Below are 123,872 nucleotides of genomic sequence, written 5' to 3' on the forward strand. Positions count from 1 at the left end.
GAACGAATAGAAGAATTCATTTTTTTACCACAAGTTTTTGGAAAATGACAAAGATAATTTTTTTTTTTTTTTACACAAAATTGTCAATTAAATGATTTATTGCTCACACATGCCATTGGTATATGTGGAATTGCTCCCCAAAATACATTCTGCTATGTCTCCCGAGTATGGGGGTACCACATGTGAGAGACGTTTTGGCAGTCTAGCCAAGTACAGGACCCCAAAATCCAATAAGCACTTTCAGGCTTTTAAAAGGCTTTATTTCCTCATTACACTTCCTGACTACCTATCACAGTTTCGAAGGTCCTGAAATTTCCATCATAGCACCAAACCCCCCCACCAAATGACCACGTTTTGGAAAGTAGATACCCCAAGGAATTTGATAAGAAGCATGGTGAATATTTTGCAGATCTCGTTTGTTGCCACAAGTTTTTAGAAAATTAAGAAAAAAAACAAAAATATATTTTTTCTTTTCTTTTTTCATATTTTAAAACCTTGTGAGAAAAAATGAGATCTGCAAAATACTCACCATGCCTCTTTTTAAATTCCTTGGGGTGTCTACTTTCCAAAAAGGGGTAATTTAGGGGTGGGGTGGGGAGGGTTGGTGCAATCCTGACATTTCAGGGCCTCCAAAACTGTGATAGGTAGTGAGGAAGTGAAATGAGGAAGTTACGCACCTTCAGGCTTTCAAAGTGGTCATTGGATTTCAGGCTCCTGTATGTGGCTAGGCTCCCAATATATTTAGAAATAAATCATTTAAATGACAACTTTATGTAAAAAAAAAAAAAATTTGTTTTCCAGTAGCTTGTGGAAAAACAAATCTTCCATGGACTCAATATGCCTCTCAGCAGATAGCTTAGGGTGTCTACTTTCCAAAAAGGGGTCATTTGGAGGTGTTTGTACTGTCCTGGTATTTTAGCACCTCAAGAAATGTGATGGGCAGTCAGAAAGTAAAAGCTGTGTAAATTGCAGTATCTGTAGCACAGTTTGTAGACGCTATAACATTCACACAAAGCAATCAATTTACACTTATTGAGATTTTTATAACCAAAAACATGTAGCAGAATACAATTTGGCCTAAATTTATGATGAAATTTTAGTTTTTTGGATATTTTTTATGACCGAAATCAGAAAATATCGTTTTTTACAAAAATATTTTTTTTCTTAAAATTTTTTTTAGTTTATAGCGCCGAAAATAAAAAGCACACAGGTGATCAAATACCACTGAAAGAAAGCTCCATTTGTGGGAAGAAAAGGACATACATTTTATTTATGTACCGTATTGCATAACTGCGCAATTGTCAGTTAAACTAGCGCAGCGCTGTATAGCAAAACAATGGAGTAAATTGCAGTATCTGTAGCACAGTTTGTAGACGCTATAACGTTCACACAAAGCAATCAATTTACACTTATTGGGATTTTTTTACCAAAACCATGTAGCAGAATAAATTTTGGCCTAAATTTATAAGTTTGCGTTTAATATATATTTTTTATAGCCAAAAGTAAAAAATATCGTTTTTCTGCAAAATTTTTTTTTTTTTTTTATAGAGCAAAAAATAAAAAGCGCAGAGGTGATCAAATACCAGCAAAAGAAAGCTCTATTTGTGTGAAAAAAGGATGTAAATTTCGTTTGGGTGCAGCATTGCATGACCGCGCAATTATCAGTTAAATTAGTGCAGCGCCGAGTAGCAAAAAGAGGCGTGGTCATTAAGGAGGGTAAATCCTCTGGAGGGCGAGGGGTTAAATATAATAGATAGATATATAGATGGACAGATAGATAATAATGATGTATATACAGGGACATGCTGGCTGTGATAGTTTTAAATCCTAACTGAAATTTTAGTTTAGCTCAGCTGATGACATTTTGGGGGAATTAAAGCAAATGTCATGTACAGTCTCTGTAATTAGTAACACGCTTTTCCCCAACTTATATCATGACGTTATTATATTAAACAATTGCATTCATTAAATTAATATCATTTAATTAAATCATTACATTACATTAATCAGTTACATCAATTACATTAATATTATTTAAACAATTGCATTCATTAATGACACCGATATCATGACATTAATATCCCCATTGCACTGCACAGGAGACATGGCTGGGCATTTGTTTGTGCCTTTGACCATATATGGTATGGTGCTTGGTCACATGACCAGCTTGGCATGTCACATGACCAGGTTGATGACATCACAGCGGAGGGAAGGTGATTTAAGAGCTGAGCAGACAGAGAATCAGTTGTAGCTGGGGGAGTGAAGAGGTAAGTTGTGTTTTTTGTTCTGTTCTACTTATTTATATAACTCTGACATATCCTGAGGTTTCCTATATTCTCCTAATAATCTGATCTGATGGAAATCAAACTCCAACCAGATCTTCTGTCATTATTTGTTATTGTTCATGGAGTTTATTGATATTAAATATAATAGATATATAGATGGACAGATAGATAATAATGATGTATATACAGGGACATGCTGGCTGTGATAGTTTTAAATCCTAACTGATATTTTAGTTTAGCTCAGCTGGTGACATTTTGGGGGAATTAAAGCAAATGTCATGTACAGTCTCTGTAATTAGCAAAACTCTTTTCCCCAACTTATATCATGACATTATTATATTATTTAAACAATTACATTCATTAAATTCTATCATTTCATTTAATCATTACATTACAATAATCAATCACATCAATTATGTGTGTGTGCGTTGATATGGAGAAAGGGGCGGGGCAAGCAGGTGTAGGATTTGAATTACTGTTAGATCCCAACTGACGGTTCAGTTTAAACAACCTGCAGCAGTTCCATGAAGACCAAAGCTGGGCAAAGCCCTATAGAATATGCTCAGCCCCGGTCTATGCAGAAATTAAAAATGATTTTCATGTAATTAATTACATTAATTATATTTAAATAATTACATGAACACGGATTACATTATATCATTGCATTGAAATTATTACATTACAATATTCAATTACACAAATTACATACATTTATATTTATTTAAATCATTACATTCATTAATGACACCAAGAACAATAATTATAGCATTGCATTAATATCCTCATTGCACTGCGCAGAAGACATGTCTGGACTTGTTTGTTCCTTTGCCCATATAAGGCTTGGCATGTCACATGATCAGGCTCCGCCCACTGTTGATGACATCACAGCGGAGGGACGGTGATTTAAGAACTGAGCAGGCAGAGAATCAGTTGTAGCTGGGGGAGTAAAGAGGTAAGTTGTGTTCTGCTCTGCTCTGCGCAGACTGCAGTGTGTGTGTGTGTGATGCTATGGAGAAAGGGGAGGGGCAAGCAAGTATGTGATTTGAACTATTTTTAGATCCCAACTGACTGTTCAGTTTAAACAACCTGCAGCAGTTCCATGAAGACCAAAGCTGGGCAACGCCCTATAGAATATACTCAGCCCCGGTCTATGCAGAAAAGCCTGTGTACAATGTCATTTATTACAATATGACCATTTCTCATTATTTGCACCAATTAGAAAAGCCTGTGCTAAGGAAGTGAAGGGTGAATCTCCCTGACGGGGACACAGACAGCAATAAGAACCTGCCAGGGGGACTAATCCATCTCCATTATGTCCAAAACAAAAAAAAAAAAGTTTTGTCTTTAGTTATACTTCAATGACCTCCGGGGTTTTAATTTTTTATTAGATAATGGAAAAAAGAGGGAAAGTTTGGGTTTGCATATTCACCTCTCTTTTTTTTTAAAATCGATCCCACAATCATTGGTGGTTATTGGTGATGCATACCCTGCCCCCTCCCTCTCGGCTCTTGTTCAGTCGTATGATTGCTATTAGTGGTAGTTATGGGCACTGACTTTGTGTGATGTCTAGTTACATGAATGTATTATTAATCTTGTCTTTCTTTCTTTACAGGTTTATTGTCGGCTACTTCATATTTGGTAACCGTTAATTGACGGTTGCTAAGCGGTTGTGATTTTTCACACAAATTCTGAGAAGTGCAAAAATGACCCAATTCGTAAGTATTTTTTTTCACTATTCTTATGACACCCACCCACAACTGCACATACACAAAGGGATGGGGGGGGGGGGGCTCATGACATTATCTACCTAATTTGGACACATGGCTGCATTCGTTTTCATTTTCAGACTTTTTCACTAAATTTTCACCTACATATCCTGTGAAGAACACATTTCCTGTCCCTGGGTGGCTATGTTCACCTCTCCCAGGGCTGTGGATATGGGGGTACCACCGGTCCTCCTGTATGGGGCCCAGGCCAGCAGGGGGACCCAAGCAGTAGGGTGAATTGGATGTAGACATGGAGTGTGATTGGCACAGTGGGGGGGGGGGAAGCTACTTGAATCGATCCCCTGTATGACTCTCTGCAGCAGCTGAAAGCTGGATTCTTCTCTTTTCCCTCCCGACAACTTTCAGCCACTGCAGGGAGAGCCATACAGGGGATCAGTTCCAGTAACTGTCCCCTTGCCATAGCCATCACTCTCCTTGTGCACCATACATTTCCCTTTGCTGCCCAGGCCCCCCTGTGTACCCCCACAATGCTGCCAGCTTCTCTCCTCTCCTTACCACCAGCAGCTATAAGCACGCAATAGGATCCTAATAGGAACTTTCAGGACGGAGAGCAGGGGAAGGGTCCGATGAATGCCACATTTACCAGCCCATTTCTTTCCTGAATAAACACAATGAGTGCTCGGCGTTGATCACTCACTGTGTTCATTCCTAACTGAAGCCTAGTAAACAGAGTTTATTTGGGGGTCCCTGTCAGGTTTTCTGTATGGGTCCCTGTGGTTTCTAGCAGCAGCCCTGACTCCTCCACTGTATCTATACAAGAAGTCATGGCTGCCACGCAGGTGGGACTACAAACACGCCTGCCTTTGTTCTTCTATAAATTACATGGGGGGAAATTAACAGTTTTCAGAAGAAGGATAACCTTGGTAATGCTGTCTATTTCCAGCATTTTTCGGCAAGATCAGCAGATATTTTCTGTATTTGCTAAAAATCGTCTTAGGCTGAAAAATGAAAACTAATGCAGCCATAACATGTAAGGACTGTCCATATGCAATATATTGCATTTTTGTTCATGGGTAAACTGTCCTTTAAAAGTATATGTAAAGGCGTCTTTTATTTTTGGATAGAGTGGTGAGAAGTTAGATGCTGTGTTGATTTCTTCTTGTGATCTGTGTTGCCGCTGAGGAGTGCTAATCCAAACATTCTGGGCAATTGGTGAAGGAAAATCTTCCAATAGAGACACCCACTCCTGTGACAACTAAGAAGGGAATTACATTCACATTAGAGAGATTTCCTCACATTTCCTGTTGCATCTCTAGGACAAGAAGTGATGGGAAATCTCCTGGACACAGAAAAAAAAATAACTTCATAGGGGTTGTAACCCTTCCCTATACTATCTATAGACTAGAACAAAAGGCTTTGGCTCTACATACACTGTATACAGTGAGGGGCGATGCCAGACATAGTGAGACATGGAATATGGGTTTACATACACTTTATGTGATGCAGATGAAAATATTCTACAGAAACGTCACAATTATATAATCAACCATACAAAACAAAATCCAAATTACTGCCAATGTAATGTAAATCTGAACGTCCACTAATCGCTTTGTTTTCATTTATAGGTGAAGCGCACAACATCTTGCTTCCGAGTTCAGGAAGATATTATGTGGGAAGAACTGAGGAAAGGGAGGAAGAGGTGGTATGAAGAAGATCGCAGGAAAAGGAAGGCGGAAAAGATGGAATTAGAGCAGAAGATGATGGAGAAGAAGAGAAAGGAGGAGGAGGAACAGAGAAGGAGGGAAAAAAGAGAGGCGGAGGAACAGAGAAGGAAGGAAAAAAGAGAGGCGGAGGAACAGAGAAGGAAGGAAAAAAGAGAGGAGGTGGAGAGAAAATGTGAAAACAAAAAAGCACGAGACACGCAGCGGATGGATGACATTCGCAGGAGGGAGGGAGCGAATTGGATAACAGCAGTGCTAAAGAGAGAAGAACAGAAGAGAAAGGAGGAGGAGGAACAGAGAATGGTGGATATAATCAGAGAGGAGGAGGAGAGAAAGTGGCAAAACAAACAAAGAGAAGAGGAAGAATTTTGCAAGAGGGAGGAAGCGAAATGGAAAAAAACAGAGGAAAAGAGAAAAGCAGAACAGAGGAGAAAGAAAGAGGAGGAACAGAAAAAGATGGAAAAACTCCGAGAGGAGGAGGAGAGAAAATGGGAAAACAAAAAAATAGAAGACATGCAGCGGATGGATGAAATTCGCAGGAAGGAGGAAGCTAATTGGAGAAAAGCAGAGCTAAAGAGAGAAGAACAGAAGAGAAAGGAGGAGGAGGAACGGAGAATGATGGATAAAATCAGAGAGGAGGAAGCGAGAAAGTGGCAAAACAAAAGAAGAGAAGAGGAGAAGCAGCTGGAAGAATTTCGCAAGAGGGAGGAAGAGAATTGGAAAAAAACAGAGGAAAAGAGACAAGCAGAACAGAGGAGAAAGAAACAGGAGGAACAGAAAAAGATGGACAAACTCCGAGAGGATGAGAAGAGAAAATGGGAAAACAAAATAATAGAAGAGAGGCAGCAGCAGGAAGAAGTTCGAAGGAGGGAGGAAGCTAAGTGGTTAACAGCAGAGATGAAGCGACGAGATCAGAAGAGAAAGGAAAAAGAGGAACAGAGAATGATGGAAAAACTCAGAGATGACGAGGCAAGAAAATGGGAACGCAAAAAAACAGAAGAGAAGAAGCAGATGGAAGAAAATCGCAAGAGGGAGGAAGCTCATTGGAGAAAAGCAACGGAGAGGAAAGAAGAACAGAACCGTAGGGAGGAAGAGGTACTGAGGAAGATGGAAGAACTCAGAGATGAAGGGGTGGTAAAATGGGAAAAAAGAAAAAGAGAAGAGGAGAAGCAGCAGGAAGAATATTTCACGCAGGAGTTAGCTAATTTGAGGAAGACAAGAGAAGTACAGAAGAGAAAGGAAAGAGAAGAGGAGAAGAGAAGGGAGGAAAGTTTAAGATATATGGAGGCAAAAACCAGAGAGATGGAAGTGGAGAGGCAGAGGCAAAGAGATGAGGAGAAGTGGCTGGAGGAAGGTTACAGGAGGGAAGACGCTGAATGGAAAGAAGCAGAGGAGAAGAGAAAAGCAGAGAAGAAAAAGGAAGGAGAGGATCAGAGAAGGCTGGGCAGATTCATAGATAGGGAGGCCAGAAGATGGGAAAACACAAAAAAAGAAGAGGATCACCTGCTGGAAGAGGATCGCAAGATAGAGGAGGATAAATGGAGAAAAGGAGAGGAGAAGAGAGAAGAACGGAAGGAAAGGGAAGAAAGGGAGCAGAAAACAATGGTCAGACTCAGAGAAAAGCAGGCGATAAGATGGGAATACAAAAAAAGAGAAGGGGAGGAGCAGCAGGACCAAGTTCGCAAGGGAGAGGAGGTTAAAAGGAGAAAAGCAGAGGAAAGGAAAGAAGAACAGAAGAAAAAGGAAGAAGAGGAACAGAAAATGATGGACAAATTCAGAGCTGGGCAGGCCCAGAGATGGGAAAACAGGAAAGAAGAAGAGAAGAAGCGGCTGGATCGAGATCGCAAAAGAGAGGAGGATATATGCAAAAGAGCAGAGGAGATGAGAAAAAACCGGAAGAAAAGGGAAGAAGAGGTACAGAAAATGATGGACAGACTCAGAGCTGGAGAGGGGAAAAGATGGGAAAAGAAAAAAGAAGAGGAGGAGAAGCGTCTGGAAGAAGATCGCAGGAAAAAGGAGGCTACAAGGAGACAAGCAGAGAAGAAGAGAGAAGAACAGAAGAGAATTGAAGAAAGTGATTGGAGAATGATGGAAAGATTGAAAGAGGAGGAAGCAAAAAGAAAGGAAAAGAAAATGAAAGAACAGTGGCTGCGGCACAGAGAAGATCTCACGATAGAAAACAAAAGATAAACAATGGGAAGCGGAAGAAACAATCAGAAAGCAGGAGCTAAAGATTAGATATTTTAGTCTGTTAGTCTGTTGCTGGATATGGGTGATATCCCTTGCTGGATATGGGTGATATCCCTTGCTGGATATAGGGGATATCACTTGCTGGATATGGAGGAAGTCTCTTTGCTGGATATGGGTGATATCCCTTGCTGGATATGGGTGATATCACTTGCTGGATATTGAGTATGTCTCTTTGCTGGATATGGGTGATATCCCTTGCTGGATATGGGTGATATCCCTTGCTGGATATGGGTGATATCCCTTGCTGGCTATGGGTGATATCCCTTGCTGGTTATGGGTGATATCCCTTGCTGGCTATGGGTGATATCCCTTGCTGGCTATGGGTGATATCCCTTGCTGGCTATGGGTGATATCCCTTGCTGGCTATGGGTGATATCCCTTGCTGGCTATGGGTGATATCCCTTGCTGGCTATGGGTGATATCCCTTGCTGGCTATGGGTAATTTCCCTTGCTGGCTATGGGTGATATCCCTTGCTGGCTATGGGTGATATCCCTTGCTGGCTATGGGTGATATCCCTTGCTGGCTATGGGTGATATCCCTTGCTGGCTATGGGTGATATCCCTTGCTGGCTATGGGTGATTTCCCTTGCTGGCTATGGGTGATTTCCCTTGCTGGCTATGGGTGATTTCCCTTGCTGGCTATGGGTGATAGCCCTTGCTGGCTATGGGTGATATCCCTTGCTGGCTATGGGTGATAACCCTTGCTGGCTATGGAGGATGTCTCTTTGCCAGATATGGGTGATATCCCTTGCTGGCTATGGGTGATATCCCTTGCTGGCTATGGGTGATATCCCTTGCTGGCTATGGGTGATATCCCTTGCTGGCTATGGGTGATATCCCTTGCTGGCTATGGGTGATATCCCTTACTGGCTATGGGTGATAACCCTTGCTGGCTATGGAGGATGTCTCTTTGCCGGATATGGGTGATATCCCTTGCTGGCTATGGGTGATATCCCTTGCTGGCTATGGGTGATATCCCTTGCTGGCTATGGGTGATATCCCTTGCTGGCTATGGGTGATATCCCTTGCTGGCTATGGAGGATGTCCCTTGCTGGCTATGGAGGATGTCTCTTTGCCGGATATGGGTGATATCCCTTGCTGGCTATGGGTGATAACCCTTGCTGGCTATGGAGGATGTCTCTTTGCTGGCTATGGGTGATATCCCTTGCTGGCTATGGGTGATATACCTTGCTGGCTATGGGTGATATCCCTTGCTGGCTATGGGTGATATCCCTTGCTGGCTATGGGTGATATCCCTTGCTGGCTATGGGTGATATCCCTTGCTGGCTATGGGTGATGTCCCTTGCTGGCTATGGGTGATGTCCCTTGCTGGCTATGGAGGATGTCCCTTGCTGGCTATGGAGGATGTCTCTTTGCCGGATATGGGTGATATCCCTTGCTGGCTATGGGTGATAACCCTTGCTGGCTATGGGTGATATCCCTTGCTGGCTATGGGTGATATCCCTTGCTGGCTATGGGTGATATCCCTTGCTGGCTATGGGTGATATCCCTTGCTGGCTATGGGTGATATCCCTTGCTGGCTATGGGTGATATCCCTTGCTGGCTATGGGTGATATCCCTTGCTGGCTATGGGTGATATCCCTTGCTGGCTATGGGTGATATCCCTTGCTGGCTATGGGTGATATCCCTTGCTGGCTATGGGTGATTTCCCTTGCTGGCTATGGGTGATTTCCCTTGCTGGCTATGGGTGATTTCCCTTGCTGGCTATGGGTGATTTCCCTTGCTGGATATGGGTGATATCCTTTGCTGGATATGGGTGATATCCTTTGCTGGATATGGGTGATATCCTTTGCTGGATATGGGTGATATCCCTTGATGGATATGGGTGATATCCCTTGATGGATATGGGTGATATCCCTTGATGGATATGGGTGATATCCCTTGCTGGCTATTGGGGATATCCCTTGCTGGCTATGCGTGATAGCCCTTGCTGGCTATGGGTGATTTCCCTTGCTGGATATGGGTGATTTCCCTTGCTGGATATGGGTGATTTCCCTTGCTGGATATGGGTGATTTCCCTTGCTGGATATGGGTGATTTCCCTTGCTGGATATGGGTGATATCCGTTGCTTGATATGGGTGATATCCTTTGCTGGATATGGGTGATATCCTTTGCTGGATATGGGTGATATTCCTTGATGGATATGGGTGATATCCCTTGATGGATATGGGTGATATCCCTTGCTGGCTATGGGTGATATCCCTTGCTGGCTATGGGTGATATCCCTTGCTGGCTATGGGTGATATCCCTTGCTGGCTATGGGTGATTTCCCTTGCTGGCTATGGGTGATTTCCCTTGCTGGCTATGGGTGATTTCCCTTGCTGGCTATGGGTGATTTCCCTTGCTGGCTATGGGTGATATCCTTTGCTGGATATGGGTGATATCCATTGCTGGATATGGGTGATATCCTTTGCTGGATATGGGTGATATCCCTTGATGGATATGGGTGATATCCCTTGATGGATATGGGTGATATCCCTTGATGGATATGGGTGATATCCCTTGATGGATATGGGTGATATCCCTTGATGGATATGGGTGATATCCCTTGATGGATATGGGTGATATCCCTTGCTGGCTATGGGGGATATCCCTTGCTGGCTATGCGTGATAGCCCTTGCTGGCTATGCGTGATAGCCCTTGCTGGCTATGGGTGATTTCCCTTGCTGGATATGGGTGATTTCCCTTGCTGGATATGGGTGATTTCCCTTGCTGGATATGGGTGATTTCCCTTGCTGGATATGGGTGATTTCCCTTGCTGGATATGGGTGATTTCCCTTGCTGGATATGGGTGATTTCCATTGCTGGATATGGGTGATTTCCATTGCTGGATATGGGTGATTTCCATTGCTGGATATGGGTGATATCCTTTGCTGGATATGGGTGATATCCTTTGCTGGATATGGGTGATATCCTTTGCTGGATATGGGTGATATCCTTTGCTGGATATGGGTGATATCCCTTGATGGATATGGGTGATATCCCTTGATGGATATGGGTGATATCCCTTGCTGGCTATGGGTGATATCCCTTGCTGGCTATGGGTGATATCCCTTGCTGGCTATGGGTGATATCCCTTGCTGGCTATGGGTGATATCCCTTGCTGGCTATGGGTGATATCCCTTGCTGGCTATGGGTGATTTCCCTTGCTGGATATGGGTGATTTCCCTTGCTGGATATGGGTGATAGCCCTTGATGGATATGGGTGATAGCCCTTGATGGATATGGGTGATAGCCCTTGCTGGCTATGGGTGATAGCCCTTGCTGGCTATGGGTGATTTCCCTTGCTGGATATGGGTGATTTCCCTTGCTGGATATGGGTGATTTCCCTTGCTGGATATGGGTGATATCCCTTGCTGGATATGGGTGATTTCCATTGCTGGATATGGGTGATTTCCATTGCTGGATATGGGTGATATCCTTTGCTGGATATGGGTGATATCCTTTGCTGGATATGGGTGATATCCTTTGCTGGATATGGGTGATATCCTTTGCTGGATATGGGTGATATCCCTTGATGGATATGGGTGATATCCCTTGATGGATATGGGTGATATCCCTTGATGGATATGGGTGATATCCCTTGCTGGCTATGGGTGATATCCCTTGCTGGCTATGGGTGATATCCCTTGCTGGCTATGGGTGATATCCCTTGCTGGCTATGGGTGATATCCTTTGCTGGCTATGGGTGATATCCCTTGCTGGCTATGGGTGATATCCCTTGCTGGCTATGGGTGATTTCCCTTGCTGGATATGGGTGATTTCCCTTGCTGGATATGGGTGATTTCCCTTGCTGGATATGGGTGATATCCCTTGATGGATATGGGTGATATCCCTTGATGGATATGGGTGATAGCCCTTGCTGGCTATGGGTGATAGCCCTTGCTGGCTATGGGTGATAGCCCTTGCTGGCTATGGGTGATAGCCCTTGCTGGCTATGGGTGATTTCCCTTGCTGGATATGGGTGATTTCCCTTGCTGGATATGGGTGATTTCCCTTGCTGGATATGGGTGATTTCCCTTGCTGGATATGGGTGATATCCTTTGCTGGATATGGGTGATATCCTTTGCTGGATATGGGTGATATCCCTTGATTGATATGGGTGATATCCCTTGATGGATATGGGTGATATCCCTTGATGGATATGGGTGATATCCCATGCTGGCTATGGGTGATATCCCTTGCTGGATATGGGTGATATCCCTTGCTGGCTATGGGTGATTTCCCTTGCTGGATATGGGTGATTTCCCTTGCTGGATATGGGTGATATCCCTTGCTGGATATGGGTGATATCCTTTGCTGGATATGGGTGATATCATTTGCTGGATATGGGTGATATCCCTTGATGGATATGGGTGATATCCCTTGATGGATATGGGTGATATCCCTTGCTGGATATGGGTGATATCCCTTGCTGGCTATGGGTGATATCCCTTGCTGGCTATGGGTGATATCCTTTGCTGGCTATGGGTGATATCCCTTGCTGGCTATGGGTGATAACCCTTGCTGGCTATGGAGGATGTCTCTTTGCCGGATATGGGTGATATCCCTTGCTGGCTATGGGTGATATCCCTTGCTGGATATGGGTGATATCCCTTGCTGGCTATGGGTGATATCCCTTGCTGGCTATGGGTGATATCCCTTGCTGGCTATGGGTGATATCCCTTGCTGGATATGGGTGATTTCCCTTGCTGGATATGGGTGATTTCCCTTGCTGGATATGGGTGATTTCCCTTGCTGGATATGGGTGATTTCCCTTGCTGGATATGGGTGATTTCCCTTGCTGGATATGGGTGATTTCCCTTGCTGGATATGGGTGATATCCCTTGCTGGATATGGGTGATATCCCTTGCTGGATATGGGTGATATCCTTTGATGGATATGGGTGATATCCCTTGATGGATATGGGTGATATCCCTTGCTGGCTATGGGTGATATCCCTTGCTGGCTATGGGTGATAACCCCTGTTGGCTATGGAGGATGTCTCTTTGCCGGATATGGGTGATATCCCTTGCTGGCTATGGGTGATATCCCTTGCTGGCTATGGGTGATATCCCTTGCTGGCTATGGGTGATATCCCTTGCTGGCTATGGGTGATATCCCTTGCTGGCTATGGGTGATATCCCTTGCTGGCTATGGGTGATATCCCTTGCTGGCTATGGGTGATTTCCCTTGCTGGCTATGGGTGATTTCCCTTGCTGGCTATGGGTGATTTCCTTTGCTGGATATGGGTGATATCCTTTGCTGGATATGGGTGATATCCCTTGATGGATGTGGGTGATATCCCTTGATGGATGTGGGTGATATCCCTTGATGGATGTGGGTGATATCCCTTGATGGATGTCGGTGATATCCCTTGATGGCTGTGGGTGATATCCCTTGATGGCTGTGGGTGATATCCCTTGCTGGCTATGGGTGATAGCCCTTGCTGGCTATGGGTGATATCCCTTGCTGGCTATGGGTGATAGCCCTTGCTGGCTATGGGTGATTTCCCTTGCTGGCTATGGGTGATTTCCCTTGCTGGCTATGGGTGATTTCCCTTGCTGGATTTGGGTGATTTCCCTTGCTGGATATGGGTGATTTCCCTTGCTGGATATGGGTGATATCCCTTGCTGGATATGGGTGATATCCTTTGCTGGATATGGGTGATATCCTTTGCTGGATATGGGTGATATCCTTTGCTGGATATGGGTGATATCCCTTGATGGATATGGGTGATATCCCTTGATGGATATGGGTGATATCCCTTGATGGATATGGGTGATATCCCTTGATGGATATGGGTGATATCCCTTGATGGATATGGGTGATATCCCTTGATGGATATGGGTGATATCCCTTGATGGATATGGGTGATATCCCTTGATGGATATGGGTGATATCCCTTGCTGGATATGGGTGATATCCCTTGCTGGATATAGAGGATGTCTCTTTGCTGGACATGGAGGATGTCTCTTTGATATAAAGGATATCCCTTGTTGGATATACAGTGAGGAACAGAAGTATTTGAACACCCTGCGATTTTGCAAGTTCTCCCACTTAGAAATCATGGAGGGGTCTGAAATTCACATTGTAGGTGCATTTCCACTCTGAGAGACAGAATTAAAACAAAAATTTTAGGAAATCACATTGTATGTTTTTTAAAGAATGTATTTGTCTTGCACTGCTGAACATAAGTATTTGAACACCTAAGAAACAGCAAGAATTCTGGGTCTCAAATACCTGTTACTGTGCCTTTAAAAGGTCCACCTCTACTCCACTCATTATTCTAACGTAGTAGCACCTGTCTGAGCTCTTTAAAGATACCTGTCTACCCCACAGTCAGTCAGACGCCTACTACCATGGGCGAGACCAAAGAGCTGTCAAAAGACACCAGAGACAAAATTGTGGACCTCCACAAGGCTGGAAAGGGCTACGGGGCAATTGCCAACCAGCTTGGTGAAAATAGATCAACTGTTGGAGCAATTGTTAGAAAATGGAAAAGGCTAAAGATGACTGTCAGTCTCCCTCGGACTGGGGTCTCACCTCGTGGGGTATCACTGATGATAAGAAAGGTGAGGAATCAGCCCAGAACTACAAGGGAGGAGCTGGTCAATGACATGAAGAGAGCTGGGACCACAGTTTCAAAGGTCACTGTCGGTAGAACACTACGCCGTCATGGTTTCAAATCATGCATTGCACGGAAGGTTCCCCTGCTCAAGTCATCACATGTCCAAGCCTGTCTGAGGTTTGCCAATGACCATCTGGATGATCCAGAGGAGGCATGGGGGAAAGTCATGTGGTCAGATGAGACCAGCCCCAAAACCTGACAGATCTAGAGGAGATCTGTGTGGAGGAGTGGGCCAAAATCACTGTTGCAGTGTGTGCAAACCTGGTCAAGAACTACAGCAAACGTCTGACCTCTGTAATTGCAAACAAAGGCTTCTGTACCAAATAATAACACTGATTTTCTCAGGTGTTCAAATACTTATGTTCAGCAGTGCAAGACAAATAAATTCTTTAAAAATCATACAATGTGATTTCCTGAATTTTGTTTTTCAATTCTGTCTCTCAGAGTGGGAATGGACCTACAATGTGAATTTCAGACCCCTCCATGATTTGCAGGGGTCCGAAACTCAAAAAATTAGAATATCGTGGAAAAGTTCATTTATTTCAGTAATGTATTTCATGAGCTGTAAGCCATAATCATCGCAATGATGACAAATCACGGCTTGAACTATCTTGCTTTGCATGTAATGAGTCTATCTCATATATTAGTCTCACCTTTTAAGTTGCTGCACTGAAATAAATGACCTTTTGCACGATATTCTAGTCTTTCGCGTTTCACCTGCAACAGAAAAATCTCTTTGAAGGACAGTTTGTTGGGGACTTTTTCACTATTTCACATTGAAGCATTGTTTGCGCTGTATTATTGATTTATTATTATTTAAAGTGTTTTTCACTTTAGGAACAGCGGCAACATATTTTATTCTATTTTGGCATACTGTATATGATTTGTCACATTAGCGCATGTATTTAAAGTTATATGTAAAATCGCTGCATAATTGACGGCCCTATATAAGTACCTGTAAAAAATAAATAAGTATGCTATAAGCAAGTACTTTGCAGCGTAGATTAGGGACTGGCCAGAGAGGGATTACTTTGACGTAGTTGGCCGGCTTAAACATATATTGCAATGTATGTAAACTAAAAATCCCTGTTTTTGTGCAAAGTTTGCTAGAAAGGAGGTTTAAGAACCGTGCAGAGAGTTGTCAGAATTTTTAGTTTAAACATGTGGTCACACCCCTTTAGCACCTGATGGGTTATATACTGTACATATATAGACCCCGGACCCTGCATTCACTATATCCGCTCTCCCCGAACCCTGCATTCACTATATCTGCTCTCCCCGGACCCTGCATTCACTATATCCGCTCTCCCCGGACCCTGCATTCACTATATCTTCTCTCCCGGACCCCGCATTCACTATATCCGCTCTCCCCGGACCCCGCATTCACTATATCTTCTCTCCCGGACCCCGCATTCACTATATCCGCTCTCCCTGGACCCTGCATTCACTATATCTGGTCTCCCCGGACCCTGCATTCACTATATCTGGTCTCCCCGGACCCTGCATTCACTATATCCGCTCTCCCCGGACCCCGCATTCACTATATCCGCTCTCCCCGGACCCTGCATTCACTACATCTAGTCACCCCAGACCCTGCATTCACTACATCCGGTCTCCCCGGACCCTGCATTCACTATATCCGGTCTCCCCGGACCCTGCATTCACTATATCCGGTCTTCCCGGACCCTGCATTCACTATATCCGGTTTCCCCAGACCCCGCATTCACTAAATCTGGCCTCCCTGGACCCCACATTCACTATATCTGGCCTCCCTGGACCCTGCATTCACTATATCTGGTCTCCCTGGACCCTGCATTCACTATATCTAGTCACCCCAGACCCTGCATTCACTATATCTAGTCACCCCAGACCCTGCATTCACTATGTCCGCTCTCCCCGGGCCCTGCATTCACTATATCTGGTCTCCCCGAACCCTGCATTCACTATGTCCGCTCTCCCCGAACCCTGCATTCACTATATCTGGTCTTCCCGGACCCTGCATTCACTATATCCGCTCTCCCTGGGCCCTGCATTCACCATATCTGGTCTCCCACAGTACACAAAACACGGAAATGCAATTATTTTCGTAAATATAAACTGCTAAATACCTTTACGCATCAGCAGCATACAGCAGCCTTGTGACTTCTATCAGTGTCCAGCAGAGCACTGGTTAAAGCTAGTAGGAGGAGTTTTCATTCTCCTATGACTGCTCTATGAGGCTGCATGACCCCTGACCCTCTGGATAGCGCTGATTGGCCCTGTGCTGTTCACATGCACTCTCCCAAGAAAAAAAAAACACTCTAGCACATACACACTAAGCTGAGCATGTACAGAGTGACTCCAAAGGCTCTGTTCTATCAGCAAATAGATTGGGGACAGTAGAAGAAAAGAAGGATCGAAGAAGACAAGATCAAACAGCCTCTTTAGATAATGCAGAGGATTAACCCCTTAGGTCCCACAGTGAGTAGAACAAGCATGCATGACTGCATATACCGACTGATTTTACTGTTGTGTTTTTAGTAACACTTTAAATAAATGATCTGTAATACGGTTGGATTAATAAGGACATCTATCTGCTACTGACCCCGAGGTGAAAAATAGCTGTGATATCCACTCAGTCCCATATATTAAGGCCACACCCCTTTTTCATGGGGTTTCCGCTGATCATAAACCAGGGAGTCAGGTCATTGTTTCTCAGGTCTCTTTATACTTTCCATTCAATGCAGAATGCGATGGGACCAGATGGAGCTGCAGCATCGGATTTAGTGACGGGCGAATTTGCCGGAGTTTAGTTCTTCCAGGGTGGATCTCATTCAAAATGAGGGAAACCCCAACTTAGAGGCGGAGTCTATAGGGAATGAATCTTGTTGCTGAATTCTGGCCATTCTTAGAGCTAATAGGCTACCACTGTATATAAAAAATCCTGAGAAGCTGTGCGCTGCCAAGGGGGGCATGTACCAAATAAATACACTATACAGCAGGGACAGGGTATGTTATGTGGCTTCAAAGGCAGCAATGAAAATACACAAACCATTTTAACCGCTTCCCGACCACCCTATAGCAGAAGTACTGCTACAGGGAGGTGGGGCTGCGCAAAATCATGTGTATATACGTGATCACTGTATTAGTGTCACTGGAGATGTCAGTGGCAGTTAGTCAGTGTCAGTTATGGTCAGAATGCCCGCCACAGTCCCACTCTAACTCGCTGATTGCCGCCATTACTAGTATAAAAAAAAATATCCCAGTATATATACCGCCATTTGTAAACGCTATAACTTTCACGAAAACCTATTAATTTACACGTATTGGGATTTTTATTTAGCAAAGACATGTCACAGAATACATTTTGGCCTAAATTTATGACGATTGGTAGCTCTGGGAACCGATTTGCCGCAGCAGGGCATAGCAATGAGTGGAGGAAAGATGGCCTTCACTCATCTCTATGGGCTAGGAAGATCAGAGCATCATCATGATGTCACTTCCTGTTCCAGCGTTTCGCTTTTAAAAAGTAGATGAGAGATATGGAGTCTTATAGATCCCAGATCTCTCCAAAAAGAGGACCTGTCATGCTGTATTGTTATCGCATGCGATGTTTACATTTCTTGCGGTAGCAAAAAAACTGATTTAAAAAAAATGTAAAAGGACAGTGTAAAAAAAACAAAGAAAAAAAACAACATAAAATAATAAAAAAAAAAAATTATAGCGCCCCCGTCCCCCTGTGCTTGCGCGCAGTGGTGAACACACATGTAGGTCACGCCCACATATGTAAAGGGTGATCGCACCACACATGTGAGGTATCGCCGCGAACATCAAAGTGAGCGAAATACCGTATTTTTCGCTCCATAAGACTCACTTTTTTCCCCAAAAAAAGAGGTAAATGTCAGTGCATCTTATGGAGCGAATATGGAGTGGCTGGTCCGGTATTTCCACCGCCTCCGTGTCAGAATACAGGCCGGCCGCTCAGCTCTGCAGCGGGACCTTACCTGTTCCTCTATCCAGCGGCGCGCTGTCTTCCCGGCTTCTGTAGTGTGGGCGATCGGCTTGACAGCCGGGTGCCTGGTGCAAGAAGCGGTGCTCTTTGTGAATGGTAAGGCGGCACCTGGGACACATGACAGATCCCAGAAGCCGCCGGACCAATCACAAAGCGCAGCGCTTCTCGCTCATGCGCACTGGGCACCCGGCTCTCAAGCAGAGCGCCCACACTACAGAAGCCGGGAAGACAGCAGGTGGCTGGATAGAGGAACAGGTAAGGTCCCGCTGCAGAGCGGACACTAACTGAAGAACAACTCCGCGGAAGTAAGAGCGGGTACCTGTCAAATTCAGCTACCCGCTCCCCCCCCTCCCCAAAGGTCAGCAGTCATTTCCTGTACTGTCCACAGTCTCTGGTCATCTCCTGTACTGTCCGCAGTCTCTGGTCATCTCCTGTACTGTCCGCAGTCTCTGGTCATCTCCTGTACTGTGTCCGCAGTCTCTGGTCATCTCCTGTACTATGTCCGCAGTCTCTGGTCATCTCCTGTACTGTCCGCAGTCTCTGGTCATCTCCTGTACTGTCCGCAGTCTCTGGTCATCTCCTGTACTATGTCCGCAGTCTCTGGTCATCTCCTGTACTGTGTCCGCAGTCTCTGGTCATCTCCTGTATTATGTCCGCAGTCTCTGGTCATCTCCTGTACTGTGTCCGCAGTCTCTGGTCATCTCCTGTACTGTGTCCGCAGTCTCTGGTCATCTCCTGTACTGTGTCCGCAGTCTCTGGTCATCTCCTGTACTGTGTCCGCAGTCTCTGGTCATCCCTGTACTGTCCGCAGTCTCTGGTCATCCCTGTACTGTCCGCAGTCTCTGGTCATCTCCTGTGCTATGTCCGCAGTCTCTGGTCCTCTCCTGTACTGTGTCCGCAGTCTCTGGTCATCTCCTGTACTATGTCAGCAGTCTCTGGTCATCCCCTGAACTGTGTCCGCAGTCTCTGGTCATCTCCTGTACTATGTCCGCAGTCTCTGGTCATCTCCTGTACTGTGTCCGCAGTCTCTGGTCATCTCCTGTACTATGTCCGCAGTCTCTGGTCATCTCCTGTACTATGTCCGCAGTCTCTGGTCATCTCCTGTGTCTGCAGTCCATTGGTTCCGAATATTTTTTTTCCTGTTTTCTGCCTCTAAAACCTAGGTGCGTCTTATGGAGCGAAAAATACGGTAATTCTAACAACAGACCTCCTTTGTAACTCCAAACTGGTAAAGGGGGTATATATTGTGGTTTGTTTTTTTTTTTACTTTCTTTTTTATTAAAGTGTTTTCTTCCAATAAAAATGCATTTGAAAAACTGCTGCGCAAAAACCGTGTGACATAAAACATTGCAATGACCTCCATTTTATTCTCCAGGGCTTCTGCTAAAAAAAATTCATAATATTTGGGGGTTCTCGGTAATTTTCTAGCAAGAAATGACGGATTTTTAGATGTAAACAAAGAGTGCCAGGAAAGGCCGGGTCTTTAAAAAGGTGGCCTAGGACATTCTGATTGAAGCCCGGCCTTGTACAATCCCATCATACATGTACTCGGTGCGGACGGCGTACAATCCCACCATACATGTACTCGGTGCGGACGGCGTACAATCCCTCCATACATGTACTCGGTGCGGACGGCGTACAATCCCTCCATACATGTACTCGGTGCGGACGGCGTACAATCCCACCATACATGTACTCGGTGCGGATGGGGTACAATCCCACCATACATGTACTCTGTGCGGACGGCGTACAATCCCACCATACGTGTACTCGGTGCAGATGGCGTACAATCCCACCATACATGTACTCGGTGCGGACATCGTACAATCCCACCATACATGTACTCTGTGCGGACGGCGTACAATCCCACCATACATGTACTCGGTGCGGACGGCGTACAATCCCTCCATACATGTACTCGGTGTGGTTGGCGTACAGTCCCTCCATACATGTACTTGGTGCGGATGGCGTACAATCCCTCCATACATGTACTCGGTGTGGACGGCGTACAGTCCCTCCATACATGTACTCGGTGCGGACGGCGTACAATCCCACCATACATGTACTCGGTGCGGACGGCGTACAATCCCTCCATACATGTACTCGGTGTGGACGGCGTACAATCCCTCCATACATGTACTCGGTGTGGACGGCGTACAATCCCACCATACATGTACTCGGTGTGGACGGCGTACAATCCCACCATACATGTACTCGGTGTGGACGGCGTACAATCCCTCCATACATGTACTCGGTGCGGACGGCGTACAATCCCATCATACATGTACTCGGTGCAGACGGCGTACAATCCCATCATACATGTACTCGGTGTGGACGGCATACAATACATGTGTGCTCAGAAATACCGTAGGCCCGGTCCAGACCTATCAGCAGTGTGAAGTCAGTTGCTAAGCAGCCATGACAGTTCCCCCCTCCCCCAGGGACATTTATAGGGTGATAAACATACAATACGGCCCAGGCTGGCCTCACTTTTCTCAGCTGTATATACGGGATAATATCTGACTCACATGGTTTTCTTCAGTCCGCCATTCATGTCCCCTTCCCCTCAGCAGAGGGATAGAAGGGCTGCCAGCATCCCGGCTCTCTGCTGCCCTCTGCAGCCTGGAGGGAGGAGAAAGACAAATCCTCCTTCTAGCAAGAGTGAGCCTAAAGTCACTCAGTCAATGAGGAGCGGAACCAATCTCCAGCACACCCCCCTCAACGTGGCACCCAGGGCAGGTACCCCTTCTGCCCCCCTCCCCCCACCGCCAAGGGACTGAGATTGGGCAAATTGTTGGTGCCGCTTAGCTGGTGCCTCTGTGACTGAAGTCGCCAATTTTCTGTGTCACGAGGTTCAGTATCAAAGGTTATGACTTTCACAAAAGCCTATTAATTAGGCCGAGATGTATTCTGCTCCATGTCTTTGGTGAAAATAACCCAAATTACAATGTATTTTATAGTTTGTAGGAAAGTTATAGAGTTCACAAACTATGGTATAGATCTGAATATTGATCAATCCTGAAGAGGGTGAGACGTCTGTAGCCGGATGTTGTGTGTCTGATCCAGAGAGGAGAACGATTGAGTCTGTCATCTTTCTATTAAATACCTTCACAGTACTCACTTAGAGGCGCTGTGTTTCTTTGTTTTCAGTTACAGTATTCATACCTGCCTCATCGCACTGCATCAAACCGGCATCTTCTGAGAACAATGAACTCCCATGCATGCGCAGGGCTGACGTTGTCTCAGCCCAGTTAATCAAAACCTAGAAAAAGACCAACCAAAGATGTCAGTGGCTGGCAGGTAGCTTCTGGATACCGCATCCCTGGAGGGGAGGTGGGTATAGTTAGCATAGTTCAATTTGGAGATGTTACACACATATCTCCATGGGAGCACTGACCATTCCATCAAACTAGCTGCTAGCGCCTTTATTAAGCTTCAGCACTTGAAGCTCGCTTGCAGTTTGTTTTAAAATACAGTTGCAAGAAAAAAGTATGTGAACCCCTTGGGATTACGTGGAGTTTTGCATGAATTGGGCATAAAATGTGCTCTGAACGTCATCTAAGCCACAACAATAGAAGAACACAGTCTGCTGAACATAATACTACACAAACATTAGATGTTGCCATGGTTTAATTGCACATAACATGTAAACATTCACAGTGCAGGGAGGAAAAAGCATGTGAGGTCCTAGCTTAATGACTTCTCCCAGAGCTAATTGGAGCCAGGAGTGAGCCAACCTTGACTCCAATCAGTGTGATGATATTGGATGTGTTGCTGACAGCTGTCCTGCCCTTAAAAAAACACACACCTGTTTTGGGTTTACTGGTTTCAAGAAGCACTGTCTGATGTGAACCATGCCTCGCAGAAAAGAGCTCTCAGAAGACCTACGATCAAGAATTGTTGACTTGCATGAAGCTGGAAAGGGTTACAAAAGTATCTCCAAAAGCCTTGATGTTCATGTGTCCACGGTAAGACAGACTGTCTACAAATGGAGAAAGTTTAGCACTGTTGCTACTCTCCCTAGACGTGGTCGTCCTGTAAAAATGACTGCAAGAGCACAGCGCAGAATGCTGCATGAGGTAAATAAGAATCCCAGAGTGTCAGCTAAAGACCTACAGAAATCTCTGGCATATGCTAACATTTTTGTTGACACATCTACAATAAGGAAAACATTAAACAAGAACGGAGTACATGGGAGCACACCACGGAGGAAGCCATTGCTGTCCAAAAAGAAGATTGCAGCACGTTTGAAGTTTGCAAAAGAGCAGCTGGATGTTCCACAGCACTACTGGCAAAATATACTGTGGACAGATGAAACCAAGATTGAGTTGTTTGGGAAGAACACACAACACTATGTGTGGAGAAAAAAAGGCCCAGCACACCAACATCAAATCCTCATCCCCACTGTAAAACATGGCGGAGGGAGCATCATGGTTTGGGGCTGCTTTGCTGCCTCGGAGGGATTGTTGTCATTGATGGGAAAATGAATTCCAGAGTTTATCAAGACATTTTGCAGGAAAACGTACGACCATCTGTCCGCCAACTGAAGCTCCGCAGAGGATGGGTGATGCAACAGAGCAATGACCCAAAGCATACAAGTAATTCAACAAAACAATGGCTGCAACAGCACAGAATACGCCTTCTGGAGTGGCCCAGTCAGAGTCCTGACCTCAACCCGATTAAAATGCTGTGGCATGACCTTAGGAGAGCGATTCACACCAGACATCCCAATAATATTGCTACACTGAAACAGTTTTGTGAAGAGGAGTGATCCAAAATGACTCCAGATCGTTGTGCAGGTCTGATCTGCAACTACAGGAAACGTTTGGTTGAGGTTATTGCTGCCAAAGGAGGGTCAACCAGTTGTTAGGTCCAAAGGTTCACATACTTTTTCCTCCCTGCACTGTGAATGTTTACATGTTATGTGCAATTAAACCATGGCAACATCTAATGTTTGTGTAGTATTATGTTCAGCAGACTGTGTTCTTCTATTGTTGTGACTTAGATGACGTTCAGAGCACATTTTATGCCCAATTCATGCAAAACTCCACGTAATCCCAAGCGGTTCACATACTTTTTCTTGCAACTGTATGTCATGACATTTATGAGAACATGCTAATTTCCCTGCATTTGATCCCTTTAACCCCTTTTTTATTTTTTTTTTTACCAGAGTATTTTTTTTAAACTGCGAATAGGCGGCCTGTTATTTAACCAGTGCAGTTTATAAACTTCACTGAAAAAATAGGTGGGCCTTCTGGCACTTGACATCTTCATACACAGGCACACTGTACCAAGACAACTCAGGAGAGGCCCCTGACATCACTAAAGGGCCACACGTAATATGTACTGAATGTAATACTACAGAAAATGATCAGAGACTGCAGACATGGTCATTGACTATGGATATGATGAAGGAGATGGCCAGAGACTATGGACATTGTACAATGTCCATAGAGCACATATGTTTTTTTTTTAATTGCACGCAAGTGTGCGGCTGTTCGGCGTCGAGGCCCAGACGCCAGGAGGCCGAACATTTGCATGTGGCCGACACCAAGAGGTTAATATCCAGTTATATTTTGTGCATTTAGGAATGCATCCAGCTCCTTTTTTTTTTTTTAAATAATTAATTGAGCTGGCCAGAACTAGTTATTGGGGAAGTTTATTTTACATTTTCACAGGTCCTGTGAAGAAGCCTTTCCATAGGTGAAGGTTAAGCCTCCTTTCCTCCAGATGTAAAGAGTACACCCTTGTCCTCTTTATGGACCTGAAAGTGAATAACTACATCTTGTTCACTATATGGACTATAAAGAATTCAGTTCAGTTAATCTTTCCTCATAGAATTCTGTTCAGCTAATCTTTCTTCATAGAATTCAGTTCAGCTAATCTTTCCTCATATTCAGTTCAGCTAATCTTTCTTCATAGAATTCAGTTCAGCTAATCTTTCCTCATAGAATTCAGTTCAGCTAATCTTTTCTCATAGAATTCAGTTCAGCTAATCTTTCTTCATAGATTCAATTCAGCTAATCTTTCCTGGTAGAATTCAGTTCCTCTAATCTTTGCTCATAGAATTCAATTCTTCTAATCTTTCCTCTTATCAGTTTGGTTGCCCTTCTCTGCATTTTCTCCAGTTCCCCGATATCCTTTTTGTGAATTGTTGCCCCAAACTGAACTGCGTATTCTAAATGAGGTTTTACTAACAATTTGGGGAAATTATATCTCTCTTTCTGGAGTCTTTTACTACAGGAAAATATTACAACTGTGCAAGACATTATTGTGGGGCCTAAACATGTAGATGGTACTTGCTGGTGCCTGAAAAAAGCTATGTCTGGATTGAGATGTAGAATGACAATGTGGGTGCAAAGCTTACCATCCAACTATCACAGGTTACGATCTGGGATACTTATTTCATCATTAAATGCAAAGGGTAAGTACCCGCTTCTGTGCTTTCGGAGGATCTGTAATATGCAGTACATCTGAAACTGACACCAGGACATTGTGGGCTGAATACTGTTTCCTTGTGTGAAGCCACAAAACAAAAATATATATCATCTGGAGAGACCTACACACCAATGTTGTTTCTTGGCCTGTATGACCTTGATACACTCCTTATTCCTAAATATGATGCTGGGAATAAGGTATGGCAGTTACTGTCATTTTATTTTGAAAATAGGACAAAAAAAGTCCTGGAACTTTAATCTGTACCAGAGTGAGTCATCCTTGAGCACAATAGAGATCAATGTTCGATGCTGCATAAAGTCTACACACATCACAAAAGCCTCATTTTTTCCACCAAGCTAAACTTAAATCATCATCAATAACAAGACTATAAATGTAGATATAAATTCAGTTTACTAAAATCTTAAATGAGCTCTGGAAGATTTTACCTCCTTCATGACCAGGCCATTTTTTGCTATTCAGCACTGTGCGAATTTAACTGGTAATTGTGCAGTCATGCAACACTGTACCCAAACAAAATTTCAATTTTTTTCACACAAATTGAGATTTCTTTTGGTGGTATTTGATCACCACTGGGTCCAGCTTAACAGAATACACGGAATGGAAAAGGCACAACAATGAGAAAATACAATGAGAGATGCATCAGTCCTGTCCAAGTTCACAAAAGGCAACTGCAAAAGCATCCAAGAATAATGAAGTATAAGAAAAAAAGAAAGAGAAAAAAAGGAGGAGGACACTGGGGGGGAAGAGAGCACCCAGTAATATCCTGTAGTTACCTCTCTGTAGATCCTCTCCACGCCATGACCCCAAAGGACCAATGGTGGGCTAAGATTAGTTATTATAACATAGTGCTTCCTTCGGCACCTATCCAATTGAACCAGATTTTGTAAAATTTTCTCAGGCAGTTGCAACTAATATAGAGTATAGAGCAGGAGAACCACGTTAATAGCCACCTTTCACTCCGCCATAGTAGGGGGCTGAAGGACCTTCCATTTGACTAAAAAGGGTGCATCGTGCATGGAATGCTGATTAAATTATAAACAGTTTAACATACCAGGTGTATACCATACCCAGTCAGTCATACCTGTGACGATCGCGGCGTCAGACCCCAGCCCTTCTCACCAAACTCGTGACCGAAGGACTAGCCAATCTAAAACAAGCTATAACCAAATCCCTCACAAATTATACTATGGTCAATAACTTTTCCTAGGTACATGTCACATTCTATTCACTGGTAGATTAATACGCAGAATCATCTGCTGAACGTCTAGATATGAAAAAAGATATACCTGCTGGGATGGTTAAGGAGATATCAGTTTCTGCTCTCCTGTAGATGTCAGATAGGGGGTGTAATATATCAGACGACTTGTATTAAAGTGACCGGTCTGAATATATGACTGGTTTTTATGTAAGTCTTTCATATTCCAAGATATGTAATCATAGGGGAAAGTGGATGTTGAATGTGATGTCTGGTTCATGGTTTATCTGGAATGTCTTTGAAGCTCAGCGAGGTATTGGTTTTGGTTTTATGATCCTTTTCCAAGAAGAGTCTCGCAGACATATGGGGGCCAGGCTAATTAGGATTTATAGCCAGGAGCTCCCCCGCACGGGCCTTGATGCATTTTTTTAACTCAGCATCCAGGGACCACGTGCCACTCAACAGAGAGGGATGGGGGATGTGGAGGAGCTGATTTGGGAGTAGAAAATGATAGAAGATGGAGGCCTTTGCCAAAATGGAGGTTCGCATCCATCTCTGTGTGCACGATTGCTACAATACCCAGTAAGAAAATAGGAGGGTCTTGGGCCAGAGACATGTCCCCCAAATGATTAACAGTACCCGATCTCATTCCAAAAGACTTGACTAGGGGGGCAGATCCACAGCATATCTTCTTCCTTAGCACATCTTTGACAAACACTAGTGGTAATGGTATGGCCTCTGTGGGGTGTAGAAGACTCTATGGAGAAATCTGAGTTGGGTGAACCTGTCTGTCAAAAAGTGGTCCAAGCATTTAAACCAATCCTCTTCAGTAAGAGAAGGAAGATCCATGTGCCATCTTTGATAGAGGCCATCTAACCTGGGTGCCGAATTGATTGCTGAGTAAATGGTGGAAAGTGGTTTATCTAGGCCCTCTGTCACCAAGAGTTTCTCCAGTGAGTGAAAGGACTGGGAAATCCAGTGGCGGGATTGCGTATGGGCTGCACATTTAACAAAATTTTAAAGTCAAACTCTGAGCAGAATAAAAAATGTAGTCTGAGAACTCAGCCATCTCTCCTTCAATAATCAGACTTGTCCTGACACGCCCCCTCTGCATAGCCATTCACTGGGAAGACCAGTGTCCTGCTGTTTCTCCTCCCCAAGTTTTCTGAGCTCCTTATACAGCTGAGAATAGAGAATATGTAATCACTTATAAAATAAGAAGTAGGGAAAAGGGTATTTATATATATTTTTTTGTATCTATACACAAATGTTTTGCTTTTCATTTCCATTTTAAAACTGAATAGTTTGTTTTACCAGGTGAATGTTTAAACTTGTAGGGACGTTTATATGGGTCTATAACAGGAAGTGAGAAATATTTGTCTTTGGGATAGCAGGTGGTGGAAGTCTCTAGATCTGCCTATAGTTAAAGTGTTACTAAACCCACAACAGTAAAATCAGTCTGTATATGCAGTAAAGCATGCTTATTATACTCACTGTGGAACCTAAGGGGTTAATATTCTGCATTGTGTAAAAAGGCCGTTTGATCCTGACTTCTCTGCTCCTCCTCTTGTTCAAATGTCCACGTCTTATTTCCTGATAAGACAGACTGAATCGTAGCCATTCTGCACATGCTCAGTTTAGTGTGTAACGTCATTAAAATTTGCTGAAATGATAATAAAAAAACTCAGACGCATGCTGCTGGTGAAGATTTAATCTTATTGGTGAAGCATCAAACCACACCATCCACATACCAATCCATGTCAAATAATATAAATCATTCTTGGCTTTCTGGGTGATGAGAAGAATAGAGATCAGCTGGGCTAAAGGAAGAGGACTGAAAACAAAAACTCTGAAAGGAACAGGATATTTTCAGATTTGTATATTCCTTCTTAGAAGAATCTGATCCAGCTTGGAGCAATTATTGTCCTAATGGAGCTCTGGCTATAACTGGCCGGTTTAAAGTATATTTAAAGTCAACTGAGGTTTTTTTTTGGTTTTGATTATCATTTTGATTATCATTTTGTAAGGATTGGTTAAAACTCCAGTTTATTTTTTAGAATTCTCCAGGTATTTTCTCTGCCAAAGACATAACAAGAAGTGAAATTATATTTCTCCAAGGTGATGAAAATCCCCTTAGAGTGGCCTTAGAGATTAGGGAGAGCATAAGAGAAGAAAGTTGCAGTAGAGGATGGGATGGGTAGGGGAAAAAGAGGTACGGAGTTATAGAAAAGTAAGGAAAAGTATTGTGGATTGGAGAGAGGGATGGGAGCAAGGAGGAAGGGGGAAGAGAGAGGAGGAAAAGAACACAGAGGCCACCCGAGGAAGAACCTTAGGGTTCTACACCTGCAGAGCAGCTTGGCTTAGGTGTGAGACCATACCGTGAGACATTTTTTATGAGTGTCCAGGAGAACACCAGTAAGTTTTTCATGAAAAAAAAAAAAATGCATCAATGTGCTGATGGACTTTTTTTTGTTTTTTTCAAGGTTTGATTTGAATTTGAACTGGGTTTATGTAAGGGCAGGGGGTTTAACGTGAGACAATGTGAACCAAGGATCCCTTAAAAATTGACAGCTGAATAGTTTATGCAAAATTTATTTTGAAACTTTGGTCCAATTCCTCATGAGCATGAGATCATATCCCCCCTTATGTATTATACATAGGGATCATATCCCCCCTTATGTATTATACATGAAGATCATATCCCCCCCTTATGTATTATACATGGAGATCATATCCCCCTTATGTATTATACATGGTGATCATATCCCCCCTTATGTATTATACATGGAGATCACATCCCCCTTATGTATTATACATGGAGATCATATCCCCCCTTATGTATTATACATGGAGATCATATCCCCCCCTTATGTATTATACATGGTGATCATATCCCCCCTTATGTATTATACATGGAGATCATATCCCCCCTTATGTATTATACATGGAGATCATATCCCCCCTTATGTATTCTACATGGAGATCACATCCCCCCTTATGTATTATATATGGTGATCATATCCCCCCTTATGTATTATACATGGAGATCATATCCCCCCTTATGTATTATACATGGAGATCATATCCCCCTTATGTATTATACATGGAGATCATATCCCCCCTCATGTATTATACATGGAGATCATATCCCCCCTCATGTATTATACATGGAGATCATATCCCCCCTTATGTATTATACATGGAGATCATATCCCCCCTTATGTATTATACATGGAGATCATATCACCCCTTATGTATTATACATGGAGATCCTATCCCCCCTTATGTATTATACATGGAGATCATATCCCCCCTTATGTATTATACATGGAGATCATATCCCCCTTATGTATTATACATGGAGATCATATCCCCCCTTATGTATTATACATGGAGATCATATCACCCCTTATGTATTATACATGGAGATCATATCCCCCCTTATGTATTATACATGGTGATCATATCCCCCCTTATGTATTATACATGGGGATCATATCCCCCCTTATGTATTATACATGGAGATCATATCACCCCTTATGTATTATACATGGAGATCATATCCCCCCCTTATGTATTATACACGGTGATCATATCCCCCCTTATGTATTATACATGGAGATCATACCCCCCCCCCTTATGTATTATACATGGTGATCATATCCCCCCTTATGTATTATACATGGAGATCATACCCCCCCCCCTTATATATTATACATGGAGATCATATCCCCCCTTATGTGTTATACATGGTGATCATATCCCCTCTTATGTATTATACATGGTGATCATATCCCCCCTTATGTATTATACATGGTGAACGTATCCCCCCCCTTATGTATTATACATGGTGATCGTATCCCCCTTATGTTTTATACATGGTGATCATATCCCCCCTTATGTATTATACATGGAGATCATATCCCCCCTTATGTATTATATATGGGGATCATATCCCCCTTATGTATTATACATGGTGATCATATCCCCCCTTAATCTCCTCTTCTCAAGAGAGAATAAATTCAGTTCCTCTAATCTTTCCTCATAGTTTAGCTCCTCCATGCCTCTTATCAGTTTGGTTGCCCTTCTCTGTACTTTCTCCAGTTCCCCAATGTTCTTTTTGTGAATTGGTGCCCAAAACTGAACTGCATATTCCAGATGAGGTGTTACTAATGATTTGTACCGGGAGAAATGATATCTTTCTCTCTGGAGTCTATACCTCTTTTAATACAAGAGAGGATTTTGCTCGCTTAACAAACATTGCATGCCATTATTAAACTTGTGATTTACCAGAACTCCCATATCCTTCTCCACCATTTATTCTCCTACATTCCGGCCAAGTGCCTGTGTTCCAGGATTACTGAACTCCTGTGCATGAGAGGGAGTGACGTCACCAAGCACCAGCCAATCAAGAAGGCCAAGGACAGGCATTTGAAAGAAACTAGGGAGAAGATGTCAGAATGAGGGACCTTCATGGGTGTTGGACTGTTGAAGCAAAGGCAAGTATTGTGGACTAAGGACTTTCCAACAAAATTAGTGGACTCAAAGATGGCAAAATCAAATACACTGACAAACAATTTTTCAGAATGTCCTTGTCATTGTTAAACCAAATTCTACTGATGTATGGGCAGCTTTTGGCTGTCACTGCAACAGGTGTCCTGGCTGGAAGATTTATCCTCTATTAAAGTGTATCTAAACCTCAAAACCAAAATGTAATATATTGCAGTTCACTACCCAGATAACAAGGATAACCTGCCAATAATTTGTGGCAGTGTTGAATCTTGAGTCTTGGTAACTCGCTGCACATTTCTACTGGCAAGTTGTAGAGCACTTGAAGCACAAGTTCTAGTTGAAAATTCAGCCACAGTGACCCCTGTGGTGGGATGACTATTGCACAACATAACTCAACCAGAACTTGCAGTGGAATGTTTGCAACAGAAGTTGATCTGGAGTCATGCAATGCAAACCTGCTGCAATTGTGCAACAAATTTGTGAAGCCTGGCAAGTCTAGCAATAGCTTAGCAAGTCATTTTACCAATTTCTGTCCTGCCCATGTACATAAATGGCCGGACGGGAGCAGTGCAGGAGCAGGTTGCCATTTTATAAACAGCGCCCGCATTCACAGCATGTGCGCGCTCCCTGGGAACATCGATCGCTGTACGGGACCTTTGTGTGAGGTCCTGATTCATGTGATCACTGATTGGCCAATCAGTGATCACATGAATAGTAGTAAGCAAGATGTCACTTCCTGACATCATTGCTTACTACTAGTGAAATCTGTGAATGATCACAGAGATCACATGGTACAGGGCCATTCACAAGTTTTTATCAATGGCTGCAAGAATGCAGTCAGAGGGAAGGAGAAATTTATTTATTTCAGGTACTTATATAGTGCCGTCAATTTACGCAGCACTTTACATATATATATATATATATTGTACATTCACACCAGTCCCTAACCCTCAAGGGGTGTACAATCTAAGGTCCCTAACTCACATTCATACATACACATACTAGAGCCAATTTAGACAGGAGCCAATTAACCTACGATCATGTCTTTGGAGTGTGGGAGGAAACCAGAGTGCCCAGAGGAAACCCACGCAGGTACAGGGAGAACATGCAAACATCCAGGCAGGTGGCACCATGGTTGGGATTTGAACCAACGACCCTAGTATTGCCAGGTGGAAGTGCTAACCACTAAGCCACTGTAAAAATGATTGCTTTTACAGCCTTTATGGGTGTAAAAAAAAAATCTTCCTCACCCCCCCACAAGTAGTACAGTGTCACTATGGTGACACTGTACTGCTAGGATGATGGTTTGTTAAAAAAAAAAACATAAATAATAATATAAAAAAAAAATAAAAATGTAAAAACAATTTTGATAAAATAAAAAATTTTGGTTATAAACAAATTTGGTTTATTTTCTTTTTACTAAAAAGATAACTGAATACATTTTGGCCAACATTTATGAAGAAAGATTATTTATTTGCAAAATTTTATAAGAAAAACACTTTTTTTCAAAATTTTTCGACTTTTTTCATTTATATAGCAAAAAAAATAAAAATCCCAGTGGTGAATAAATACCACCAAAATAAAGTTTTAGCTGTTTCAAAAAATGCTAAAAATTTAATATGGGTACAGTGTTGCATGACCGCGCAATTGTCATTCAAAGTGTGACAGTGCTGAAAGCTGTAAATTGGCCTGGACGGGAAGGGGGGGAAAGTGTCCGGACTGGAAGTGGTTGTAAAGCTTGCAGCTCAATTGTTTGCTATCTGGGTAATTCGTACATGCAGTGGCTGCATTAGTTTTCTTGTTACAGGATTTTTTCCCTTTTATTTTACTTGTTGATCAGACCAGTAAGTCTGTTGGAGGCACCTGTTCCATGTCACCCATTTGTGTAGGTGAGGCTGCACAGCCAATGCATACCCATTCACTTTCAGTGGGATCCCTGTAAGAATTATCTGGGTAACTCTTACATGTAGTGGATGCATTAGTTTTCTTTTTGCAGGATTTTTTCCCTTTTATTTCATTTGTTGATCTGACCAGTAAGTCTGTCGGAGGCACCCATATCTGTCACCCATTTGTGTAGGTGAGGCTGCACAGCCAATGCATACCCATTCACTTTCAATGGGATCCCTGCATGCAGCTCGCTGCTAGTAAACAAATGGCATGTTTACACTGACATGAATGGAGGTCTTTGGGGGGCGGTAAAGCCAGCAGAATGTTACATGCAGGGGCGGAATGACCATTCAAGCACTCGGGCACTGCCTGAGGGCCAGGGGTCAGTAGGGGGCCCCATGAAGTGCCCCTGGTACCTTTTTTATAGGCTTTTTTGGGTGTGCTTTGAGTGTGGGCAAGGACAAAGGGGCCCCATGATCTCCTATTGCCCGGGGGCCCCATGAGTTGTCAATCCGCCCCTGGTTACATGCTGGTTACATTTTGGTGTGATACAACATGAAGCACCACATACACGACCATGTGAACTGTACTGTCAGCTGCAATGGGCATACTTGGCACAGAGTGTTGAAAGGCGTTTGTGAGGCTTTAAAAATGTGGCTGAAATGCCGTTCTTGGCACACGCCAGCTGAGCCTAACAGTTGATAACAGACGGTATGACGTCATGCAGAAATACTTATTTTCATGTACAAGGGCTTTCCCCAGACTACATATGTCATTATTTCTCAGCAAAAACATGGAAGACTTTGAATCACAGCTGCAGCTGCCACATCAGTCCCCAGAGGTTCAGGTTGGTTCAGTTTAGAGTGTTTTGCTTTCTGAATGTCAAATTGTACAAAATAAAGTGTGAGAGTGATGTAGTCCATGCGGAGTGGGGATTTAAACTCCTCCGCCTCCCTGCCAGGCTGCAGAGCCATCCACCTACAAACTTTGTCTGAATCGCTGTCGCCCTTTAAGCCTCAGATAACAGAACAGTCACTCTTGTCTTTGTCTTTCACACCTTGTTGTGCTGAAAAAAGGTGGATTCCCCACTAAATGACATAAAAACAACTTTTTTAGAACAAGAGACGTGTTCTGTAGATCAACACAGAGATCTGATCACCAAATACAATATCTGCGTGGTGTATGCAGGGACATATAGAAATGTCTGAGGACTATTCAGTATGGACTGCGTGCTTAGAAAGGTGATTGTATATGTAGACGCATGGGATGTCATCAACGTTTCATGATTGCTGTGTGGTGCAGGTGTGGATTCCTGTGCATTGTGCTCCACTGACAGCTCAGCCAGGATGGAAAGGGGCATCTAAACGGAAGAACAAAAATGGAACATATTGCCGTGTATGGGCCCTTTCAGACAGGCGCGCTGCATAGCATGTGACTTTCTCTCTCTTCCCCCTCATCAGCCGCATATGTGTCTCCCTCTTCCCACCGCCGTCTGTGCCCCCCCCCCCAATCAGCCTTATTTGTGCCTCTCTGCCTCCAGCAGCCACATGTATCTCTCTTCCCCCTACCCCATCATTCACACCTGTGTCCCCCTCCCCCACCCCCTTCATCCACACCTGTGTCCCCCTCCCCCACCCCCATCATCCACACCTGTGTCTCCCTCTTCCCACCACCGTCTGTGCCCCCCCCCCCCAATCAGCCTTATTTGTGCCTCTCTGCCTCCAGCAGCCACATGTATCTCTCTTCCCCCTACCCCATCATTCACACCTGTGTCCCCCTCCCCCACCCCCTTCATCCACACCTGTGTTCCCCTCCCCCACCCCCATCATCCACACCTGTGTCTCCCTCCCCCATCATCCACACCTGTTTCTCCCTCTCCCCCCATCATCCACACCTGTGTCTCCCTCTCCCCCCTCACCCACACCTGTGTCTCCCTCTCCCCCCATTATCCACACCTGTGTCTCCCTCTCCCCCCTCACCCACACCTGTGTCTCCCTCTCCCCCCATTATCCACACCTGTGTCTCCCTCTCCCCCCTCACCCACACCTGTGTCTCCCTCTCCCCCCATTATCCATACCTGTGTCTCCCTCTCCCTCCCATCATCCACACCTGTGTCTCCCTCTCCCTCCCAACATCCACACCTGTGTCTCCCTCTCTCCCCATTATCCACACCTGTGTCTTCCTCTCTCACCACCATCCACACCTGTGTCTCTCTCTCCCCTCATCATCCACACCTGTGTCTCCTTCTCCCCCCCCCATCATCCACACCTGTGTCTTCCTCTCCCTCCCATCATCCACACCTGTGTCTCCATCTTCTCCCATCATCCACATATGTGTCTCCCTCTTTCACCATCATCCACACCTGTGTCTCCCTCTCCCCCCATCACCCACACCTGTGTCTCCCTCTCTCACCATCATCCACACCTGTGTCTCTCTCTCCCCCCATCATCCACACCTGTGTCTCCATCTTCTCCCATCATCCACATATGTGTCTCCCTCTCCCCCCATCATTCACATCTGGGTCTCCATCTCCCCCCATCATCCACATCTGGGTCTCCCTCTTCCCCCACCAGCCACATCTGGGTCTCCCTCTTCCCTCCATTAGCCACATCTGGGTCTCCCTCTTCCCTCCATTAGCCACATCTGGGTCTCCCTCTCCACCCATCATCCACACCTGTGTCTCCCTCTCCCTCCCATCACTCACATCTGTGTCGCCCTCTCCCTCCCATCATCCACACCTGTGTCTCCCTCTCCCTCCCAACATCCACACCTGTGTCTCCCTCTCCCCCCATCATCCACACCTGTGTCTCCCTCTCCCCCCATTATCCACACCTGTGTCTTCCTCTCTCACCATCATCCACACCTGTGTCTCTCTCCCCCCTCATCATCCACACCTGTGTCTCCTTCTCCCCCCCATTATCCACACCTGTGTCTCCCTCTCCCCCCATTATCCACACCTGTGTCTTCCTCTCTCACCATCATCCACACCTGTGTCTCTCCCCCCCCTCATCATCCACACCTGTGTCTCCCTCTCCCCCCCCCCTCCATCATCCACACCTGTGTCTCCCTCTTTCACCATCATCCAAACATGTGTCTCCCTCTCCCCCCATCACCCACACCTGTGTCTCCCTTTCTCACCATCATCCACACCTGTGTGTCTCTCTCCCCCCATCATCCACACCTGTGTCTCCATCTTCTCCATCATCCACATATGTGTCTCCCTCTCCCCCCCCCTATCATTCACATCTGGGTCTCCCTCTTCCCCCCACCAGCCACATCTGGGTCTCCCTCTTCCCCCCACCAGCCACATCTGGGTCTCCCTCTTCCCCCACCAGCCACATCTGGGTCTCCCTCTTCCCCCACCAGCCACATCTGGGTCTCCCTCTTCCCCCACCAGCCACATCTGGGTCTCCCTCTTCCCCCACCAGCCACATCTGGGTCTCCCCCTTCCCCCACCAGCCACATCTGGGTCTCCCTCTTCCCTCCATTAGCCACATCTGGGTCTCCCTCTTCCCTCCATAAGCCACATCTGGGTCTCCCTCTTCCCTCCATTAGCCACATCTGGGTCTCCCTCTTCCCCCACCAGCCACATCTGGGTCTCCCTCTTCCCTCCATTAGCCACATCTGGGTCTCCTTCTTCCCTCAATTAGCCACATCTGGGTCTCCCTCTTCTCTCCATCAGCCACATCTGGGTCTCCCTTTTCCCCCCACCAGCCACATCTGGGTCTCCCTTTTCCCCCCACCAGCCACATCTGGGTCTCCCTTTTCCCCCACCAGCCACATCTGGGTCTCCCTCTTCCCTCCATTAGCCACATCTGGGTCTCCCTCTTCCCTCCATTAGCCACATCTGGGTCTCCCTCTTCCCCCCACCAGCCACATCTGGGTCTCCCTCTCTGCTCTCCATCAGCTACATATTTTTTGAAGGCCCTAATAATTTCCTATCGTCCATTAACATATCCCACAAGACCACAAGCAGCCCTTCATTAAAGGTGGAGCCCTCAGATTCCAATCTGTGACGTCTCATTTCCACAAAGTCGGTTCATTTTAAAACCACCCTTTAAAAACAAACAGTTCCTTTCTTAGTTTTCAGGCCTGGTTCTGCTGGGAATTGGCCAGCGAGGGGTTAACCCTGTCTGCTCATCGGCCACAGACTGTACGTACTGTACGAGAATTTCCTCCCACTCAGTTTCCTTTTTCTTAGATAGTGGTTTGTGCCATGGCCGATCACTCTGCTATTGTCACTTCCCCCACCGCACAATCCCGGGCGCGTGCCCGCTGCACAGATGGACGCACTCGCTGGGGTCGATGCGTGGAAACTGCTGTGGTGGAAAGCGGCTGAGCTCTCATCAGCAACCATATTCGAGAGAGTTGTTTCTCCACCACAGGATGGGAAATTCAAGAAGCTTGCAGCTGGTTGTCATGTAGAGCGCCACCAATTTTTGCCCATATTAGCCAATCAAATTACAGATGTCATTTTTCTAGTACAGGCTCAGAAAGAAATGACTGAAAGGCAACTGATTGGACAAAATATGCAGCAAATAATATACAGACCGACCGACATCTAAATGGAACCTCTGAAGAAAGTAATATGGCAGCCTCTGCTGACTTCACTGTTTAGCAAGTCACTGGAACAAACATGGAACTTGGGAATTCTGACTTCACTGCCTGCATGCTTGTTCTGGGTCAGTGAGGCACATATAAGAGTGGCCATGGTAAAGCTTGTACCCATAATAGGAGATGTTAGTGTCTACTACTATTAATATGATGACCACAAGAAATGGGAACCTTTGTTAGATATAGAGGGGTCTATTTATAAGTAGTTTGCTCTGCGAAATGACTCAGCACTTGTACAGATGTTGCAAATATTTGTAATGTGTCTAACATGTGTATTGCCTATGATCATCAGTTCCATCTAGTGGCCATGATGCAGTATTTTCCTGAAATACCACAAACAGGGAAATGCCACTTTATGGCCACTAGATGGAGCAGTTGATCATAAGCACAGCAATTTTTCTATAAACTGACCCCATAGGGCAGGGGGAGGCAACCTTAAAGAGGAGGAGATCTAACTGAACAACATGGGAGAAGTCAAAGATCACTGGGCACAGTGTCAGTTCCTCACACCTAATTGCCGTACTACCGTGTTGCAATTGCATGCATTGCACGGCAATCATGGGTTTGAATCAGGTGGTGAGGAGGCAACATATCGCCTCCTCACCACCTGTCAAACACACTCGGATCGCTTTTTGAGGGGCAGCAGCACTTGTGAATGGGCCCTTAGTTGCATTCAGCAGCGGCACACTTAGGGCTTGTAAAGTTGAAGGAGGGGGGGGTGGTAAAACCCTCCAGTTCATTCCCTACCCCCTTTAGCCGCTGAGGCAGCAGCCAAAGGTGCACACATGCCACAGCAGGAGTTAAACCTCCTGTTGCTTTTGGTGGGTGCTACCACCTGCCAATTGTGACCAATTCAAGTAAAGGGACCACTCTGCAAGCGCCACTGGTGTGCTAAGTCCATTTGAATACATGGAAAACGCTTCGTATGCATTTCTGATGTTGAAAAAAGGCTCTGGACAGCATCTGGATATGGAACAGTAAAAAACGCTTCTAAACTCAAACGCTTATAAACGCGGTTAGCCGCAATTCCATGCATTTAGCGCTTGAAACGCTGATAAAATATGCTCCTGAATGCAAGTTTGGTGCATTCAAAAAAACGACTGTAAACTCAACTGCCTGTAAACGACGGTAAATGATGATGTGTACATGGACACATAGGAAAACATTAGGGAGAGTTCAGGGGCTGCTGAAAAAAATGCAGAAAAGCTCCTGAATGTCAGTTTATTAGCTGCGGTGTACATGAACCCTTGTACAAAAAAAATATTAGTTAAACCCAAAAGTGCTTTTCTTTTTTACCACTACTGTTCCTTTTATACTGGCTTTTGAAATTTACAAATTCAAGAATTTAGAAACTGGATGAAAGGTTTAGCACTGTTTAGCAAGATTTAAACAATTTTTGACGGATACATAGTGCATTTTATATACAACTTTTATATAGATCAGACCAAAATGAGGGACAAATGAGGAGGAAAGAGGGACAGAGGGACTTTGTTCGAAATCAGGGACTGTCCCTCCAATTCAGGGACAGTTGGGAGGTATGCAGTATATAGCTCAGACAGAAAACTAACAAAGGATGCTGATCTAACAAGGGAGTCTTCTTTATTTCTCAAAAACACGTCCTTGACTATATAGCCCTTTAAGGCTCCATGAACACGGGGCGTTTTAATAATGCTGATAACATTAGTTGTGTAAAGTCACATTAAAAATTTAAGTTTTTCAGCATTTTTTAGCGTTTTTGCATTAGTGTTTAGTGGTGTTTTGCCGTGTTTTTCAGGGTTTTTAATTTTTACAAAAAAAAAAAATTTTGTTAGGTCAAAAAAAGTGCAAAAACGCTGGTTTGCTGTGATTTACTGTGTTTTTCAGCGTTAGAGCGTTTTTACAGTTAAAAAACTCTAGAAACCCATTAGTCCTGGGGTTTTTTACCAGCCAAAAAACAGTGTGTGCAAAAACTCATATGATAACATGCTGGGGGGTTTACTGGCTGTAGAACAAAATGTCAAAAGCCAAAAACAGCCGCTGTAAAAACGTCCCGTGTGCGTGAGGACTGATTAGGAAGAGGGCACTGCTATGATTTTTGTATAGAAAACCACCAATAGTGGAGGAGTATATAATGTAACCTGTAGCAAAGTCTTTCCTTTCAGAATAGTTTCTGTTCTTTTGAAAGTACTTGTTATAGAGAAAGGTCCTAAAAAACAGAAAATCTTTTAGCAGGTCTTTTATCTACATTAAAAAGATACACTGTAGGCTAAATTGAATAAATGTCATCCTGATACACATAGAGAAAGCATAGGCTTCTGGCAGACATTGATATAGACTACACAGCAGGGGCGGACTGACCATTTGGAAACTCGGGCACTGCCTGAGGGCCGGGGTCAGTAGGGGGCCCCATGAGATGCCCCTGGTACCTTTTTCATGGGCTTTTTTGAGTTTGGGCAAGGACACAGGGGCCCCATGATCCCCTATTGCCCGGGGGCCCCATGAGTTGTCAGTCCGCCCCTGCTACACAGCCTCCTTGGTTAGTAATCTGTTGATCCTGGAACTTGCCTGCTCGCGATGCTATAGACATACTGCAGGCTTCTCATTGCCTCTCACATATAGGCATAGTGCCCCTGTCCTGGACTGGTTGAATGTAGTTTTTGGCTGTGCCACACCCAGCTGAGCAGCAATTTATTTTCCTGGTCTGGTCAGGTCTCCCTGATGGTTGATTGCTTTTGCCTGCATCTGGAAGAAGCTTCCAGAAATAGAACAGGAGGTTCAACCACTGGGTTATGAATATTTATCTGACCTCAGCCAATCCCTGGTAGATAGGCCCAGAAGATGTGGCTGGGGAGAAGATTATTATTATTATACAGTATTTATATAGCGCTACAAGGTTTGCTCAGCGCTGTACATTATAGTGGGGGACAGAACATGAGACAATACAGTGACAATACAATACACGAGGGGGTCGAGGGCCCTGCTCTTTCGAGCTTACAATCTAGGAGGGAGGGGATAGTGGTACAGGAGGAAGTGGCTGTGGTAGGAGGAGTGGAGGAGATCGGCTGTTAGGTGAGGGCGGGGTAGGCTTCCCTGAAGAGATGGGTTTTCAGGGTGCGCCTAAAGGTGAGGAGGGTAGGTGGCAGTCTGATGGATTGGGGTAGTGAGTTCCAGAGGATGGGGGAAGTCCTGGAGAAGTCTTGCAGTCGGGCGTGGGAGGTGGAGACCAGGGAGCTAGAAAGTAGGAGGTCTTGTGCGGAGTGAAGATTACGGGTTGGGTGGTATTTGGGTATCAGGTCGGTGAGGTAGTTTGGGGCAGCGTTATGAATGGCTTTGTATATCTGTGTTAGTAGTTTGAATTTAATGCGTTGGGCAATCGGGAGCCAGTGGAGGGAATGACAGAGGGGGGTGGCAGATGCGGAGCGGTTGGTAAGGTGAATGAGTCTGGCCGCTGAGTTCAGGATAGACTGAAGCGGGGATAGTCTGTGATGAGGCCGGTGAGGAGGGAGTTGCAGTAGTCCAGACGTGAGATAATAAGGGAGTGAACGAGTAGTTTAGTAGAGTCTGGAGTTAGGAACGGACGTATTTTGGAGATGTTACAGAGGTGGAGCCTGCATGAGTTTTCCAACGATTGGACATGGGGTTGGAAGGACAGGTTTGAGTCTAGAGTGACACCTAGGACTTTGGCTTGTGGGGTGGGACTGATGGTGGCGTTGTTGGTCATGATGGAGAGGGTGGGGGGGAGGGGGGCACGGGCTGGGGGGAAAATCAGGAGCTCGTTTTTGGAAAGGTTCAATTTGAGGAAATGGAGCGACATCCATTTGAGAAGTTCTTTTAATAGTTCTTTCTCCTGGGGCTTCTGCCCATGGGAGGCAGCCTGTGTCACCGAAGAGCTGGTGTTTTCAGGCCTCAACATGTGGTCGGCTGAGGGCCTGAAGGAGCCTGGTTTAAGGAACATTTTCTGGAGGGCACTACTTTAGGAAGCTGGGCTGGAGAAGGAACCTTTTCACTGAAGAGTGTCGCAGGGAAACTGGTTAGGGAGCTTTCTTTGGACATTGTGTGTAGGAACTTTTGCCTAGACCTTTGTACTTGTTTTGTACAGTGTATTGTTGTAAAGATATTCTACATCAGTCATCCAGGTTCTGGATGAACCAAAGGACCCTGTCTTAGGGTTGATGTTCTGCTTGTGATTTTACAGTTTTGTGAATATATATATATATATAGTAAGCTCCAAGGATCAGACCCTCTTAACCCTCTTGTATTGAGCTGTATAGTTGCTGTATTGTCTCCCTTTATATTGTACAGCACTGAGCAAACTGTTGGTGTTATATAAATCCTGTATAATAATGTATAGGCTGGCACTCCCTTCTTACTGTTTCTAGTCTAGTCTTTTTCTTTCTTGATAATAAAAATATATATATATATATATATATATATATATATATATATATATATATATATGTAACTATACAATGGTTTTCTCTATCTAGAAGGGTTATTGCCTGGATGAATCACATACTGGCTTCCTGAAGCAGCTAATCGACTGTACCTATCGACCTCCACGCTTTGCTGTTTCCCCACTCTGTTGGAGCTCTCACTCCATTACTCTAATGGAGCTGACTTCAGGGCAGGGGCGGACTGACAACTCATGGGGCCTCCGGGCAATAGGGGATCATGGGGCCCCCGTGTCCTTGCCCAAACTCAAAAAAGCCTATGAAAAAGGTACCAAGGGCATCTCATGGGGCCCCCTACTGACCCTGGGCCCTCGGGCAGTGCCCGAGTTTCCAATGGTCAGTCTGCCCCTGCTTCAGGGTAAGAATGAGCATGGTACTATGGATTTTGGGATGTGTAGTGTGCATTGTCCACAACTAACGTGCTGTGCTCATGCTAAAGATACAGAAGTGAGGGGAAAAGGAGAGGTTCAGGAACTCACAGAAGAAGAATAACACAGTAATGAGTGACGTATTGAAAAATAAATTACCGGGGCATTAATAGATTACAGAGCATAAAAGTGGTTGTAAACCTCAGACATGAAATATGAACCAAGCATATCCCTCTATAGTGTGTACTTGTCTCAATTAATAGCACTAAGTGTCATTTCTGTCTGCTGCCCCATTCCTCTGCTATCAGCATGCATCACTTCTGACAGGTTTTCCTGACACCAGTAGAAAAATGGTGACAGGGAGGGACCTCCAGGAGACTGACAGCCTCAGCTCTGTTCCTGTGAGCTGTGTGGAAAGGGATGTGTCCCTTCCCTCCAATCAGCTCAGTGTGTAATTTCGGCTCTCCATCCCCTTTTTTCTGAACTCTCAGACAAGCTTTATAAAGTTTTGCACTTTGAATGGGTGTAGAGAAGACTACAGATAAACAGCTACAACTCATGTAGTAGGATTTGTTTTCATCTCTGTGTATCATCTGAGGCCAGTCATTTCACTGGGTATATGTGTATGAATTATTTTTTGTTGTAAAGGCAAAAGGTTTTTTTATACCTTAATGTGTTCTCTGCATTAGGATAAGAAAACCTTCTATTGTCAGCTCCCCCCAGCCCCCCCTAAATAATTACCTGAGCCTGATCTCGATCTAGCACTATGCCAAAGAGCAGTGGTGCTGCTCTCTCCCTCCTCACTAGACTGGCCATTGGCTCCTGCTGCTGTCAGTCAAATCCAATGAGGAGAGAGTGTGGGGGGGGGGTTAAGCCACACTTTGTGGGTTAAGCCACACAGAGCATGGTTTGGGATTTAGCCTGCATATGTACCACAATAGAAAGCGGCTTCCTATGGTGACAGATGGAGAAGAGGAGGAGCCCAGAGTGCTGGTGGGGTACCCGAGAAGAGGAGGATCGGAGCTGCTCTGTGCAAAACCATTGCACAGAGCAGGTAAGTATGACATGTTTGTTTAAAAAAATAAAAAATAACTTTACAATCACCTAAATGTAAAGTATGTCAAACATTCTGTAATCTATTAGGCAATATATCAGCGCTCAGATAAAAATACCAATAAGTCCCTAGAGCAGCTAGAAATAACACCCCCCCCCCCCCAGGTGAATGAACCATGTATAAATAGAACCAGCGCTTGTTAAAAGTCCAGAATCCCAATGCTTGCAAACTCCTGTTTATTCAAAAATATTAAATTGTCACCAGTTTCTATGATCCCTAGTGTAGGTGGGTCAAATAAAGCTTGAATCCCAAAATGGCTATAGTGTCTTTTATATTCGATATCATTCTACATATAAACCCCTGCGCTTAGTGATAAAATATGTGAATTTAAACCAAAATTTTAACCAAATAAATGAAAGTGAAATGGGTCAAATAAATTGAGAAAGCCACAACCCTCAATGTGCCTGAATACAAACACCTCCTGAAGATTAAGAATGAGGAGCGCAGGAGGACATTGCCGAAGATCTGCTTTCTTCATAAATGTGTGCACATAATTTTGAATTTGATTTTGTGTATTGCCTTCAAAGGATATATTTGGTCACTGCCAGGGGCGGACTGACAACTCATGGGGCCCCCGGGCAATAAGAGATCATGGGGCCCCTGTGTACTCGCTCACACTCAAACCACACCCAAAAAAGCCTATGAAAGGTACCAGGGGCATCTCATGGGGCCCCCTACTGACCCCGGGCCCTCGGGCAGTGCTCGACTACTCAAATGGTCGGTCTGCCCCTGGTCACTACTGATTGCGTTAACTACATTCTTAATCTTTTTATTATTTATGCCTCCTCTCCAGAGTTACAACCAAAAACCAAGAAAAAAAAACATATAGCATAGTCTGCTCAGGTATATACAGTTTTATAAACCAATAAATTATTGTGCTTATATATAAATAGATGTGTGCCATGCAGCACCCAGTGCTATCTATTCCTTTCACTCCTACATGCCAATATACTCTTACCAAATACAAATGTCCTCCAATCACATATCATTAAACTGGCCAGCTCAGTGGATTGCTTTAAAAAATCCTGGATTCTTTCCTAGATACACAGAATATAAGTGGATATTAACCACTTCCAGACCGCACACTTTTACCCCCTTCCTGACCAGGGCAATTTTCAGCTTTTAGCGCTATCACACTTTGAATGACAATTGCGCGGTCATGCAACACTGTACCCAAATGAATTTTTTACCATTTTTTTGAGATAGATAAAGCTTTATTTTGGTGGTATTTATTCACCACTGGGATTTGTATTTTTTTTGCTATGTAAATGAAATGTCCAAAAATTTTGAAAAAAAGTGTTTTTTTTATAAAATTTTGCAAATAAATAATATTTCATCATAAATCTTAGCCAAAATTTATTCCGTTATCTTTTTAGTAAAAAAAAAAAAATCCAAATTAGTTTATAAGCAAAAATTATAATTTTTAAACATTTTTTTTTACATTTTTATTTTATTTTTTTATATTATTATTTTTTATTTTTATTTTTTACATACTGTCACCCTAGCAGTACAGTGTCACCATGGTGACACTGTACTACTTGTGAGGGGTGATGAAGATTTTTTTTTTTTTTTTTTACACTGATTACTTTTACACCCATATAGGATGTAAAAGCAATCATTTCTCTTTCTCTCTGTGTGCATTCATGCACTCATTGAGAAGAACTGAGTGAGCTGTGATTGGTCACATCCTTTCACATGGTACAAGGCTTTTGTGAATAGCCTTGTACCATGTGACCTCTGTGATCATTCACAGATTTCACACGTAGTAAGCAATGATGTCACAAGTGACATCTTGCTTACTACTTTGCATGTGATCACTGATTGCCAATCAGTGATCACATGATCGGGACCTCGTACAGAGGTCCCGTCCGACGATCGGTGTTTCACTGTGTCCGGAGGACACAGCGGGCACCGGATCGCGGTGCTGCGCGCTCCCAGGGAGCGCGCACAAGCAGGGTGCGGGGAGGCCGTTTATTGACGGCCACCCGACCCTGCAGTGCCACCGTCCGGCCGTTTATATACAACGGCCGGTCGGGAAGTGGTTAACATTTATAGGTAAAGTTGATCCAGGGAATATCCGATTGCCTCTCGGGGGATCAGGAAGGAATTTTTTTCCCCTGCAGGAGCAAATTGGATCATGATTTGCTGGGTTTCTTTGCCTTCCTCTGGATCAACTGTGGGTGTAGAATTATAACTTTTTTTAAATGGTTGAACTGGATGGACGTTTGTCTTTTTTCAGCCAGACTAACTATGTAACTATGTCCATAGTCAATGAACATCTCTTATATTATGTCTGTAGTCAATGAACATCTCTTGTATCTTGTACATAATCTCTGACCATCTTCTGTTTCATATCTGCAGTCTCTGGTCATCTCTTGTACAATGTCCATAGGCACTGACTATGTCTTGTACAATGTCCATAGGCACTGACTATGTCTTGTACAATGTCCATAGGCACTGACTATGTCTTGTACAATGTCCATAGGCACTGACAATCTCTTGTACAATGTCCATAGGCACTGACTATCTCTTGTACAATGTCCATAGGCACAGACTATGTCTTGTACAATGTCCATAGGCACTGACTCTCTCTTGTACAATGTCCATAGGCACTGACTATCTCTTGTACAATGTCCTTAGGCACTGATTATGTCTTGTACAATGTCCATAGGCACTGACTATCTCTTGTACAATGTCCATAGGCACTGACCATCTCTTGTACAATGTCCAAAGGCACTGACTATGTCTTGTACAATGTCCATAGGCACTGACTATGTCTTGTACAATGTTCATAGGCACTGACTATGTCTTGTACAATGTCCATAGGCACTGACCATGTCTTGTACAATGTCCATAGGCACTGACTATGTCTTGTACAATATTCATAGGCACTGACTATGTCTTGTACAATGTCCATAGGCACTGACTATGTCTTGCACAATATCTATAGGCACTGACTATCTCTTGTACAATGTCCATAGGCATAGTCCTCCTGCTATGATTAAAGGTCTGGCACAGTTGTCTACAGCAGCCTTTCTCAACCAGGGTACCCAGGCACCCTGGGGTGCCTTCAGGTTTCTTCAGAGGTGCCTTGGCAAAATGTCTAAAAATTGTCCAAAACGTCTATACAAGCCAGTGGGTGGAACAAGCCCACCTTTTAGTTACAAAAAGCCACAGGTTTTCATTGTGCACCATTACAACTTTCTGCCTGCACAACATCCTTGTTTGACCCTCCCCCGCCCCTCTCCATCAGCACTGAGGTTACATTAGCTCAGTGACAGAAAAAACTGAGGGAGAAGAGAAACACTGGAATACTAGTCAGTACCAGTGTGCAAAAGTGTATTTGCTTTGGAAGAAATAATCCCCTCTAATGTTGTGTCCTATGTGTGTGGATGTTGTTGTGTTGTATGAAACTATTAGAATAGTTTTTCACGTTTTGGAATGGGCTGCCCTTTTAAAATTATGGACAGCCTGGAGGCACCCCATTTTAGAATGGAGTGCCTCCAGACTGTCCAAAAATTTTAAAGGGTGCCTCGGGACTATCCATAATTTTAAAGGGTGCCTTGACTGAAAAAAGGTTGAGAGACACTGGTCTACGAAATGCCTGCCATCAACCTTTCAGTACATGTCTTCTGATATTTGCCCAAGTACAGGTCCCTTTGTTCAGGCTGGGGAAAGGTGCTGTTCACATAGAACTATGAATCAGAATTGGAGTACGAAGCTAAGTAAACTGCAACCATGAGGTACGAGCAGAAGTTTGGTGATCAGTGTGGTTTCTGAATGACTGGGGGCTTAAATGAGCAAACTTGATGAATAAGCATGCAGTATCACAGTGACACGACGTAAGAGCACATGTGGTAGGGACTGCTGCCAGAGCAGAGAGGAGCACAGGACACCCAGGACCTTCTGGACCAGAAACGGCAGAGAAAGGACACAACAGTGAGTACACAGGACCTGCTCCTTACAGCTATGACTAGAGTTCAATTAAGGTTCCGGATGGAAGTCTTTTTTAAAAATAACTTCTAGAAGGGGGGCACTTTGTCATGTTTCCTTTTTAAGAAAAGTTAGTCCATGCAGAAAGACGGAGTAGAGAACAAGACAATACAAAATAATCGCCCACATGTCTTGTTTGCTACATGTTGATATACATGCATATTTATATATATATTTATAATCACCAGCCACTTTATTAGGTCCACCTGTTCAAACGCTTGGTAACACAAACTGATAATCAGCCAATCACTTGGCAGCAACTCAATGCATTTAGGCATCTAGACATGGTGATGACTTGCTGAAGTTCAAACTGAGCATCAGAATAGGGGAGAAAAGGGATTTAAGTAACTTTAAACGTGGCATTGGTGCCAGACGGGCTGGTCTTAGCATTTCAAAATCTGCTGATCTACTGGGATTTTCACACACAACCATCTCTAGGGTGTACAGTATATATATACTATAGTATATATATAACATATATATAACATTTTCTTCTTCTTTCTTTTTAAATGGTGCTTTTAAATACATTTTACCAATTTGTGAAACAACATAAGACAAAAACACACAAGAAAAGATTGGCACTTCCATCTCTGGAGCGGGAGCAATTATATTTTATAATGGTTTCTGCCATATTTGGAAGCTGTGTTATCTCTAAGAACAAATTTTCATAGCCTGACTGTGTGCTGGAGATCACAAGACAAACGTCAACGTTTGAAACCCGTTCCATAGGCACCACATAATAGGTACTCTGCAGGTAGGACCCACCAAAATATAGAGTATAAAGCCCTTATTGCGCTACACGCTTTAGGTAGCAAGAACATATATGGTTGGGGTGATCTTAATGAGCGTTTTGTCAGTTCGGATATAATGACTGTCTCAGACACATGCAAAAAGCTAGATCCTGCAGCAGTTAAAGAGATAAACGCGTTCAGAATAGACACAGCCTGAACTTTAGGCAGAAGCAGCAACAGGTAAAAAAAACCTAAACAGGCGACCATCTACCTAAGGTCAGAATCAGGGGTGGACTGACAACTCATGGGGCCCCCGGGCAATAGGGGATCATGGGGCCCCTGTGTCCTTGCCCAAACTCAAAAAAGCCTATGAAAAAGGTACCAGGGGCATCTCATGGGGCCCCCTATTGACCCCGGGCCCTCGGGCAGTGCCAGATTTTCCAAATGGTCCATCCGCCCCTGGTCAGAACCTTATGATTCTGTGAACTTTAACCTGAAATACAAGTTCCATTTATAAAGGGCAAACTAGCATAAAAGATTGCTTTCAGCCATCTCTACTGAACATGGTCTCTGCTGTAAACTCAAATAACCAATTCTTTTTTTTCTTCCAAAAATGATTTTACAGTTAGCCCTAGATATTTTTTGTTGTCAAGCATATTTCTTGCTGAGGGGATTCATATTAATGGGAAAGTGGATCCCGTGTGGGTGAACAGCAGTGAATGCACCATCGAACCTGGGCAGACCTGTCAAACCTAAACATATGGGTATGCCTCATATCTGTTATGAACAGAGAGGGGAAGAGAGAGCAGGATTGGGGTGCAATTGCTGCCAAAACCACCTATCACTCGTTGGGGGGTCCAATGGTAAAAATGTTATAACTGGCCCAACAGATTCTTTATCTGAGACCCATTTGCTGGGGACCATCTCCAGGTGATTCATCTGTCACTTTATGCCTATCAACTGCTCTGCCTAAGACCTGTTGCCTGGGGACCATCACCAGGTGCTGCAACTGTCACTTTATGCCTATCAACTGCTACGCCTGGGACTTGCTGGCTGGGAATAATCTCCGGGGGGTGCAACTGTCACTTTATGCCTATTAACTGCTACCCTGGGACTTGTTGGCTGGGCACCATCTCCAGGTGCTGCAACTGTCACTTTATGCCTGTCAACTGCTCCTCCTGGGACTCCTTGGCTGGGGACCATCTCCAGGTGGTGTAGCTGTTACGTTATGCCTATCAACTGCCCTTCCTGGGATCTGTTGGCAAGGGACCATCTCCAGGTTAAGCAACTGACATTTCAAGTCTATGAGAGAAAAATGAGAAAAACAGTAGTATGAATCTGATTGGTGGCCAATATTTAATCACAGCAGTTCTCAGTACTAAAACTTGCCATACACATTACAATCTAATTGCACATTCTCCTTTACAGTTACTATAACTGTATAATGGGAGGGCCTACCTATGTAACCTATTCAATCATTAACCAGTCAAGGGGCCTTGTAATATATAGTTGTAGGTAGATCTAAAGGAGGTTGGGTGGACAACCAGATTGTAAGTTGGCCAGCTTTTAGGCATTCATCGACAAGACTCACAGGGGACAAGTCTTTGTAATGAAGCTATGACATTCATTCTAGATTTGTAGAGGTAACAGGCTCAGTTTGAAGGTTTTATTTTTGGATTTGCATAATGATTCTCTTTCTGTGTTACTTGACTAACAAGTTTTGTGCTTTTCTCCAGACGCTATGGCTCTGCACCATTTTCTCCTTCTCGCTTTCATTGTCAGTGCAGCAAACTTCCAGGTAAGGCCTTTCAATACATAAGAAAACCTTCTAGCTGTCTTTCTATGGTCTAATCTTGGTTGTTTTTCTTCTGTCTTGGTGGGCGATATGTCAGGGGGAGATATGAGATTAGTCAATTCGACAGACTGAGCTATTAATTTTCCGCTGTGTGCTCCAGTGTGGGTCTTCACAAACATCTAAAAGCTCATATGAACTTTTTCATCTTGAAACAGATCCTAATTTCTATATAATAATGACACAAATCTCATTGATGAAAAAACTTTGTTTCGGGCAGTAAAGAATTGTAACTACAGGACATACCTTAAAATATTAGAAATAGGAACTGCTTGGCTCAACCACTCTCCCCCCCACCCTTCTCTCCGCCACTTCAATTTATGTGTTACAAAAAAGAAAAAAACCTAACATATTTCTAATATCATAAGAATAATTGCTTCTACAACAACTATCAAAGCAATGCACAAATGATCTCATTTAATGGATCAGTCCACCCACAGTGGTTTTGATTTATTTTGGTAGATTTGGGAGAATTAAACCATTTGGCAGTCTCTTCTAACTCTCAGGGATTCTGTTGATGAGTTCTTGGGTTTGCATACCTGCCGTGCGAAGAGCTCCTGCTTTTCCTGTTGGGTTTTAACCACTTCCAGACCGGACACTTTTACCCCCTTCCTGACCAGGGCAATTTTCAGCTTTTAGCGCTATCACACTTTGAATGACAATTGCGCGGTCATGCAACACTGTACCCAAATGAATTTTTTACCATTTTTTTGAGACAGATAAAGCTTTATTTTGGTGGTATTTATTCACCACTGGGATTTGTATTTTTTTTGCTATGTAAATGAAATGTCCAAAAATTTTGAAAAAAAGTGTTTTTTTTTATAAAATTTTGCAAATAAATAATATTTCATCATAAATCTTAGCCAAAATTTATTCCGTTATCTGTTTAGTAAAAAAAAATCCAAATTAGTTTATAACCAAAAATTATAATTTTTAAACATTTTTTTTTACATTTTTATTTTATTTTTTTTATATTATTATTTTTTATTTATTTTTTACATACTGTCACCCTAGCAGTACAGTGTCACCATGGTGACACTGTACTACTTGTGGGGGGTGATGAAGATTTTTTTTTTTTTTACACTGATTGCTTTTACACCCATATAGGATGTAAACGCAATCATTTCTCTTTCTCTCTGTGTGCATTCTTGCACTCATTGAGAAGTACTGAGTGAGCTGTGATTGGTCACAGCTTGTCACATGGTACAAGGCTGTTGTGAATAGCCTTGTACCATGTGACCTCTGTGATCATTCACAGATTTCACACGTAGTAAGCAATGATGTCACAAGTGACATCTTGCTTACTACTTTGCATGTGATCACTGATTGGCCAATCAGTGATCACATGTTCGGGACCTCGTACAGAGGTCCCGTCCGACGATCAGTGTTTCACTGTGTCACAGCAGGCACCGTTTCGAGCGAGCACAAGCAGGGTGCGGGTGTCAACAAAGTGCAGAAACTAGTCATCAAGATAAATATAAAGCAATATAGATCATAGAAATAAAATTAAAATAGAGTGTATATAAATGTGTAGATTAAAAAAAAAAAAAAAAAAAAGGTAAATAATTAAGAGCAGCTTATAAATGCAAAAATAAAAATTAAGATTAAAAAATTAAAAATTAGAAAATTAGTTAATATTATCATTGTACTGATGATCAGATGCATAAAATATGGAAACAATATCTTGATGACTAGTTTCTGCACTTTGTTGACACCCGGGCCCCTCCTCCAGGCCCAGGAAAGCCCAACCTATCTGGGAGGGCCCTATTTCAGTCTGTGGGCATAAATGGGAGCATACACTCTCAGTCCAGTCAGCTCTGAGGAAGAAGGCATGACCTTCGAAACGCGTCAGCTGTACTGTGTGCCTACCCCCATGATGGGATTCGCGCTGGCCTCTTGCCTTTGAAGTCCCTTGGAGGACTTACATGCCTGTTTTTATTCGCTGTTTGTGAGTACCATTTTTTTATTAAATAAATTTTGGTTACTGAGGTAATGCACAAGGTTGGTGCGCTTCTTGTTGTTTCACTTCACAGCATACTACATATAAACTATTACATAGTAAGGCACCATCTGTAGGTACCGTCCCTCTATCAACATTGAATCTGTAAGATTCTGTCTGAGAGGTCCCTTATCAAATGGAGGAGGGGTAAACAGTTCTGTGACAATAAACTGAGGAGTCCTCTTCTCAAATCAAGATGGAGGATGCAGTGCTGAAGCAATGAGCTGAGGGGTCCCTTGAAAGACACACTATTGCCAAAAGTGTTAGGATACTCCTCCAAATCATTGGATTCAGGTGTTCCAATCCCCTCCATGGACACAGGTGTATACAATCAAGCCCCTAGGCATGCAGACGGCTTCTACAAACATTTGTGAAAGAATGGGTTGCTCTCAGGAGCTCAGTGACTCCAAGCGTGGTCCCGTGATAGGTGGCCACCTGTGCAATAAGTCCATCCGTGACATTTCCTGGCTACTAAATATTCCACGCTCAACTGTTAGTGGGATTGTAACAACTGGGAACAACAGCAACTCAGCCACCAGGTGGTAGGCCACGTCACATGACAGAGCGGGGTCAGTGCATGCTGAAGAGCACAGTATGCAGAAGTCGCCAACTGTCTGCAGAGTCAATAGCTAAAGACCTCCAGACTTGGTGTGGCCTTCAGATTAGCACAACAACAGTGCATAGAGAGCTTCTTGGAATGAGTTTCCATGGCCGAGCAGCTGCATCCAAGCCTTACATCACCAAGTGCAATGGAAAGCCTTGGATGGTGTAAAGCATGCCGCCACTGGACTCTAGAGCAGTGGAGACATGTTCCAGTGAAGAGAACTCTTAAGGCATCAGCATACCATTACATTTTGGACAATTTCATGCTCCCAACTTTGTGGGAACACTTTGGGGATGGCCCCTTCCTGTTCCAACATGACTGCCCACCAGTGCACAAAGGTTCATAAAGACATGGATGAGCAAGTTTGGGGTGGAGGAACTTGACTGGCCTGCACAGAGTCCTGACCTCAACCCCATAGAACACCTTTGGGATGAATTAAAGCGGAGACTGTGAGCCAGGCCTCCTCCCCCGACATCAGTGCCTGACCTTACAAATGTACTTCTGGAAAAATGGTCCAACCTTCCCATAGACACCCTCCTACACCTTGTGGACTCTTCCCAGAAGAGTTGAAGCTGTTATAGCTGCAAAGGGCGGAGCCAACTCAATATTGAACTCTACGGACTAAGACTGGGACGCCATTAAAGTTCATGTGCGTGGAAAGGCTGACGGCCAAATACTTTTGGCAATATAGTGTAGTGTTGGAGGAAGCAGTGCTGGAAGAGTGGGTTGAGGGTTCCCTTGTACAATAAAGAAGGAGGAAGCAGTAGTAAGCAGTTGTATGAAAGAAGAGGAAGCAGTCTTAGAACAATGAGCTAAAAATGGTCCCTTCCCTCGTCAGATAGTGGTGGAGGAAGTGCTGGAAAGTAAGTAAAAGTGGTTCTAAAGACTAAACATTTTACCTCAATGCATTCTCTGTACCAGAAATGATATCGCCCCCTCACCACCCTAAATACTTGCCTATGTCGATCCAGCGCTGTGCCCATTTGCAGTGGTTCTCACCTCTCTCTCTGCTCACACAGGCAGCAATGGGAGCTATTGACATCAAATCCTAAAAGAAAAAGTTTTGCCTTCAGTTTTTCTGTAAAGATGAGTGTAGAGGTGACAGTAGAGGAGGAGAGAAGGAAGTCTATAGGGTTATTAGATCTTGTTTGGTAATGACTGAGATGACCTTACCGTCCGGTCTCAATGTGAACCCTTTCCTCGTAACACATTGTGGAAATTTCATCAGGTCACCTTTCTAGAATAAACGTCGCCCGCACTGCGCACAGAGGGTGTCCAAATGGCACAGACAGGTCTTCAGTTGCAACGCCGGCTGCACCAATCCTCTGAGCAGGCTGACAGTGTCGATCAAAGAAATTTCACAGGCGATTGTCTGGGTTCTGTGGTTTTTGGGGTTTTGCATGAAGAAGCTGAAATTAGTCTTTCTAAGGGAAAAACGGTGAGTGAAACCAAAACTTACGCAGAACAAAATTGAATTGCGATAAGAGTGACATTTTGGTTCGATTTGTGCTCATACAGCTGCTGAGTTTGTCATTTCCCCCTCCCAGGACGTCAAAACAATTCTGAGCTTACCAAGCTGAGTTCTTCTAATAGTTTATTTTTATTCCTTCTCGTAAAGCACACATCAGAACTGAGAAGCTTTTATTAGGGCAAAATAAGCCCCCATTTTAGCTGATGTTGTCTTGCGGCGTGTATTCGGAGCAAATTTGAAACCAAAAACAAAAATGAATTATACTGCCATTTATTGCCTGAGAAGGGGTGGCTGCATTCGTTTTCTTTTTTTAGGCTTTTTTCCCTTTTATTTTCACCTAATGATCTCACCAGTAACTTACAGTATTTCTTGTCCTAAAGTGATAAGGCTTACTCACTGTCTGGTATCTATTGAAAAGCAGCATTGTCACCCTAGGACAGGGATACAGAACACCTCCTATTCAACCACCTCATCATAACATAGAGGGAAGGGTTCTGTAGTCCTGTAGAGACAACAGGGAACAATGTGACTGATAAGACAGTGACACAGCCAGCCAGAGAACACAAAAGCAGATAAGATTTCTAGCAAAGATCAGAAGGTATTTTCTTGCACTTACTGAAAAGGTTAAACAAAATGTCCTCAATGGTATATTTAAAGTGATATTAAACCTTTGATTTATTTTGTATTAAAATAATATACATGTTATACTTACCTGCTCTGTGCAATGTTATTTCACAGAGCAGCCCCGATCCTCCTCTTCTTGGGTCCCCCAATGACGTTCTTGGCTCCACCTCTTCAGTGAGTGAGACACAGACAGGGCGGCTCAGTCCCTCTCCCCACTCCCTCATTACAGAATTTGATTGACAGCAGCGGTAGCCAATGGCTCCCACTGCTATCAATCTGCCCAGTGAGAAAGGAGAGAGCCTCTGCTCTCACATACATTGCAGGATCAAGATCAGGCTCAGATAAGTAGATGAAGGGATCCTCTGACACAGAAGGTTTTCTTACCTTCATGCATAGAATGAATGAAGGTAAAAAAAACCTTCAGCCCTTACAACAACTTTAAAGTGAAAACAAACCTGAAAATATAAAAAGAAAAGCTGACGGGCATGATTTTTATGACCAAAGAGACCCTATTGGTCTCTTCTGCCCTAACTGCTTTTCTCTACCTATCAGCCTTAAAGGCTTAGTTCCCCTTTACCAAAAACCTCCCTGTTCAGGTAAGGGGTGCCTGTAGATATAAACAATTTTAACTAAAGTTGAATAATGCCATTGCTATAAGTGTAGGTCATTTATGTACCTCCTGACGCCTGGCAGAAATCTCCCAGAGATGGCATCGCTCCATCTGGCTTTGTTGCTAGGAAGTTGCTAAGACACTCCCTGCCATTATTACTCACCCCCACTGACTCAAGAGTGAGCTCTCAATGCCCCGCACATGTGTGGTCCCCTATCGCCTCCATCACAGTTTCTCTGAGCTCAGAGCTACTAGGGACAGGGGAAAGAGAGCGTATGCAATGGGGTTTGAATCAGCTGGGAGTGTCTTAGCAACGTCCTAGCAATAAGGCAGGACAGGATGATGCCATCTGTGGGAGTTTCTTGGCCAGGCTTCGGGAGCTATGCCAATGGCCTACACCTATAGCAAGGGCAATATTTAAATATTGGTCAATTAGACCGTTTTTTTTAATGTACACTGAGCCACTCATGCACAGCTGAGCATATATGTACAGCTATACTCTGTGCTGTGATGATGTATCTCCGATGCTCACAGGCAAGAGTGACATCATGGCCTAACTAAGCAAGTGACCCAAGGTTCGGAACCTGGGAAGGAAGACTGGAAGAAGATGGCTGTGCATGATGGAAGTGCTGAAAGGCAGACATAATGTTTGAATGACTTTGCTGTGTTTCCTTTTACTCAGCTTAACCTGGTACAGGCCAGACATCTAGATAATGATCTATGCAATTCTCAGAAGATAGATCTCTGCCTGCAGAGAAGCTCAGTTCACTTGAATATGAAGGTTTTCTATTGAAAAAAAAAAAATGAGTGGGCTGGTGTCACTGACCCCTATCTAGGGAAGAGAAATAATTAGAGAACAAGATTTAATTTCTACAAAGTTTCAGCAAAAATTGGAAGATTGTGGCGAAATGCACTGGAGTCAGTGAGGAAGGGGACATTACATTGTATTTAAATCTTTCATATGAACGTTCCGATCAGGTCTGCCTGCCCATTTTTCAGGTGGACCCGATTGGAACCTCCATTCTCCTCTATGTCCGTTTACACCCACCAACATCCTATCTGATCCTCCAAAAAGGGACGGATGGGGATCCAATTCCCCTTCTGTCCGTCGGATCGAGTCGGATGAAAATGGACAGGTGGTCTGTTTTCATCCGACCACCAATTGAGGAGAGCGAGCACAGAGCTGTCATCTGCTTGCTCAGCGGGGATCAGTGGAGAGATTACCCCCCCCCCCTCAGCAAGCGGATCCGCTAAATGGGTCCACATCATGTGAAAGGACCCTTAAACAAACAGATAATATCATGAAGCTTACCAGTCCTGTAAATAACACCTGTCCCTCAGTGGCTGCATTCCCTCCTCCACTGTATCTGTGGAAACTATGGTTAGTTGTTACTCAGGCTTGATTTCCAACATAGAAAAATAGTAATGTGACAGCAGAAAAGGACAGAGCAGTCCATAAAGTCTACCCTTTTTTTGGGGGGTTGGGGGGGTTGTTTTGTGTTTTTGTTAGTTTTTTTTTTATGTTAACTTTTTTGTTTGAGTATAGATCTATGCTTGTCCCAAGCATGTTTGAAGCTTACTGTTGTCTGGCTCATTACCTCTGCTGGATGTTTATTTCAAGCATCAACTACTAAGATAGTACTGTCTGAGATTAATTGTAAACTTTCCTCCAGTCAGTTTAAGGTCATGTCCCCGTGTTCTTGATTTGGGTTTAATGTTGAAAATCTTGCCCTCCTGAACCTTACTTACCCTCTTGATGTATTTAAAGGTTTCAATCATGTCTCCCCTTTCCCTTCGTTCCTCCAGACTGTACATGTTACGTTCCTGAAGTCGCTCTTGATTTATTTTATCCCCCCAGACCTTTCACAATTTTTGTAACCCGTCTCTGGATTCGTTCTGTCTTATCAATATCTTTTTGTAAGTGAGGTCTCCAGAACTAAGCACAGTATTCTAAATGAGGTCTAACTAAAGATCTATATAGGGGAGTCAGGACCTCCTTCCTCCTGCTGGTGACCCCTCTAGTGATATAAAGATAGGAATCAGGACCTCCTTCCTCCTGCCGGTGACCCTTCTAGTGATATAAATATCTATATAGAGGAATCAGGACCTCCTTCCTCCTGATGGTGACCCTCTAGTGACATAAAGATCTATATAGAGGAATCAGGACCTCCTTCCTCCTGCTGGTGATCCATCTAGTGATATAAAGATAGGAATCAGGACCTCCTTCCTCCTGCCGGTGACCCTTCTAGTGATATAAATATCTATATAGAGGAATCAGGACCTCCTTCCTCCTGATGGTGACCCTCTAGTGACATAAAGATCTATATAGAGGAATCAGGACCTCCTTCCTCCTGCTGGTGATCCATCTAGTGATATAAAGATAGGAATCAGGACCTCCTTCCTCCTGATGGTGACCCCTCTAGTGACATAAAGATCTATATAGAGGAATCAGGACCTCCTTCCTCCTGATGGTGACACCTCTAGTGATATAAAAATCTCCTAGATTGTAAGCTCAAAAGAATAGGGCCCTCTAACCCCTCGTGTGCTGTTTGTTGTTGCTGTACTGTTTCATGTATTGTCCCCCCCCCCCTCTATTGTACAGTGCTGAGCAAACCCTTTGGCGCTGTATAAACTCGATGTAATAATAATAATAAAAATAATATAGGGGAATCAGGACCTCCCTCCTCCTGCTGATGACCCCTCTAGTGATATAAAGATAGGAATCAGGACCTCCTTCCTCCTGCCGGTGACCCTTCTAGTGATATAAATATCTATATAGAGGAATCAGGACCTCCTTCCTCCTGATGGTGACCCTCTAGTGACATAAAGATCTATATAGAGGAATCAGGACCTCCTTCCTCCTGCTGGTGATCCATCTAGTGATATAAAGATAGGAATCAGGACCTCCTTCCTCCTGCCGGTGACCCTTCTAGTGATATAAATATCTATATAGAGGAATCAGGACCTCCTTCCTCCTGATGGTGACCCTCTAGTGACATAAAGATCTATATAGAGGAATCAGGACCTCCTTCCTCCTGCTGGTGATCCATCTAGTGATATAAAGATAGGAATCAGGACCTCCTTCCTCCTGATGGTGACCCCTCTAGTGACATAAAGATCTATATAGAGGAATCAGGACCTCCTTCCTCCTGATGGTGACACCTCTAGTGATATAAAAATCTCCTAGATTGTAAGCTCAAAAGAATAGGGCCCTCTAACCCCTCGTGTGCTGTTTGTTGTTGCTGTACTGTTTCATGTATTGTCCCCCCCCCCCCCTCTATTGTACAGTGCTGAGCAAACCCTTTGGCGCTGTATAAACTCGATGTAATAATAATAATAAAAATAATATAGGGGAATCAGGACCTCCCTCCTCCTGCCGGTGACCCCTCTAGTGATATAAAGATCTATATAGAGGAATCGGGACCTCCTTCCTCCTGCTGGTGACCGTTCTAGTGATATAAAGATCTATATAGAGGAATCAGGACCTCCTTCCTCCTGCTGGTGGCCCCTCTAGTGATATAAAGATCTATATAGGGGAATCAGGACCTCCTTCTTCCTGATGGTGATCCATCTAGTGATATAAAGATTTATATAGAGGAATCAGGACCTCCTTCTTCCTGATGGTGACCCCTCTAGTGATATAAAGATCTATATAGGGGAATCAGGACCTCCTTCCTCCTGCCGGTGACCCCTCTAATGATATAAAGATCTATATAAAGGATTCAGGACCTCCTTCCTCCTGCCGGTGGCCCCTCTAGTGATATAAAGATCTATATAGAGGATTCAGGACCTCCTTCCTCCTGATGGTGACCCCTCTAGTGATATAAAGATCTATATAGAGGATTCAGGACCTCCTTCCTCCTGATGGTGACCCCTCTAATGATATAAAGATCTATATAAAGGATTCAGGACCTCCTTCTTCCTGCCGGTGACCCCTCTAGTGATATAAAGATCTATATAGAGGAATCAGGACCTCCTTCCTCCTGATGGTGACCCCTCTAGTGATATAAAGATCTATATAGAGGATTCAGGACCTCCTTCCTCCTGATGGTGACCCCTCTAATGATATAAAGATCTATATAAAGGATTCAGGACCTCCTTCTTCCTGCCGGTGACCCCTCTAGTGATATAAAGATCTATATAGAGGAATCAGGACCTCCTTCCTCCTGCCGGTGACCCCTCTAATGATATAAAGATCTATATAGAAGATTCAGGACCTCCTTCTTCCTGATGGTGACCCCTCTAGTGATATAAAGATCTATATAGGGGAATCAGGACCTCCTTCCTCCTGCCGGTGACCCCTCTAATGATATAAAGATCTATATAGAGGATTCAGGGCCTCCTTCCTCCTGCCGGTGACCCCTCTAGTGATATAAAGATCTATATAGAGGAATCAGGACCTCCTTCCTCCTGCCGGTGACCCCTCTAGTGATATAAAGCTCTATATAGGGGAATCAGGACCTCCCTCCTCCTGCCGGTGACCCCTCTAGTGATAAAAAGATATATATAGAGGAATCAGGACCTCCCTCCTCCTGCCGGTGACCCCTCTAGTGATATAAAGATCTATATAGAAGATTCAGGACCTCCTTCCTCCTGCCGGTGACCCTTCTAGTGATATAAAGATCTATATAGAGGAATCAGGACCTCCTTCCTCCTGCCAGTGACCCCTCTAATGATATAAAGATCTATATAGAGGAATCAGGACTTCCTTCCTCCTGCCAGTGACCCCTCTAATGATATAAAGATCTATATAGAGGAATCAGGACCTCCTTCCTCCTGCCGGTGACCCCTCTAGTGATATAAAGATCTATATAGAGGAATCAGGACCTCCTTCCTCCTGCCGGTGACCCCTCTAGTGATATAAAGATCTATATAGAGGAATCAGGACCTCCTTCCTCCTGCCAGTGACCCCTCTAATGATATAAAGATCTATATAGAGGAATCAGGACTTCCTTCCTCCTGCCAGTGACCCCTCTAATGATATAAAGATCTATATAGAGGAATCAGGACCTCCTTCCTCCTGCCGGTGACCCCTCTAGTGATATAAAGATCTATATAGAGGAATCAGGACCTCCTTCCTCCTGCCGGTGACCCCTCTAGTGATATAAAGATCTATATAGAGGAATCAGGACCTCCTGCTGGTCACCCCTCTAGTGATGCATCCTAGAATTCTATTTGCTTTCCCCACTGCCTGGCCACACTGTTTGCTCATTTTGCAGTCATCTGAAATAAGTACCTCCAAGTCGTTTTCCTCTGAAGTGCTGGCCAACACTGTACCCCCAATGGTGTACTTTCTTAAGAGAATCTTCTTCCCTAGGTGCATTATTTTACATTTAGAAACAGGTCTGTCTTTGTTCATTTCTATTACATAGTGGATTGATGGGACTAGTAGTTTTTGACACAGCTATCTGGGTGGGATAATTTCAAGAGACCAGGAGAGACAACGTCTTCTAGGAATTTTCTGGCTAACGTAGTGAAGAGTAACCAGTACAGTAATGATGGTAATCCCAATAAGGCAATTGTACAGTCCTGGCACAATGCAGTTCAAATATGTGGAACTTGCATGTGGCCGTGTGCTCGCGAAATGCTTCTTAGACAGGTCCTCCAAGCTTACAATGGGTGTCCAATGGGAAAAGAAGAGAGCAGAGATGCACCAATTCGAATGCAGGCTGGGCAATAGGGTCCTTCCTCAGAATCCAAGGAATATTCCAGGGGTGCACAGGAATCTTCGGATCTTGTCCCTGTTCCACGGTATCCTTTCCCTGCTCTAGGCCTAGCTCTCCCTGACTAATGATTACTTGTCCATGTCTGGACACTCAAGGCTGCTGTTAGAAACCACGGATCCCCATACAGCCACCCTGACAGTACACCCCCCCCCCAAAAAAAAAGTTTATTATGTTTCAGTCATGAATCAAAACAGTACTGATCACTCATTGTGTTCATTCGGGAAAGAAAGGGGCTGGTAAATGTGACATGCATTGGCCCCTTCCCTCACTCTCCATCCTGAAGGATCATATTGCGTGCTTGCAGCTGCAAGGAGAGGAGAGGAACTGGCAGCACTGTGGGAATGGGGGCACACTGGGGGCTCTGGGCAGTCGAGAGAAATGTATGGTGCACAAGGAGGGTGATAGGTGTGGCAGAAGGGTGATTACTGGAACCAATCCCCTGTATGGGTCTCTCTGCAGCAGCTGAAAGCCAGCAAGAGGGAGAGGAGAAGAAGCCAACTTTCAGCTGCTGCAGAGAGAGCCGTACAGGGGATCGGTTACACCCTCTGCTCACCCTCCCTGCCCACATCTGGACCCCCTGCTGGCCTGGGCCCCATACAGGAGAACTGGCGGTACCCCCTTATCCATGGCCCTGTGGACACTCCTCACACTGCACAGCATGCAAAATGACCCAGCAATTATTATATTTGGCCTCTCTGGGTCCAGTATGGCTACTCAAATCTCAGGCGAGCGCTGTGTATAATCAGAAACATGCTCCTCCAGAATGGTCCCTGGGAGCCCAGTGCAGAGGACATTTCGGTCCTCTTCAGGGTACCCAAGGATAGAGGTAAATAGTAATCATTGTGTATATTTCTGGATGTTAATACAGAAATGAGTGAGAGACTTGTTCGCTGCCTCACTCCCCGCTCTGCCACCCGCTTGAGCAGTAACTCCATCGGTGCGTCACCTGCCACAAACCACCCTACACAATGAAGATAAGGTTCTTTGTGCTTTCCTTTCAGCTCACAGGAAGTGACAAAAAACTGTAGGTGCTGACTTTTAAAATACAGCCACTTACCTGTCCCTCGGTCCAGCGGTGTCCTCACCACGGCTGGTTTCACCAGCCGCCTTCTCTCCCTGGTGCCGGCATCTTCAGTGTAGGCACCTGGCTGTGACAGCTTGTGGCTTCACAGCCGGGTGTCCACTGCACATGTGCGAGTAGTGCTGCACTTTGTGAATGGCCAGTAGTCTTCTGGGACCTGTTCCGTGTCCCAGAAGACTACGGGGAGAGAGGGGGGAGGAAATCTTCCGCTTCCGATCACCTAGGCGATTGCAGCGGAAGTGGGAGCGGGTACCTATCAAATCCGTGTACCCGCTCCCCAAAGGTGCCAATCCTTAATGAGGAGCGGTGGACAAAGGCTTTTGGGTGGAGCTCCGCTTTAACATCAGCCTTCCACAACAATCCGAGTTTCTCATGTGGCCCCTTGGGAAAATTAATTTCCCACCCCTGATATAAAGTCTAGATTTTATTGAGAATCTTGCGTATAATAAAAATCAAACACGTTTTGGGGGTCAATCATAGTGATCGCCCTTTAGAATCCCTCCAGGTTTCTCAGGTAAGAACATCCTTCATTTCACAGCACCAAACCCTGATGAAGAGGGGCTATTGAACCCTTACGATACATTGGCCTTTTATGATATGAGTGTAAATAACATGTAACCTGGACTTTTTGAATTCTGCTTTTGGTGCTTTCCTCCTTGTACATCCAGTCCCTAGTTGAGCCTTCAGTCACCGCTCCTGGGAGATCCGCTTAAGGCAGAGCTCCACCCAAATGGGGAATTTATGCTTTAGTCTCGGTTCACACTACTGTGACGTGAAAGTTGTGCAACTTACAGTGCGACTTAACAGGCGACTTGAGTACTACTTTGAAGCGACTCTGACGAATCTTTGAAGCAACTTTGAAGCAACTTTCAGGGAATGTCTGGGTAATCTTCATGTAATGTCGGATCCAAATCACATCAATATAAATGAGGATTCCGACATGGAGGTGACTTCCATTAAAGTCTATGGGCACAAGTCAGATAGCAGTTGCCTTGAAGTAGTACTGAAACCTTTTCTAAAGTCGGAGCGACTTCAGTAGAGCTAATTAACACAGCTCTCCTTGACTAACATGGGATTTCACATGTCATGCGACTTGGGGCCTCACAAGTCGGATCCCAGGTCGTGGCAGTGTGAACCGAGATGTAGGCCTGCTCCCCTGCTCCTGGTAAAGAAATGGGAGCTTTTGGGGAGCAGGTATCCGATTTTGACAGGTACCTGGTCCCACTTCTGCTCCGGCCTCCTAAGTGATCAGACGCAGACAGGGGCAGACTGACCATTTGGAAACTCAGGCACTGCCCGAGGGCCCGGGGTCAGTCCTCCTACTGATGCCCCTGGTACCTTTTTCATAGGCTTTTTTGAGTTTGGGCAAGGACACAGGGGCCCCATGATCCCCTATTGCGCCGGGGGCCCCATGAGTTATCATTCTGCCCCTGGACGCAGAGGTTCCCCTCCCTCCCCGCAGTCTTCTGGGACAACTGACAGGTCCCAGACAGGGGCGGACTGACAACTCATGGGGCCCCCGGGCAATAGGGGATCATGGGGCCCCTGTGTCCTTGCCCAAACTCAAAAAAGCCTATGAAAAAGGTACCAGGGGCATCTCATGGGGCCCCCTACTGACCCCGGGCCCTCGGGCAGTGCCCGAGTTTCCAAATGGTCAGTCCGCCTCTGGTCCCAGAAGACTTTCGGACCATTCACAATGCGCAGTGAGCACCTGGCTTTGAAGCAGCAAGCTGTCACAGCCGGGTGCCCACAGTTAAGATACCAGCACCTGGGACAGGACACCACTGGAAAGAACGGCTGGGGTGAGCACATCGCTGGATCCTGGGACAGGGAAGGGGCTGTTTTGTTTTTTTTTAAGTCAACAGCTACAGTTTTTGTAGCTGCTGACTTTTAACTTTTTTACAGGAGGATGGAGAACTGCTTTAAGCCCTCATTCATATGGTTCAATTCACACTGACTTCCGCTAAAATGGATGAAAAATCGAGGTACATTTCCATCCATTTTAGTTATGCGCTGATGTCCACTGACATATATTTTGCTGCTTCTTGACATGCATTTTGACATCCATTGAGGTACACTTTGACATCAGTTGACATGCATTTTAACGCCGTTAGGGCCATTTCACACTGACTTGTGCTAAAATGTATAGAAAATGGATGTACATTTCCATCCATTTTAGTCACGCACTGACATCCATTGACATCCATTTTTGACATCCGTTGACATGCATTTTTAGCATGCGTTAAAGCATACTACATTTTTACAAGATATCCTGCGCATTGGTCATGACTAAGCATGTGATCGCGTGGAATGCGTTAACAGCTAGCATTGTCCTGGTGCTATTTGTGTCCTTTTATGGATCGATAAACTATCTTACTTTAGATTGTACGCCCCTTGAGGGTTAGGGACTGATGTGAATGTACAATATATATGTAAAGCACTGCATAAATTGATGGCGCTATAGAAGTACCTGAAATAAATAAATAAACTATATTAATTTTTTTCATCAAATCCACGGTATGCGGCCAAACCCTTTTTCTTTTCCATGTGTGCATGGAGAGCCAGGGTCTGCGCCTGTTTTGGTTTTGATGTTGATTGTTTTACCTGAGCGGTATTTCCTTTCTTCATTGGATAGAAAATGAGTGTACATTTCCATCCATTTTAGTCACGTACTGACAGCCATTGACATACATTTTTGACGTTCGTTGACATGCAGTTTAACATGCGTTAAAGCGTACTGCATTTTCACAAGACATCCTGTGCATTGTGTTGACATCCGCATGCATCCGCTTACATATGTTGTGTTGTTCTAAAATGCATACATGTTGCATTTTAACGCAACGCAGGTCAACGCAGCGTTATGGTCAGTGGTGTATTTAGGTTTTCTGCTGCTGTAGGCAACACAAAAATGTCCCTCCCCTGCAGAAATAGCCTGACAATGACCAACAACACCCCTGCCCCCCCCCTTCCTGAGAGAGCCTTCCACTACCACTGCCCCCCATACACCAGCCACCGTCCATCAAGGCGAGACAGAGAAAGACACTCACCTTCACAGTTCCCGATATCCCTGGGAACAAGAATGGGGTAGTGCAGGGGCGGACTGACCATTCAGACACTTGGGCACTGCCCGAGGGCCCGGGGTCAGTAAGGGGCCCCATGAGATGCCCCTGGTATATTTCATAAGCTTTTTTGGGTGTGGTTTGAGTGTGGGTGAGGGCACAGGGGCCCCATGCTCCCCTATTGCCCGGGGGCCCCATGAGTTGTCAGTCCACCCCTGGGGTAGTGCATACACCATCATGAAACCCACAGCCTCTCTCAGAACCCACCAGGTCCCCATGCCACGTGTATCCCTTCTTCCATCCCTTTTTCCGAGCGGAAGTGCTGCCCCCCCTTGAAAAATGCCACCCTAGGCAAATGCCTTGTTTGCCTTGTGGTAAATACACCCCTGGTTATGGTGTGAATAGGACACATTGGAAATTTGAGTTTTTCAGATGTCCTTCCATTGATCTGCGTTTTTACAGCTGCGCTAAAACGCAGATCTACAAACCGGTGTGAATTGGCCCCAAGAGCTTGTGTGCAAAGGGCTATACACTGTAAAAAAATGTGTATTTCTGCAACCACAGGTGTTTGCATACAGCTGCCTATACAAATCAATGATGGCTGTAGATGTTTGCCGGTAATAGTTTGCGTCCAGTGTCGTTTTTTTACCTGCACCATGTTACCGCGTGTCTTTCTTTAGACTACTTAAACCTACAAAGCCCTTTTTTAGTGTTAAATTACATCATTATTAGTGATTTTTCTGTTTACTCATCAGTAATCTTATTTCCAGGCAGAGCCAACTCATCTCAGGAAATGTGAGTGGGGTCATCGCTGGTGATCTCATATCTGTAGTAAAAGACCACTTTCAGGATGAGAGCGTGAAGCAGCACTGCAGCCCTCCAGGGGCAAACTGTTCATTGTGCTTAAAGGTGAACTCCTGTCAGTATTACAAAAATCATCTGTTGTACTTAACATTGGGTCATAGCTTGGCATGTGTCTTTCAGCTACAGCAGAAGCCCTACTGAGCTCTCATGCACACGGGACGTTTTAATAACCTTGGTAACATTAGCTGTGTAAAGTCACGTTAAAAATGTGAGTTTTTCAGCTTTTTTTAGCGTTTTTGCATTAGCGTTTAGCTGCGTTTTGCGTCATTTTTCCACGTTTGCATTTTTTAGCATTTTGTTTACCAAAAAAAATTTTTTGGGTTAAAAAATGTCCAAAAACACCGGTTTGCGACGTTTTACCACATTTTACCACGTTGTGCAGCGTTAGAGCGTTTTTACAGCTAAAAAAAAGTCTAAAAACCCACTAGTCCTGTTTTTTTTTCCACCCAAAAAAAGTCCCAGTCAAAAAACGTTGATTCCAGTCTATGTGTGTATGGACACAGAGGATAACATGCTGGGGGGGGTTTACTAGCTGTAGAAAAAAACGTCAAAAGCCAAAAACAGCAGCTGTAAAAACGTCCCGTGTGCATGAGGATTGAAAGTCAAATTATTTCCCCTCCCAGCTGATTCAAGGAAATGACTGCTCACTATTAAAACCAGGATTTTCTACTTGAATACCAAATGATCTGCTTTGCTTAGAGCTCATCTATAAACATGCACTACTAAAGGTGCAGCAGGAGAAGTGAAACTCTTTGGCAGGAAAGGCAAATTTGATAACCTCAGCTGGAACTTCACATACAGTAGGTGTACATCCTTCCATATGCAGTTGGCATTAAATGGCTTTCCGGTAAATGGGTTGATTCGATTTGAGGCCAGGTAGGATTTCCCGATCACTACTGTGATTGGCTGTCACAGTGGTCACATGATTGGGAGCCTGTCTCGCCAGGTCCTGACGATGACTAGAGGCTGTGAGCTGTCTATGACAGCTCAGTCACTGTGCTTAGCGCACACAGTGAGCTTGATCTCAGCACAGAAACCTCAGCCGTCCATGGATGCATATGTGCGACGTGAAAAATGGACGGCACACAAAAACCTTGGCCGTCCATAGACGGATATGTGCGACGTGAAAAATGGACGGCACACAAAAACCTTGGCCGTCCATAGACGCATATGTGCAACGTGAAAAATGGAAGGCACACAAAAACCTTGGCGGTCCATAGACGCATATGTGCAACGTGAAAAATGGAAGGCACACAAAAACCTTGGCCGTCCATAGACGCATATGTGCAACGTGAAAAATGGAAGGCACACAAAAACCTTGGCCGTCCATAGACGCATATGCGCAACGTGAAAAATGGGCGGCACACAAAAACCTTGGCCGTCCATAGACGCATATGCGCAAGGTGGAAAATGGACGGCACACAAAAACCTTGGCCGTCCATAGACGCATATGCGCAACGTGAAAAATGGGCGGCACACAAAAACCTTGGCCGTCCATAGACGCATATGCGCAACGTGAAAAACGGACGGCACACGAAAACCTTGGCCGTCCATAGACGCATATGTGCCCACCCTCTTTGCCACTGCACATATGTATTACATGAGTGGCAAGGGGTTTAGTTCTACACCTTGATCACCAATCCTGCTGAGTGGAAGATGAAGGAGGCCCCTGTGATGGACTCACTGTGCTCACTCTACCCTTTCCTTCTGTAAGCATGCTCCCATTGTTACAACACTGTGCAATGCAGCAGAGGTGATTTTAAATTACTTGTCCTGTCTCTTCAGGAATTCAGGAAGCCAATGTATTCTAAGCTGGACTCCCGGCAGAATACACATTAATACTGCTAGGCAGTCATTCAAAAACATTTCAGTGCAGCTGCTGTTAGTACCTAAATATTTTTTGGTATCAACCTCCTGTAATCCCCTGCACAGCAGCACTCCAACTGGAGGAGAGAGGACCAGCACTGGGAGCCAATCAGGTTCATCTGCAGTGCACATGTGCTGACAGGAGGAGAGAGGAGTGTAAGCAGAGGCTTCTCTACCAGCAGTAACTCAGCTGTGGTACCTCCTATATTCCTGTCCTGAACAATTGCTTTCAGGCTATAAAATGACCCCCTCAATGCTATATTATATTATACATTATATTTTCTGAAGGCAGAGGGCCTGTAGAATTAAAAAAAAAAGATGATCGGCAATTTTATATGTTGCTCATTATTTGCACGACATTTTACCAAATCTTTACTTTCATGGAAAAGTACACTAAATTGGGTTTTAGTGCACAGAAACACAACTTCACCCCCCCCCCCAGTGTTTTGCACAAATGATAAGATGAGGTAGTGTCAGTTAAATAGATACCAAACGTGTCAAACCACAGAACTGTGTGCAGCCATGGAAAGGTGGAAAATTACAATACCTAAAATTATCCATAGGTGATGCTTTTGATGCCTTTACAGCTTGTCAGTTCAGGGTTAAAGTGGTTGTAAGCCTCAGACATGAAATATGAAAAAGCATATCCCTCTATAGTGTGTGCTTGTCTCAGTTAAGAGCTCAAAGTATCAATTCTGTCAGCTGTTTCGTTCCTCTGCTATCAGCATAAATAACCTCTCTGACAAGTTTTCCTGACACCAAGAGGAAAATGGTGACAGGGAAGGGATCTCCAGCACACAGCTTGTGAACGACAGCCTCGGCTCTGTTCTTGTGTGCTGTGTGAAGGGGGTGTGTCCCTTCGCTCCAATCAGCTCTCAGAGCTCTCCTCACAGTGCTCCGCAGTGTGTAAATGCAGCTCCTGTTTTCTGACAGCTCAAACAAGCTTTATAAATTCTGGGCTTTGAAGGGCTGTAGAGAAGAGAAGACTGTGAATAAACAGGTACAACTTTTGTAGGAGGATTTGTTTCATCTCTGTGTATCATCTGAGGCCAGTCACTTCATTGGACATATTAGGGGTTTACAAACACTTTAATGAGGGGCCTAGAATTACTGCTTTGACTCTTGCATGAGCGGTGATATATCACATGTGTGAAACAATCATTTACATACACATGTTCACATTATTGGGCAGCACAGTGGTTAAATGGTTAGCACTTCCGCCTGGCAGTACTAGGGTCGTTGGTTCTAATCCCAACCATGGCATCACCAGCCTGGAGTTTGCATGTTCTCCCTGTGACTGCATGGGTTTCCTCCCACACTCCAAACAAATGCTGGCAGGTTGATTGGTTCCTGTCTAAATTGTCCCTAGTATGTGTATGTATGAATGTGAGTTAGGGACCTTAGATTGTACGCTCCTTGAGGGTTAGGGACTGATGTGAATGTACAATATATATGTAAAGCGCTGCGTAAATTGATGGCACTATATAAGTACCTGAAATAATGAGTGCATTTATGTTTGTATGTCTGTACACAAGGCAATGTGAATGCTTTACATTTTTTTATTTATTTCTATATATATAGTTAATTATATATATTTATTTTATTATATTTTTAATTTTAAACACTTTTTTGACATTTAACTTCATTGCTGTCTTTATAACAAGCCCCCCTGTGGTAGCTTTGGCAGGTGACATGTCCTCTTAATGGAGACATCAGAGGTTTGTTAGACTCCTAATATCTACACTGCCCTCCACTCCAGCTGATCAAACCGGAAACTGGAACTGGAAATGCTCAGAACTGAGCACTTCTGGGTTCACAATTTAAAAGCTGCAGTTAGGCCTGGAATTTAAGTGCACCAATTGCTTTGTCTTGTATGAGAAAAGCACTAATGTCTGCTGAATGCTGCCAGCAGCCGAGACTCCAGTGGGACTTTCATTCATCCTCATTATTCAGCAGGTCATCATTAGTGAGGAATAGCTGCATGCAGAGGCTCCTACTGTGTGTATGTGACCAAGCCTTATCATTTTTGTAACAGTTCAAATTTTTTTACCCCTGATGAAGGAGGGAGTGCTGCTGAAACGCGTTGATGCTGTATTTAACTTTTTTTTTCTTGACCAGTTAAAGCGCGTTTGGACATTTCCACCATTGATCTGGCACCTGTGGTGTTTGTATATTCCCTAAGTCCTACCACAAGCAGAGGACTAATATTCTGCACTTATTTCATGCTGCTCCATCAGATATGATGTTCAGGACATCTTGGAGCCGCCGTGCCGCCACACAAAGCTGATGAATCTGCATATTATCCAGCAGCTCACACAATATAAATTTGCATACCGGCTCGGAGTCACGTTTTCCACTATATGTTGTCAGCAGTATGGAAAGTGAATTGGGTCAGTGTGTCAGTGCACTGTCTAGCAATATATTGTTTTTGTGCCTCGCCTAGGCTACCCAGAATATATGAAAATTAACTTGGCCTCATTTATCAAAGTGTCTGAAATAGGGACTCCTGCACTCCGAAGAAGCCAAATGTACAGCTGCTCTGTAATGAAGGCCAGAATCCGGCTGTTGGGGCAGCAGAGATGGATGTTGTATTAAGTATACAAAGCAGGCCACATGTGTTACATTGTTATACACCAGGGGGCTCCAATCCTTTCAGTATGAGGGCCTCACTGTATATTTTACAAACATTTTGATACATTTAAATTAATGTATAAATATGCTTCAAGAAATAGCTTCACGTAGGAAGCTCCCATCACATCAGAACTACCCCATCACATCAGAACTGCCCCCATCACATCAGAACTACCCCCATCACATCAGAACTGCCTCCATCACATCAAAACTGCCCCCATCACATCAGAACTTCCCCATCACATCAGAACTGCCCCCATCACATCAGAACTACCCCCATCACATCAGAACTGCCCCCATCACATCAAAACTGCCCCCATCACATCAGAACTACCCCATCACATCAGAACTGCCCCCATCACATCAGAACTGCCCCCATCACATCAGAACTGCCCCCATCACATCAGACCTGCCCCCATCACATCAGAACTGCCCCCATCACATCAGAACTGCCCCATCACATCAGAACTGGCCCCATCACATCAGAACTACCCCATCACATCAGAACTACCCCATCACATCAGAGTCCCCCTTCTACATCAGAAGCCCTTTCACATCAAAGCCTCCCTTTGACATCAAGGTCTTCACTTTAACATATGGGCCCCTCCTTCACATCTGAGCCCCCCATCACGTTAAAATCCACCTTTCACATCAGAAGCCTCTTCTTCAAATCAGAGCCTCCGTCACATGAGAAGAGCCCTGACCCATCACAACAGAGCCCCCCCCCCTTTCTCATCAAAGCCCCCCTTTCCCATCAGAGGCCTCCACATCAGAGCCCCCTTCTTCTCAACAAAACACCCCTTCATATTAGAAGCCCCCTGTCACATCAGAGCCCACCATCACATTAAAGCCCCCCTTTCTCATCAGAAGCCTCCATCACAACAGAGTCCCCCTTTCTCATCAAAGCCCCCCATTCAGATCAGAGAACTCATTCACATCAGAGCCCCTCTTTCACATCAGAATTCCCACCCCTTTCACATCAGAGCCCCTTCTTCTCAACAAAGCACTCCTTCAGGGGCCGAAGATGTCTGATGTGAACAGGCTTCTGATCTGATGGTAGTCCTCTAATATAAAGGAGTGCAGGGGCGGACTGACAACTCATGGGGCCCCCGGGCAATAGGGGATCATGGGGTCCCTGTGTCCTTGCTCAAACTCAAAAAAGCCCATGAAAAAGGTACCAGGGGCATCTCATGGGGCCTCCTACTGACCCCGGGCCCTCGGGCAGTGCCCGAGTTTCCAAATGGTCAGTCCGCCCCTGCCCCCATCGCATCAGAGCCCTTCTTTCACATCAGAAGCCCCTCATCATGTCAGAGTTGCCAGGGGCCAGGCAAAATCTTGTAATGCCAATAAGAGCATTCATATCTGATCTGATATTCCTTTGAAGAAGGTGTAAGTGTTTGATTGAACTCACAATGTCCTATGATCTCAGAACAATCTGCCATTTTATTTTTTAGGTAACAACCGCTTCAGCATGTCGTGAACATGAATACTACGACCAAACTCTCAGACAATGCTGTGGGAAGTGTCCTGAAGGTCAGTCATAAAATGCCGATTTATTACTTATTGCCAATGTTTATATAGTACTTGTGGATCCTGCAACACATACAGTTTAAGAGTTCATAGTTCATTAAGAGATGCAAAAACACCGGGTTCCGATCCATACAGCGTTTTTCTTTTTTTTTTTTACGGATCTAAACGCAACTCCGTTATAGTCTATGTCCATGCATATGGTGGCATTTAGCTCCATGTTCTAGAGCAGGGGTCTCCAGACTATGGGAAGGATTTATTAAAACTGGAGCGTACAGAATCTGGTGCAGCTGTGCATGGCAGCCAATCAGCTTTTAGTTTCATCTTGTTCAATTACACTTTAACAATCAAATCTGGAAGCTGATTTGTTTCTATGGAGAGCTGAACCAGATTTTGCACTCTTTTGCGGTCAAGTATTAGTAAATAACCACTGCAAGATTTTAACTGTCCCTCTAATGTAAGTGGGGACTCTGATGTAACAGGGGACTCTGTTAAGAACTCTGAAGTAAGGGTGGCTTTGATGGGAATTCAAATGTAAGGGGGGATTCTGACGTAAGGGGGACTCTTATGCTAACCCTGATGTAACAGGGGGCTCTGTTAAGAACTCTGATGTAAGGGGGGATTCTGATGTAAAGGGGGACTCTTATGGGAATCAGAGCTCTGATGGTGACTCTGATGCAAGGGGGAACTCTCAGGACTGCGCTTTAAGGGAGGCTTTGATGGGGACATTGATGTTAGTAGGCATACATTTTTTTGGACTGTCTTTTCTTTGTTTTAATGAAGTTTGTTTTCTCTGTTGTTCTAAATCATATGATGCTAATTACCAAAAACTCCAAGTAATACATGTAGCATTACCCTTTTGAGGACCGCTGTGTTTCTAGGTCCCCCTAAGTTCTGCACACCCAGGCACAACGCATCCAAAGCCAGTGAACAGTCCACGAGCTTGATTTTTATTTTATTAGGGGAAATAACTTGGATGGGGTAATAGGGATTATGGGATGCCAGGGGCGGACTGACAACTCATGGGGCCCCCGGGCAATAGGGGATCATGGGGCCCCTGTGTCCTTGCCCAAACTCAAAAAAGCCTATGAAAAAGGTACCAGGGGCATCTCATGGGCCCCCTACTGACCCCGGGCCCTTGGGCAGTGCCCGAGTTTCCAAATGGTCAGTCCGCCCCTGCGGGATGCCCACCTTGACTGAATCAATGCACGGGGACAACTTCCTTCCTATTTACAGAAACAGATCCTGGACTGTTTTTTTCCTTGAAAGCTGTCAGTCTTTGTGGATCAGTAGAAACAGCCCCTTATGGGCGAGGGACTCCTCTCCCCTGTAGAACTGCTCCCAGCTCCAGAGCCCGCAGACACTACCAGCCCTCCTGGCTGCTCCGAAGATTAAAGGATTAAGCACAGCGCTGTCATTTGAAAGCTTTCCTTGTGGCTAGCTGAAGCCGACCACCAAGTACTAGGTCAGTTGGCTCTCCTGAAGAGAGACGCCCCCCGGAACAGGGGAGGAATGAACCAAAAGTCTTCTTTGCATTTGACATCATTTAGCAGTTAATCTAAAGCAGCATTTCTTTACTTTTTGTAGTCATGTCATACTTTGAAAATATGCAAAATCTTGAGGAACCCCTAATGTAAATGCTACTTACCATATGTGATGTAATTAAGTAGCATTCTCGCCGCTTCTCGGCCTTTTGGTTAAGATCAAGTGTAGTATCTGTTCTTATCAGTGTCCAGTAGGCGCGCTCCGCCATCATTCTTCCTTCTTGGCGAGGATGGTTGGCTATATAGTACCCCTGCTGGAATGATGGGGGCTCTGAAGGCTAGTACCGGCTGGAACAGAAACCATGGTGCCCACAGGCAGTTGGGGCCCGGGAGTAATTCCCCCGGGAAAGCCGGAGGGGCCAAGTTCCTCCTGATTTGAATTGATCTACCTTCTCTGGCCAGGGGCCGGGGAGGCAGAGAGTCAGCGGAACAGTGCCCCCTGAGTGGTTGCCTCAGGGGTGCTCTTAGTAACACATGGGGGACTTAAAAAAAAATTTGTTATTATCAGTGTCCGGTAGGGGTGCTCCGCTGTCATTCTTGCTGCTTGAGCATACTGTATAGTACTCTTGCTGGCATGATGGGGACTCTGAAGGCTAGTACCGGCTGGAACAGAAACCGTGATGCCCACAGGCAGTTGTGGCCCAGGAGTGAGTGGGAAAACTGGGAGGGTACTAGTTCCTCCTGATTTGAATGGATCTACCTTATCTGGGGAGGCAGAGAGTCTGCGGAGCAGTGCCTGCTGAGTAGTTCGCCTCAGGGGTGCTGTTAGTAGCACATGGGCATGGGATCCTACGTGTTTCAAAAACTGTTAGTAACACATGGTCACTGTTTCAAAAAAGTTTTCTGCACTGCGCCTTTTAGGGCTAGGCCTTTTGGCTAAGTCCAGGGCAATTTTTATGCTACAGGCCTCAGGGCCTAGCCAGTGCACAATTTTTTGGGGTTGTCATATGGCAAGCGTGGTATCACCTGTTTATACTGCATAGCTGACCCCTCTTTCTGTTTTACGTATGTAGCTCTCACTCCTGTAGAAGCTGCTGTTTAGGTCCCAAGGCTCTTTCCTAACAGATGCACCAGCAGCCAGGCACACGGACACAGTCACTGTTTTGGCTCAATGATCGGTCTTGGGGTATACTTTTCCAATGCTTTATTGCAGAACGAAGACTTGAATGGGTGAAGGGTATTTGTGGGATACTCCAGCAACTTTAAGCAGCAACTTGAAGACACTAATCTTCCATCTAAAGAATTTGAGCGCAGTCCTTACAGCAGCAAATAATATGAACAATGTCCCCTTTGGGCAACGCTGAGTCTAGTACCAGCAGATAGATAGTAGATAGTAGCAGAACATAGTCACTGGGATCTCCCACAATAATCTTTACTCACAAATTTCCTTGGATAATTGGACGCCTCCATCCATTGTCTTTCAGATACCTCGCCTGTGAATTATTAAGATCAGATCCCTCAAGAGAACATCCAGCCAGTCAGCTCCAGCAAATCTCAGCAGAAAATAAAATTGGGACCTCAATGAGCAGCAGACACATGGCAGGCCTGCCCAGAATGCTGGGATCTTTTCCTCTAGTCCAAGAAGCCCTCTGTTCCAGGTGTCAAGCTATTTATGCTCCATCCCAGCTACCATCTGGGCACCTTTCCCCAGGGACTGGCTAGGACTGCATAAATATTTAGCTGCTGATTTGACTCTCCCAATTCACTATATTCCAGAGCCCTCCAGAGAGACAGTGGGAAACAGTTCGTCCTGCAGCCAGTGAAGTACACAGCAGACCACAATAATCACATGCAGCTCAACTGATTACGGTGATCTAGTAACTAAATTTATCTAATCCAGCACCTATCTAAGAGGACGCTACACTTATTTTCCCAGTTTTGTTCACTTCTCCTCTTGAGACTTCTCTCAGCTCTTTTTTCAACTATGGCGGCTGTTGAAATGCACATCATTTTGTTCAGGTTCCTCTTTCACTTTCAGGGGTGTGTGACCAATTCCCATTATTATGCGCATGCAGTTCTCTTGGGCATACGCAGAATCTAGCAGCTATCTTTGGTTTTGCATTCTGCTTTGGATCATAAATGCATTGGAGTTGGTGTATTAAAACTATAGAGTGCAAAATCTGGAGCAGCTCTGCACAGAAACCAGTCAGCTTCTAGGTTTTGTTGTCAAAGCTAAATTAAACAAGCTGAAACTAGAACCCGTTTGGCTACCATGCACAACTGCACTAGATTTTGCACTCTCCGGTTTTAGTAAATCCATCCCATTGTTTTACCATTTCCTCCCTTGTGTTGTTCTACTTATTCCCCATCAGTATGCTGACAGAAGACTTCAGGAAAATAGAAACTTGTATCAATACTTCTAAATTTCCTCTCTTGACTTGTCACAGAGTCCGCTCAAGTCCCTACCTTTAGTTCAGAGGTCTAGTTATGGGAACACAGTCTCTTGGAGAGAGTAGAATTTTAGCTATGAACTTATGATGTTGCAGGGGGCAGAGACAACTCCGTTGCCTCAGTTTGCTGACAAAGAATGAAGACATCAGGAAACCTGATGTGTGGTCAGATACCGTTTTCTCACAATTTTCTTGAACGTAGAGACATGACGGTCCAGTAGGAGCAAAAATATGCTAAATTATCATCACTGCCACCTCCACATTGTTTCCCATGGTCCTATGTACTTGTGACCATGAAGCTGGTGTGGAGTCAGTATAGTCATCTAACTATTCTGCAGGAGGATAAACTTGCTGAGCCATCTTGGCTGCTATTGCTTACTTTTTTTTCCCATAATCCTCTGTTTCCAGAAATATAGAGCTTTCACAGTATTGCCGCATAAATATGCAGGAAGTCATTGGTGCCATATTTACATTCTTTGCCATAATAATAAAGCTGGTGCAGCGCCACGGTACACCACTTACAGTGCCTTGAAAAAGTATTCATACCCCTTGAAATTTTGTGCCACTTTGTGTTGGTCTATCACATAAAATCCCCCCCAAAAAACATGTATGAGACCAAAATTGAACTTTTTGGCCTAAAAGCAAAACGCTATGTGTGGCGGAAAACTAACACTGCACATCACCCTGAACACACCATTCCCAATGTGAAACATGGTGGTGGCAGCATCATGTTGTGGAGATGCTTTTCTCCAGCAGGGACAGGGAAGCTGGTCAGAGTTGATTGGAAGATAGATGGAGCCAAATACAGAGCAATCTTAGAAGAAAACCTGCTAGAGTCTGCAAAAGACTTGAGACTGGGGCGGTGTTTCACCTTCCAGCAGGATAATGACCCGAAACATCCAGCCAGAGCTACAATGGAATGGTGTAGATCAAAGCATAGAATGTTAAGTCCAGACCTAAATCCAATTGAGAATCTGTGGCAAGACTTGAAAATTGCTGTTCACAGACGCTCTCCATCCAATCTGACAGAGCTTGAGCTATTTTACGTCTTTATGTCTGGAGGAAAAGAAGTTTAATGTCCAAACACGGAAAGGTTTCTTCACAGTAAGAGCTGTGAAAATGTGGGATAGACTCCCTCAAGAGTTGGTTCTGGCCAGCTCAGTGGAATGCTGTAGGAAAGTCCTGGATTCTTTCTTGGATACACAGAATATAACTGGATACTAACATTTATAGGTAAAGTTGATCCAGAGGGGGATCAGGAAGGATTTTTTTTCCCCTGCAGGAGCAAATTGGATCGTGCTTTTCTGGGTTTTTTTGCCGTCCTCTGGATCAACTGTGGGTATAGGATTATAACCTTTCTTTTTAATGGTTGAACTGGATGGACTTTTGTCTTTTTTTCAGCCAGACTAACTATGTAACTATATTTTGCAAAGAAGATTGGGCAAAAATGACCCTCTCTAGATGTGCAAAGCTGGTAGAGACATCTCCAAAAGGACTTGCAGATGAAATTGCAGCAAAAGGTGGTTCTACAAAGTATCGACTCTGGAGGGCTGAATACAAATGCCACCACACTTTTCACAGATTTATTTGTAAAAAATGTTGAAAACCATTTCTCAGTTTCCTTTCACTTCACAATTATGTGCCACTTTGTGTTGGTCTATCACATAAAATCCCAATAAAATACATTTACGTTTTTGGCTGTAACGTGAAGATTTTTTTAAGGCACTGTAGATCTTCATTGGCCATGGTCACGGTTAGCCACAGCAGTAGATCCAACAGTAGACATATTTATAAATCAGTATAGATCAGAACATTTACTATTTTTACTCTGACATCGAAGTCTTCCGATACTCCGGAGTTGGGGGGTGGCTTTGCGGTTACTCTGCACGCTTTCTTTGGTCGACAGGAACAGTCATGTTACAGTAACTTTGAACAGAGATAGATGATGCTCAAAACGAGAAACGGCGCGCCCCAATAAAAAAATGTGTAGCTATTCGAAACTGCTATTTATAAAGAGATGCTACTGCGGGCCGCAGTCGTCTTTTGGTTTCAGAATCTGTCTCAACTTTCAGAACATGGTCAGGGCTCACATGCTGGTAACAGTTCTGTAATGAGATCAGCGATAAACGACAATCCTCATTTTTAAGATGGTCTAAGGCCCGGGGAAGGGGGGGTGATGCAGGAGGATACAGTTGAAGATTAGACTTGCAACCTTCAAAATTTGCACCAAATAGAGATAATATCATTGAGGTTACTGGAGTCAGTTGAGAAATCTTTCAGCATTTTTTAAAATAAACAAAAAAAAACACTTGTTATAGGAGAATTTAAAAAAGCCACTTAATTGCCATTTGGCAAAACTTTAAGCCCTGGTTAACATCAATGCAATTTGACAGTTCAAAATCGCATGACAATTCGCACCCTATTTGTGCCATTCAAATCGGTGTGATTAACATTTTGGATACCTTCAACTCCGCCACTTTATCAATACATTAATACAGACACATTCGGGACCCTACAGGTTGACCCCCTTTGAAAGTCAATGTAGACATAGACCCCATGCTCCGGGCTTAATTTCCCTGGTCTACTCCTCCATTATTTCTCATAGAACTCCTCCAATCCATTGTTATCACCAGCGTTGGCAGTCGGAACTTGGGGGCACTCTAGATCAGCAGGATTGGCGGATCATGACCCAACAATTATCCAAATGTTCTAGGAATGTTATCATTCTAGAAAACGCATATAAGGTTCAAATCGGTGTGACTGCGACTTGCACCGATTTAGAAAAATGTTCCTGCACTATTTTTAAAGCCTCACAGCTGAAGTAGCGCATTTTCAAAGCCGCATTTGGTGTGAATGTGAAGTCTGTTCACTGTTTCTTTTTTTTACTACAAATGAAAACTTGATATGCTCGATGTCTATCCTTAAATCCTTGTTTCTATTATTAAAGTGGCTGTAAAGGCTCAAGGTTTTCTACTTTCATACATTCTATGCATGAAAGTGAAAAACCTTCTGTGTGCAGCAGCCCCCTCAGCCCCCCAATACTTATCTGAGCCCCATCTCGATCCAGCGATGTGCACGAGAGCCTCAGCTCTCCAAGGACTCTCCCTCTTCATTGGCGGAGACAGCAGCAGTAGCCATGTCAATCACAGCCAGTGAACTAATGAGGAGAGGGAGGGGCGGGGCCGAGCAACAGCTCCTTGTGTGAAAGGAAAAGCAGAGCTTCGGCTCAGGGGCGAGCCTGCTTGGGTGCCCCAGAGCAAGCTGCTTGCTCTGGGGGCACTTGGCAGGAGGGAGGGGCCAGGAGCGCTGCCTGGGGACCCAAGAAAAGGAGGATCAGGGCTGCTCTGTGCAAAACCACTGCACAGAGCAGGTAAGTATGATCTTTAATATCACTTTATTAGTCCTTCTTTCTATGTATAGTTTCTAACCACATATGTACATAGGAGGAACCATATTGCCTTTTACATACTCTGCTTCCTGCTTTGCAGCACTGCACAATGGTTGTGCTTTAGTCTATGTTCACACCTATGCAGGTTGCCTTTCTGCATTGCGTTTGTGTTTTTGCACTTGCATTATTGCCGCATTTTTGATGCGTTTTATTTTTATTTTTTTCATTTTTTACATTTTTGTTGCTGGGCAGATTTTAAACACTAAACACATAAAAAATGCAATTCATGCTTTTCAGCAGCGTTCCTATTGAAGTCTATAGAACCAAAAATGCAGCAGCTGAAAACGCACAGGTGTGAACATGTCCCATAGGAAATCATGTTAAATAGACTGTACTACATTTCTGCAAAACACAAAATGCTGCAGAAAACACTTAGGTGTGAACCTGGGGTTACTGCTTCTTCTCACAATGCAAGTCAATGAGTTGACTGACTCACTGAAAACAATACAGTCCCTGTGTGGCTGATATCTATCTCAGTCAATGTTAGGCAGGCTCACTGTAATAGCTAAATACTCTAATGACGAACCTACAAATCTCTAAATATAACAAAATAACAATTATGTATAAATGTAAAAGTTACATCAGAAATGATTTTTGGAAAATATTGCAATAATTACTCTCCAATGACAGGATAAAAGGGCACAAGACTGAATGTTACCATTCTCACTGTTGCCACCTTTTTCTTCCAGGTATGGTGAAACGCTCCGCTTGTATTCAGGACATTAAAAAGGAATGTGCAGATCATTGTGATGACGGCTTTTTCATTAACTGGAACAGATCGCCTCCTGAATGTGCAACTTGTACTAAGTGTTATAGAGGTAACGGCTTCTCTGTTTTGTCAAGATTGCCCTACATACAATACAGGATTGCTCTCTCTTCTCTGTGTATATGCTGTGGTATTTCAGATTTCAACCAATGTGAATTCCCTTAAGCAAGCTGAAGATTGACCAAACAGAATACAATTCGGACTTCTTCATGAGGATCCACATAGGGCATCTTTAGAAAAAAAATAAAAATAAATATATATATATATATATATATATATATATAATATATACTATATTGCCAAAAGTATTGGGCCGCCTGCCTTTACACGCACATGAACTTTAATGGCATCCCAGTCTTAGTCCGTAGGGTTCAATATTGAGTTGGCCCCGCTCTTTGCAGCTATAACAGCTTCAACTCTTCTGGGAAGGCCGTCCACAAGGTTTAGGTGGATGTCTATGGGAAGATTTGGCCATTCTTCCTTACTGATGCCGGACGAGAAGGCCTGCCTAGCAGTCTTCGCTCTAATTCATCCTAAAGGTGTTCTGTGGGGTTGAGGTCAGGACTCTGTGCAGGCCAGTCAAGTTCCTCCATCCCAAACTCGCTTATCCATGTCTTTATGGACCTTGCTTTGTGCACTGGTGGGCAGTCATGTTGGAACAGGAAGGGGCCATCCCCAAACTCTTCCCACAAAGTTGGGAGCATGAAATTGTCCAAAATGTCTTGTTATGCTGACGCCTTAAGAGTTCCCTTCACTGGAACTAGGGGGCCAAGCCCAACCCCTGAAAAACAACCCCACACCATAATCCCCTCTCCCCCAAACTTTACACTTGGCACATTGCAGTCAGGCAAGTACCATTCTCATGCCAAACTGCCAAACCCAGACACGTCCATCGAATTGCCATCCAGAGAAGCGTGATTCGTCACTCCAGAGAATACATCTCCACTGCTCTAGAGTCCAGTGGCAGCATGCTTTACACCATGGCATCTGTCGCTTTGCATTGCACTTTGTGATGTAAGGCTTGGATGCAGCTGCTTGGCCATAGAAACCCATTCCATGAAGCTCTCTACACACTGTTGTTGTGCTAATCTGAAGGCCACACCAAGTTTGGAGGTCTTTAGCTATTGACTCTGCATACAGTTGGCGACTTCTGTGCACTGTGCGCTTCAGCATGCGCTGACCCGCGCTGTAATTTTACGTGGCCTACCACTTGGTGGCTGAGCTCCTGAGAGCAACCCATTCTTTCACAAATGTTTGTAGAAGCAGTCTGCATGCCTAGGTGCTGATTGTATACACCTGTAGCCATGGAGGTGATTGGAACACCTGAATCCAATGATTGAGAGGGATTGGCAATATAGTGTGTATATATATATAGTTTTTGCCCCATACCATAACACTAAGAATCATTTTCATTATGAAAACACACTTAGGCCTCATGCATACTGCATGCTATTGACACTGTTTTCTCCTACAGGAGTTTGTTCAGAATTCTGGGCATTAGAATGCATGAATGCGCCAGGCGTTAACTCATGTTAATGCGCATTAGGGAGCTTTTCAGCGTTTGTTTATGCTCAAAAGTTCCTCTTCTGAATGCACAAGTGATGTTTTTTTCTGCATCTAAATTGCCCTGTGAATAAAATCCTGAAAATGTTTATAGTGTGCATGAGGCCTTAGGGGTGTCAGGGTTTACCAGCAGGAAAAAAAAACAGGGTCAGTGCATCCAGGAGCTCATCCTTTTTGGTAGAAAAACCGCTTGACATGTGTAAACGCATCTAAATGTGCCTAAACGTACCTAGGTGTGTTTAGCGCTTGAGCGTTAATTCATTTCAATGGCCAGAAAAATATTATTATTCTGGCCAATGAAATGAATTAATGCCCATGTGCTTGATGCTTGTAAACATATATAAATGCTTGTAAAACACCAGTATCAGGTGTTTTTTCTGCCAAAATGCTGCTGCCCAGAGGAGGGGTGGTATTAGAACGTCCTGTGTGCACGAAGCTTTGGGAATTATTTTTTTTAATTTAGAGAATGCTAGAGAGAATTAGCAAACAAATGTAGCCAATGGTTACAAATATTTACTGATTCCCTCTAGCATCCTTTGGAATTGTTACATTCTATCTCGTTACAAAGACATATTTGTTTCCCATGCTCTTCATTGCCATATAGTGATTATAATGTGCTATTTTTCTACTGCCCATAATAAAAGAATATTAATTCAGAAGAGGAAATAGCCTAAAGAACATACATTTTTGCCCAATTCACACAGAACAAGTTCACTAAGGCTGGGTTCACATATATACGACGCGGTATATCACATATGATTCGCACAGGAACTGCACCGCATTCCTTTTCAAATCACATGCGATTTGTGTGTGGTGCGATTACAGCCATACATTTTGTATGGCTCAAATCACACCGTACCCGCACCAAAGAGGTGCAGGACCCTTTTTTGGGTCCACACTAGAATCGGATCGCATGGGTATTCACACCTATGAAATCCGATTCTGCACTTCGCAGCGCGTTTTGCAGACCAATTTCAGGGGGGTTGTTAACATACATACCCACAGTGGTTCGCATGAATGCGATGCAATTCTAATGCGGTGTTGAATTTGCACAGAAAACACTGCAAATTCCGCACCACATCAATGTGAACCAAGCCAAATGAGTTTCTGTTCTAATTTTTTATAAATACACCCCACAGTTCATAGGTTCCCCAGTTATGTGTATGCGGAATTCAAAATTAAAGCATGTGTATTTTTTGCATTGGAAAGAAATTATTTTGATACCAGAGAACCCCAGAGCCCTCTTTCCAGTCTTACGCTAGGTTCACACCCAGCATTTTGCATTTTGCAGAAACGCACTATAGTCCATTTAACATGATTTCCTGTGGGACACGTTCACATCTCCGTGCATTTTTTGGAAAGGGCCAGGGACTTTTTTGAATGCAAAAAGTAGCATTTTTGGTTCTATTGACTTCAATGGAAACACTGCAAAAAAGCATGTAGTGCGTTTTTGCTGCGTTTTAAATCTGCCTAGCAACAAGGAAAAAAAAACACTTCAAAAATGTTGCAAAAATGCAGGTGCAAAATGCACTGCAGAAACAGATAAAATGCAAACTGCATAGGTGTACACCTAGCCTCATACATGTTAGTGCTGTCACAGCAAGACATTGGGGGAGATTTACTAAAACTGGAGAGTGCAAAATCTGGTGCAGCTGTACAGAGAAACCAATCAGCTTCCAGGTTTTATTGTCAAAGCTTAATTGAAGAAGCTGATTGGCTACCATGCACAGCTGCACCAGACCCTGAGCGCTCCAGTGTTTTTTTTTTTTAAGTCCGCAAATGTGCAGATAACGAAAAAACCCGTAAGTGAATCGCAAAAAAAGTGCAAGTGTAAAACACCACACGAAAAAGTGCACTTAGGGGTGTGCTTTGTCTTTCCCCCGAAGGGGATGGACCAATACCCTGACCCCCCGGGGCACAAAGCTCCTGACAGGGACAAGGTTCCCATTTGGTCCTCCTGGCCAAAAGGCGTGGTGGACCACCGTTCCTTGTGGCCAGCCGAAGCCAGCCACTCAGTACTTGGCCAGGGGGCTATCCTGGAGAGAAAACCCCCTAGGGACAGGGGAGGAAGGAACCAAAAGGCCACACATCCTCCCCCTAGACTTCAGGGCAGGCCCGAGGACCCACACCCTCCATCCTGTGAGAAAGAAAACACACACATAAGTAAGAAAAAGTGACAAAACGTGGGAGGTGAATAAATTAAATAAATAGAAAATAAAAAAGTGGTCGTGCCAAATTGTACACAGACCAGGGCCTGAGGCCTGTAGCAAAAATTGCCCTGAACTTAGCCAGAAGGCCTGGTCCTAAGGGCGCTGTGCAGGAAAAGTTGTAAACTCAGTGACCATGTGCCATTTTCACACTGTGGGGTCCCACACCCAGGTGTTACGTAGGGCACCCCTGAGGCGACTACTCAGGGGGCACTGGTTTGCGGACTTTCTGCCTTCCCGACCCCTGGCCAGACAAGGTAGATCCGCTCAAATCAGGAGGAACTGGGTCCTTCCGGTCTCCTCGGGAAAATTACTCAGCTACTACTCGTGGGCACCACGCTTTCTGTTCCCCCGGTACTAGCCGTCCAGACCCCCATCATTCCAGCAGGGGTACTATACAACAGCCATCCCCGCAAAGCTAGAATGGCCGTGGAGCACCCCCACTGGACACTGATAAGAACAGATACTACACTTGATCTTAGCCAAAAGGCCGAGTGCTCCAGTGTTAGTAAATCCCCCCCATTGCATGTATATGTAGGGAACTCTAGGTGCTGCAGCAGTCATGTATTGTGTGCAGGGGTGGAATGACCATTTGGAAACTCGGGGTCAGTAGGGGGCCCCATGAGATGCCCCTGGTACCTTTTTCATAGGCTTTTTTTTGAGTTTGGGCAAGGACACAGGGGCCCCATGAGTTGTCAGTCTGCCCCTGATTGTGTGTTTGTTCTAGAAACAGAGATCCTTGAAGAAAGGTTTCCATAGGAAAACATGTTTGATTACCTCTATTTCAGCAATTTACAATCAAACATTTCATTCACAGAAGATCTGCTTGTGGCGATTCAGAGCTGCTCCATGCAGACGGATGCAGTCTGCCAGTGCCAAGATGGATACTACTGCCAGAGCTCTCTAGATAAAACGTGTGCGCGGTGCGAGCGGCACAGGGAGTGCCCACCTGGGCAGGGAGTACATACAAAAGGTACAGTTACTAGATATAGCCAAAGTACATTTTCACTTAGTGAAGGGATGGACACTGCTCAACTGACCCCAGGAGTCCAGTGTTAAAGAAGGTTAAAGAATGACCTCAGCCGCTGTTCTGGCCACGCCCCCTGATGCGTTTCACCCCGCCCACCGGGACTTGATCACAATGGTCAGACAACTGTATGTAAATTTGCAATCCATCTGAAGCTTGTCTGTAAAGTTGGTGAAAAAAAGGAATGTTCAAAAAAGTGAGTATTTTGCCATACTGATATTTTAGCATCCAAATATACCTTCCTGATGAAATGGGCAGCGTAAGCCATGAAACACGCTGACGGTTATATGTGTGTGCTATGGCTCAATGGGGTGGATTTACTAAAACTGGAGAGAGCAAAATCTGGTGCAGCTCTGCATGGTAGCCAATTGGCTTCTAACCTCAGTTTGTTCAATTAAGCTTTGCAAAAAAAAAAAATGGAAGCTGATTGGTTTCTATACAGGGCTGCACCAGATTTTGCAATCTCCAGTTTTAGTACATTTGCCTTTCTCCGAATCAACTGTGGGTGTAGGATTATAACTTTTTTTTTAATGGTTGAACTGGATGGACTTTTGTCTTTTTTCAGCCAGACTATGTAACTATGTAACCCCATTGTTGTCATACAAGATTCTCCTAAAGTGGTTGTAAACCTTTATACAGTGGATATAAAAAGTCTACACACCCCTGTTAAAATGTCAGGTTTCTGTGATGTAAAAAAAATTAGACAAAGATAAATAATTTCAGAACTTTTCCCACCTTTAATGTGACCTATAAACTGTACAACTCAATTGAAAACAAACTGAAATCTTTTAGGGGGGAGGGGAGTAAATATAAAAAACTAAAATAATGTGGTTGCATAAGTGTGCACACCCTCTTATAACTGGGGATGTAGCTGTGTTCAGAATTAAGCAATCACATTCAAAATCATGTAAATAGGAGTCAGTACACATCAGTGCCTCTGATTAACCCCTAATAATGTTCAGCTGTAGGTCTTTCCTGACATTTTCTTAGTCGCATCCTACAGCAAAAGCCATGGTCCGCAGAGAACTTCCAAAGCATCAGAGGGATCTCATTGTTCAGAATTGATATAGCTTGTCTGAACATTTGGAAAACAGGGGGCTGGAAGTTGAAGTTACACTCTGCAGAGCTGAGTGAGGAGAGCTTTGAGAGCTGATTGGAGGGAAGAGTCACACCCCCCTACACACACAGCACACAGGACCAGAGCTGAGACTATCAATCACAGGCTGTGTGCTAGAGCACCCTCCCTATCACCTTTTTATGTATTGCTGTCAGGAAAATTTGTCAGAAGTGACTCATGCAGATAGAAGAGGAATGAGGCAAGAGAGAAAAACTATAGTGTTCTGCATTAAGATAAGTACACACTATAGAGAGGTATGCTTTGTTCATATTTCATGTCTATGATTTACAACCATTTTAAGAATTTCCTCCTGTGATTGGCACCTCTGCACATCTCCGCTACCTTTTTTTGAGGCTCAGCTCCTTAATTGCTGCATACACCGGCACATGCGCATAGACAGCTATATACTATACTAGACAGCTATATACAGTTGTGACCAAAATTATTCAACCCCCACTGAAATTGAGTGTTTTGGCCAGTTTGACATTGCTTTTGATCATTCAGTCATCTTGCTTACATTTACATTAAAGAGGCACTTGTAGGTCAGACAAATATAACATAACAGTTATAATGAAATAACCACAAATGTCTTTTCTGTGCTCACAGCATTATCAGTTTTATTCAACCCCCAAGTGACATTCAATCTTAGTACTTAGTACAGCATCCTTTTACAGTTATAACAGCTTTTAAACGTGAAGCATAGCTTGACACAAGTGTCTTGCAGCGATCTACGGGTATCTTCGCCCATTCTTCATGGGCAAAGGCCTCCAGTTCAGTCACATTCTTAGGCTTGCGCACTGCAACTGCTTTCTTTAAGTCCCACCAGAGGTTCTCAATCGGATTTAAGTCTGGTGACTGCGATGGCCACTCCAAAATGTTCCAGCCTTTCCTCTGCAACCATGCTCTAGTGGACTTGGAGGTATGCTTGGGATCATTGTCCTGTTGAAAGGTCCAACGTCTCCCAAGCCTCAGGTGTGTGACGGACTGCATCACGTTTCCATCCAATATCTCCTGGTACTGAAGAGAATTCATGGTACCTTGCACACGCTGAAGCTTCCCTGTACCTGCAGAAGCAAAACAGCCCCAAAGCATGATTGACCCTCCACCATGCTTCACAGTAGGCAAGGTGTTCTTTTCATCATAGGCCTTGTTCTTCCTCCTCCAAACATAGCGTTGATCCATGGGCCCAAACAGTTCTAATTTTGTTTCATCAGTCCACAGAACACTATCCCACAACTTTTGTGGTTTGTCCACATGGCTTTTGGCATACTGCAGTCGACTCTTCTTATTCTTTGGAGACAGCAAGGGGGTACGCCTGGGAGTTCTGGCACGGAGGCCTTCATTACGCAGTGTGCGTCTTATTGTCTGGGCTGAAACTTCTGTACCCACATCTGACAAATCTTTTCTCAGTTCCTCAGCAGTCACACGGGGACTTCTCTCCACTCTACGCTTCAGGTAGCGCACAGCAGTCGAAGTCAGCATCTTCTTTCTGCCACGACCAGGTAGCGTTTCAACAGTGCCCTTTGCCTTGAATTTGCGAATGATGCTTCCTAAGGTGTCTCTTGGTATGTTTAACATCTTTGCAATCTTCTTATAGCCATTGCCCTTCCTGTGAAGAGAAATCACCTCTTCTCTTGTCTTCCTGGACCATTCTCTTGCCTTCACCATGTTTGTAACCACACCAGTAAATGTCTAGAAGGAGCTGAGTATCACAGTCATTTTAAAGCTGCCTAATTGGTGCTTATTATGCTTGATTGCTGCTCGGTGACATCCACAGGTGTTTTCAATACCTGATGGAAAGCACCTGTATGAACCTCTGTTCTTCAGAGTGGTAGTCTTTAAGGGGTTGAATAATTGTGGCAATGAAGAAACCACATAAGAACCATTTACTACTGTATTACATAAACAATTGATGTCATTTTAGTTGCATTTGGGTAGTTACAACGTCCTTGTAGGATTTGATTCTGAATACAATTCCAAATGTACACTATAGTCCCTAAACCCCTTTACAGCATTGGGGGTTGAATAATTTTGGTCACAACTGTACTCTCTGCATGCTCTTCATACAGGTTACTCAATCACCACCCGGGCATCTTGCAACCTTGCAAATTAAAGTCTCATTATACTTAAACTCACAACAGTAAAATCAGTCTGTATATGCAGTAAAGCATGCTTGTTATACTCACTGTGGGACCTAAGGGGTTAATCCTATGCACTGTGTAAAAAGGATATTTGATCCTATCTTCTCCGATCTTCCCCTTCTTCTGCTGTCCTCAATCCATCTGGTGATAGAATAGAGCCTTGGGGGCAAGCTGCACATGCTTAGTTTGGTGTGTACTGCTAGAGATTTTTTTCTTTCTTGGGAGAGTGCATGTGATCAGCACAGGGCCAATCAGCACTGTCCAGACAGAGGCATGCAGCCTCATAGGACAGTCAGAGCAGAATGAAAACTCCTCCTACAATATTAACCAGTGCTCACTCTGTGAAATAGATCTGGCTTGGATTTATCCAATCAAAATGGCATCAGGTTGGACTTGGGGGGTCACAAAAGTTGCAGCAGTTATCTGTAGGCACCTCTGCCTGATATTCTCTCCTTCTGATTAGTCCCTGCAATGGTGCTGTTATTGAAACTCAGATTAATACAATGAATAACTTTTCTGTGCATTTTTCAGGGACTCCAGGAAATGACACGGTATGTGTAGCATGTCCCACTGACACGTACTCCGACATCAACTCTGCCACAGAAAAATGTAAACCACACACCGAGTGAGTATTATGTGTTAATAATTGCATGCTTCCAGACCAAACAGTCTCCATATTGATGGGCCAGAGAAATCATCCTAATGATTCAACAAGAATCTACAATCCCAATCTGAAGAGTATAAACTGATTTTTATTCATTACAGGTACTTATATATTGCCATCAACTTATGCAGTGCCTTACATATATATATTGTACATTCATACATACACATACTAGGGCCAATTTAGACAGGATCCAATTAACCTACCAGCATGTCTTTGGAGTGTGGAAGGAAACTGGAGTACCTGGAGGAAACCCACACAGGCACAGGGAGAACATGCAAACTCTGGGCAGGTGGTGCCGTGGTTGGGATTTGAACCAATGACCCTAGTACTGTTAGGCAGAAGTACTAACTACCTGGCCACTGCGCTGCCCATAAATAACATCCTTTATTTGCTAACAGAACCAATGTTGAATTCTAAAAGTCCAGTTCCAGAAAGTTCCTCCCATGCAACGGGGCAGCACTCGCACTGCAAGAATTAACTGCTCATTTAGAGGGGAGGCACTTTTACTTACCTAATCCTCTTGGAAGATGGCGCTCCCCCATGATTCAGTGGTGAGCTGTCTCTCTGTGTCACCACATCCAGTGCGGGGCTATGTATTCTGCATTGGTCTTGATGAGGTCAGGACTTTTTACTGGTGGATCATGGTGGGGAAGACCCCAGGGGACCAGTCTAGCAGCAGGAATGGAGGATCAGGTAAGATCTTCTTCTTTTTTTATGTCCCCTAGACCCAAACTTGCAATTAACCCTTGCCGTGTGAGCACAGCCCAAATGCAAGGGATCATCTTTAAGTTTAATAGAGCTGGATCTAAAAATCTTTATCCAGTTTGCCAATGTGAGCAGCACTCTGGCTAAATGGTTAGCACAGTGGTTCTCAACCTTCCTAATGCCGTGACCCTTTAATACAGTTCCTCATGTTGTGGTGACCCCCAACCATAAAATTATTTACCAAGTAATTATAATTCATGAAGTGTCGTTTTACCTCCAATATGCTGTTTTCAACACAGCAGCTGCTTTCTACACAGTAGCTGCTCTTTACACATCAGAAATATGTGTTTTCCGATGGTCTTAGGCGACCCCTGCGAAAGGGTCGTTCGACCCTCAAAGGGGTCGCGACCCACAGGTTGGGAACCACTGGGTTAGCACTTCTGCCTGGCAGTACTAGGGTTGACAGTTTGAATCCCAGCCACGGCACCTCCTGCCTGGAGTTTACATGTTCTCCCTGTGCCTGTGTGGGTTTCCTCCCACACTCCAAAGACATGCTGGTAGGTGAATTGGCTCCTGTCTAAATTGGTCCTAGTATGTGTATGTATGAATGTGAGTTAGGGACCTTAGATTATACGCCCCTTGAGGGTTAGGGACTGATGTGAATGTACAATATATATATGTAAATTGACATACCTGAAATAAATTAAATTAAAATAAATAAAATATGAGCTGACATTCACAAAAGGAAGAATTCAATAGTAAAAATGTTTGAAACTCTCAGCATTAGCAAACAAAAGAAAAAAAAACAAAACTCCAGGCAAGCAATCAGTTTACAGGGGTGTACGGCCCTCCAGCTGTTGTCAAACTACAATTCCCATCATGCCTCTGCCTTTGGGAGTCATGCTCATAACTTTCCATCTTGCAATGTCTCATGGGGCTTGTAGTTTGACAACAGCTGGAGGGCCGCCTGTTTGACACCCATGAGTTAAACAGTTGAACTCGATACCTGACAAAGGTTTGTAATTCTGTTCAGCCATTTCTTGGATCCAGGCATCTTCGTCAGACAGCACACCCAGAACTTTGAGCCACACCCTCTGACACATTTCGCTCCTGGTGGGCAGAAAGAATTGCGTCAGAGGGCGTGGCTTAGCAGACACTTATAGGCTGAGGCCACTCCTTACCTTTTGACTGTAAGGACTGGTCGAGTAGAGCTGCGATCCTCATACACACACACATTAACACAGGGTAGCACAGTGGCTAAATGGTTAGCATTTCCACCTGGCAGTACTAGGGTCGCTGGTTCAAATCCCAGCCATGGCTCCACCTGCCTGGAATTTGCATGTTCTCCCTGTGCCTGCATGGGTTTCCTCCCACACTCCAAAGACATGCCGGTAGGTTAATTGGCTCCTGTCTAAATTGTCCCTAGTATGTGTATGTATGAATGTGAGTTAGGGACCTTAGATTGTACACCCCTTGAGGGTTAGGGACCTTAGATTGTACACCCCTTGAGGGTTAGGGACTGATGTGAATGTACAATATATATGTAAAGTGCTGCGTAAATTGATGGCGCTATATAAGTACCTGAAATAAATAAATAACACACATTGGTAATAGTATTTGCATCAAGCTGATGTATGTGTAAAAATTAATTACAGAGCAAAGCCAGGAAAACAGCACATTCTACAGTTTAGCTTCACAGCACTAAAACAGAATAACGTGACCACAAAGTGTTACAAAGAGAAGCTGACCACAGATTCACTGCCCACTGCAGCTTTCACACTAGAACTGAAAATAACATTCTGAATACCACAAGTCATCTCCTGTGAAAAGAAAGCAGTCGCAGCTTGTACGTGTCATAGAAAGTCCACATCAGACACCTAAAGCTGTGACAGACAGTACAAGAAGGAAACTTAACGCTGGCCTTTGCTTTGTATTTAAGGAGCAGGGGCGGACTGACGACTCATGGGGCCCCCGGGCAATAGGGGATCATGGGGCCCCTGTGTCCTTGCCCAAACATAAAAAAGCCTTTGAAAAAGGTACCAGGGGCATCTCATGGGGCCCCCTACTGACCCCGGGGCCCTCGGGCAGTGCAGGAGTTTCCAAATGGTCAGTCCGCCCCTTTTAAGGAACATTTAATTATACACTATTTATGCATTATAGACTATCAAGTTGCTACTTGTGTGATTGTCCTATATGGTCACACTTCAAGTGCAAGTACATTCTCAACATAAATCTTTAAAGAAGAATTCCAGGTATGGCATTTTATACAGTTACATTGGTGCAGCTTGGGCAATGTAACTATCTATATACTGTACCTGGCTGATGCCACTGGAAGCTGGAAATCACTGAAGTATACATCACTACTACCCAGGGGTGGACTGACCATTTTGAAACTCAGGCACTGCCCGAGGGCCCGGGGTCAGTAGGGGGCCCCATGAGATGCCCCTGGTACCTTTTTCATAGGCTTTTTTGAGTTTGGGCAAGGACACAGGGGCCCCATGATCCCCTATTGCCCGGGGGCCCCATGAGTTGTTAGTCCACCCCTGCTACTACCCCAGTAATCTTCACTTGCTCCAGGGTCCCATACCAAGCGGCTGCCCCCAGGAGGTCACCCCCTCAGCACAGGAATGAATGCAAAGCGTTCTATGATTGGACGAAGTGGAGAGGTGGGGCAATGATGTCACGCTCTCCACATCATCCAATCTGAGAATTCTTTGGAATTTTTTTCCCTGCAGGAGCAAATTGGATCGTGCCTTGCTGGGTTTTTTTTGCCTTCCTCTGGATCAACTGTGGGTATAGGATTATAACTTTTTTTTTTTTTTAATGGTTGAACTGGAGGGACTTTTGTCTTTTTTCAGCCAGACTAACTGTGTAACTATGTATTCAGTGAGAAAATGCAAATTGATTTCTGTATGGCACCTGTGCCAGAGAAAAACCTCCTGTGTTTACAATGCAGCAGTGCCGCCGCTCATCACGGGACACAGAAATTAGTAGAGATCACTGTAGTAGTGGTGCCTACTACAGTGATTTCCAGCATCTAGAGGGATCCCACAGGTAAGGCATATGCTTGGACATTGGTCCAAGCTGGGCTAATGTAGCTATATAAAAATCCATAACTGGAATTCTTTTTTTAAGTTAGATTCTTGCTTCTAGGTACCAAAAAAATGATCATGTGTACTGATTATCAATATATACATTTAATTAATTTACAGGAAATCTACAGTTTTATTGTACATGTTTTCTTTGATTGCTTATTATGGTTAGGACTAAACTTTTCTCAGCATTTTCCTTTTTTTTTCCCAGGTAACATTTAAAATATTGCAAATTATTTTTTAAACCAGGGGATTGAGATCTTGGCTTCAGTTTGCCTAAGAATGTATCTTCTGTTGAATAAAAAAGCCCATTTCGAGAGATCAATTAAAGCTGTGATTTACATATAGTCCTGAATGAGTCATTAAAGCCTTATCTTATATTCTACAAAAGGTTTTCTTTAGACAAAGCCTATCTCAATGCATTAGCTAACCTACAGTGCTCTGGGTATCCTTTGTCATTTATTAGTTTAAAAAAAAAAAAAATAATCAGATTTTGTGTGTGTGTGTGTGTGTGTGTGTGTTTGTGTGTGTGTAGCAGAACAGATACAAAACAGTTTAAAATGTATAAACTTAAAAAAAAAGAATAATTTTTAAACAGACATCAAAGACTATAATAGTTTCTCTTTGATGATAGAAAACCAGAAATAAAAGGAAAAACACTACTTCCTAAAATTAATGGATTGGCCCAGCAAACTGCCATGTCATTGCACAATGACAATCCCTCAGTGACTGTTTTTTTTTCCAGCTGTGCAGACTTTCAACAAAAGACTTTAAGGGAAGGAAGCCCCATGACAGACACAGTTTGCAAAACATCTCCGGATTCAGAGAAAAAAGATAATGCTTTGGAGAGCGGGAGGTCTGCGGACAATGCAAGGACAATCTCTTCAGCGGAGCAGAAATACACAACACCCAGGGTCCATACAGTCCGCCATATGACTGAAACTTCTACTGCATCTTTTGCTACGACTTCAACCAAAAATGAAGATGGCGTCAAAGGTAAGCGGATATGCTTGGTGGTGTGTGTCACTGAAGGCAGACTGCACTGTCATGTCTGACATCGGTGTGCTACCTCCACTGTGAACCTAGGGACAAACAGAAATATGAAAGGGACTGGCCATGTTTTCACTCATCTCATCTCAACTCAGAATCATGGAGCTTGCATTTTAAATGACCACAGTGTTTTTTTCAAATTAATGTTTATTATTAAATGTGAATTCTCATCAACTGCCATTTTCTTATAATTAGTATCCTTCAGTAGCCGGCAATTGGTTGTGGATATCAGAGTGAGAAGCTTCAAGAAAATCAGTCAGGACTGGTTCATGCAACAATATGAATATTCAGTCTTAAATATTCATAAACTTTTAGGCACCTATGAAGATTTAACCGCTTACCTACAGGACACTTATACCCCCTTCCTGCCCAGGCCAATTTCCAGCTCTCAGCGCTGTCACACTTTGAATGACAATTGCGCGGTCATGCAACACTGTACCCATATGACATTTTTATACTTTTTTCGTGACAGAAAGAGCTTTATTTTGGTGGTATTTAATCACCTCTGGGTTTTTATTTTTTCTTAAACAAACCAAAAACCACTGAAAATTTTGAAAAAAATAATTTTTTTCTTAGTTTTTGTGATAAAATTTTGTAAATAAGTGATTTTTCTCCTTCACTGATGTGCTGTAGGTGGGCACTGATAAGATGCACTGATGAACACTTTATAGGTGGCACTGATGGGCATTGACAGGCATCACTGATGGGCACTGATGAGGAGGCACTGGTAGGTGGCACTGATGGGCATTGGCATTGACAGGCATCACTGATGGGCACTGAAAGGCAGCACTGATAGGCGGCACTGACTGGCACTGATAGGCGGCACTGACTGGCACTGATAGGCAGCACTGATTGGCAGCACTGATAGGTGGCACTGATTGGCATTGATAGGTGGCACTGACTGGCATTAATGGGTGACACTGAAGGGCAGCTCAGATGGGCACTGATATGTGGCATTGATATGCACTGGTAGGCACTGATATCTGGCATTGATGTGGCAATGATGGGCACTGGCACGTGGCACTGTTCAGCACTGACAGCTGGCACTGATGGACACTGACAGGTGGCACTTCTGTGGCCACACTGATCATCAGGGCACACTGATCATCAGTGCCCTGATGATCAGTGTACATGTCCCCTCTGCGGAATAGCCGATTACCGTCTCTCCTCTCCTCTGTCAGCGTGACAGCTCGAGAGGAGAGAAATGCCGATAACCGGCATTTCCCTGTTTACCTGTGATCAGCTGTGATTGGACACAGCTAATCACATGACCGAGCTGACATCTTTGGCTCTTTCCGTGGATCGGTGATCCGCTGTGTCCAAAAGACGGCCTATCAGAATGAGAGAACCTCAGAGGTGAGGAGGACCGGCCATCCTGTGCGGTCACATTGTGGGCCGAGCACTTCAATCCTTACAGCCCTAAGTGATCCCTGTTGCAGCTCCTGTGAAGGGGGAGGCTTATCCAGATTGATACTTCTCTGACCTGCTGGACCATTCTTTCACCACATGAGGGCGTAGGATTTCCATCTTTCCCAGCTATTTCTTTGACCAGACCTGAGAGGAGAGGGGAGTCTTCAGGATATATATATACATGTGCGTATTACCTATGCGTTTTCTGGTTAGTGTGAATTTTTACCATTTGCACTGAGAATCACGGAGAATTTTTTTATTGGACTGTGTTTCACTAATACTTTTCATCATTTTCTAAGAGCGCTGCATTTTTTATATATAAAAAAAAAATTATGTTTCAGAAAATAATCATATTATACAAAATACAGGGATATTTTGTTTGTGAGACTCCAAAGATTGTTTAGTATAGCCTTTCTCAACCAGGGTGCCCAGGCACCCTGGGGCGCCTTAAGAATTCTTCAGGGGTGCCTTGGCAAAATATCTAAAAATTGCCCAAACTTGTATACAAGCCAGCAGATGGAACAAGCTTGCCTTTTAGTTACACAAAGCCACAGGTTTTCATTGTGCACCATTAGGACCTTCTAGATGCCGGCATCCTGACAACCAATGGCATCATCAGTTGATAAGGAGGATGTTGGTTGCCTGCACAGCATCCTAGTTTGACCCTCCTCTGCCCCTCTCCATCAGTGCTGGGGACACATTAGCTCAGTGATGGAGAAAAACTGAGGGAGAAGAGAAACATTGGAATACTAGTCAGTACCAGTGTGCAAAAGTGTATTTGATTCGGAAGAATAAATCATCTCTAATGTTGGGTGTCCTACGTGTGTGGATTTTGCTGCGTTATATAAAAACTATTAGAATAGTTTTTCTCATTTTAGAATGGGGCGCCCTTTTAAAATTATGGACAGTCTAGAGGCACCCCATTTTAGAGTGGGGTGCCTAAGGACTGTCCATAATTTCAAAGGGTGCTTTGACTGAACAAAGGTTGAGAAACACTGGTTTAGTATATAGACCCCATAGTGTCTAATACAATCCATTTTTGCTGAATACATTTGATTATATGTGAGCCCACACAGCTAAGTCTCACAGAATGTACAATCCAATTGTGTGCCATCATATGTAGACTGTTCATCCAGATCAATTAAAGTGAAAGTAAAAACTGCACAGAATATCCACCTCCGGTATGCTAGAACTTGTGTTCCTTGACATTTTTCATGTTTTTTTTGGTTTGGTCAACCTTGTTATACTGTAGTAGTAAATAAAATGATTCCATCTATAGGTAAATGGCATGGTGGTTACATTGTGGCCGTGATAATCTGCATCCTAATCCTTCTCGCAGCCCTTGTCATGATCCTCAAGCAGAAACTATGCCGTCTGAAGTTGTGGATAAAAAATACACGTAAGTATTGTCTTCATTTGACAGTGATAAATTTACCAGACAAGAAATAAAGAGCTTTGTGTTTACAGCGCCACCTGTATAGAATTGTCCATGAATGTCCATGCAACTAACAAGTACAATTTTATTTATACTGGTCATGGTGAGCCTGGAAGGATATAAATATTGGAACTGCAATAAATGACTTGTTTTCCAGAACGCTCCCTCCTGCAGTACTCTTCTTTCTCCACTAGAGTTTATCCAGGAGGGCAGACAGCATGTGCCCACCCCCAAAGGGTCATCACAAAAAAATGTCCTGCATTTGCTGATTTGATCACTCCTGTGTCCATTCATCACTGAAGCATAGTAAACTGTGTTTACTATGCTTCAGTTTGTAAATGAACAGGAAACCTCAGAGCACTTCCTTTTCATTCATCGCAGCTGAGGCTACAAAGAAAGGGACTTGATGAATGTATGTCCTCAGTCCCTTTCTAGGTCTCAAATGTGAGACGTCAGGGGTCTATTTAGACCCCTGATATTTCAACAAACCCCCCCTTCCCCCCACAGGGCAGTTTAAAAATGTTAATAAACAAATAAAAAATAAAATAAAAACGTAAAAAAAAAATTTAAATTCTAAAAAATAATTTACTTGCGCTTTGCTCTTTGAAGAACAGTCAGCATTTGGATCGCTCTTCAGAGGGCATTTGACAGGCGGTGAGGAGTCATAATGCATAATCACCACCTGCTTTAACTCTGCACTAGCGCTTTGCACATGGTTGCGAAGCACTTGAAGAGTAGTGCTATTCATTGGAACTGGTCTTGTTCCACGAGGGTATAATTTCTGCCATGGCTGCAAAGCATAGCATCCAGGAGTGGACTGACAACTCCTGGGGCCCCCGGGCAATAGGGGATCATGGGACCCCTGTATCCTTGCCCAAACTCAAAAAAGCCTATGAAAAAGGTACCAGGGGCATCTCATGGGGCACCCTACTGACCCCGGGCGCTCAGGCAGTGCCCGAGTTTCCAAATGGTCAGTCCGCCCCTGATAGCATCACACCCATGGCATTTTATCGAACATATCATGTGATACGTTTGGGGGGGTGCCTGTCAGGTAGGCTATAAGGGCCCCATAATATCTAACAGCAGCCTTGTTCATAGGTAGGTATTGATGAGTCAGTATGGAGGTCCATGTGTTAAGATGGAGCAGCTTTTTCAGTTCTATATAGCCATGACTTGACCATATGAGTAGTTTGGACTATGGCTCACATTAATTATTGTACCTTGTCTAAATTTTTTAATAACAAAAAAGGTAAAATAGTTATTCTACCAAGAACTGTCAGGAAAGGATATCTGCTGTTTTCCAGAAAACCTTCTTTTTTTTTTTATGGCCATGACCTACCCTGATAACATGGCTAACTTCCACCAACGGCCATCCCCCTGATACAATGAGCAGGGGCGGACTGACCATTTGGAAACTCGGGCAGTTCCCGAGGGCCCGGGGTCAGTAGGGGGCCCCATGAGATGCCCCTGGTACCTTTTTCATAGGCTTTTTTGAGTTTGGGCAAGGACACAGGGGCCCCATGATCCCCTATTGCCCGGGGGCCCCATGAGTTGTCAGTCCGCCCCTGACAATGAGATTACCTAATGGAAATTTCCTAAATACTTTTCTTTCTAAAATCTTTTCTAAGAACCTTCGTTGGAATTTCGCATGATTAGTGGGTCACAGAAAAGGCCGATTTTCACGTAACTATCGAATTTGAGTGATTGGGTATGTTGGAAATTTTTGGAAAAATTAATGAATTTCAAATCAATGATGGGAAAATCGTGCAAGAAATATAAACGAAAAAGAAGTGAGCACGAGCTGTGATCTGGAAAGAAAAGAACATTCTTGGGTACAAAAATTCATTTCTGTAGCAAAATGAGATGAAAGTGAAGGCTTGGTCGGTCGAATTTCAAAATCAATGGTGGCTCCATCAGATTACAAAATGCACAAAATTTCTGATTGAAGTTTTGTTCGGCATTCGACCCATGTATGGCCTGCATTAGGCCTCTTGCACATTGAAGCTTGAAAAAGCTCAGTACAGCATTTTTTTTTTACTGGGGTAAAATGTAGCCAATTATTTACAATGTGCCTGTGCAGACAGGTGTGTAAAAAAGCTCTGTGTATTCCTCAGTGAAACAAAATAGGAAAATTTGCATTTTTTGTCAGTAATTATTGCCAAAAATACCCGCCTATGAGCATAAATATGAATGAATGTTTCCTAAGAATATATTGTGCGCGCAAATGTGCGAACACAAATATATACGCAAAAAAAATGCCGATCTTCAAACATCACACGGCCTTACTGGTCAGGAGAATGGTAGAGTGAGGTCTAGCCATGAAGCCAGGCTCCAGTAATAAATTGAAGCTCGTTTCCAAGAAGCCCACATAGGAAGCTTTTCTGGCTAACACAAGTCATAGACTGCAGCATGTCTGCTCTGAGCCAGGAATTGTATTGTTAAATATAGAAAAAGTAAGTTCATATCAAATCACATGACCAGTGTTATTTTTACTATTTGTTGTGCTTTTTTCCTAGATTTCATCCAGCCGAAGCCCACACAAGTAAGTATTGTGTCTTATGTCCATTCACTGTATAAATTTAATCCAGGCCCAGATTTCTCATTTAGGAGCCTGTAGGCACAGATCCTCTGACCTCTTAAAGTGAAATTTAAAAAAAAACAACAAGCTAACAGGTAGGATTTTTATGTTAGATGAGACCCTATTGGACTCTTCTGTCATAAACAGCTCTCCCTGCCTATCAGCTTTTAGGTACACCAAGCTTTGCATGTGCAGCTTGGAGTCAGGGGTGGACTGACAACTCATGGGGCCCCCGGGCAATAGGGGATCATAGGGCCCCTGTGTCCTTGCCCAAACTCAAAAAAGCCTATGAAAAAGGTACCAGGGGCATCTCATGGGGCCCCCTACTGACCCCGGGCCCTCGGGCAGTGCACGAGTTTCCAAACGGTCAGTCCGCCCCTGCTTGGAGTACATTTATTGCACCACTCTGTGCAGGGATGGTGTCATTTTGGCCAGTGCTGGATTTCTAAGGGGGCAAAAGGGGCAACTGCCCTGGGCCCCCCTGACAGAAGGGGCCCTCTATACAAAAATTATATAAAACAATATAGATTATATAAAATATTAAAAAATAAATAATAATAAAATAATATAAAATGTATATTAAAATGTATTTATTTTTTTAAAATAACAAATATGTCTATACTTACCTGCCCCGTGCAGTGATTTTGCACAGAGCGAGCTCTAGTCTCTTCTTTTCGTCTATCTGCTGGCGTACCTGGCTCCTCCCTCTCAAGCAGTGCCCGCAGAGAAAGCTGCTCACCCCTGAGCCGCTGCTTTATGCGTCCATATGACACATAGGCCCTGATTCACTAAGATGTGAGTCTATCAGCAGAGTCTGACCATTCAGGCAGACTCCGGTCAATCAATCAGTCGTCTGACCAGCGTCTAGCAAGCTCATTAACGAGCGTCTACTGACTACTTTGCCATTAGTGAATGAGGTATCCCGTCTGGCACATCTTTAGGTGCAATACCGGATATATTCGCTAGATGGCGCATAAGCGCGGGCTTTATTAACATTGGCGTTTTCCTGATAGAAAATTCTAATACAGCTGTACTATTACATTCTGAAAATTCTTTTTTGCTATTTTTTTTTTTTTGCTGTTTCTCCAAAATGATCAGGAAAGTATTGCATTTACTAATGAATGTCATACATTCTATATTCAAATGTTAAACATTTTCACACTTATATCTCAAATAATTTATATACTTCTAATTTCCCAATATAGTTATATATCTTCATTCTCTTTAATCACATAACTATTCTATGTTAAAGACAAGTGCAGCGCTATAAATGCATGTGATCAATAATGAACACATGTAAAAACCAAAAAGTGCAAAGAATTGCAATAATGATGTAAACTGGTAAATCGTGCTAAAATAAGTTCATAGAATCATTCCTGAATAATGGAATGTCCTTCGTGTGAGAGTACCAACTCAGAGAGTGCCTATGAATGGCACGTGTGGTCTCTCCGTGACGGACAGTAGTGCATGAACTCGTGAAAGGTAAACCACCCTTGGGACTGGTCTACACTCACCAGAAAAAAAGTATTAATGTGCATGGGTTATACACATCGCACATCTGGGGGTGCAGCGGTATGCTGGCAGCTATGGGTTAGTCATCCAGCTCCATCCATCCATCCATCAGGGTGGGTGCCCAAATGGTCCTGGGGAGGAATTAGCTCAGCCACAGGAGCCAGAAAGGTGCTCAATAGTGTAGTACACTGTCACAGGGGTGGATGACCTTTCACGAGTTCATGCACTACTGTTCGTGGTTATATTTATCTTGTGTAATACCATTTTACTAGTCTATATCATTTGACCAGCGCTCGCTTTATCATTTTTAAACAATGTAACTATTCTACATTATAGCTCAAACTGTGTTTCCCACAGTGGTTTAGTGGTTAGAGCTCAGAACTTACAGCACTTGGGTCATGGGTTCTAATCCCAGTCTTGGCAACATCCCAAAAAAATGGAGATCAATTTTCTGGGTTGTGGCAGGAATATTGATCAATCAATTATGATTTTGCCTAGTGACTAGAAAGTGGATGAATGTTACTTGCGTACTGTTCTTCTGCCAATTAGGTCATGTGCAACTTTCATGCCGTGTATATTTCATTGTAACTTTTTTCTCTTTTAAATCTGTCTCCTTATACAACTTGACCCCCTCCCCCACCCCATCATCACATGTCCCATATGCAAATCTATGGATCACCGCCCCACTCTTTAACTATCTATTTACTGATCAAGTGAATGTGTCTCATTTTCTATCAGCTACAGCTCAGATCTCACATTATTATACAATTGCTGATTGTATCTCACCACTAGTCTGATTGAATTCACAATTCCTGGTCAGTCCTGTTCCCTGACCTCTAATAACCTTTAGGGCCAGTTCACACTACATGTGTTTCAGTTGCTTTTTCAGCATCACAAACGCACAGAAAGAAGGTTATATGGTTGTCAATGTCATAGTTCACATCAGCGCTGCATTGTTTCTGCACAGAACTGTACTGGAACACATTGAAACGTCCTTGAATGTACTAAAACGCACATGTCCCTAACTACATTGAATACAAAGAAAATAGAAAAAAATAAGTGGAAGGGATACAAAAATGCAATGTAAACATGTCCAAAACGCATCCAAAATGTACTGGAACACACTAAACATGCATGCCAAAAGGGCATGAAAAAAACCCATCAGGAACACATCTAGACTGTTTCTATAGTGTGAACCAGCCCTTAGGACTTGTTCACACCATTGGTGGTGCAGAAACGCATGCAAGAACACACATTTTCCAGCACAGCAAAGAAATGCAATGCCCTATGTAGATGTGCGCAGGTACCATGATGAAAACGTTGTTGCACCTACACACGTCTATTAAAAACAGCCCCATTCACAGCCACAAATACGCATGGCACCACACTATTGTGCGGTTAGGTGCGACACACTTGGAAAATAACATAAAAATAAGCCAACATGGCTAAAACATATCTTGAAAATATGGGGACTCTGATATCCGGCGACAGTCCGTTCACGAACGAGAAGCAATTCTGCACCCTAAAACCAACATAGAGGAAAGGGATGGTCAAATTGCTGTGCTGCTTCCAAACCACCTCTGGCATGCCAGGGTCATTATGCAGGTCCTCGATGCCAGTTCTTGCCTGCGGCCACAAAATATCCACTGGCCACAAGTGAAGGTGAGTGGAGGACGTGAAGGTGGATTTCTACCAGCTTCAACCGCAAGCAGTACCACTCCTGAAAAATGAGAGCAAATAATCATTGACACGTCATCATGACAGTCAATTCTCAGTGCAGGCTATCTAGAGTGTCTTTCCTTTTTAACCATTTCAAGAGTTCAAGGAAACATTCTTGGAGCATCTACTGTGTTTGGAAAGGCCAAAGGCCCCCCCCCCTCCCCCAGGCACACTAATGCTTATGCAGGCCATAGACGGGGAGAAAAACAGCCGATTTTTCTTTTAAAAAATGAAAAATCGGTTGTTCAAGCGGCCGACGTTACCAGCAATGGTAAAAAAAAAATCGGCCGATTTTCATCCCGTCTACAGCCGGCAAAAAGTGTCCCTGCAGAGAGCTCCGCTATTTCTTTGACAGTTCTTTGACATTTATAGCGGTTGCAACAATGTATTTGTATCCATTTCGGATACAGATGTTTTTATTCGGAAACAAATAGATACAATGTTGCAACCGCTGTAAATGTCAAGGAACTGTCAAAGAAATAGCGGAGCTCTCTGCAGGGACACTTTTTGCCATACTGGAATTCCTCTCATTTTTCATCCTTCTTCTTCCTCTTCTTCTTCATCATCATCCTCTTCTTCCTCTTCATCATCTTCTTCTTCATCATCATCATCCTCTTCTTCTTTTTCTTCTTTTTGTCTTCCTCTTGCAGGTCACTGCTCATGTGCAGATTTTTTATCAGTAAAAAAATCGGCCGATTTGCCCATCATTGCCGCGAAAATCGGCCGATCGGCAAATTCGGCCGTTTTTTTCCAACTTTACCAAAAAAAAAAATCTGCCAAAATACCGAAAAACGGCCGAACAAATAGCCCACTAACGATCCGAAAATCGGCCGATTTTATTTTCGGCCGAAAAATCGGCCGATTTTCGACCCATCTATGGCCTGCATGAGATATGGTGTGGCCCTAGGGTCAATGTGTGTTTAGAATACTTCCAAAATGCACATACAAAAACACTCCATCCAAATGCATGTTGCATTTCTATAGCATGTTAAACAGAAGAATAACGCACTTCCATAATGTTAACATGCGCAAGTAAAAATAGACAAAATCCACATCCTTTTATTCTGGCTTCACATACATGCATTGTGGTCTAACACCGCACTCCTGGGCAAATCACATGCAATTTGTGTGCGTTGCAATTAGAGACAAACATTTTGCACACCTCAAATTGCACCGCATCCGGGCCAAAAATGTGCAGGACCCTTTTTCAGGGTATGCACATGGGTGTGAATAGGCATGCCATCCAATTTGGCAAATTGCAATACGCTTTGTGTACCAATATTGGTGTGTTGGTAACTTCACCTAGAAAGCCGCAGCAGGTGGCATGAAGGGGTTGCGGTTGTGATGCGGTGCAGCGCTTGCACAGAAAACACTGCAAATTTCACATCGCATCTGTGTGACACCAGAATGTGCCAATATGTGGCTTGACAAAGCACAGTGGTCAGTGCAGATTATTTTCAATCCATGTTTTTTTACACTTTTCATTCACTGGTTTAACTCAGGTGATCATTAATCACAATTATCTCCGGAGATCACATGCAGCCCCTCAACCATCTACACATATCTCTGGAAATCTATACAGATCTCCTTGAAAAAAAGTCTCCTCTCCTCTTCGGAAAACAATTGTCCTCCACCTCATAAACAGGGGGACAGAGAAGACTTCTCCTTGATAACTAAAATCAGATGAATTATCTGTGCTTAATAAACATACACCAATACTGCAAATGCATTGTACTGTCCAAGGCATTGCACACTAACGCATTGCACACTAGAAATGTCAAATGCGTTAGTGTGTACAGTGCATGAGTGTAAAATGCTTTAGTGCACACTGCAGTGTACAACGCATTGCACACTGTAATACTCTGTACAAAGTAATACCGTGTACACCCACACATTGTAGACTGTAATGCACTGTACTCTGTCATGCAGGATGGAGCAACGCATTGCACACTGTGATACCGTGTACACCCACACATTGTAGACTGTAATGCACTGTACACTGTCATGCAGGCTGGAGCTACGCATTGCACACTGTGATACGCTGTCCACTGTCATGCAGAATCCAGCAACGCATTGCACACTGTTATACCATGTACACCAACACATTGTAGAATGTAATGCATTATACGCAGTATACATGTCCAGATATTCAAAGATTAGCCATGAAGGCCTAGCTGGTTACCTATTTGGCGACCGCAGATAGCCGAATAACGCTACACTGCATCCAGGCAGCTCTGGGAGGGTGTCATATGACATCCTGGCAGAACGCGCTCTCCATGATTGCTGTGTCCTAAGGACACAGCTGATCACGTGATGTGGTAAAGACCAATCACAGCGGCTTTTTACCATGTGATCAGCCATGTCCAATGACACGCTGATCACCGGGAAATGCATTTGCAGGGTCTTGGCTGCACTTTCATCACGCTGTCAGAATGTGTGGAAAGTACTGCCGAGAACCAGCAGTTATCAAAGCAGGGGTCGGCCCCGATGATCAGTGCCCACCAGTGCCACCCAACAGTTCCGCCCACCTGTGGCCAGCAGTGCCGCCTCATCAACGCACATCAGTGTTACTAAATTACCAGTTTACCAAATGTTATAATATAAACAGACTTTTATTCATTATGAGCTATTTTGTGGTTTATCGAGCAAAAAGTAAAACTCACAGCAGCAAGTCAATACCACCCAAAGAAAGCTCTATTTGTCTGAAAAAACTGATACAAATTTAAGATGGGTACAATGTGGCATGACCGCACAATTGTCATTCAAAGGGTAACAGTGCAGAAAGATGAAAATTGGCCAGGACAGGAAGGGGGTATGAGTACCCAGTAGGCAAGTGGTTAATATAATTGACCCATCAATACCCAGAAGCTAATGTACAGATAAGTAGCATGTGCACCAAGTGAGATTCTGCTAGGCCCCACCCACAAAATTACAATTACTTGTCCCTCACATGTTATAAACATATTTGCAATGGCCACAGTTACTGTACATATAAGGATCATCTCCTCAGTTGAGAACTGTGCTCTCGCCATGTCCAAATGCCAATAAAGTTATCAAAATTTTCAACCAACACAAAACCTCCAACCACTTCTCATCCACTTACACTCCCAACAACCACTTCCGGGTGCGCGCGCACCAGATGACGGACTTCCAGGAGGATAGCTGCTCGTGCGCCATGGGGGACACCTGTTTGGCGTTTATTTGTGCACGATCGCGCATATCTATGCACGATCGCTCATTTCTATGCACGGCTATGATAGCTTTCGTGAATGTGTGTTTTAGTGATTTTTTTCTTTTTAAACCTTGGCTAATATATATTTGTTGCCAAAGGCCAAAAATCAACATACAGTGGGGACTATTTTATTACTGTAAATCAAATTGTAGAAAACCTGTAGCTGGCTGCACAGTGAATGTGACATATTCATTAGTACATAACAATACTGTGGTGCAAGCAGGTTTTTTATTTTTTTGTTTGGTTTTGAAAAAGCCAGTTTGCACCCACTTGCATATTCACGCTCTTACAAGCTACATTTGAGCAGATTATATAAGTATACAGAGTAACTATTAAGGTTGTTCATATATTGAACATAAAATAAACACAAAAACATCGGTGAAACATTTATTGATCAAATATATCTTCATTTATTTGGTCAGCAGGAACGAGTAGGTACAGTCAATATCTTGGTGAGTCACAAAAATAGGATTGATGTGGCAAAAATAAAACACTCCTGCTCATAAGAGCTTACAATCTAAAGATACTTCTAGTGAACTGTGTGTGCTCAGGTTATAGCAGGAAACAAAGGGGAAGATGAATCAAGTAACATTTTCGTGCACATAAGGTTTACTTACACAATCATTTAGTATAAAGATCCATTCACAAAAAAAGTCTACACATCAAAATATAAAGAAAACAAGACATATGTGAAAAACCCCTCCCACCTCTACAAATCCCCTACACATACATTTGTCAGCAGGTTTGTAAGAAAAAAGCATTTGAGTCTAAATAAGCAAGCAAAATTAAAACAAGAGCAGATTTTAAACAAAACGATTGACATGTGTGAGGCTTTCAATGCAAAGAGAAAAAACACAATCATTGTGCAATAACACACAAACACTTTACAAGGCCAAAAATATGCAAACATTTCCAGCCCACTTCCAAACACAGCCTGAGTGGTGTCTGGGGCAATTCAGCACAAAATCTCTTCCTCCCCCAAACCACTACAAGCAAGGACTTAGTCACAAACCACCCGGCCTAGTAACAGGCCAAATCACTCCCTACTGCACATCTTTATATAAGCTAGGTTGTATTTGGAGCGTGCCAAACAAGGCCCCACACCCAATGAAGCCACACCCACCACTGACCTTAGTTTGGTCAGTGAAAGTGTTTTCACCTGATGAATCCGCTTCCTACCTGCATTAACCCTTGGTATACAGGCCCCACAAATCAGAAAGAAATATACAGTGAAATGTACGTGTGCAGCATACAACAGAACATTGAGCAGGGATGTGAAAGGGAACCCCAATTGGAACCTTTATTGCTACTATGGTCACAATTCCCTCCAGATTCTCGCATGAGGTAAGACAGTCACATGACCACATCTTGTATGCAATACTGAAAATGACAAATCGATTTGACTAGTATGGTGAATTTCCCATCAATTGGTAAAACACTCCAGAAATCAAACATCACCAAACATTACACTCTGGGCAAAGCTGATTTACAAATCATGCAACTTACAGTAAAGTTGACCATTTCAATGCAATTTTCAAGACATCTGACACAGATCTCTATGCAAATTGCCACTAAAGTAGTACATGTACTACTATAGAAATCAGTGTTTGAAACGCACCCATGTGGTCACTCTAATAGCAGACAATAGGGTGCGACTTTGCAGACGATTTACAGCTTGCATGTTGTGCAAATCACATGCCAAGTCCCACTCAATGAGCACGCTATTGGAGTGTTCATATTGTTGTGGTTCAAACTTGGTAGGAGCCGCAAGTAATAATAGAGTAATGAATACACTACTTTTCATGCAATTTGCTGAGAGATCGATGTCGAATGTCTTGCAAATTGCACTTGAAATCACCATGTACCCCGACTTTGAAATCATGCAACTTCTATGCAAGTCACATGATGTGACTGTGGTGTCAATAACACCACTTAGAAATCTGCTTTAATGTGACCGGGTAGCCCCCAGTAACATTGTTTGCGATTGCCATGCAATTGGCATGACAGGCGACTTGCAAATCGTAGACCAAGTCGCACCCTATTGGCCACTGTAGGCTCTGTTCACATCCAATTGGATTGTGAACTCGTGCAACTTCACTGTAAGTTGGACAATTGCCGCATCGGATTAGATGTGACAGTGGTGTTGGCCCCCAGTAACATTGGGTGCAATTTGCCATGCAAAGAGCAAGCTGCTGGCCATGCCAATCACATGACAAGTCACATCCAGGGTGTGCAATTTCAGGTGCGATTTGTGCATTGACATCGTACCTGATATTGGATATAATGAATGTGAGTGTATTAACATACACCATTTGTTGCAGCGAGAGTTCAAAGGTATTTGAGAATTGTGGCCATTTATTAGCAATTTAACATCTAGACTCAAATAGAAATCGCAATGCTACACACAATTGAAAACACAACTAGTTAGTAATTCTCTAGAAAACACAGTAAAATTGGCAACTTAAAGAGTAATTTTCAATTGCATATAGTGTGAGCGAAGCAGGAAAATCAACAAAGGAAATAAATCTTTGAAGGCGTGCGGTACCTGCCTGCTGGGATAAGGGTCTGCTATGCATTTGGGGGAAAAATGCACGCCAGGATTTGTGACAAGTTTGATGTGTGGATTCACCAACCAAGTCTTTTCTCTCTCGTTCACTCTTCTGAATGTCTCTCTTTATCACTCTTCAGTATGTATCTCTTGCTCACTCTTCTTTGTCTCACTGGCTCGCTCTTCTCTCTCGCTCACTCTTCTGAATGTCTCTCTTTATCACTCTTCATATGTATCTCTCGCTCACTCTTCTTCGTCTCACTCTTCTCTCTCTCTGTCAGCTCTTTGCTTGCCAAATCCTTCACAAAAGTGGGTGGAGTGTAAACCATCATTATCAAATAATTCAGGCCCTTATCTTATCCCATTGTATGACATTCACATAAGGTGCAGCTTTGAAGGTGTTTCAACAGACAAGGCCTCATTCTAATTCACATTTTAGGGATCATTTAGACAGAATGCAAAGATGTTGCCAGAACATGTATGTGAAGACAGCCACACACGGAGATCATGCTACTACCTCGCCGGGGTTGGGATTCGAACCGACAACCCTAGAGTTGTGAGGCAGCAGTGCTAACCACTAACCCACGGAGCTACATTGCTAACCCAGCCTGTATTTCTGTGCTGTGAATCAATCCTAGGTCCCTGGGCATGGTCAGTTTAACTAGCCAGATATCTCCAATGTGACACAAATGTTGTGCTATGTTGCCAATTCAGATGTATGTTGGTTCTATGTATCCCAATACAAAGGATTGCAATACTAATACAGGCGTACCTCGGTTTACCAACGCCTCAGGGAACGTCATATTTGGGGTACAAATGTCAAACCATTTCAGTTAATTGGTCTGTTTACAAATGTTTGAATAATTTGGTATGGGCATGTGGCCTGGTATGGTTCAGGAGGGGGGGAGGCACTCGCTCGTCGTCGTCCCCCCCTTTCCTGACCTGCCGGGCTGCATGCTCGGATAAGTATGTGTTATGGATTTAGGGGGGTACCCCATGCTGTTTTTTATTTAATTTCAGCGTGGAGTTACCCCTTAACATCCATACGAGACCCGAAGGGCTTAGTATGGATGGGAGGGGGGACCCCACGCCAGTTATTTAAAGAACTGTTTATAAATCACTGCAATACTTTGACATTCAACTGTCAGTGGGGAAATCCGCCGACAGCTGAAACATGAGCGCTGCATTGGTTTTCATTACTAAAATGCTGCATGAGTTGATAACATAACTCATGCGGGATTGTAGGAGCGACAGCCATGAGTTAATGTTTCATCTGTCAGCGGGGTTCCCCACTGACAGCTGAATGTAAAATAATTCCCTTTATTGCATAAATAATAAAAAAAAAGCGTGGGGTCCCCCCTCCCATCTGTACCAAGCCCTTTGGATCTGGTATGAATATTAAGGGGGAACTCCACGCTGGAATTAAAAAAAAAACCAGCGTGGGTCCCCCTCAATATCCATACCAGACCTTTATCCTAGCATGCAGCCCGGCAGGTCAGGAAAGGGGGGGGACGAGCGAGCGCCCCCCCCCTCCTGAACCATACCAGGCCACATGCCCTCAACATGGGGGGGTGCTTTGGGGCAGGGGGGGCTCCCCCCCCAAAGCACCTTGTCCCCATGTTGATGAGGACAAGGGCCTCTTCCCCACAACCCTGGCCGGTGGTTGTGGGGGTCTGCGGGCGGGGGGCTTATCAGAATCTGGAAGCCCCCTTTAACAAGGGGGCCCCCAGATCCCGGTCCCCCCCCTACGTGAATGATTCCGCGGTACACGGTCCGCAGACTCATTCACAAAAAAACTAAGTGTGGTGTAAAAAAAACACAGTACAGGGTCTTTGACAAGTCCTTTATTAAAACAATGTCCCCCGAAGTAGATCCAACGTCAATCGCGGCGGCGGCGACCCGAAAAAAGGTAAAAAAAAAAAGGTTCCGCTCCCGTCCGAGGCTTCCAGCCTAGTGAAGAAAAGCCTAGCTGACAGTTCTTATATAGGTATGGGCGGGGCCAGCCGGGGACATCATCCCAGTGACCCGCCCCATGTCACATGCTTGCTGTTCCCGGCTGGCCCCGCCCCATACCTATATAAGAACTGTCAGCTAGGCTTTTCTTCACTAGGCTGGAAGCCTTGGACGGGAGCGGAACCTTTTTTTTTTTTTTCCTTTTTTCGGGTCGCCGCCGCCGCGATTGACGTTGGATCTACTTCGGGGGACATTGTTTTAATAAAGGACTTGTCAAAGACCCTGTACTGTGTTTTTTTTACACCACACTTAGTTTTTTTGTGAATGAGTCTGCGGACCGTGTACCGCGGAATCATTCACGTAGGGGGGGGGGCCGGGATCTGGGGGCCCCCTTGTTAAAGGGGGCTTCCAGATTCTGATAAGCCCCCCGCCCGCAGACCCCCACAACCACCGGCCAGGGTTGTGGGGAAGAGGCCCTTGTCCTCATCAACATGGGGACAAGGTGCTTTGGGGGGGGGAGCCCCTCTGCCCCAAAGCACCCCCCCATGTTGAGGGCATGTGGCCTGGTATGGTTCAGGAGGGGGGGGGCGCTCGCTCGTCCCCCCCCCTTCCCTGACCTGCCGGGCTGCATGCTCGGATAAAGGTCTGGTATGGATATTGAGGGGGACCCACGCTGTTTTTTTTTTTTATTTCAGCATGGAGTTCCCCCTTGATATCCATACCAGACCTGAAGGGCTTGGTATGGATGAGAGGGGGGACCCACGCTGTTTTTTTTTTTTTTTTTTTATTGCGGACCTTTATTTTTACATTCAGCTTTCAAAATAAATTTTATCTAGACCTTCAAAATAAGTAAAATCATAACAGAAATAATTATAAAGGATAAGAAACAAAAATATAATCACTAAAACGAAGGAAATCTAATTAGATTACATGAAGATATGCTTAATGCTGTTTATTAAACACAGTAGTCGCGAGCGAGTGCCGGCTGTCAGAGGAATCCACAATCAGATTCACTATTAGTCAGTGGCTAAAAAGCAAACGCCCATGGCAGAGGACTAAAAGGTGTTCTGCACATGCTCAGTTCTATCTGCCAAAGACACTGCACGGGCATCTAGATTTTTACTGTGTCGATTTCCTTGAGAAAAACGATTTTTAACACATTCTTAATTTTTTTGGAAATAGCAGATATTGTTTAAAGTGAAGTCCTGATATTTGGCAAAGCAAATTTCTAAGTGAACATGTCTCTACAGTGATTTTTCATGGTGTTAGACGTGCTTCTTAGCAAGTCTGCTTTTGTGAGTCTGATTCCGGGCGTGTGTCTTTTTGTGAATTAGATTGGGCGTCTGCTTATGGGCTCTGCTCAATAGTGAATTAGGTTGCAGGGTCAAAAATGGACGGACGCCCATGAAAATTGGGCTTAAGCCCATAAATATGCGCCCACGCCCAATAGTGAATCAGGGCCATAGAGACCGGCTTGACCCCACCCCCTCTCTCTCCTCATTGGCTCGCTGGCTGTGATTGACAGCAGTGAGAGCCAATGGGATCCCGCGGTTGTCTCAGCCAATGAGGAGGAAGAGTCCTCATGTCGAGAACATCACTGGATCAGAGGGAGCTCAAGTAAGGATTGAGGGGGGCTGCTGCACACAGAAGTTTTTTTACCTTCACACATAGAATACATGAAGGTGAAGAACCTTGAGCTTTTAGAACCACTTATTTATTTATTTCAGGTACTTATATAGTGCTGTTGTCAGTTTACACAGCATTTTACATATTGTACATTCACATCAGTCCCTAACCCTCAAGGGGTGTACAATCTAAGGTCCCTAATGCACATTCATACATACACATACTAGGACCAATTTAGACAGGAGCCAATTAACCTACCAGCATGTCTTTGGAGTGTGGGAGGAAACCGGAGTACCCTAAGGAAACCCACGCAGGCACAGGGAGAACATGCAAACTCCAGGCATGAGGTGCCGTGGTTGGGATTTGAACTAAGGACCCTAATACTGCCAGGCAGAAGTGCTAATCACTTATCCACTGTGCTGCACTTTAAGAGTATCTTGGGAAGTAATATTTAGCTAGGCAAAATCTGCAAGTAAAATCTTTTACTCTAGACTTACCAGTATTGTATTGTTTTTAAAAACAAATTTTGGCAGCTGTGTCAAGTGCCCCAGGCCTCCAAGGTCTACATCTGGCCCTGATCAGGGAGCCCAACCAAGTAGTCAAAAGGTCAGAAATCAGAATGAAGGCCAAGAGAAGATGGCAATGCTCAGTCGTGACTGACAGGAGCACTGACAGTGCAGAGGGGGTCACTTGCCTGGTACATCTGGCATACTGTGCTAATATGCTGTGTATATTAACACATTATGGCTAAAAGCTCCTGGGGCCCAATTTTAAAAAAATGTCAGAGGTTAAATTCTGCTTTAAATAGTTTCATAGGTTGAAAAAAGACAAGTCCACTGAATTTAACCTAAAGACTAAGATAAATTAAAAATCTGCAGCCTCAGAACCCTAAACCCGCAGCTGCTCCAGAAGAAGGCAAAAAACCCCTTCCAAAGCAAGATCCAGTTTGTTTGACATTACAAAGACATTTTGACAAGGAGTTGATTGAATGGCAAGGCAATTCTGAAGCCAATGTGCTACCCTCACCCAATGACTAAGATGTTGGGTTTTAGAAAGGGGATTGAGAATGGTATCACTAAATGTAATTATGGGGGTTCAGGAGCAGGGAGCCTTTATGGAATGCTGACTTACTAAATCGAACTTCCACCCTTTGTGCTTCACAGAACAGAACAGAGTTCACCTACCAGGAAGATGACAAAGAGGAGAAATTACTACAAAGGCAAAACTCTGCTCCATCCCAAGTAGTTGCCTTAGAGCTGAACCAAAAGATGGAAGGAGGGCAGAGTGAGCGGGCAGCAGACGACAGGATTGAAATGCAGCAAGGAAGAGACCATCTCAATAACAGAATCGGTAAGAAGTTTGAATATGACTTCAGGTGTTTCTTAACTACTTCCTGTCCGGACACTTTCACCCCCTTCCAGTCCGGACACTTTCACCCCCTTCCTGTCCGGACACTTTCACCCCCTTCCAGTCCGGACACTTTCACCCCCTTCCTGTCCGGACACTTTCACCCCCTTCCGGTCCGGACACTTTCACCCCCTTCCGGTCCGGACACTTTCACCCCCTTCCAGTCCGGACACTTTCACCCCCTTCCAGTCCGGACACTTTCACCCCCTTCCAGTCCGGACACTTTCACCCCCTTCCAGTCCGGACACTTTCACCCCCTTCCGGTCCGGACACTTTCACCCCCTTCCGGTCCGGACACTTTCACCCCCTTCCTGTCCGGACACTTTCACCCCCTTCCAGTCCAGACACTTTCACCCCCTTCCAGTCCGGATACTTTCACCCCCTTCCAGTCCGGACACTTTCACCCCCTTCCAGTCCGGACACTTTCACCCCCTTCCAGTCCGGACACTTTCACCCCCTTCCAGTCCGGACACTTTCACCCCCTTCCAGTCCGGACACTTTCACCCCCTTCCAGTCCGGACACTTTTACCCCTTTCCTGTCCGGACACTTTCACCCCCTTCCAGTCCGGACACTTTCACCCCCTTCCAGTCCGGACACTTTCACCCCCTTCCTGTCCGGACACTTTCACCCCCTTCCAGTCCAGACACTTTCACCCCCTTCCAGTCCGGACACTTTCACCCCCTTCCAGTCCGGACACTTTCACCCCCTTCCAGTCCGGACACTTTCACCCCCTTCCAGTCCGGACACTTTCCCTCCCATCCAGTCCGGACACTTTCACCCCCTTCCTGTCCAGGCCAATTTTCAGCTTTCAGTGCTATCACACTGTGAATGACAATTGCGCGGTCATGCAACACTGTACCCATATGAATTTTTTTGAATTTTTTTTTTTTGAAAAAAAGTGTTTTTCTTATAAAATGTTGCAAATAAATAATGATTCTTCAGAAATCTTAGCCAAAATGTATTAATCTATCTTTTTAGTTAAAAAAAAAAATAACCCAAATTAGTTTATAACCAAAAATTATAATTTTTCAGAATGTTTTTTTACATTTTTGATTTAATTTTTTATATTATTATTTATGTTTTTTTTTTAACATACTGTCACCCTAGGAGTACACCATAGTGATACTGTACTACTTGCGGGGGGTGATGAAGACTGTTTTTTCTTTTTTTACACTGATGGCTTTTACACATAAAAGCTGTAAAAGCAATCATTTCTCCTTCTCTCTGGCTGCATTCCTGCAGCCATTGGGAAATAATTGGTTACAGCTTGTCACAAGGTACAAGGCTGTTGTGAATGGCCTTGTACCATGTGACCTCTGTGATCATTCACAGATTTCACTAGTAGTAAGCAATGATGTCCGGATGTGACATCTTGTTTACTACTATTCATGTGATCACCTCGGTTCCCATTACAGTTGCGATTTCCAGTGCTGGAGGTGTGCCTTTAGAATTAATGGTAACCGCCCATGGGTCCGCATTTCTCTGTGCAGGTGGTGCGGCTGCACGGAGTTTTGTGCGGATCCACAGCGGCACCACCTACACAGATGTGAACCTAGCCTAAGCACTAATGGAGTGTGAAATGCGTTAGATGGAGTCCTGTATCCCTGTCATATTTGTGGAATTTGCTATAGCGGCCATCAGATGATTGTTTGTATATTGGATTCTGAAAAGAAAACCTGACAGAGGCTCCAACTCTTCCTTCGCTGTGTCCAAAATAAGTTTTATCTGGAGCAAGGGCCGGACTGACCATTTGGAAACTCGGGCACTGCCCGAGGGCCCGGGGTCAGTAGGGGGCCCCATGAGATGCCCCTGGTACCTTTTTCATAGGTTTTTTTGAGTTTGGGCAAGGACACAGGGGCCCCATGATCCCCTATTGCCTGGGGGCCCCATGAGTTATCAGTCCGCCTCTGATCTGGAGTCAACATGGCCTTTTAATGAGGTGCTAACAATTGCTCTCCTGCCTAAAATGCTATTTAACTGACTCTTTTGCTGACTCTCAATGACTAAGAAAAATTACAGAAACTTAGGAATCCTTATTTGCATACTTGTTTTGGATCCTTGATAAAGATTTGAAGCGAAGGGGTCTTTTAACACACCCTGTCCTCCAACTATGATAATTGGTCTTTCTTTTTCTGCAGAAAAAATCTACATAATGAATGCAGACACGGTTCTTGTGGGATCCATATCGGAAGTCCCCGGAAGATCCCAAAGATCGGTGACAGTGGAGAGTGAAGAGAAGCAGAACCTGGTGTTGGAGTCACGGTACCCAGAGCAGGAATCCAGCAAGGTGCCAGGAAATGATCTCATGTTATCTATTGAAGAGGAAGAGACAGAGGGCACTACAGCCAAGGTGATCCTGCAAGGCTAAAAGTAACAGAGGTCTGCATCTGCATGGCTAAGGGGATACCGGGAGAGCACAAGAGGTCTGCACTCTTCATGGTGCAGTGTTGGTGTGGCCTACATCCTTGAACTGATACTAAAAGACAAGGTTTATATAGACTACTGATGCTGCTCTCCCAGGATAAGTCACATCTGTTGGTCTGGAATGGTTAAGTTGGATGTGCAAACTTTGTTTTATATATTGAGATTACCTGTACAAATTGTGCCAGGAGCCTCATAGTACTGTGGTATGCTGCTTTTGGAGGAACCTTTATTTTCCTAAGAACATCATGGCAAGATCTCAGTTCTATAAAGTCTTGTTCTCACTCATAGAAATCAGAGTGCTCTCACCCTTCTTCTGAAATACTGCCTGCTCCCAGGAGGATCCTTGTCATTTCCAGCATGTGACAACCTCAAAACATCAGGAATCGGTCCCTGATAAGTGCAGCAACGTCTTCACTCCATTGCAAGTCGAGGCTTCCCACAAGGTCAGCACGCCTGTCCCCTTCAATTCTCTGCATTGCAGTCTCTGCATTTGCAATTGGTATCCTGTTCTGACGTAATCTATTTCAAAATTGTAGACAGACATGGGACCACAATATGAAACATGACAGCGGTTTAAATAACAGGTGACTGTAATTTATTGCACAGATATGATTAACGTGTAGCCGCACTTATAAAAAAGAAATTCCTTCTGGGTGAGCAAAAGATCCAGTGGCGTCCCTAGGCAGGTGCGGGGGGAGCGCGCCGCACCGGGTGACACCGACCGCATGGGGTGACACCGGACCCGCTCCACGAAAAGGTAAGTTGTAAAGCAAGCCGACGATCCCCACAGGATGGATCTGATCCATCCTGCGGGAATCGTCAGCTTTCTTTCCAACTTACCTTTTCATGGAGCGGGTCCGGTGTCACCCCGTATAGGTTGCATGCCGACAATCCCAGCAGGATGGATGGGATCTGCGGATTGGGGAGCTTATTGGATCGGACTCCGATCCATTATGCTCAAACCGCAGATCCGATCCATTCTGCGGGGATCGTCAGAGGGGGTGTCACCAAGTGTTACCGCACCGGGTGACACCAACCCTAGGGACGCCTCTGCAAAGATCTGAACAAACTTTGTAGTAGATTCCTACCTCTTTCTGTTCTAAAGAAAAGCTGTTTGTTCCACTGTGTTCCTGAATGAGAGGGTCTGGTTCATTATAATCACCTGGTGCGCTTTCAACGTTCTAATAAGGAAAGTGGCAATGTCTGCATCCCTTTAGAATTACCCATTAAAGTGAATCTTACCAAAAATGAAATTCCTGTTGCAGAAGATGCCTAACATTTTATTAGTATCTTAGTGTAGACATCTGAGAAAATTGTAGATCACAAAATCAGGAATTTACATTTCTAGGGGTATTCTGTACACAAATGTTGTATATACCGTCTCCAGGTGGCTATATTTAATTTCCCTTAATTTTTTTTTTTCAATAAAAAATTAAATCGGCTTCAGACTGAAATGAAAACAACAATAAAATTACAAAACAGCTTGTGCGGCAATTTTATATGCTATTATTTTTAGCGAAAGTGGAATTCCCATTTAAATTGCAAGCAAACACCTACATACACAAGTCATATACATGTAAGGAAGCTTTTTTACCTGCCAATTGATTTGTTTTTCTGTCCTTCCAGTCCTGGGATATACACAGCTCTGCTGCTGTGACCTGATTTTTCTCTGCTGCAGTTATGTAACACTTACACGTCTTGTCCCCCTCCAGCCTGTGATAGGAGAGTGAAAGAAGAAGCAGAATACTGATGAGCTCATCTCTATGTCACTCTCTTCTCCTATCAGCATATTCCTTGCAGTACAGCATGCCTAGTGGGCTCTTTGTGCTGCTTCTTCCTCCCTCTCTGAGAGTTCTGCTGTACAGGGACTGCAAGAGGCTGATACCAAGATTTGGGTACTTACACTGCTTACCTGAAAATGTGGACTTCTGCTTTAAAGTCAGTTTATAGGCAATGTAGCTGGATACAATAACTTCATCCTTTCATTTGTGAAGGATTGGTTGGTTGAGGTCAGCAGGTAAAGTGGATTTTTACATTTTTCACAGCTGCTATCTGGGGATCGCTACAGAACTGTAAGCTCCTAGATTGTAAGCTCGTAAGAGCAGGGCCCTCTTACCCCTCGTACGCTGTCTGTCTTTGTTGTACTGTGCCATGTATTGTCCCCCCTATTGTACAGCGCTGAGCAAACCCTTTGGCGCTATATAAACTCTTAGTAATAATAATAATAATAATAATAACTGTGGCTTGAGATAAGGATCAATAGAGTTTACAATAACCTCTAAGCACAAATACTGTTAGATGGGATAGTTAGAGGAACGTCTTGAGTCACTTTAAAATGTGGATCTGTGGGTCTAGATTTAATCTTGGCTGTACATGGGGCTACAGATGTTAAGGTCCTGTGTAGAGTCCGGACCCGGGATCCAAGGTAGCTTTGCCAGGACTGATTGACTCTAAGGCTAAAACATGGGTACTTCCATTCAACTTTTAGGTCAGGTCACATTCACTTTAAAATCCCAATGGCAAAAGCTCATTATAGTGGTTGTAGTTGCCTGTTGGAACAGGAATACTCATAAAGATTTTGTCATTTGAACCACTGAGTTAACTAACTGAAACGCCCAGTATCCACTGAAAACTGAGAAGCATGTTTTATGGCTTGGTCTTTAATTAGAAGATCAGTCAAAACGTTTATTTTGCTTTTAAAAGGTGTAGAGATGGGTAAGAATCTCTATTCTATTGATGTCCATGCTGCCGTTAGGGAAACTTATCCTCACTTTCTGTCCCAAAGACACAACAGGAAGTGAGTGGAACTTTCCAAAAACAAGGGGAAATCCCACCTGTGACAGTTGTCACCTGAATTAATGATCGCATTTTAGCCCTGGTTCACACTGATCTGGTGCGGAATTTGCAGCGTTTTCATTGCAAATTCCGCCCTGCATCAGAATCGCACCCTACGGGTGTGTATGTTAACAACACCCCGAAAGCAGTTCGCAAAACGCGGTGCGACATGCAGAATTGGATCGCGTAGGTGTGAATACCCATATGATCCGATTCTAGTGCGGACCCAAAAAAGGGTTCTGCACCTTTTTGGTGCTGGTGCAATGCGATTAGAGCCATACAAAATGTATGGCTCCAATCGCACTGCACACAAATCGCATGTGATTTGCACAGGAATGTTGCGCGGTTCCTGTGCGATTCACATGCGATATACCGCACCGCATGTATGTGAACCCGGGCTGAGGGATTTGTCTGTTCCAGTGTCAACTGCTAATTTTTAGATTTCCTCTTGTTTTCTGTTTTTGTGGTAGAGGTCAACCAGGCATAAAGTAAGTCGCCAGAAGAGACACAAGAACCTGTTTCATCCAAAGGAAAAACATTTTGACTGGAGTTAAAGTTTTATTCATGTGAATTATTATTTCAGCATCTTTGCCGCTGCAAATGGTACATTCAGTAATTATATGTATTTTTTTTCTATTCTATTAAAAGTGACCACTTGCTAAATTATAGCACAGCAATGTAGACACTGGGTACTGCTTCACATCTAGGGGCCATGGTAAAATAGCGATCCTTAAACTCAGCAGAATCAGGATCACTATAGGGAGCAGACAAGTACACAGTAGTTTCCATGCATTGCTCTTTCACTGGCCAGATCGGGGAGGCATTGCTTTGTCATTGGCATGCGACATTCTGAGCAGAGGCAGACTGACATTTCATGGGGCCCCCGGGCAATAGGGGATCATGGGGCCCCTGTGTCCTTGCCCAAACTCAAAAAAGCCTATGAAAAAGGTACCAGGGGCATCTAATGGGGCCCCCTACTGACCCCGGGCCCTCGGGCAGTGCCCGAGTTTCCAAATGGTCAATCCGCCCCTGATTCTGAGTGTTTCCATAAGTGAAGCAGCAACACCTTAGTGAACAAGAAGCGTGGAAATATGTTTTCTCTACACTTTTTTCAATTCTCTTTCTAGAGTTGTCTCCTTCAGCAGGATCTCAAGTGTGCCATGGGCCTAGGCATAATGAATGTTATATTTTTGTACCACGCTGAAATATTTAAATAAAGAAATGATACATCAGCTGTGCCAATATATTATCTGGTAAGGCTCTCTTTGAAAAAGGAGCATAGTGGCCGACCTTTCATAAGGCACTGCCCAGTTATTTATTTTATTTATTACAGGGACTTATATAGCTGTCAATTTATGCAATACTTTACACAGTGGTGTATTTAGGTTTCATCCTGCCCTAAGCTACACAAAAATTGGCTCCCCCCCATGGAGACACCCTGACACCGACCAACACCCCTCTCCCCCAAAAAGAGAGCCTGACATTGACCAACAACACCCCAGCCCCCGCCACCACCCGAGAGCCTTCTATTACCATCGTCCCCCATACACTGGCCACCCCCCCCACTCCAGCGAGAGAAAAAAGACACTCACCTTCACAGCTCCGGATATCCCCGGGAACAAGAGTCAGGCTCTGCATACACCATCAAGCAGCCCACAACCTCTCTCGGATCCCACCTGGTCCCCGTGCTGTGCGTGTCCCTTCTTCTATCCCTTCTTTTGGGGGATGGTGCTGCCACCCTGAAAAATGCTGCTGCCCCCTTGAAAAATGCCACCCTAGGCAAATGCCTTGTTTGCCTTGTGGCAAATATACCCCTGGCTTTACATATATATTGTACATTCACTTATGATCAGGGGTGGACTGACAACTCATGGGGCCCCCGGGCAATAGGGGATCGTGGGGCCCCTGTATCCTTGCCAGAACTCAAAAAAGCCTATGAAAAAGGAACCAGGGGCATCTCATGGGGCCCCCTACTGACCCCGGGCCCTTGGGCAGTGCCCGAGTTTCCAATTGGTCAGTCCACCCCTGCTTATGATTATTATTATTATTATTACAGGATTTATGGCACCAACAGTTTGCTCAGCGCTTTACAATATAACAGGAGACAATACAGCAACAATACAGTTCAATACAAGAGGGATAGGAGGGCACACATAAGTCCCTAACCCTCAAGGAGCGTACAGTCTAAGGTCCCTAACTCCCAAAAGGTCCACATCCAGGATCTCCCACATGTGACATCTGTCATGGAACATCTCCGAATGCACAGACCACTCTCCCGGGGCCAGACACTGCTGACTGGACAATGTTGTTTGCCAATTGTCTATATCAGTAATTAACAGCTAAGAAGGCTAGAACAAATGTTCTGCCCATATGAGGATCCACTCTGCATCTCCTTCTTTTTACTCCCTCATGATTAGTGTTGTCCGACCGGATCTGAACTGAATGGCCATTCAACAGTTTGGTCCTGCATGACCATGATAAAAACCTCAACTGAGATACCAGAGGATGCAGACATATCTGAGGGAGCCAAAGGGGACTGAGATGAGGGCAGAATGATTATAGGCTACATATATCACCACTATGAGGGGCATACTGCAAAACACCCTTAGCCTCTTAATTGGGGGCACCCGGTAGAGCAAGACTGCCCCCCTATGTCTAGACATGTTGCAACCACAGTGTAGTAAGCAATGTCTAGACCAGGGGTGGGCAAACTTTTTGACTTGAGGGCCGCAATGGGTTCATATATTGGACCCGGGGGCCGGACCAAGAGTAGATGAATGATGTGTATGTGTCATCCAAGTATAGTATAGTATATTCCCCCATAGTAAGCATAGTAATTAATCCCCCATATAGTAATTCATCCCCCATAGTAATTCATCCTCCATATAGTAATTCATCCCCCATATAGTAATTCATCCCCCATAGTAATTCATCCCCCATAGTAATTCATCCCCCCTATAGTAATTCATCCCCCATATAGTAATTCATCCCCCATAGTAATTCATCCCCCATATAGTAATTCATCCCCCATAGTAATTCATCCCCCATATAGTAATTCATCCTCCATATAGTAATTCATCCCCCATATAGTAATTCATCCCCCATAGTAATTCATCCCCCATATAGTAATTCATCCCCCATAGTAATTCATCCCCCATAGTAATTCATCCCCCATATAGTAATTCATCCCCCATAGTAATTCATCCCCCCTATAGTAACTCATCCCCCATAGTAATTCATCCCCATATAGTAATTAACCCCCCATATAGTAATTAATCCCCCATATAGTAATTCATCCCCCATAGTAATTCATCCCCCCTATAGTAATTCATCACCCATATAGTAATTCATCCCCCATATAGTAATTCATCCCAAATATAGTAATTCATCTCCCCTATAGTAATTAATCCCCCATATAGTAATTAATCCCCCATAGTAATTCATCCCCCATATAGTAATTCATCCCCCATAGTAATTCATCCCCCATATAGTAATTCATCCCCCCTATAGTAATTCATCCCCCATAGTAATTCATCCCTCATAGTAATTAATCCCCCATATAGTAATTCATCCCCCCTATAGTAATTCATCCCCCATATTAATTCATCCCCCATATTAAGTCCCCAAGTCCCCCCTGTGTTAATTCACTTACCTTTGCTCCGCGCGTTCCTCTGGCCGTGTTCCCGCGCCATTCCGGTGTAGCATGAAAATCTGTCTCCTATGAGGATCTGTCCCCCTCGACGTATCTGCGCATGTGCCAGTTTCAGGCATTAGCAGCCGATCGGCGATCTCCGGCACATGCGCAGATATGTCGAGGGGACAGATCCTCATAGGAGACAGATTTTCATGCTACACCGGTCTTCAGGGCGGACTGTGAGAGGAGCCTAGCGGGAGCCTAGCTCCGCAGGCCGGATTAAAAGGTCCGCCAGGCCGTATACGGCCCGCGGGCCGTAGTTTGCCCATTGCTGTTCTAGACTCCACATAAGAGACACTGGTACTAACAAAACCTTGACAGCCCGTAGAAGGTTAAGGCTTCATAACTGGAAGGTTGGTTGGCCGAAGGTGACCAAAGTAGGCAAGCAATAGGTCAAAGATCCATGTGGCTCTTTGCAGCAGTAGGGAGATGCTTTTTTTACACTGTGTAGTAAAAAAGGAGAGCACACAATATTTAGGCATGAGGCTTAAAGTAGAGGAATGAGACTGGTGCTGTGAGTCAGTAGAATGTTCAGGTTTTCTGTAGCATTCTTGTGACTGGGAAACCATACATCAGATTACCAACCTCCCAAATAACTAGAATGGAAGAGTGGCGGTGTTCCTTGGGGCAGTGGCATTGAGTGTGGAGGTGCAGTGCAGTGGCTAAGTGTGGCATTATGCAAAGGGTGGCAAAGAATGGGGTGATGTGTGCGATATAGCAGTGGTAGGCAGCTGAGCAGTGGCAGAGAGTGCAGTGGTGCAGTTCAGAGGCAAAGAATGCGGTGGTGCAGTGTAGAGGCAGAGAGTGCAGTGGTGCAGTGCAGAGGCAGAGAGTGCAGTGGTGCAGTGCAGAGGCAGAGGGTGTGGTGGTGCAATGCAGTGGCAGAGAGTGCAGTGGTGCAGTGCAGAGGTGAGTGCTGTGGTGCAGTGTAGAGGCAGAGAGTGCAGAGGTGCAGTGCAGAGGCAGGGAGTGCAGTGGTGAAGTGCAGAGGCAGAGAGTGCAGTGCAGAGGCAGAGAGCGTGGTGGTGCAGTGCAGAGGCAGAGAGTGCGGTGGTGAAGTGCAGAGGCAGAGAGTGCGGTGGTGCAGTGCAGAGGCAGAGAGTGTGGTGATGCAGTGCAGAGGCAGAGTGCGGTGGTGCATTGCACTGGCAGAGAGTGCGGTGATGCAGTGCAGAGGCAGTGTGAGGTGGTGCATTGCACTGGCAGAGTGTGCGGTGGTGCAGTGCTGAGGCACAGAGTGTGGTAGTGCAGTGCTGAGGTAGAGAGTGCAGTGGTGCAATGCAGAGACAAAGAGTGCATTGGTGCAGTGCAGTGGCAGAGAATGTGGTGCTGCAGTGCAGAGGCAGAGAGTACAGAAAAGCAGGTAAGTGGTGAGCGGAAGAAAGTGCAGGAGTGCAAGCCAAGACCGTGGCAAATTGGAGGCACACAATGGGCAGCGGCACAGTGCATGGATGGACAGGACAATGCAGTGGTGTGGTGCATGGCAGTGGTGGAGAGTGTGGTACTGTGCAGCAGTGGAGAGAACAGGTGTGCGAGTGGTAGAGAGTAGTGACGGGTGGCTGCTAAGTGCTGGCATTCATTTGGAAAGTGACAGAGAATGCAGCAGTGCTTGGCAGGGCCATACCCGAGAGTGTGGTGGGGCAGTGACAGAGAGTGTGTTGGTGGTATGAGTGGGAAAGAGTGTAGTGGCATATGGCAGTGCAGTGACAAGGCAATAGTGCATGCCAGGGCAGTGGCAGAGTGTGATGGTGTATAGCATGGCAATGGCAGAGTGTGGTGGTGCACCACCAGGCAGTGCCATAGTGTAATGGGGCACATCAAACAGTGGCAGACAATGTGGTGGTTGGGGTTACTATCAGGGGCGGACTGACAACTCATGGGGCCCCTGTGTTCTTGCCCAAGCTCAAAAAAGCCTATGAAAAAGGTACCAGGGGCATCTCATGGGGCCCCCTACTGACC

General features: G+C 44.3%; 1 protein-coding gene and 1 pseudogene across 1 annotated transcript; both read left to right on the top strand.

Annotated features, from left to right (window-relative positions):
- Positions 1-33,451: 33,451 nt before the first annotated feature.
- Positions 33,452-116,130, top strand: LOC149459097 (uncharacterized). Its single transcript, XM_089681621.1, has 10 exons — positions 33,452-33,505; positions 71,750-71,828; positions 79,894-80,022; positions 84,558-84,713; positions 88,557-88,650; positions 93,235-93,485; positions 96,229-96,348; positions 98,901-98,926; positions 112,716-112,902; positions 115,099-116,130. The coding sequence occupies exons 1-10, from the start codon at positions 33,452-33,454 to the stop codon at positions 115,326-115,328; spliced, it is 1,326 nt and encodes a 441-aa protein (XP_089537747.1). The 3' UTR covers positions 115,329-116,130.
- Positions 73,500-73,620, top strand: LOC149459098 (U2 spliceosomal RNA; annotated as a pseudogene).
- Positions 116,131-123,872: the final 7,742 nt, after the last annotated feature.

The sequence above is a fragment of the Staurois parvus genome, unplaced genomic scaffold, assembly GCF_062004578.1.
Source record: "Staurois parvus isolate SC_StPar_1 unplaced genomic scaffold, SC_StPar_1.0 ptg000274l, whole genome shotgun sequence".
NCBI lineage: Eukaryota > Metazoa > Chordata > Amphibia > Anura > Ranidae > Staurois > Staurois parvus.

Excerpts from the sequence above, each read along its gene's own strand:
- LOC149459097 (XM_089681621.1), top strand. The coding sequence starts at position 33,452 with ATGGAAGACTTTGAATCACAGCTGCAGCTGCCACATCAGTCCCCAGAG. Across the intron at positions 33,506-71,749 it reads ATCAGTCCCCAGAGGTTCAG|GTAACAACCGCTTCAGCATG; the intron begins GTTGGTTCAGTT and ends TTTATTTTTTAG. Across the intron at positions 88,651-93,234 it reads AAATGTAAACCACACACCGA|CTGTGCAGACTTTCAACAAA; the intron begins GTGAGTATTATG and ends TTTTTTTTCCAG.